General features: G+C 34.8%; 2 protein-coding genes across 5 annotated transcripts; one reads left to right on the top strand and one right to left on the bottom strand.

Moving 5' to 3' along the window:
- The first annotated feature begins 35,056 nt into the window (after positions 1–35,056).
- Positions 35,057–108,268, top strand: LOC124359543. The gene is made up of 5 exons (XM_046812364.1): positions 35,057–35,199; positions 100,575–100,778; positions 101,467–101,604; positions 102,263–102,402; positions 104,521–108,268. The coding sequence occupies exons 1-5, from the start codon at positions 35,191–35,193 to the stop codon at positions 106,823–106,825; spliced, it is 2,796 nt and encodes a 931-aa protein (XP_046668320.1). The 5' UTR covers positions 35,057–35,190; the 3' UTR covers positions 106,826–108,268.
- A 9,288-nt stretch (positions 108,269–117,556) lies between these two features.
- Positions 117,557–143,716, bottom strand: LOC124359542. 4 transcript variants are annotated; one of them, XM_046812360.1, is made up of 13 exons: positions 143,560–143,716; positions 137,417–137,495; positions 137,062–137,203; positions 127,748–127,864; positions 126,783–126,866; positions 124,160–124,356; positions 122,689–122,790; positions 122,246–122,363; positions 121,167–121,299; positions 119,507–119,738; positions 118,964–119,173; positions 118,615–118,741; positions 117,557–117,841 (listed from the first exon to the last, which is right to left on the bottom strand). In XM_046812360.1, exons 2-13 carry the CDS (start codon positions 137,440–137,442, stop codon positions 117,662–117,664), a joined length of 1,668 nt encoding a protein of 555 aa, XP_046668316.1. In that variant the 5' UTR covers positions 137,443–137,495; positions 143,560–143,716; the 3' UTR covers positions 117,557–117,661. The 4 variants fall into 4 exon arrangements, with proteins under 4 accessions (XP_046668316.1, XP_046668317.1, XP_046668318.1 ...); XM_046812361.1 differs by lacking the exon at positions 126,783–126,866; XM_046812362.1 differs by lacking the exon at positions 127,748–127,864.
- Between the last annotated feature and the right edge of the window lie 463 nt (positions 143,717–144,179).

Raw genomic sequence — 144,179 nt, 5'->3', positions numbered from 1 at the left:
TCATGGAACTATTCTGATGTTATGATAACTTTTTTAGATTTAGACATTTTCTTAGAATCAGGCTATATAAAAACAAAATTCATGTTAAAACAACAAACACAATGAACTATCTAATTTTTTCAAGTTGCCATCCAATATATATAAAAAAGTCTATTCCAAAAAGTTTATCTATACGAGCCAAGAAGCTATGCAGCAATGATATAGACTTCATGATAAGTTTAACTTATCCCATCATTGGCAAAGTAAACTGTGACTCTAAGAATGTAATTTACCAAATTAATTGTAAATTTTGTTACAAACAGTACATTGGACAAACATCTAACCACCTTAGAGTCAGAATAACAGGGCCCAGATTTGATATTTTCCATAAAGACAAGGAGAAGCCATTGGCCAAACATGCTGCTGAGCACAAAAAGACAGAATTGAAGAATGTTATAACCCTAAAGGAATTAATACAGTCTTCCCTTGCAATGAAGAAAATTTAAATAGATTAAAATTTAAAAATATGGAACAAGCACATCAATAATTACTTTTAAAATCAAAATACCCAAATGGTTTAAATTTAAGATAAATTTAAATTTTCCAAATTTCCATCTGTGCCATTAATGATATAGCAGCTGATATAACAGAGTTTTTGAATGTTTTAGTTGCGTATTTACATTTTTGGTTTTTTCTTTTTATTTGTTGTGTTTCTTGTTTTCTTCATATTTATATTATGCTTCCTGAAGATGTGGAGTATCAAATCCCACGAAATATATAGAAGCCTTATAATCTTTGTTTTTCATTTAAATAAGTGAAATACTATATATATATATATATATATATATATATATATATATATATATATATATATATTGTATGATATATAATATGTATAAATATACATTAATTCCTTCCTTAAATAAGTCACATACGTCAAAATAATAAATATTAAAATTAGTTATGCATTTTTCATTGAATTTTGAAAAGCGCACACCAGGCAAAAGAAAATTATCCGAAATCTTGTTGTTTTGAAAGAAATGAAATGAAAAATGCCTTTATTAAAGATGCGGAGTTAGGGCTATTAAGCCCTCTCCACCACTCAACCTCACAAGTTATTTTGTTATTGTGTTGTGTTGTTATATTTTAAGATGTGCACGTGTTATTGTTTCATATTTTGTAAGACGCGGTCAGTGCACATGTTCTAGTCACGTGGAAGTGCAGTGTGTAGGAACAGACCGTCGGACCGGCCCAACTAGGCCACATTTGCATAAACTTTAAACCCCTTTGACCAGTAGACCATCGTAATTGACTCTGAGCTCCCTGCGGTTGTTCGGTTAGACTACCATCTCTTCCGCGTAAATAACTTCTTATGGCATGTTTAATAGGTTTTATGAACTTGCTTTATTCACATTGAAGCTTTCTCCGTTCACGCTAGTTAGTACCTATTACATGAGTATCTTTCATTTGTAGTGGAAATGCAATAACTGTTCTAGGTTGGTACTACTAATGATGGTACCAAGATAGTACTTACTATTTTGGTATTCTGTAATGAAAATGCAAAACTGCTATTTGGTTGGTACTACCAAGGTTAGTACTTAATACCTTAGTTGCCTATAATAGAAATGAAATACCGTTTTGAGGTTGGTACTACTGATGAGCTACACATTACCGTAGTATCCTTATAACATACAACTTGCTGTTAGGTAAATTTTATTCCCTAATATATTAATTTCTGAAGTCAGTTACATCAGTATTATTGTTTATGGTGAAATAAGATTCTCATTAAAACCGTTTATTGACTTCATTATAATATTCTTCGTAACAAATAAAATATGGCGAGAACTTAAATTTTAACCAGTTAAAATAGAAGCAAGAAAATAGTTTGTTATCAATTGCCTTAAATTCAAATACATGGAACTAGAATATTGGGAGTAGAAACATAAAATTAGATGCATTAAAAGTTGTAGTTCTTTGTTTTTATTTGATACCCAATGCAGTAGTTACTGCATTGGTATATTTAAAGTAGAAGTAAGGGAAAGCAATACAATCCGTTATAGGAATAATGCAACGACGCTTTAAATTTTTTTGAAACATCGTTGTACTGTTCTATAAAGATATATATTTTTTGATAATATATGAATGTTTTTAACATGATTCATGTCGAATAATTACATATAAGTAGTTATACAATTTTTTTATTCCGTTTATTCCAAATGATCTTGAATCTTATTCCAGTAGTCTACAATGCAATGAGATTACAATCTTTTATAGAGTTATATTCAGCAAATTTAAACAAGTCGTACTTGTTGACAAAAAGAATTCTGCAATAAATATACAAATTTATATATCAAATAATTTATCTCTATGTTATTAATTTTATGTTTCACTTCATGTAAAGAATTTTTTTGTTTACATATAAGCGAACCTTTTCTGAGTATTTTCCTTAACATTGCCATAATTACCAAAATTGGAAAAACATGCGAATCTATACGTAGATGAGTCGAGAAAAAAAATTGTAATGTGATAGGTTTTAGGTACCGTCTCTGGTACTTAAGTGAATATCTAGTCTGATAGACTAGAGCCAATTTGCATTATGAAAGCAGACAAATAGTTTTTCGTAGAAGAAATTGAGAAATACATTGATCATCAGCAGCGTTATTTTGGGGGAGGTGTAAAAGGGAGTTTAAAAATACATAATAACATATTTATATGACAAATTGTTTTTAGCATTGAACATTGATAACTAACCATCCGACAACTAAACATGATCATATCAGCGTTACTAAATAAGATATTTTCGACATTTTCAGCTAACAATGTCTTCTATTGCTGTTTGAAGTTGGCTTAATTTTGTCGCAAGAAAATGTTTAAATGAGGCAATACGATCTTTGAAAAAATATACGATAAAATGCTTTTAGTCATTTTGATGTTCTGTTATTTTGGCCTCCACAAATTCACTAACTAATTTAATATAAGTTTATGGTGATAATTAAATGCCATGTGCAAATCTGTTTATATTTAGTTCATTTCTATTGTAAGTATATTCAAATAATGCTAGTAAAGTTTACCTTTGTTTTGAGTTTATATATTACTAGTTTGGTGGTCAACGATTAACGGACTTTAGGCTCATCCCTGGCCGCGTGATAGGCTGGGCCATTGTAATAATAATTGAGGATTGTAATTATGAAAAGTGATACTTTTATGTTACCAGTAACAGCTCGGGTCTTATCAACCAGCATAGAGGAGGATCTAAACATTATTTGCCAAAGTATTAAATTAATACTGAATACAACACAACGGGCAGTAGGGTTATCAATGGTTTGTTCCATTGGCTTGACGAAATATAACTAGTTATGGCTTTGGTTCGTTATTAATGCCAAATTAAAGCAGTGTTATTTAACTTCATATCCCTCACTCGACTATCTCCATACCTAGAACCTAGGTAAAAATAATATAGTATAAAATAATATGAGTATATGTATGGTACTTGTTAGTTGATTAACTCTGCTATCACCGCTGTCCACCACTTTCTATATTGATTACTCCCTCTCACAGCACCCACTATTGCCCGGCCGCTTTATCTTATCAGATAATTGAGCAGGGAACCATGAAGAACTTTTTGACGTTCGGTATGTGAATGTAGTACTGTTATATTTTTGAGAAGTTGTGTATTAAATTATATGATTTTTATAAATGTTGAATACATTACAATTGACAATCAAAATTACCTTTTATAGTGAAGCCCCACTGTGTTTAGCGGCTAGGCGTGACCTTCGATCCCCAAATAGATTGATCGTAGTTCACAATTTTCTGATACATGATTAAATTCATCTTCATATTTACCCAAAGTACGTACATTTTCTCAATAATAATTTACTTAAAGGGGTGATAAGATTTCGGGCATAATATCATTATGTAATGAAAATTTAAACAATATGTCTTGAGACCTGGTGTCTATTATCTCCTTGAGATTCGGGAAATCTAAGACAGAAGATCTAAGACAACTAGCCCGGCTGATGATCGATTTCTTTTTAAGGGATAATATCTCTATCGATGTAAAAAACAGATTGTATGCTTATTTAGCCAATGCAAATTAGTTCTTGGCTCCTGGACTATTAAACATATACTTTAAAACCATGAAGACAGTCTCTACATACTACATATATGGTGATATGTGCTTAATGTGCTGCTTTAGCGCATCTGTGCAGTGTAGCGGTGTTTTCTTAGTGCTGCTCCTGTACTGGTTAAATAAAAAATGACATTTCAAGCATAAAATTTGATAAATAACGTTTAATGACTCGTAATAGAGACAGCATTCTCCACAGCTATTTCAAGACAGGTGGTGTAATTAATACGAAAAAAGTTGATAAGAAAATCCTCGCGAAGATCCTGCTCGGGCACGGGCACCACTGCAGACCCCACAAGGAGTGAGATGGAGAAACCACTTGAGGCTTAGAATCGGAATAGACGATTATCCGACCGGATTGGATAGTCGCCATACATAAAACCGGCTGTCCAGTTTTTGTCAACCGAGGATGAAAATATAGTCCTGGATATAATCTTAGCGGATGTGGATAACAAGATGTGTTAGAGTGCTAGTCAAATATTGAGAGCAATTACCAGGAAAAAAACATTTCCAAGAAAATATATACAATCGAAAAAATATTTTTCTCTTCCTCACTTTCATAAAACTGCATTAAACTATAACATAAGACAAGGTACATAAAATAACGCAAATAAATTTTATTCGGGATGAGTAGAGCCAGGTTAGGTTAGTCTCGTTTCGTGATTACTATAAATATTAACTGGCCTCGGGTGAAAGTATACTATTCGCAATTTACATAGCAATTACCCTCTGAACGAGAGACGGGACTTGATGTGAGCATAAACTAATTAGACCATACAAGTAATGACGTGTTTCTGTTTAGTAGCCGTATAATAGGTTGCATGGATTGAGTCTTAACCATGGCTATCAGAAAGGCACTCATATCAATAGGTCATTAAAACTATCAGTTCAGTTTTTGATTAAAGTTTAGGTTTTATGATCAAAGATCAATAAATTTGTTGCTATTTATGTTGGAGACTTTCAGTCTGATTTTATATGCCATCACGTGGGAAATGTCTATAAATAATTAGTCCCTTATTCAGCTACTTAGCATTAATACTGATAAAGGAAAAGTAAAAAAAACTCCTGAGATTCAGAATAAATGGGTTCCTAATTTATGTGAAATATTAGCTATGATCTTCTCTTACCGTATCAAAGCCGTTTTTTTCGTTCGTTTTCGTTGAGGTTAAGTGGTAGAGAGGACTTTATAGTCCTAACTTAGCCTCTAATAAAGACATTTTTCATTTCATTTCATTTTTAACACGTAAGGAAAAGTCAATTCTTTACATATCAGGGTTTCAGATATATTTTTATTATTAAATGAACACGACAATATAAATAGTTTTGCTTCTTTTGTTAACATGAATTTGTACATTTCGATTTCATCCATCTATGTAAAGGCTGAAGACGCCACTGCGGTCAACACCACCTGCCTGTTAAGACCACCGAGACCACCGCGACCACCACGACCACTACAGAACGTTCCCGTCACGGCCCGCCACGCCTTGTCGTTGACCGACTTAATCGCCTCTCCGCTTTCCGTTTCTTTTGCAATGATTGCATTTTCAAGTCAAGCAGAAATCGGCAATTTTCCACGTTGACCGCACTTTGCAGTCAGATGAACGAAAAGGTCGTTTTAAATTAAAGGCAAACCTGAGTGTTATCCCACCTGGTCGTAACCGCCGAATTAGCAACAAATTGGGCGATGAATATGAATTTAAATGTTGCGGAGAAGTGAAGGATTAATTTACTTCAAATTAGTAGTTGAGGCTTGCAATTACACTCAATTACCCTGGTTTCTAAATTGAACAATCAACTACAGTACAATATAATAGAAAACCTTTTTTACGTTAAGACAAAATCCAGAAATACAAAGAAATTTTAAACTAAACCAAAATATAAAATATAATTATTTGTTTAAATATTAAAACATATTAAAATGAAAAATAAGAAAGTTGTGATGCCTAAAGAATTGTAATTAATTATTATTTATCCATTCAATAAAAATTCCGGAGATAAATCCTTATAATATCTCCTAAATTCAAGCAGACAATTAGAGTAGGTACTTGAGGCTTAGTACCACAATACGTTAAGGCGTGTGGTTCTTTCAATCAGTCGTATCAAAATTTCCACACAAACCTACGTGCATTTCGTCACAGCCACGCCGCGGTGGTCTGGGGGTTGCATGCATACTTGACTATTGCTGCCAGCCTGCGACAACAATCTCTGATAACATTGAGTACAGACAAGACAGGTTCTGGGTCTGGGTGTAACCGCTGAGTCACGTTAACTCGGTATTGACCCAGGCTGAGAAGTGCAATCCACAATACTGAGATGGCGTTGGTTCCTATCGTGAAAGCCAAGACCAAACCTATCTTCATGAATACTTTGCCTTTAAAACTGGGGACAATATACGACATATGAAGACGGAGTAGGCTCGGAGTATACATACGGTTCAGAAACAGTCTGTTGGACGCAAAAAGAATCATCAAGGCTCTCACGAATTTCACAAGAACTATAAAGAATGTTATATGCATTGTTTATAAGTGGCTTAAAACAGACGTTTTCTATTGTCACTAGCTACACGAATCAATACTCAGAATAAAATTAGAACAAATTTTACTAGTCCTTAAATGAAAATACTAGTAAATAAGTGTAAATAAAAATACCTATGGGTACGCCTTGTAGAACATTTAAATATTTGTAATTATTTCCATGAAAAGAAATTCCTCCGAATGACACATACGATGCTACTGGGAAAGTAAACTTGGTTTAAAGACTATTGGTCAAGGTTGCTTGGATAAGAAAATACCATCCCATAACATCAACACATCGTGTGGTACAGGCTGGTCAGGTATTGTCAGTTTACACTTGTATATAACATATCAGGTACATCAATTTCTCGTAGTATATATTGTTCAAATGTATAATCACACAATTGAATGAAAATTAAATTAAGATTTTCTGTTAGGATTTCTTACAGTCAACTTTTTTGCATCCCCTTCACAAAGGATGGTACTACCATAATAAATGGAGCACAATAAAAACACGCGTTAATCTTATTTACACTACGATTACTTTATAAAAAGGATATCTAATTCCAGTCGATACGGTAATACACTTAATTTCTAAGAACATTTTTCATAGTGCTAGAAATTATGTTGGATTCTTTGAGAACTGATTAGTTCATACCTATGGATTTTTCTACACTATTTGAAGATTGGTGTTCTCCAACAGTCAGAGAACTGATGAGCATCAAGCAGTGCATGCTTGCTGATAAACCAGCATGTACACGTGAGCAAGAGGAGGATTAGCTCCAGACCTTGTAGGCGGGACGTGTGCCATACATGGAGCGACCCACAGATCTGTCTGTCTGACTCACCGCGCAGGAATATTGACCTCAACACCTCGTCTACCGACACAATCGACTCTCTCAATTAGTAGCATTTATAGTCTAATCAACTCACCCTTTACAGATCAAAAGTAAATTGAGGCTTTCCAGATGGTTTTGATTGATTAAAATGCTTAGTAAGGAACATCTGACTATCAAGGCATCAGAAATACCATGTTAGGAGTGCCGATAGCCGGACTTTGGATCTGTACAAGAGATTGTGCAGGTTTTGTATCAGTACTCTGGTTCTATATCGACTCTCTCACGTATGCTGTTTGATAAGATCCTCGCACAGGCCCATGAGGACGGGCAGAATAAGTCTTACAAGAGAATTTTTTAAATCCGAAAAATAGAATAAAAACTCCCTTGAAAAGTCATATAAAAACGAAGTTATTATTTGACGAAGCCCATAAGAAAGTACATAATGGTATTTATGCAATCATTCAGAAATTTACTTTTTTACTGATTAAATAAAAAAATGGGTCATTGCATTTACAAATTGACTCGAACCTTACATCTCATGTTTGCTTATACAAATATACAGTGTGTTACAAATTCTATGCACACTGAAAGGATCTTGGTTGCTTCCTTCACTCGCTGCGCTCAAGAAAACTGTTTTTGGTCAACATTTTAAAACTGTCCACTTGTAGTCAATTAATCTCAAAATACTTCAATATGTAGCCTTCATTAATGTAAGAATTCAATTCTGGTTAAATTTTTAATTTGTGGTGAAGACAGATTTTTTTGTAAATTTTAGGCTGCTCATTATTGAGTGTTATACTGTATAATGGTGGGATGGGAATCATTATAAAAGAAGCAAACACTAACAAATTAATTTGGTTTTTGATCACAAGGCTGCATATGAAGCTTTTGAGGTGCAGAAACGCAACATTTTTCAACTTTAAGAGAACTAAACCAATCACAGTTTACTAATGGGTAGACTACTGACGTACTAAATATATTAATATCGTTAACACATGTAAATATTAACACGCTTGTGTTTTCTTAATAGAAGTATGTAAAGTTTATGGTTTATTGTAAAGTGACTTAACCTTAACAGGTAATTCAACATAAAAGGGTTATACATTTTGGAAATCAAAAGCCTAGCAATTCATAACATTTTTCTAATAGTCTTTATTAGTGATATAGACATTTATGACCGCGTTTATCTGTAAATAAATATCTATGGAGATTGTTAAGCCAATCATTCTATATTAGTATTATATGTGGGCTAATACAATACACGAAATTAATATTAATTCTATACCCTGTGTCCTACGAAGCTGTTTAACAGTTTGAACAGTCACTAGATAATGTATGGGAACATATTTCAAACCGGTACATAGTTTATTGTCATAGTAGGAACAAAATAACCTTATGTCCTTAATTTTTTTTTAAATTTTATACTTAATCACTACAATACAACAGAAGTTGCTAAGTAAACCTATTTTTATAGTGGAATACGTTTTCTTCCCTAAGAAAGAGTTTATCTAATTGAAACTAATTGAGGTTATCTATTCAGTGATTCTTTTTCTTATACTCTTGTGGAAAAGCAGGTTATCTCTCACCTGAACTCAGAACTTAATTTTGAATCCGTCACCATTCACATAGTTGAATTAAACACCACTATCATCACTATATTTACAGATCCCCCAGGGCGATTTTTCATTGTTTTTAAAATGTTTTGAGGAATCGCTTAGAATCCTACATAAACCTGATCTGAGGATATTTGTCTGTGGGGATTTCAATATTCATTTTGATAGGCAATATGATAGGCAGTTGTTACTATTTTCCGAAATTTTTCAAAGTTTTTCAATTAGAGCTCAGATTTCATCAGTGACCCGCCCATCACCAACAGGAGGTTCATGCATCGATAATATTTTAACTAATATCGAGCCTGACCATGTGACAGCTGAGGTGGTCCCTTCCTGTTTGTCCGATCACGAAGCACAGCTTGTTACAGCCGTAATTCAGCCAATTACATCTAAGGGGTGTAACTCTGCCCCTTACCGAGTTTTCTCAGACATAAATATCAATGTTCTTTATGAACTTTTAGATTCAGTTGATTGGGATAATATTTTCTTATACGAGGACATAAATGACCAATACTCGTTATTTCTCAGTCAACTATCATCCTGCTTTAACCAGGCCTTTCCTTTAGTCACATCGAAGCGTAAAAAACGTCAAAGGCCTGGTTGGTTGACAGGAGAAGTTCTCTTGGCCAGAGAACGTCTCAAGGACCTGTATATTTTGCAGCGTGACTTTCCTTCTGAACAGCATAGGATATTGTATAAGGTCAATAAGAGAAACTACAAGTTACTAATTTCGTCTCTGAAAACATCTCAGATCGAAAGCCGTCTGAATAAGAGTAAGAATGTTGCCAAAACTGTATGGAACATAGTGTCTGAGAACTCTGGAAAGCAAACAGATAGAAAAAGACATATTCAGGAGCTACAAGATAATGGAACTGCAGTCTCTGACCCACGTCAAATCGCTGAAATGTTTAACAATTTTTTTATGAGTGCCCCACTGGCTAGAACCATAAACGGAACAAATAGTTGCACTAACAGCTTGTAGTGTCAGCTGGTCAGCTGATTTAAAAATATAATTTATTTTTAATATTGTAAAAGATATAGACCACCTGTTTTGTTTTGGTCATTATTATAAAGAGTTATCATCCTCTCTCTGTAAATACAATATTATTATTTTGACTAATTATATATCTTTAATTTCTTAATTAGGGAATTATTTAGTAACATATCATTCCCTATATTGGTGACCCCGAAAAGGAAAGGACATATTATTCAAGACCCGCTTTTATTCACATTCAATGGAAGATTTGCAAAGGCAAAACGACATTTTGGGACGCAGTGAAGACATCTCTGACCTTGTTGTCAGGCTGCAACGTCAAACATCTCGCCTTTAACCTGTCTCTGGCTCAGCTCACAGCAAACCTCAGACATTTGTCTTCCAGGAATTATCAACATGCACTCATGTTTTCTTACGTGACGATACTGTGCGTCGAGCCCTGCAACCTCCCTACAGCGGACCTCACAAAGTGCTCAGCCGTGACGACAAAACTATGACCATCCAGATCGCAGATAGAAGCTCTAAAGTAAGCATTGACAGAGTGAAGCCTGCTTACATCCTACCTGACCCTTCCCCACAGCCTCAACCAAGAAGCGCCCACACACCGGTACCCAGCATCGGTACACCTGCTGCAGACCCGGACAACGCAACACCAGAGTACGCTACCAGATTTGGTCGCAATGTGCGTTTACGGCTTGATCCCTGACTTCAAGTCTCCCTAGGGGGCTCATGTAGTGTCAGCTGGTCAGCCGATTTAAAAATATAATTTATTTTTAATATTGTAAAAGATATAGACCACCTGTTTTGTTTTGGTCATTATTATAAAGAGTTATCATCCTCTCTCTGTAAATACAATATTATTATTTTGACTAATTATATATCTTTAATTTCTTAATTAGGGAATTATTTAGTAACATATCATTCCCTATAAGCTCTTCTAAAATAAACAACTGTCCATCAAGTTTCTTCATAGCCCCAACAACGCTCCTTGAAATGTACAATACTATTTCATCTTTGAAAACCAGTTCAACACCTGACGTTTTTTGAATGAGTCCTTCAGTAATTAGACGGGTTGCTTCACCCTTAAGCCCTCCTTTAACTCAATTGTTCAACAACTCAGTTCTTCAGGGGAAGTTTCCGTCGGATATGAAGCTCTCTAAGGTCATTCCGGTTTTCAAGAAAGGCAGTAGGTCTTCGCCTCAACAGTATCGTCCCATATCAATTTTACCAACCATCAGCAAAGTCTTCGAACGTCTCATTCATGTTAGACTAACAGACTTTCTAATCAGAAATTCCATTCTGAGTGACACCCAATTTGGATTTGTTCCTTCTATATCCACCACAATTTTGCTATTGCCCAATTTTCCAAATATGTATTTACTCATCTTAACAATCAGAATCACGTAGCTGGTGTTTTTTGCGACCTCACGAGAGCGTTCGATACAGTTAACCATCTGAAACTCATTAATAAGCTTGAACTCTACGGCATCAGAGGTTGTCCCCTGCTGTGGTTCAGGTCCTACCTTTCAAATGGTTACCAGAGTGTCCAGGTTACCAACTCCTTTGGTACGGCACAGTCAGATTTCGTTGAGGTCTCTATGGGTGTTCCTCAAGGTTCTATCTTGGGACCTCTTCTCTTTGCCTTATATGTAAACGACTTAAGCTCTTGTAACCCTGAGGCTCGCGTCACTCAATATGCTGATGACACCACGGTCATTGTTCGGGCAGACTCTTCAATAGCGTTAAATCTTCAATTAAACACTACAATCGAAAAAATGAACTCTTGGTTCATTCGCAACAATTTATTCCTCAATGTTGACAAAACATCTTTTCTTCACTTTCGATCTCAGACAGTTTCTAAGGATTTTGTTGCTTTAGACGAGGTTGACATCATTGAGGTTGATTCAGTATGTTTCTTGGGCGTTCATCTGGATGCTGGTATTTCTTGGCGTCAGCATGTAGAGGTCCTTTGCTCTAAGCTCAACTCTGTATTGTTTTCCTTAAGATGTCTTTCAAATTTTCTGAAAAGTAGTGCACTGAAAATGGTATATGATGGTTACTTTTCCTCTGTGATGTCATATAGCATAATGTCATGGAGAACTGCTTCATCTTCTCTGTTACAAAGAGTATTCAAATTGCAAAAGAGGGCTATTCGTTTAGTGTTTGGGTTGAGGGGCCTGGAGAGTTGTAGGCAAGTGTTTCGCCAAGAACGTATACTAACCCTCCCCTCCATTCTTATTTATTCAGTTTCAATTTACACTTTTAAACACATTACCGATTTTCCTACCCACAATCATTTATATCCCACCAGAAATAAAAATAGTTTAACAGTACCCCACCATAGTAATAATATGTTCCGCAAATCAATAGAATATTTAGTTCCTACAATTTATAATAGATTGCCAGATTATGTAAAAGCCAGCACTTCACTTGCATCTTTCAAAAACAAACTAAAAGACTTTCTTGTAAAAAACTGTTTTTACTCACTCTCTGAATTTTTGTGCCCCACCCAACCTTACAAGTAAAAATATCATTAGTACTGTTTTTCAATATATTTTTAATTTGTAATTTGTAGTTTTACCAGATATAGCAATAACTTTAATAAGAATATTTTAGTATTTAGTTATTTTATACATATTGACAATTCTCTATACATGTTAACGTCAATAAGAAATAAATGATTTTGATTTGATTTGATTTGATTTGAAACCCGTCTACAGATACAAGCTAGTAGTAATGTCAAACGAAGGCCTTATAAATGAAAATTAAACATTTTTTCATCGATCGGTCCTTTTAGATTCTTATTTGGATTCTATGTTGTGGGCATATTTTCTCCTTGTGAAGATCGCAAAAAAAACTAAAAACTGTTAACTGTGAAAAACGTCTACTGATCTAGAACTCACTTCCTCTCCCAATCCAAAAACCAGTTACTGAGTTCGAGCCGCTATTTTGTGTATATTGCAGATGTCAATGTCTAATACTTTCGAAGGCGTTCCAACGTGGATGCAAATATTCATACAAATTAGCTGACGTCTGCCAATCTGGTGGGTATACTTATTACAAATTCCACGTATACATTTGTATGTTGTAACACTAACATCAAACAAATATTACATAATACAACTAGAGCCAAAATAAATTATTACGTGTATAATCTTACTCATTCATTTGAAACTTGGAAGATCAAATGTTGCGTGTAAAGCTGTGGCCTAATCTTCTACTTTGATTAGTGTAGAATTGTTCTAAGTGGAGAATCAGGATTGATTAAAGTGTACAAATGATAATAAATATTGTTATTTACTCTAAATGTAGTCTAGAATGTATTAACAAAAAAACCTGATCTTAAAAAAAAATGCTAAATAAAAACTTTACTTTACAGTTAAATTCTTGAACGAGATTGTTCTTGTTGCTAATCGCAGCATGAACCATTCGAGGCTAGTTTAGTTCCAAGAAAACTTTCATATTCTATCATTCTACGGTGGAAGTAGACTCGCCAGTTTCACTAAGCTCCCACAGCCAAGTGTGGCAGGAAGGAAAGCTCAGGACGTGAGTTGGAACAGCCCAACCCATCATTGAGTACGATGTATGAACATTAATGGACATTATCAGCAGTGTAACTTGGATTTCAAGCAAACTTTTCAGAAAAAAATATTGATCGATCAATAACACATACATTATTCTAAATATATACTAATAAAGAAACTTAAAATTTATTACACAATGTATAATACGATTCATAAGATGTATAAGATCATTCATCATTTTTGTTGTGTTATACATATTGTAACATATAACGGTGGCAATAATGTCCGAAATCGTATTAACCTTTCAAACCTTCCATCATTGATAACAAATTAAAAAAAGACATATTATGTATTGTTATGGTAGTCATAATTAATCGCTTCTAGCTGGACAATTAAATGTCATTGATACTTCTGAAACAGGAAAGAAGCCGATCCTCTCTCTGTCCTTATTTTGTCGTCCTCATGGGCAACAGATCTGTGCGATCATCTTATCAAACAGAATAAGGATAGTCTGTACAGTACTGATAAAAGTGCAAGGATCACAGACAGGAATTCTACATGCGCTATCTTACACCACTAGGCCATCGGCACAACAGTTGATAGCGACTATCCGTGCGTTGAAGTCTCTTTAAATCATTCTAATATTATTGTATAATTTTTATTATTTCTACTTAATATAAAACATTATTATGTTCTTGTAATAGCGGTGTAAGTAGAGTAAATTCTCTTCATACAAAACACGCTACATCTAAATTCATCGTCTTGGAGAAAGTGCTGTTACCATCCAAAGGTCACTCAGATAGACATCGTAGTGTCTTATGAAACGGCGTTCGACCGACCGCGCAGTCGCGCCACTGCCATCGAGATTCTGTAGCCGAAGCGCCATCAAACTCCGGTAAATGTTATAATAACGGTCGGTACACCGCTCTCGATATTGGCCGCATTGCTCTTGCGGTATCTATATTGAATTCCTAACTTTGCTGAAAATTACTTTTTGTGAACTTTGAACGTAATTACTGAAATTGTTTCCGGGTGGTTCTAAAGTGCACGATCGATAATTTGCTGGTAAATTACAGTTATGCGGCTGAGTAGTGAACCCGGTACCTCTAAACCCACATTAACCGAGATATCATCTTGGAACCCTAATGGTTCCCTTCAAATAGTATGTTTAATTTCACAAATATAAAGAGCTACACAGTTTTGTGTTAATGGACGATTATCCGAAAATCGATTTGAAACGAGCCAGCACTCCCACAGATGTTCAGGAGATACATTCCAGATATTTTGTGATGTATTTGTGTTCTTCAGTCTCTTAAAATTGAGTATTTAATCAAACCTGCTCAAATTGCCAATAAACATTTATCAAATAAAGCAAAATATAAGTTAATTCTTGTTTAAGTTATTTCCAAATCAAGTTATAGCATCAATTTATAAATTGACATTTTCCCCATTTAAACGTAAAAAATTTGAGAAAAATATTTATCAAGCAGAGAACTTTGAGTTCTTGGGTTTAGTGACAAATCCAAACATTAGTAGTTTTAACATCAACTTGCCTTGTCCTCCACCGATACTTCTATACGTGAATCATGCCAAATAGTTTTGAAAGTAAATAGTGTAATCATAACATACGGTTCCTGTGTGTATCAAGAACGGCATTGATTTCAAACGGAATTGAATAACTTTACTTTACAGTTTTCTTTGATTATTCAGTCCTTTAGGTACTTTTCTAGCTCTGAAAAGGTTTGTGATAGAGAGATGTCTAATGAAAAGAGTGAACTCTTCAATCTTTCAGTGTTCTTTGTTGTTTTATATACTAATAATTGAGATTGACACTATGCTAATAAGTATAAATAATTACAACAAATAATTCAAGTACCGGTACTTCCTATTTATTCTGTTAAGTGAAAACAGCCTGACTAACTGACTAATGATTAGCACATCCTATAACAAAGACTCGAAGTTCCTGTGAGACGACAAGGCCGGCGGTACAAGTCCTGAGGTTCCATTGTCACTGTGTCCTGTCGTCCTTGGCTAGAGTCGCTAACTGCAGTTTAAGCAACCTGCTCTGCCGCCACCGCCGCTGCCACTGCCCTTCCATCTAAGTGACATTTGCGCTAATGTGCGGCAGAGCAGTGCTCCTGATCGAGGTCCACATTGCGCAACAGATGCCGGCCCTCCATCCCCTGACTGCACGAGACGCTGCCACTGCCCTTCCATCTAAGTGACATTTGCGCTAATGTACGGCAGAGCAGTGCTCCTGATCGAGGTCCACATCGCGCAACAGATGCCGGCCCTCCATCCCCTGACTGCACGACATGCTGCCACTGCCCTTCCATCTAAGTGACATTTGCGCTAATATGCGGCAGAGCAGTGCTTCTGATCGAGGTCCACATTGCGCAACAGATGCCGGCCCTCCATCCCCTGACTGCACGACATGCTGCCACTGCCCTTCCATCTAAGTGACATTTGCGCTAATGTACGGCAGAGCAATGCTCCTGATCGAGGTCCACATCGCGCAACAGATGCCGGCCCTCCATCCCCTGACTGCACGACATGCTGCCACTGCCCTTCCATGTAAGTGACATTTGCGCTAATGTGGGGCAGAGCAGTGCTCCTGATCGAGGTCCACATCGCGCAACAGATGCCGGCCCTCCATCTCCTGGCTGGGCGAAACACTAACAAGACGCTCGGCGGCGGAGTTACGCCACTGTCAAGTCTTTTAAGGGGAGTTGAACGTTAAACCTATACTTTTTCCTGTAAATATACGCTGTCTTCATAAACTATATTTAACATTGGAATGCTAATTTTTTCTGCTTTTCCAAATTATTCTGTAAGCCACTACATCTTTTTTTAATGATACTAATATTTTTATGGCTTTTTGTAAAGACCCATAATTAATTAATTTGTTTAGTACAAATATTAATATACATACATCTATAATTGACCTGTTCAACAATTGTATTTAGAAACAATTCCACTAAAGAAACTCTAGGACAGTAATGCTTACCTCCATTCTCATCTTCATGTACTCGTAAGGAACAATAAAGGTAACAAATTAAATATGAAACAATAAAATAACTATGAAAAGTATACAGTTTTTGTGCCTACACAGTGAGAAAATGGATGTAACAAAATCACCTGTAGTATTAGCTTATACTACTATAACTTTTTTAATGCCCTTAAAGGACATGTCTACAAGAACAAACTTATAACAGTTTGACAAGTTTCTGATGGTATTGGACGGTTTTCGGTATGGAATATAGCACTGGGTTAGCAGTGCAAAATATGCACCAAAGGAATCTGTACTTCACATACTTGAAGCAGAGAATAGAGTATTGTTTTCCTTGTTACTTGTACAGCTTTAAAAAGGAAGAGCTACGTGTTATGCTGTTATGCAGAACAAGTTGGATAATAAGTATTAACTAAGTGTCGCTGACAGGCTCCCTGAAGTTGTATGCAAAATATCAAGTCTTCAGATATATATACAGGGTGTATATTATGTCTGGAAACACCCAAATATATCCTTTAATAATTTAAATATAAATTTGAAACCTCTTATAATCGTGATAGAGATTGGGCATCTACTTTTTGGAACAATGTTTTGTTATGTCACACCAACGGGGGACGTCCTGCCGAGGGTATCGTGAATATTCTTAATGGAAGCCTATACCTTGTGATAACATAATTTTAAAGGTAATAGCTTACTGAAATTGAATGCCACAAACCGCATCTCAAGGGAATTATTCTATCAGAAAATAGAGCATTTTTTAGTATTGAAAATTTACTGATGTTCAACAATGTAATTTTAACATGGTTCTTGCCCACAAAATGTGTTACACTAATTTTTTAGCATTTTTTTAAATGTTCAATTAAATAAAACAAAAATTTCATTTTAAGCTGGTTCTATTAGCACAAATTTGCCAGTTTTTATTACAGTACAATTATGGAAATACTTATGTTATTGATTTCTTATTACAAATAAAAAAATAATGTATGCTGTTAGAAAAGTCCTTACAACAAACGTTTTTACCTGCATTTGGTGTCAAAGCAATTGTTCGAACTGTGTTCCTTGTACGGTTTGACAATCAGCCAATCTTGTGTAAAATGATTCGACAGAGTTGCCTAACATTTCTTCAGTTATCAAAGCAATCTCCTCTATAATCCTGTTTCTTAGGTCTTCCAAATTATGAGGCTTTCTTCTATAAACATTGGATTTTAAATGACCCCATAGGAAATAATCGATTGGTGACAAATCCGGAGATCTTGGAGGCCATTCGATTTCTCCTCTTCGGCCAATCCATTTATGAGGAAACCTTAAATCCAAATACTCTCTTATCTGTCTCCCATAATGGGGTGGAGCACCATCCTGCTGAAACCATACATTATCAAAGTATTCTCCTGATGCAATTTGAATAGCTGGGATTATTTCATTTTGGAGCATATTGTAGTAAAGTTTCGGCATTTAAATTTCCATTGATTGAAAAAGGGTCCAACAATTTTGTTACCTAAAATTCCACACCATACGTTCAGTTTTTTGTGGTTGCTGTGAATGGGACTCAGTAATCCAATGTGGGTTTTCACTAGCCCAGTAACGGCAATTGTGCCTGTTTAACATTGCCATTTAGGAAAAAAGTTTGCCTCATCAGAAAATAGTATGTTGGTCAGAAAATCTCTATTGTCATCACATTTGCGCATCACAAGTTCACAAAACTCAACTCTTCTGTCGTAATCATCCCTCACTTAACTGTTGGACTAAAATGAACTTTAAATGGTTTGTATTTATTAATTTTCAAAATCTTACTCACAGACATAGGGTGCATATCATGTTGCTGGTGCAGCTTTTCTGAGCGATGTATGTGGGTCTTCAATAAATGTTTGCAAAACATCTAGTGCATGTTCTTCATCTGTTGCAGATTGTATCCTACCCGACTTTGGCCGATTACGTACACTCCCTGTCATTTCAAAACGCTCAATACTTTTTGATATTGTTGAAACACTTATGGGATTCCTTTCTGGAAAGTGTCATTAAACAAATTACAAACTTCCCGATAAGATCTTTGACGATCGCCATATCCTCGCATCATCAACAGAGTAATTCGTTCTCTTTCAGACAATTCCATTAAAATGCCAAATAAAAACTGAACTACTGTAATTAGATAACTTGTTGACAGCAATGCTTCAGAGACACTGATTAACTCGACAGGAATGATATGACCTTTGTCCATTTGTAATTCCCAAGCTTTAGACCTGTCTAGTGAAAGCTCCATGCTCAACAAACTGAAACCTGTAGACCAGATGATTAATAACACAATAATGTTTCTCATAGGCTAGTGACCTTGGTCCTCTTTAAAACCTTCCTGCTGACTGGAAAACACCAAGTACAGATTCATAAGTAATCAGAGAAAGTGACTCATAAGTTTTTATTCATTGTAATAAAAACTGGTAAATTTGTACTAATGAAACCAGCTTAAAAATAAATTGTTTATTTTATTTTAATTGAACATTTAAAAAATTCTAAAAAATTAGTGTAACACATTTTGTGGCAAGAACCATGTTAAAATTACATTGTTGAACATCAGTAAATTTTCAATACTAAAAATGCTCTATTTTTCTGATAGAATAATTCCTTTGAGATGCGGTTTGTGGCATTCAATTCAGTAAGCTATTACCTTTAAAATTATGTATCACAAGGTATAGGCTTCCATTAAGAATAATCACGATACCCTCGGCAGGACGTCCCCCGTTGGTGTGACATAACAAAACATTGTTCCAAAAAGTAGATGCCCAATCTCTATCACGATTGTAAGAGGTTTCAAATATATATTTAAAATTATTAAAGGATATATTTGGGTGTTTCCAGACATAATATACACCCTGTATATATATATATATATATATTAAAATGGCTCTCGATTGATTTCAGTTTGTTTACAAGTTTATTTAATTTGCGATCTCGTTGTTATCATGATGACTCAAAGGACCGATGTTCAATGTTTACTAAAGCTTATCTAAATGCCATTAAGACACTAGTATCGAACTCGATGTTGCTTAATGTCAAGTGTATATGTTAAGTTAATTCACCAAATATCGTGCGTTCGTCTCAAACCTATCCTCTTAGCCAGAAATGAAAATGTTCGATAAACTTCAATAACGCTCAACCAATAAATGCAATATACTATTTAAACAAACGACTTGATAATAAGATTAAAAACAGCTACTACTGAAATTGATAAGGAATCAGGATTTTTCCAGACATTTTCCATCGTTCAATGAAACAAGAAATCAGTATTACTACGTTTCGAGATCTGCAATCTGATCTCTTCTTCAGGTAATAACTAACCTAATACATAATTAAAAACTAGGTTAAAATAAACAAATCATACCAAAGCGTTGTGGCACGCCTAAGTCAGGAATCGCAACCGCCATGTTGTTTGTCAACTTCACTAACTCTAAAAACATGCACTTAATAAAAACTATACACAACACTAATCATTAAAACTGAACTACAGAATACAGATCATAATACGTCTGTATTCGTCTACCAACAACCTACGTGCCCAATATTATTACCTGAAGAAGAGATCAGATTGCAGATCTCGAAACGTAGTGTTACTGATTTCTTGTTTCACTGAACGATGGAAAATGTCCGGAAAATCCTGTTTCCTACACAATCCTTCCATCGTCAAAAATAACCTTCAAACAAAGAAGTGAAATGGAGTTCAAATAAAACGCCACGTCATAACAGGCGTCATGTGGCATAACAGGTGTCGTTGAGATTGCATACATAATTTCAAGTCTAAAGCTCATTTCATTCTCGAGATCCTTCGGACACAAAAAAAAAAAAAAAAAAAAAAAAAAAAAAAAAAAAAAAAAAACAATGATACACAAAAGACAAATCGTGTCAGCTTACTGAGTGATGTCATTTGATGAGGCAGGGTCGAATACCAAATGATTGGACCATTTATCAAGATATAACTCATTCTTGTGTGTGTAGAATGGAAGTTTCATACTAAATTTAGACTCTACAGATGAGATTTGTCTCGAGATATCTTGGGTATAGTTTAGGCTACATGGTTTACTATGTCACATGATAAAATCTCATATTATTGTGCCCAGTTACTTTAAAAATGTATTTATTGGGCAGTATTATCGTTTCCTTCATGGTTCCCAATAAGAGGTTGCGGTAATAATGTTCATTAAAACCCAGCTAAACCACATGGAGTGACACGTACCATCATCGAACTTGGTATGTCCTATATAGAAATAAAGTTTCATGCAAACTTTGCAGTATTAAGAGTTCGTTCTTGAGATATTGTGCGGATATATATATGCTTCACTATCACTCAGCCAATAATGTCCAAGAATGCATATGCAGAGGGTATTCTGTAGAACAGTATGAATAATGTATGCTTTCATGATCAATTAAAAAAAATTATATATGTTAATGTAATTTAAAATTTAATAATTTTAATAAATATCCTTCTACGATTTCTTTTATGATGCTACACCCCAATTTAAGATCATTATTTTACCACATTCACGTATGTGGTTCTATAAGATACTTATTTTATTTAGTAAACTGGAAGTAGACTGCGATTAATTTGTTGCCGACAAATGATTTAAAGATAACACCTTTTTATTCTCTTAGGGCAAGAACCTTCAAAACTGTACTTAGTCCTAAATGGATCTTTGTGCTGCTTCCGGAGTGACAGGATATCCTGGATAGGTAAGGTTGTGGGTAAAGGCCGCCTCTTTTTGAAATCCATGAGGAAGGATGTTGAGCATTAATCTCAGCCATGTCTCCTTGGAAGAAGGAGAGGCCTGCTGGAGACCAGCCTCTCCAGTCAAAGCAAGCGGATGGAACGCCCTTACGTCTAAGCTAGCAACTGCCTTTAATATTCCCAACATTCATTTCCCCCATTACAAAAGACCTATCGATCTACCCTTGCACCCCAATATCTCGAAATTTTAGGTAAATGATGTGCCCTAAGGCTGCCCAGTTTTGAGTGACACATCCGTTTTTGCTGTACCCAGTGTAGATTCGACTGAAAGGTATAAAGTGAACCTTCATGGGCTAGTCTTGGAACCTTATGAGGTATCGAAAAAAGTGTAATAGTAATACGAGTTGTTAATTTTTACCTAATACTAAAAAGTGTGTTTTTGTGTATGTTGGGAAATAGTTATTACAAACCAGCCAGAAGTAAACCCTCCTTCCAGAAGTTAATATGTTGCTCTTCATAAGAAAAACCTATCCCTCTTTTGCTCTTTGCGTGGAACTCCAATATCTTAACAGTTGGACATAGCAAAAACCACGAAAATCTTTTATAAGCAAAATAACACGCAGAGCAACATTCCAATCTTATTTTTGCATTTTAGCATCAGATATATCTTAAAATTCATTACATGTGCTTGTACTTGTGTATAAGATGTCTTGAAATTCAAATGTTTTATACTACCATATTTTATCTGAACAGGTATTCAAGTTATGGAAGGTAAATAAAACTATTTTTGAATCTGTAAGTATTATAATTTTTTATTATTAATTCATCTGAAGATATTGTGATCCTACAACCATATGAAATAATTCTAGCACGTACGTTCAGTAATTAAAAACCACGTTAAACAAGTTAATATTTTACAAACGAATAAAAGTGTTACATTATACATTATTATAAAACTAAAAAACCTGATTGTAAGGTAAACATTTAATTTTTAATCATCATACTTTGATACCTAAGTAAAAGGGCAGAAAATCCCCACTTCCCCAAAATGTGGAATGCTGATCAGTCTGATAAAGGTGCTTAAGTTTTGTATAGAAGGAGTGAGTTAGTTTAGCAGAGATATTAGTTACAAAATTAGTCTTCTCAGGTATAACGGCACGAGACATTTTTCAGTTGCAATCGCCTTTTAGCATAAGGTCTATATAAAATTGACTTGTAGTGTGAGGGTCCTACTGGAATTCAGATTGCATTAAGGACTGCTTCGAAGAGAATCTCCAGAAAAGAACATACCATACATATGTGGAGATCGTAAAAAAGATTTGTGTTCTGGATCCGTACACGAATTGTAAAATGACAAATTTTCAGTTTTCTCAAAAAATATTTTTTGGAAATCTTATTGACGACCGAAGAAAATAAAAAAAAACACGATTATGAATTCTGTTTATGCCTCACATTTTAAGTTATTTCCTAAAATCCATGAGCTCATAGTACAAAGCAGGAGTACCTACATCCCGTGTGGTGCAACAAGCTTCGCTAGGATTGTCTGAAAAATTTCAAGCCTTTTCATTCTCTAGACAGGCGATCGTACACAAAATAAACATATACAGTCCTCCGGCAGACACAAGTGAAATTGTGTCAAATAGCATACATCACAATTAACAACAATATCAAAGCACATTTAATGTAGTGGTGTCCACATCTTAAATAACGATGCTATATTACTATTATTATTATATGGCACGTGAACTTTACACTAATACATTAGACATTCATATAATACACTGCATAACATCACAATATGTACTGTAGGATCGAATTGATTGACTACACTTCATCTAAGTACTTGGAGTATTGATAGCTTGCAATGCAATGAGCCGTGCTTATCATAGGAGATTGGTGGTTATTTGTTTGCAATTTGTGTCAAAACGCCATCTGAAGTAGTTTATGGAGGCAGACCACCAGGGAGGAGTCTCGAGACATGACCTAGCCTAAGGAGATCATTACTAATGACGTCACGCTGCCGCCGCGCCACCCCGCGTTGCTGTGCCTTGTGGAGCGGACGTACACTCACACGGTGTGCAATATTGCAGTTGCTAATTCTCTTTTGTTTGCTGTCCACAGCGACAGATATTTTTTTTTACCTCATATTTAATCTTAATTTCTCACTGCAAGGTGTAACAGTGATTCCAGTCAAAAAATGACTTGGAAATAGAAACCTACATGGAAATTAATTCCTGCATTAAATTCTTTGAAGAAAAAAAACCTTGCAGTAAACAATCAAAAAACAAACTTCATTAATTTCAACTTGCGGCAGCAAGAAAGTGAAAATTTACCAGTGGTCATATTGAACGATTCTCTTATAGAGGAAGTCGATTCTACTACATTCCTAGGAATGCACCTCGATAGAGAGCTGACTTGGAGTGATCATATCGACGTGCTATGTTCCAAAGTTGCCAATGATATCATTGCTCTGCGGAACTTAGCAAAATATTGTTCTGAAACAATTTTTAAAATGGTCTATTATGGGCTAGTATACCCACACTTTTCTTATGGAATACGATTGTGGGGTGGCTGCGCAAAATACAAATTCGAAAGAGCCTTCCGGCTACAAAAGAAGGCAGTCAGAATCATTGCAAATTTAAAATTTAGAGAGCCGTGTAAAGATGCCTTCAGGAGTTTGGGATTACTGACTTTGCCCTGCCTCTATATCCTGGAGGTTGCCCTGTATTGTAGATACAATTGCGATTTGACACATGGTAGTGACGTCCACGGATATAATACGAGGGAAGGGACAACCAGAGAGTTCAGTCTCACAGAACGATGGCTTATGAACAACTTCCATCGCAGGTTAGTGTTAAAGTGATCAACAGACTCCCGGAGTGCATCAAAGAATTGGCAACAAAGAAACGTTTCAAAGCTTGATTACGAGATCTTTTAGTGTCGAATGCGTTTTATTCCGTTATGAGTTCATTACAAATCACTGGGAATGATAAAATTACTCTGTTGCCGAAATTAATAACATTTTTGTGCTGACGATTGTAAAAGAATGTTTCATTAATGTAACATTGTTAAAATTGATTTTTTTAAACTCAACTTGTATTAGAATAAGTTGGACGCATACAATACAATTGTAAAAAATTGTCTACTGCAATAAAGAAAATTTGTATTGAATTGAATTGAATTGAATGTATACAGTTCCCAGCGCAACGGGCCACTCGAGCTAACCTGTACAACCCAACCTGGAGCAAGTTTTAATATTTGTTATATCTCAATTTTCAACTTATGTGATTTTTCCACGCACATTACATGTACTTTATAACAAAACGCAAAGTAGAATGAGAGCCCTTTTTTGTCTGAAGCAATATTTAACATTTGTTCTAAATTCAACTAAATAAAGTGCTGTTCACAGGTTTTATTTTTTTTATTTCAACCTGTTGAGATATACTCCGAGATACAGTTTTGAGGTTGTATAGGACAATAATTAAAAAACGTCTTTATTTAGTTATTATTACATTAATAGAATTCCAGTGTTTTCATTGTTTCGTGAATTTTGTTAAAACACTTCCTACAATATTGTTTTATTAATTTACAAAATTGTTGCACATTGGATTAGTAGGTTTTAGTTGCTTCAATTTCATAAGCCTATTTTTGTTTCATAAGTACAACCATATCAATATTAAGCGTAAACAATGCCTTATAAACGGAGGACAGAGACAGAAGAAGCGTGTAAGGTATACTTTAAGCAGCATTAACTATGGACAAAATACATCAAAATTTAAAGTTAAATATTAAATCACATACTTTTGGATATAATCTAATATTTTAAAAACTACTCTATTTAAATAATTAATCCGAAAATTATGGCTTAATCAATCTCCCACTACTACATTGGGTTTTGACTTTCCACGCTATCAGAGATTTCTGGATGGTCCAAGTCAATACATCCTTTTTTTGCAATTTCATTGCTTAACGAAAACCAAAATTGTCTATTTTTGTGTCTTTTTATGAAGGGTGCGATTTGTAACCATACCATTCACAATAAATGACATTAATGAATTTAAAACAGTTTTTGTCTTAGGCAAACCCATGACTTATTTGGTTCAAGGAATGTAATTTATTCTTTAATTATCAAGAATAAAATGATAAATATGATCGTTTCAAGTTACAGTATTTATATATTAGATTTAGTCGAACTTTATCAAAATCTGTCAATCCTTATATATTTATGATAAAACAAAAATTTGAAATTCGTTTTTAGAAGTGTGGCTGGTCTAGTTTCAGATACGAATGAATATTTTTTAAATATTTCCTTCTAGTTCTTGGAGGGAGTTACCAAAAATTTTAGAACCAAAAATCCCATTTGTAACATGCCAATTCTTCTTTATTTTTATGTACAAGAAATAGAGAGCAATGTTCATGCTACTGTATCTCGTTTTATACGAAATTAAAAAAAAACCATAGCACCATCTTAATGTTCAATTTGATGAAGTATGCGTTTTATAATAGTTGATTTTGAATAGCTATTTTTGCTAACATAAACTTGTCTCGTTTTAATAGAAACAGCCCTCTTGAGGAAGGCAAACCCATTGTTTATAAACTTATTGTTTAAACATATTGTTTGACTGCTGCTAGTGCGAGACAAGACGCTTTTTCATATATTTAAACTGACCCAAGAGAGTTACAAATAAGAGTATCGTACATAATTTGTATGATATAACCAATCTACGTCAAATGTCTGATAATGTATTAAGTGATATGATAACATTTAGAGACATATTTGTTAATTATTATTAGTAAATAAATGGTATTTCATTAAACATTAAATAGTAAGGGGATAGCGGCGAATTTAATGTCCTTTTCACTTGAAAAATGAAGGATATGGTGAGTCAAAATAGAGTTTAACGGACATTCTTGCTTATATTAAAAAGATCGTTAATATTTCTTTGAATTACTTTTACCGGTTGTAGGCCACATCATTGTGAGTGTATGTACTCTTCCTTTCATTCATTTCCTCCCTACTTCCTTCCCTTTCCCCGTCTGTTTTCGATTACGTTGCTTGATACACAAAAAGTTAATGGAGTGTGAAAGTTACTGCCGTTATGATTGCTCTGTCGGCCAGCCTCGTGTGTGGGCGAACAGGTCGCAAGCAGATTACCCGTATGACCCCGTCACGTGGTAAAGTGTGATAGTCTATTGTTGGGTTTAAGGGCTCAATTAGTTCCGATTTCACCAGTTCCGGAACGCGAAATGTTCATCTTCATCAGGTCGGGGGCAACGCGTGTAATTAATTTCAAAACTAAGACGGAGAGTGAATGTACTCAACTGAATTGTATAAGGCTAGATATATATCTTCCATTACTACATATGTTAGTCTACATAAACTTATCTGGAATTTCTTTTCTTTTACATGTCATGTTCATCATTTCTACAGTTAGGATATTGAAATCGTATATTTCTCAGTGCTTAAATTAATTCAGTCCAGATGAATGAAAGAACCTTGATAATAGATCGAAATCATTTCTGAAAATTCTAAAACTATTTTATTTGTAATTAACGTAGCAACATTTTGTGACCACTTATCTCTTTTAATCTTCAAATAGAGATGTAATGTATGTTTAGATTTGTGCAATATTGCCACGAAAAGTTTTCGTGATGAATTTACATTTATGGATAAAAGATGACAAAGCACTGAGGTAACCATAACTAAAATTTGTTGTGTTAGATAAGGACAGAGTTTATGGAAGCATGGTTTTGTTCTCAGTTGTGCAGAATGGGGTCTACTCAGGTAAAGATCTTTTGGTATGTCTAGGCAAATCTTTTCAATCCGGGAGATAACCTTAGCCTTCAGAGAAGATTTATTTTTCAGTGTTATTAGTGAGTAAATACTATATTATTTAGAACTAAGTAAAATTTTATGATTAGTTTTACCACATAAATTGTCAAATTTTATCGTTTAGGCACACACATAAATGTTCTTAAGCTCGATTTAGAATTTGTCTTGGAAAAGACATCAAGTTAGTTAGTTATGATCACAATCGACAATGAAGGGCAGCAAAAGGGTTAAAAATATAAATTGGTAATATTTTGGCTAGTCATATTTTTATCTGTATATCTAATTTTTTCTTTAGGGTCAGAGAACGAGTTTGAAAGTTAACGTTTCCACAATCTTAAAGTAAGAGTATCTTAATTACTGTGGCTGACTCCAATATATCACTTAAATTCATGTACGACGTTCGAGGGTGGGTTTTAAATGTCTTCTCTAGTTATAGAACACTAACAACCGAGCGACGTCTAATGTCCTGCCTCAGGATCAGTAAGTATGTGTGTTACAAAAATTAATGTTATCTATGAAAAATTTATTATTTCGTTATTTTTACTCTTTTGCTACCCTCTTACTACAGTCTCTACCAAGTCCAACTAATGATTGGACTTACTGTAGTTGGACTTACTAATGGTTGGACTGACTAACTGTAGTTACTTTAGTAAAACAGTTACTTTATTCGAGGAACTTTCCCCCACCGATTATACGACAAGCTAAGCAAATGAGCCCGCTCTTGCCTACTGGTCAATAGAAATTCCAAGTACGACCCGTCGAACCACATAACAATAGTTACTTCTACTCCGCCTCTGTATACCACATTCATCTGGAGACTTTCCCCATCCCTGGCTTGTCAGCATTGTAAGCGGCCTGCTAAGATAGGAATATTCTTACTGATAACATTGGAGAATAGCTACTTGGAAAGGACTCACTAGAGGAGTTGTGAGTAGAATACTTGACATTGTCTAAGGGTGGTTTTGAAACTTAGATATCCCAAATTTCTGGAGTATTCTTTCCCCGCTGAATTCACTATTCGGGATTGTGTTCATTTAGATTAAATTGTACTGTCTCATAACCAGAATACCTACGAAAGAGGAAGGGGACATTTGGATGGCAGTACGGAACCGGTTTCCATACCTCAGCCTTCCACTACCACTCCTGCGATACAGATTTGCTATCAAATCCACGGTGATGACTTTATCTCACGCTTTTGAGCTGTAGCATGCAACCAGTTGTTTGACTCCGAATAAAGCTGCTGTAAGCCCAATTTGGTCTGTAAAAGAGTTCGACCTAAGTGTCATTGACTCTCAGCTGTGTAGGTGGAGTCTCTGTGTTAATTGGTCATTGAACTGGCTCTGTCCCAAAACTGCAATCTCGAGACCAGTTTAGCCATCTTCCCGCCGCCGTGCACGACCACTTGGAGCTGAATTTTAGGTATTCTCGGAGCGCGGGGACCTTGGACAACTTGGGCTTAACGTATCGGTTTTTAATAGAGGTCACGGCTAAGGTTCACCATATGAACTGGTATTTGGGATAAAGTAAACGGTTACAACGGAGCATCTAAAGATTGACAGACAGTAACAAAAGTCCACAGTAATAAAATATAGACTGTTTTTGTCGTTAATCTTACTATGAATAACACATTACATACTAAGTTAAAACTTTCTTTTCTTATTTGATTTTTGTTGCCACCTTGGTTACCAATATCCCTTAGAAACTTTAGAGAAAAATAACTTTTTTGTTCTTCTGACTCAAAATTCTGTAATTTTCCTGGTACCGTGAAGAACGAAGTTATCACGTTTAACGTTTCTAGCACCTTTTTTGATCAAGAGTTATTGAACACACGGATTCACAGACAACGACATGGTTATAAGAAGGCCATTACGAGTATATAATGATATAATAACATGGTCTCTTTGGGGTCAGGCAATCCGCCCAGCTCGTTCTCGTGTATCTCATTTTTTCTGTAACGACACTTCGATGAATATAAACGATGTCTATTAGTAGAGAGCATCAAAGGACAGTTTGATTATTCTGGGGACGACCTACACTTATCTCTATCTGTTGATGTTGGTACAGCTGTCCTAGGCTTGTGATGGGTAACGTGTGGTGAACGAGCAGTAGTGGAGGCTGGGCGAGCTGACAAGGCGGGACTGGGGCTGAAGGCCGCGAGTAGGATCATGATGGAACATGCCATCTACTGCCAGCCAACATGAATTACATTCTCGTTTCTTTGCTCAGTGGTATCCGCCCATGCCACTGATTACTTCAAGGAAATGGAGTTACAGTGGATTCTTGTTGTACCGCATCTCAAGGTTTCAAAAAGACTCGTTATAATATCAGGTCATTTTTATAAACGAGGTTTATTTTATTGCGTTTATCTCCCAACATAATCTCTATTTGACCTGCTCTAACCTTTTTTCAAACATTACGTGGATTTCTTCAACCCCATTTATCTTGTCGCTAGCGTATTAAATCGGAATTACTGAAATAGTATCAAAGTCCTCATCAATATATTACTTCAATATATCAGCGGAATATATACGACAACCTGGAGAAGAGAATCACGTCCGTAGCTTCTCACAACAGGCTGATTGTCGCCACGCTGCCCCATCGCCACGACTTGCCCTCTACGCACGATATTACCCAGCACACCGCCCTCGTGAATGCCTCTATAGAAGAACTGGCTGCTAGGCACCACATCTCTGTCCTAGATATGAACAGACTGCAGCGGAAGTACTTCACGAGGCACGGGATGCATCTCCACACTAGAGGGAAGTGGCAGCTGGCCAGACTCATCGTGGAGGCTCTTGGCGGGTTGAGCGCCTCGACTGCTGCGGCCAAGAAGGCTGAGGTTGCTCCTGACACCCGCACTGCCGTCCCACCAATGTTGCCGCCAGCGCCGCCACCACCGCCACCACCGTCGCTGCCGCCGTCACCGTCACCGCCACCGCCACCGTCAGACTCTATACAGTTGACTCCAGAGCCCCCGATGCCGACTATATCTTGTGACGACGCCATGAAGGAAGATCAAAGAATTGGCCTTGTTATCCATTCTGCAGCTTCAAATTTACAAGAGCAGAGAATTGAGACTACTTTTTTAGGGACCCCTCTTTAAATCAGCTGACAAAATTGGCAAAAAATCGCCATCAAAAACGAACAAACTCAAAAATTTACAAACAAATTGAACTGAAACTGCTTCATCAAAATGCTCAATTTGCAACCAACAAATTGGAAGAAATTCAACTCATGTGCGAGGATCTCAAAACAGATCTTCTTGTTGTCACTGAAAACGGTTTCAACAGTGATAACATCGCACTGTGCAAAATTCCAAATTATAAATTGGCTTCCGCGTACTGTAGACACTACTCCAAAGGAGGAGGGGTTGCTATTTTTATAAAACAAAATTTCACGTTTGCCCCCTTTCCGATCAAAGAATCACTCGAAAAAGATTATGAAGCAGTCGGAATCAAAATTCAAACAGACAAATCAAAATTAGTAGTGATCGGAATATATAGGTCTCCCAGTGGAAACGAAGATATTTTTTTCTCAAAATTCGAACAATTACTGACAGACCTGACTGATCAACGTCAGGAATATGTCGTGATGGGGGATTTTAACATTGACGCGTTGGACAACACACACCATTCCACAGTTCGATTAGTTGATTTACTTAGGTCATTCGACCTGAAGTTGTTAGTCAAAACTCCGACGAGAGTGACGGCTACAACCCAATCGGCTATCGACAACATCATCACCAACCATCCAAGTGTCGCGGTGTCTGTGGTAAACACAGCTATATCTGACCACTACGGGCAAGAAGCTGTCGTCAGTGGAATGAAACTTGAAAGGGAGCCCAAAATTAACCAAACAATAAGAGACACAAGGCCAGAAAACATCGCTCACCTCAACACTTCCCTGTCAACAGAAAAGTGGAGTTTCCTTCACTCTTCTCAATCTGTAGAGCAGCAGTTCAAAACATTTAACGACGTCCTAAATTTCTATATTAACACATGCTGCCCTACAAAAACGATTAATATTTGCGAAAAAACGTCAAAAAACAGATGGATCACAAAAGGTATTCTGGTCTCGAGAGAGAAAGTGAAATTTTTCTCTGAAATTAACAAACGTACTTGTAATGAAAATTTCAAAACATTCTTCAAAAAATACAAAAAACATTTACAGGAAAGTGATCCAAGCTGCGAAAGCATACGATGTCTCCAAATCTATTCTATCTTCTAAAAATATTTCAAAAACAACTTGGGACATCATTAACAATAAAACAAAAGTTAAAAACCAAATCAAAATTAAAAATGGGAATATACTTGTGGAGGATGGAACTGAGGTTGCCAATCAGTTTAACGAATTTTTCGCATCCGTTGCTGTTGGGCAAAGTCCTCGGCCGTCTGAACCGCAAGTCCAGCAGCCTCAATGTTGCTGACGCCTGTCACTGAGGATGAGCTTAACCGAATTATTCAGCAGCTCCCAGCCAAAAGTCAAATGATCTTAATCTAATGTCCACATGGCTCATCAAACAATGCTGCAATCATTTGGTGAGACCTTTAAATAAATTGGTAAATTCTTCATTCCAAACAGGAGTTTTCCCCTCCCTCCTGAAAATTGCAAAAGTTGTTCCAATTTTCAAAAAAGACGAGCAATTTTCAATCAATAACTATCGGCCTGTCTCAATTTTTCCAGTATTGAGCAACATTTTTGAAAAGCTTTTTCTCATAAGAATGCTTCAATTTTTGGACAAATAAAGTCAGCTCTCAAATGAACAATTTGGATTCAGAAAGGGCAAATCGACGACAGACGCAGTAGTGAGTCTTGTGGATACGATTGTAGAGGGAATAGAATGTCGGAACCACACAATGAGTGTGTTCTTAGACTTGTCCAAAGCATTCGACTGCGTTGACCATAGCATACTGCTCGACAGACTTGGGTCCCATGGCATCAGAGGCGTGCCCCTTAAATGGCTTAGCTCATTTCTAAGTCATAGATCCCAAGTTGTCCAAATATCAAATCAATCGTCAAAACCAATAGAACTGAGGTACGGTGTTCCCCAGGGATCCATTCTCAGTCCTGTGCTTTTCCTGCTTTATGTCAACGACATAGATCATCACTTCTGCATGGAGGACTAGTGCAGTATGCTGATGATACAACTCTCTGTTTTAGTGCAAGATTAAGTGAAGTGTTGGAACAACAGGCCTTTGTTGACATCAATAACTGTGTACAATACTTCCAAAGCCTCAATCTCACAACAAACTCCTCAAAATCCAACGTTTTAAATTTTGCTTTGCGCGATGTAGGCAACCATTGTGGATCTGCCGTCTTGTTAGCTGATTCCACACTGGAAAAGGTCCTCTCTTCAAAATTCCTAGGAATACACCTTGATCAAGGGTTGACTTGGAATGAACATATCAATCATGTTTGCGCAAAAATTTCCTCAGGCATTTATGTCTTGAGATCCTTAGCAAAATACTGCCCAAGTCAGGTACTGATAACGGCGTATTATGGCTTAATTTACCCCCATTTGTCTTACGGAGTGGTCCTGTGGGGAGCGTGCGCAAGCTCTCAGTTTCAGAGAGCATTCAAACTCCAAATAAAACCTATTCGAATAATTGCAAAAATAAAATTCAGAGAGTCGTGCAGGCAAGCTTTTAAGGAACTACAGCTGTTAACTCTCCCGTGTCTGTACATTTTAGAAACCACTTTGTTTTGTATGTATAAGTGTGCCTTAACCAGAGGCCGGGACATACATACGCATGAGACACGAGGTAGAGAATTACTACGAACTGCAAGCCACAGAACAGTGGTTTTTGCCCTCACAGGCAGGTGTTAATTTTATTAACAGACTGCCAAATTCAATAAAAAATTCCCTAACGCCCAAGGCGTTCAAAAGGCGCCTTAAACACCTCTTGGTGTCACAAGCATTTTACAATGCAGGGGAGTTTTTAGCATTTAACTGGGAGACCGCCTAATTACACGACTGATTCTGCTGTTTAAAGTGGGATATATTGGCGAAGGATGAAAGGTGCATAAGTGTAAAATTGTATGTGTAAATGAGAATTTTGTGGCATGAATGTAAGAAATTTTAGATTAAAATTTGTGACGTTTGCTATACATTGTAATATTGTCGCTGCAATAAAGCTGATTTGATTTGATTCTTTCCTCTTTGCAGTCTTCAAATACCTTGTGCTTAAAATCAGTTATAAGACATTATTTCCTTGAGTTTTTTCCCAAGTGCACTTAATAGTTTATAGTAATTAGATACGGATAAAAACATTCAAACTGTCAATTTGAAAAGGCCACAATGTGCACACCGCTGACATCAAACTGTAGGACAAGTAGAAACCCCAACGCTGACTGATTGTTGGAATAGGTAAGGGAGCGGAAAGCAGGCGATATATTCATGTCGAAACGTGCAGTACAGCACTCAACGTTTTTGCACAACTACGTAGCATTGAAATTAGGTTATTTACAGGTTAAGATCGGTATGTAGAGGTTTTGTACATTGAATGTTCGTAACATATAGGTTTTGTTTCATGCATTCACATAAACAATCTGTTATGTCGCAGTTACAAATTAAAATACTCTACGTTTGAGATCTATGTACTTTTAAAATTGAGTGCAACGTAGTATATATACAAATATTTAAAACTACATGATTTATTATACCCGTGTGCATTGTATTTAAATAACATAATATATATATATATATATATAACATAAAGCATATAATACGTAGATAGGTAGGTCTGCACTTCTAAATTAGTAGCCATCCATGTTACTTCGATCTGATAATAAATTAAAACAATTAAATTACATTTTAATATATATATATATTACATCTTAAAGTGTCTGTATACAGTTTCAGTCTAACAACTTATATTTGAAAGGATAATATCAAGAACAGTGTCCTTCGTACATAAATATAATAAACAGCGAAGTACACCACAAAAGGTAATAATTATTATTCTTAAAAATACATATCATAAGTGTATACTCATGGTATTTGGTTCTCTAATGCCAATAAGACAGATGTGAAGAATTTATTCTCTCTTAGCTAATTCTTCAACACATTTGAAACTTGTTTCAGTCATGCATTCGTATGAGCGCCAATTGGAGCATTGGTCGAAATCCGTTAAATATTGGTACAGTACTTTGTTGGTATCAAGAAAGCGCAATAAATACTGGTACTTTTTTGGTGTAAAGAAGGCGCAATATTTGAATCTTTTATACCATATTTAAAGGGGATAGTCCAATTGTCACAATAGAACTTGGGTGGAACATCTCACTTTTGTATAGTGTGTACGTAATATATGACCTCTCAAAATAAGAAACCGTTCTAAATTACCAGTTTTCATTTAGCATTTCGCTTGACTTCACATTTCACGCATAAAATATCTTGTGAATAAAAAAATTTTAATATTAAGTATAATACTGTGGCTGTAGCTTTTGAGTGTATTTCCGGACACAGGTTTATGCAAAAATTAATTTTGTCCTATAAAATACAACCTAAATTCCCTGAATGTTAGTTTGGAACAGCTTTATGTTTTAAGGTATTACCTTTTAATTTTTGCAACAATTGTACTACAACCATGTATTGACTCATTTGTGCCCACAGTTCCACTATGGAATCTGCATACAACTATGATAAACTGTTCCAGTGAGAATGATGGCTTGATATACGAGCTATTTTAGTATTCTTGGTCACGTTTTCAAGAAATGTAATGGTTAATAACTCTAATAACATTTATTGAAATACATAATGAAAAGAAATAAATAAGAAAAATGGGATGTTTAATGGGCAAACTAAAGACATGCGATGTGCGGTCCGAGGCTTAGCGGTACGAGATGAGATGAAGCGACAGGAGCGGCGGCAGGCGGCGCGGACGGTGAGTGGCGGGGGCCGGGACCTGAACGCCGGGTCTCGCCGAAGCAGTCTCCGCTGGGCCGCGCTGCCGAGTGTTACTGTGAGTGTCAGAACTGTACGTGAGTGGGGGACGAACATGGGGCCCCGCTAACTGCTCTCTGTACTCCAGTCGAATTCGCCAACTATGTCAATGGTATGTAATTATCTTCAATTGTATTACCAGCAGTGTGATAGTAATTTATTTAAATTTCCATATTAAACTAAATAATAGTAGGTTTAAAGATTCAAATTAAGAGCTTTAAAGATGGATGGAAAGGAGTCAGTCAGGGGTTGGAGGGGAAATAAAATAATTAATTTAAATTATTCTACCCAACACCTGCGCCAATATGGTTTTACCTGTACTTCTCACGTTTTAAGTGTTTAAGTTATGAATTGTGCAAACCTTTGTATTAGTTCATGAAAAAGCTTGTATATAGGCTATATTACTAAACTTAACAGAGAATTTTAATATAGTTATAAATAAAAAAAATACCTCACTTAAGTTATACGTTACCTAACTGTATATACAAGTTAAATGTAGTGGATATGTAATAGCCTATAATTCTAGGTGAAATATTTAAGGTCGCAAAGTAGGATGCCGTCCAATGTACCCCACGCTATATGTACCCCACAACAAACGAAAACCCACAGTACCCATGGGGTTTGATGGTGAAACGTATTGTGGGAATTTAAAGTTTATCAAATCTCGATTAATAAAAATTTTCAAAAATAATTTTACATGGCACAAATATATTTAATTAATCACTTACAAATTACAAATCATCTGACAGGCATCACAAAGCTATAACGATATTTATAATATCGCCTTCGGGCTTTAATAATGGTCATAAATGTGTTACTTTAATAACAAATATATATTATGACAAGCAATTGAGGATTGATTACGTACAAGCATCAGTCCATAACAACCCATATAGGTTACATTATTGTTATCCTATGTATCAGACCAGCTCTAGATTTGATTTTAAAATTAGTCTATTAACAGATTAGCCATTAGGGAGATCAAAGTTCACCGACCTTGTAGTAGCTAGAATGAAAGTCGAGCTAAAATGTCTCCTGAATCTAAATAATTCAAAATTTTTTTTTAATATCAAATTGTTGCGTTGTAAATGTCCCAGTTTCATTTTCTTCAAATAATGTGTACTATCTCTAATAAAAATTGAAAATAAAATAAAGTAATTAATTTGAAACCAAAACAATATAAAAATGCTCTTATTTCTCCACAGATCAAAAAAGCTAATTAAAATGAGCTTTAAATTAACAAGTATAACGATAGTATAAATTCAATTGCATAACATTTTTCTTTTTTATTATAAAAATGGATAGTTATAACGCTCATAATCTAATTTAACGGCTGGTAACGATTGAACGGCATTGAATATTCTTCTGCCTTTAGGTTTTAAGTAAACAATGACAAAAAAATATGGTATTACGCTGTCCCCTTTTCATAATGTGTTCTGCATAAAGTTTTAGAAGGGTATATCTATTATATTGTAATATATTTATATTACGAAGTGTTTAATGGTAATTTCAGCAAAGATTCAGATTGATATAATTATTATGGTAATGTTTTTCCTTTAGTTTAAAATTCATATTAGTCACTAAAATTAAGAGATATTTCCTTTTATACTGAGAAGTAATCAATTTGAACCGGGATGCAGTACGGCCGTGGGTTTGGCGTCGTTATATTTGTATCGCATAACGTATAATTTTATTTCACTTATATCCCAAAACAATTTGGAATTGTGATAAAACTATATTATATCTTTAAAACTCCTATCATAAACAATGAGAACATTTTTAGAAATAACATACTTTCGCATTAAAAAAACTTAGAGACTGTGATCATATTTTCACTTTTACGAAGCAATCTAAAAACAGGCTTATTTTGGAGCACTATATTAAATTATCGATACATTAAAAAGATTATATTATAAAGGTTAACGTTTAGGATGTAAAATACCGTTAACCTTAGAAGAAAGGTTTAATAATGTAGAAAATAACATTTCAAATCAATAAATCAAAATAGTTTTAAACTAATCCAACAAATTATTTCGATGCCCCAAAGATTATATTATAAAGGTTAACGTTTTAGGATGTAAAATACCGTTAACCTTAGAAGAAAGGTTTAATAATGTAGAAAATAACATTTCAAATCAATAAATCAAAATAGTTTTAAACTAATCCAACAAATCCAAAATTATTTCGATGCCCCAAAGATTATATTATAAAGGTTAACGTTTAGGATGTAAAATACCGTTAACCTTAGAAGAAAGGTTTAATAATGTAGAAAATAACATTTCAAATCAATAAATCAAAATAGTTTTAAACTAATCCAACAAATTATTTCGATGCCCCAAAGATTATATTATAAAGGTTAACGTTTAGGATGTAAAATACCGTTAACCTTAGAAGAAAGGTTTAATAATGTAGAAAATAACATTTCAAATCAATAAATCAAAATAGTTTTAAACTAATCCAACAAATTATTTCGATGCCCCAAAGTTTATATTATAAAGGTTAACGTTTAGGATGTAAAATACAGTTAACCTTAGAAGAAAGGTTTAATAATGTAGAAAATAACATTTCAAATCAATAAATCAAAATAGTTTTTTAAACTAATCCAACAAATTATTTCGATGCCCCAAAGATTATATTATAAAGGTTAACGTTTAGGATGTAAAATACCGTTAACCTTAGAAGAAAGGTTTAATAATGTAGAAAATAACATTTCAAATCAATAAATCAAAATAGTTTTTAAACTAATCCAACAAATTATTTCGATGCCCCAAAGATTATATTATAAAGGTTAACGTTTAGGATGTAAAATACCGTTAACCTTAGAAGAAAGGTTTAATAATGTAGAAAATAACATTTCAAATCAATAAATCAAAATAGTTTTTAAAACTAATCCACAAATTATTTCTATGCCCCAAAGATTTAAAATGAATCCGAAATGGATTAACCTCTTCGATGTTGCAATTATATTATGTGAGGCAAAAGCTACAGAGATATGTTTTACAGCAAATAAACTTTAATTAGACATGAAGGTTAATTACTGTTTTATAGTTTTTAACATTTCTGAGACAGAGAATGTCTAACTATCTATAATAAAGTTGAAAGTTAAAGAGAATCAACAATCTTCTTGGATAAGCAAGTTTTATGAACCAAATAATCACGATCTATTTTTGTGATCAAAATCAAGCGATTGTGTTTATCTTTATGTGTATTTATGTTGTCTATTTGTTATATATTTCTATATAATATGATAAAGTGTTAATAAAGTGTAAACCAAAATTAAAAGTATTTTTGTTTCAACTCAATAACAACTTATGTAGGCTACGCAATGAAATAGTTAGTTTCTCTCTCCCTCAATCTGGTATACTGGGCTCGTAGTTGGCAGGTAACCCGATTGAATGTAACATGACTGTAAGGACATTTTTTCCCAGAAGTGCTGTGGATTCTCCCTCCTATGTTGCATGAAGCTAAATAAAATCCGATAACTTTGTACTCCAAAATTAATTGAACAAACAGTATGGTCTGCGCAGTGTCATACTGTACGATAAAATAATCCAGTAGTCAGTTTATAAATGGATGTTTTTGGGAATGAATTTTGCTCGATCCTAATAATTTTGTTATTTTTAGTGTCATATCACAACATTTTGCTCTCACTATATAATGATATCTAATACCATACCATTCATGTTAATATAAGGGGTTTCAAACAATATTGTTATTCAAAGTGTTCGAGTTCTTTTAGCTGCCGTTTAGTCATAATCGAAACTCAGGTCGATGAAGATGAAGTTCAGAACTGTTTACTCCCACAATTAATGTTGAAGAAATTGATCAATAATGTTGAGAAAAGGCTAAAGTTTCTGAATTATTTACATATTACTTCATAAACACTTATTTAAATACCATATCAATGTTTACTTAAAAATTAGTATAAAACTGCGTTACCCCACAATTATTTACATGCATCTCCGTTATTACAATAACAATAATAACTTATACTGCATATTAAAATGTATGTAGATTGTTAGATTGTATATGACACAATTAGCCTCGATTTTTTTTTTAGCACTTTATGTTTAAGAAAAACAAAAATAATATTTTTGTGTGTAATTTGATAACTAAATGAGGATTTTTTTTGCCAATGCTCGAATCGTATCTATCTACCAGGCAGAAGGAAAATAATTAACTCTTATATTAAGGTATAACATTTATTGGTTTGGCTGGTAATAAGACGGAAATACAGGTTAATATGACGTCATAAGAATTTAAGCTTGTGTTTAAAAATAAAATTTTATTTTGAGAATCCAACATCGTGTTGACACTTTTCAATGTCAATTCATACTTTACTTCATTTCAGGATAAACTATTTCTCTAATTATACATTAATCATTGTATAACTTAAACAGGTTTTTTTTAAAAATCACTAATACTACTTCGAGTCGCTGTGCACGTTTGTTTTTCTGGCTTCGACATTGAAATGTGCGATGAATTTTGAGCCAAGGTGGCCTACCATTTTTATTTTGTGATATATATTCTGAGACAGAAATTTTGGGACACGACAAACAAAAAGAATAACAAATTCAGTATTATTTTCTCGGTTTATTTTTCATTTGGTTGCATTCATCCTTTTAATAGACTGCATTCATAACTGCAATCCACTTTAATCAGTTTAATCCAGTTTAATCAATAAAAAGCATTTTTGTTACAAAACATACATTCTTTAGATAGTAAAAACCCCATATTCTTGAATTTAGTACTCAATTAAAAATAAATAGAAGTTTGATGATAGATCATTGGTGCAATCTTGTTGTAGTTTCCAGCGACCTTGCACACCAGCACACCTACTCTTATGTACCATGGTGTCCTGGACTCTGGGGTCAGCTGTGACCTCAGATGCTGACCAGGTCAACTGCCGTTCTTGTAGCATGTTGAGGACACAAGGCTTCCTCGGACAGACTTAGATCCATCCTTGGATCCGAGGCGACGTCGGACTCATGAATATTAAGTGTATGCAAATGATATTCCTTTCGAAAAATCACACACCATGTTTTTACATAACGCTTTGACAATATTGACGTCATTGGGATCCAGGGTCGAGCACCTCTGATGCCACTGAAGAAGCACAGCTTTTGAGTTATAATACACGAGAAAGGTGAATTTTTCAAATGAATTATAACAGATTTAGTAATTTCTACATATGGAGATTAGGGGTTTAGAGGCTTCCCTTCCCTAAAAAATTTCTTATTTGGGAAAGAGACTTTCTTACCAGACCCCTTGAGTTTCCAGCACTGACATTCTTGGTTCATGTACTCAGATCATGGATGCGTTGTTTACGATTTTGTTAGAAACAAACTACGCCCTCCTCTCGAATATTTATAATATTAGCAGTAAATTTATGACTTACTTATTTAGATTGAACAAAAGTTACATAAGGAACATTTCTTATTCTACTAAGTAACTCAATCAATTGTCTCCTGATATGCTCAAGTGTAGTAAATTTAATACAGTTACTCTTGTCTTTGAAAATATAGAGTGGCTATTATGCGAACAACCGCCTCCAGTTCAAGTCAGATATAAATCCGTTTATGAAGTAACGCCCTGCAAAACTAGTTTTCGTGTATTAAGACACTGAGGAGGTGAGGGGAGGGGGCACGATTGCCGCCCCCGTATGTGAGAGGTTAAACACCCGGAGTGACGGCTGGGGTGCCGCAGCGGCTGCTAGACTGCCAGTCGTGAAATGTTACCGTGTTCTACATACAGTCCTCACGCAACCCGTGCCCGCGCCCCACTGGTTCTACTGAGAAATAGAGATCTTTATCACGAACCGATCGATATCAATTTAATACCGTTACGCCGTCTTGTGTACCGCAGTACATTACAGTTACAGTAACGTTACTGCTTAATTTAGAGTAAGGAAGGGGTTAGTATTGAGAATTAAAATAGAACATTGTGTAACATTAACTGTAAGAATTTATAACGTAAATTTAACCTGCTAGAACTCTCGAACATATCTACAATAAATCTATGATATGTGCTCGGTGCATTCGGAAATATTCCACAGCAAGTTCTTGCTTCTGGACTCCATAGAATTAAACGAGCAACTCTTTACTTAGCAGTGTCACACGACGGAGCATAGTCACTGATGTGGATACATGCTATGTAAAGGATCAAATAAAGCTGAAATTGACAAATACAAATCAAAGATCTTAATTAACAAGTCAACATTAATCAAACATCAATTAAAACATTGCCTTGCTTAAGGTGGAACTCTCATAATTGATTAATTACCCAATAGGAGAAGTTCGAACAAATAATAACATATTTTCAAGATATCTCTTTAGGATTTTCCATACATCTCTTTCAATAATAATGAATGATTTTTCCTCAAGTTCATTTTTACTTTTTGGCTGAAAAGAAAAAAAACTCACGAAACGTCAAACTTAGCTTTGCACATTGACGTCACGGAAGGTACAAAGAGTAGTAAAGAGAATACCGACCGTACTTTACTACTCTGTGTACTGACTATCAGCAGAGTGTGTCACAGCCCGACACGGACGCTGTCATATTCCAAGGCGCGAGTAGATACATATTCATCAGCGAGCTGGCACGGTATCCAGGGCCGTGACGTCACCACAGTTCCAGCTCCAGCAACAGATACTCCAGCTCCAGGGCGATGACTCACACGCTGGCAGTTACACGGATGGGTGCCCTCGATACTGTTGCCAGCACACGCGACCTCCCGCCATCACTCGGGTCCGATCCCATCTAATTTAAATGGATGCCGTCAACAGAGATCTATACGTACAGTGGTCACAGATGGTGAGCTACCACTCCAAACACGTCTTGTAGGGAGAGGTTTGTTGACCTTGCCGTGGATTCACTCTCCCTTGTCTTCGTCGTTAGTGATGTTGTTGCACATTAGCAGGCTTTCTACGGAAAACAATAGAAAGTGGCTTACATTTGCGTCTGGGCCGTCCAGCGGAACCTTGACTGTCTGCGGTGCAGCGGGCTTCGCTACGGTTCCAGGTTATTTTCTCTTTAAAATGCGGTTATATAGTTCAATGTGATTGAATGGCACTGCTCCCTATTTGACTACAAGTATTAATTCCCCTTTGAACTATTAACGTCTCTCTTGACTATATTCGCTCGATTAATAGTGTTCAATAAGCAATCGTAAATAACTCAAACTTTATTTTCTATTTTAAAATTAATAGAAACACAAAAACGTGCAGAAACACAATCAATATTCAGAAATAAAGATTTGGACCTCCTTAGCAGGGCCCCTCATCTCCGTTGTTAGCAATAAAAACGACAATGTCCAGGTGTTGTGCTGTCGGTATTTGCCCAACAATTAGACACAATTTGACTCTTCCTGTTGCCAGTCTGAGGCCAGAACCAGAACCTGGCCAGTAATTGAGATTGTGCGACCACAGCTAGAACGTCAGGTCACCGGCCATCTCCACCGTGTTCCCACCTTCGGGGAGGAAACCGATGTTATCTCGGAAAACAACAGTCTCTCATACTCGTTGTCTTCTATCTTGTTGTTGACTTTCCTTCCGCATCCAGCCGGCGGCGTGACAGTTGAGTTTCACCTCAGTGAGGAAAATCTCCATTATTGAAAATAAAAATCAGTGTCTGCCATCTGGTTCATAAATACTTTAATATCTCGTTGATTGTATGTGGTATTTATTAAGTTGCAGACGTTTGAAATCTGTATAAACTTGATTTATAAATGGATTTATAAATATAAACAATGTTATCTGCTTTGTCTGTGTTTTAAAGGTTTAAGTCTCGACATCTTTGGTTTTCTGAGAAGATTCGCACCAAAACAATTTCACCTGGAGGTGGGTCAAGTGGTAAAGCGCATTTTGCTCATTTACATAGCCTTGACTCACGCCTTTATATTCGTGCTCGCCCCTCCTCTGGCGATTTAACGGGATGTCAAGAGTGTTTTATGTGTGTGTGTGTGTGTGTTTCACTCATTTGCATACTCTTGTCTGAGAGCCTCCACACACATACAGACGTCATTTCACTATCCGCCCAGAGACCGCTCACCATATCATTCAACCTCCCCTCCCTTTATTTTGCACACATACTTCCTTGTGTGATGGTACTCTACACCAAGAAAATAAATTGTTTAAAAGCTTTTGCAAGAGAGTTGGAAATGAGTTGAATGAATGTTTCTGTACGGTTGATTGCTGACCGACATTTAGAGAGTTTAACAACCGCTGGACTAGAATTTTATATTATAAAGAGCAAAGGTTCTTGTTCTCTGAATGAGAAACATAAATAACTAATAGTTGAACAGGTTACAAATTAAAAAAAGTTTACAAAAGATCACGACGTTAAATGTTAAAGCGTTATTATAATGACTTAAACTTTATCACAAGATATACTACAAAATACTTCACGGTATGGAAACAATGTGTATATATTATGTGCCACTAGGTCTACTTTTCTATACATTTTGAGTAACTAAAAGAATAAGATTGTACACTGTTTTAGTATACAAGCGCACAGTCCTAGGAGACTTTCAAGTTACCAATTCTATTGCAATACGGTAATAAAACAATATAATTAATAGTTGCATATTCAAGCTAACATATTCAAACATTTTATATTCTAATAAAACGTCACATATTGTTACTTTACATTAATTTATTATTTATATCCTTCATACAGAGTATTCGTGTTTCTTAATTATGTAATGTGGCTTAAGGTTAGCCATATTCTATAAAAAGACAGTTATCGATAATTACACTTTATGAATTTTAAAACAAAACGTACAACGAAAACTGGCGTAACTTCTAAATGCGTAAAGTGGTAAAGTGGCTGAAAGCGTGATTTAAAGAGGACTAAGCCGTGATCTAGAAGAGTGAAGAGGCTAAGAGTGACGTCAGGCACTAATGAGACCGCGCCTGTTTACCGCAGCTGCTGGCACAATCACAATCCTGATAGCTAGACTAGCTCTGTGTTGTACAACACATTGTTGACACCGTTCTAGGAACTGATTGGAGATCGCCTGTCTACCATCGGCCCACTGATATCTCTGATTTATAGTCTCTCTCAGGAAGTTGTCTCGTCGTTATCTCCACTTACCTGGAAGATCGAAACGTTGTTTGACTTTGGAACGGAGATCGACTGATTTTCTCGGAAGTTTGTGAGTTGTAGCATGTTGTCTAAACATAGTTCGTGATTCTCCAAGTCCTACTCTTTGATTCTAATGTATACATTCCTTATAGTAAACTCAACAAAACTGATTACTGGACCACTCATCGAATTTGTGTCATATTATGCATATATTTTCACAGCTAAATCTAAAACGTCCACAGAAGGAAAATTCTAAGAAATATGTATTTAGGATTCTTGTCTTTCCTTTCGATGATAACCGCATTATTGATGAATATTTAATATTTTAAAATATTACAGATTTATTGAGTAGTAATATTTCTTGTGAGAGAAATGTCAAAAATCGCACACGAAATAAACGCAGCAATATTAGTATTGTTAAAATAAAATTATCGTTTGTTAAACCATACCTATTCATAGGAATATTTGGGATGAGCGTTGTTTGGTAAATCCTGACTTTCAGTTCTTCTGATGAGGACGATCCTGATAGCGGAGAGAGAAAGAGCGAGGACATGGTGCGCGGTGGTTCCACGTTAGCCGGACTGTGTGGTATCAGGAATGCCTGGGAGCCGATGATCGCAACCCGTTACCGAGATATCGGCACGTCTCGCCTGACTCGCTCGCTCTGTGCTGGGAGGCGATGGTGTATCAGATGTCACGCGCCCCGGTGTACCAGCGGTCTTACTACTTACTGCTCACTCAGAGCTGGAGGCGATGGTGTATCAGACGTCACGCGCCCCGGTGTACCAGCGATCTTACTAATTACTGCTCACTCAGAGCTGGAGGCGATGGTGTATCAGATGTCACGCGCCCCGGTGTACCAGCGGTCTTACTACTTACTGCTCACTCAGAGCTGGAGGCGATGGTGTATCAGATGTCACGCGCCCCGGTGTACCAGCGGTCTTACTACTGCTCACTCAGAGCTGGAGGCGATGGTGTATCAGATGTCACGCGCCCCGGTGTACCATCGGTCTTATTACTGTTCATTTAGTGCTATATGGCGATGGTGTATCAGATGTCACGCACTCTAGTGTACCATCTTACTTTTTCTCGCTGTGCTGGATAATGATAGTGTATCGGATGTCTGACGCCCTGGTGTACCAGCGGTTTTACTTCTGCTCGCTGTGCTGGATACTAATAGTGTATCAAATGCCACAAACACTCGTGTGGCTGCGGACTTATCACTGCTTAGCCATTCCATTTAAATACTTAGAGTCATAAATTTTATTGTTTTGTGACGTTTTAAGGTACATTAGAGTTCGTTGAGAGTAACTGTTCCTGGAAGACGTGAAAAATTATTAATCAACATTCAGAAAATAATGAATTCTGAAACAGGAAACTTTTACTCTCCGAGGACGCCCACACGGTTCAGCACAGGAAGGGCAAGGACCGTGATGTCAGCGACAGGCAGTGGGAGATCTGTCGCGCCACGCCCATCAGGCCGCAGATCTGGGAGTGGTGTGCTAATAATGGGTTTCCCAGCTCTTGAATGTAAATCTTCTGAAAAGTAATCATGTGGTTAGAATACTCAGAAAAGACTATATCCTAGTTATGTACACGTATTACTTAAAGCGCAAACAACAAACATACCTGTTTCCTAATTACATATTCACATTGAGGTTCGTTAACACTACGCTTTGGTGTTTTGTAAATTTATCACCTGAACATATTGAAACCTGCAATAATATTATATCAATTAACACCTGACGTTTAACTTTGATAAGACTATGTACGCTTCTGCAGTTAGAACAGCCTGTCACACAACACAACCTGAGCTGGCTTGTTGAAGCAGTCTGACGAATGAATGGCTGCAGTAACATCTCGGAACTGTCACACGGACTCAGACATCCAAGTGGCGGGTCTCGCCGTCAAGCGTCAACAGCAGGCCGCGCCGCGCCGCACGAGCCGCGATTCTTCATCAAGGCCTTCAATTGACTTTTTTTCTAATTGAATCACTTACCACTCACTTGGAACTCTTTGTTGTACTCGCTTTATGAGGTTTAGTAGAACGGTCAATGTTAGCAAAAATAGGTTGACCTGTTTCCATGTTCCTTTTTATTGAGTGTATTATTTTTAGTGAATAAGTACTTTAAACATATCGCTCGAGATGGAAATTGTTCAATAGTTAATTTTGCTCATAACGTAATCTACAGAGCAAATTAATATCGTTTCTATCGAGATGTTTCCTTAAAAGTCCATACCATACCTCCTCTATCTTCTCGCTTATTCAGTGTGTACCCACATCGAAACTGTTGAGGTCTTTTCATAATTGACGCCAAGCTCAAATTTACTACAGCTCTGCTCTTTCGTCACCAAGGTCCTCCCCATAACCGTGGATCCAACAAACAGTGACATTTTTGTTACTGCAGATTTTTATTGGGCACAAGAGTCCAACGCCATCAAAGTTGCCTGGTTGTAGGTGATATATTATCTTTATTGAGTGCATATTTTTAGTAAATAAGTACTTTAAAGACATCGTTTGTTATATAAACTCTTTACTTGGTGTTATTCGTCAGTTCAAGACCTTCATACAGTTAGTTCGAACAGGTACCAAGAGCTTACATCCAGTTAGTCTACAAAAGAATAAATGCAAATTTAAATTTAAATTTGAGAAACGGGAAACTGAGAAGTAGTTATTGGAAAATGATAGTTTACTCTTCATCTAGGGTAAGTGTTATACTCTCTACAAATTTTGTTCAGAACTGGAGGCAGTTTGCGTAAAAAACATGAGTTCTACTTGCAAGACCCAGAAATGCCACCGCTTGACATTTCTCAGCTCCATTACCGGTAAGAGTAAAGGATGGAGAATGGAGGAGTCGGATTACGAACCTTGTTGACAGCGAGTTTTGTTGAAAGCGTGAACTAACAGCAGTTACCCGGTGTACTGGGACACTGGCGGCAGATTCACCACGCTTTTACCTGTCATTACCAGTGGAGCGCCAGCGCCCGCACCTCACTGAGGTAACCAAATACTATACTCAGGCAGTGGACAGAGGATTGGTCTCGCGGTCCAGCCCCCCGCAGGCTCTTCTTCTCTCCCTGTTTGATAGCTCTATTAGCACATTCTGGTCCACACAGTGTCTCGTCCTAATTCACTGATCCCAAAGTCTTCACAAAGTGATTTAAGGAAATACTGTCCTGATCATAAGATGTACATTATGAGGACTGTTTCTTATATACATACACATATATATACAATATACATATATACGACATATATACATATATATATATATATATACAATATACATCCATCATATACAATATACACCACAATTTTCATGGAACAGTTTAAGGTGGTGTAATCGACATTTTGGTTACGGAAATACAATTTTTAGGTTCGATAACTTTCCTCAAGAGAGAAAACTAGAGTGATTTCTTTAGACCAACAACATGAGGAACTGCAAGCGTTTAAAGTAGGGGCATGTAGTATAGTATTAACATTTGGCCTAAATGAGAACGTCTGATTATAACAATATGAAATTTTATAGCATGCGCATGATTTATGACTTTAAGGATACATGGTTTTCTATCATTTCTCACGTATGGAGATAATATATTTCAATTTACTATAATTAACAAATTTCATGTTTTCTTTTATGTAAATTAACTTATTGTCTAAATAAACAAAAACATGGTGATTCCTCCAGTCAGTTTTCAGGTATATACTTTAAAGGATTCAAATCCTTATCTTCAACAGTGTTTCCTAGGGCCTGATCATAAGATGTCTCCAGATTCTGCATCAAATTCCAACTACTCATCGTGGAGTTAACAACCGTTTTTTCTTGTCTTCAGAAATTATATGTAAGAGGGTTAACCAAAGCTACTTTAAAATTTCAGAAACATGATCTCAACCGAAAACTTATTGAACCACGATAAACCTTTATTTATTGACTGTGTTACTGTGTATATTTTTCTGATGTAGAGAAAGTATTTAATTTAGTACTGATAATACAGTAACATTTAGATGCCATTCACAGAGTTCAAATAAATTATAATTATAGTATGAAATATTAATTACTGTATTACTACAATTAAATAGCGGAACATGTCAGCTCACAATTCAATCATGGTATTAACATATGGATGTTGGAAATGGAAAGGCCTTAGACTTGTAACCCGAAAAATTGTGAAAAATCTCATCCATTGTAAAAATACTAAAAACTATCATAAAAAGTAGTAGCAGCAATTTTTTATCTCTGTGAATACAAGTTTACTACAGTAGAAAAATTCTTTATCTTACTACTGCATGACGAATAGTAGTGTTTTTACGTTAAGTAAAAGGCGTCATGCAGGCAATCGAGATACACAGAACACAAAGGGTGCTGGAGTAGAGATGAAAATAGTTTTATGAAACAGCATCAAACATATTGGCAATAAATTATGAGAAGTAAAACTAAAACCGTTAAACACTTAAAATTAGTAAACACATTCCTTGTTACAATCTTAACATAAAAATAAAATTATAAAATCTACTAATTTTAATTTTTTAATAAATCTGTTTTTATGGTTTGCTTAGATTGTTATGTCTAGATACAGTATAGTTGAATGTTAAGATTAAAACAACATATCAAAAACGATATTTTTTAAATTGACTCCAACTACCTGATATGTATATTTTTGTAGTTGGCTTGTAATGCTACGAGTGTAATACCTGTAGTAGCTCACATTGTGTAAGGAAGTAACTATTGAATAGGTCCGGGTCCCACGATTATTCATATTACGAGATTAGTAATTAGCAAGCGACTGTGTGTCTGTAGGTTAGTCAGCTGAGCGCTAACATCAGCTGAGATATAAGCACTTCCTCCCGGAAACCATTAAATAGGATCCAGGTGACTTTGAGCGTGAGCGATACAATGGTAGGATCGCAAGGTCGTTGTGCAACATCTCTATTGTAACATCCTGTGTGACACACGCGTCGTCATCTGGTCAACTTCTATGAACCTGTTTATTGGATATCAAAGTCTTTTGTGCCGCTTTCCTGACTGTGATTGGTTGTTTTAAAAGCACTGTCATATTAACACTATTGAATGCAGTTTGGAGATCGAAAAACTACATGAAAATAGAAAGTTGTTTCACTTGCTATAAAACATTGGTGTAGTGATGTTCGTTTTATATTGTGATCAGTAATTCTAAAAACAATCCAGCTACACACATGGCGTATGAAATATTGTACTAAATTTGAAAACATAATTTCATCACACCTCAAAAATACAAATTTCTACTAAATATCAATAACTTCATCAACCGAATTTTTACAGGTTTAAATAGGAATTTCAGAAGAAATGTATAGGGAAATGTGAAATAATTCTCCAAAATAAAATAAACCAATCGCAATTTTTCTGTGTCTGTAAGTATACACTTACATCCTACCATAACAAAACATTTGTTACATTCTCCTGGCTTCATAGTTGCAATCTTTTCTCCGCGCAGCAGTGCGCGCAACTAACGGAGAGTATAATTAAGGAAGCGTTCTTAGGGTAAAGTGGATACCACAGATACTGCCTCGTCATTAAACATAAATACGGCTGAGGACAGAAACATCTTCGTTAAATGGACTATCAAGACGAAGTCAGGATGACGGAGCAGGTTGGCACCTTGCCAGGTCGTGGGAGGCGGGTCGCGCCTAAAGCTGCAGCGGGACATTGGACGATGACAAAACACAGCTGAAGAAACCGGGAGAGTCGAGGGAGACCGACCGGAACACAGAGAGCACAGCGCTGCAGAGTTCCGGCGGAGTCGAGGAGGAATCTTCACTTTTCTGGCTGGTTTCCAAAGCAATGGAAGCTGTTACAAGTTCACTCATAGCAAGGCTGTTCCGAACTTGATTTTTTTTCTCATTAACATTCAACGATATGTGCAACAATAAATAACGTCTGTAGCTAAGTTCCGCGGAAAACTTGTGACTTTCCTTGCTCTTTTGACAGAATCGCCTGAGAAGTTAGAAATAAGGTAGGGTAATAGACACCTCCTTCTCGTTTAATATGAAAAAGGATTTACTCAGAATTGCACTTGAACTGTTTGTAATACCTTCGTGCCATCTCAGGAACCAAATTCGCATAAACTTAACCTTTGGTTTTAATTTTATCTCTGTTTCTAGTACATGAGACAAGAATGTGTACTCTGAAAACCACCAAAGTGGCTGTATAAGTACTTACTTATTCTCCAGTTACAGTAATATATCATTCTTCTTCTTTTAAGTGGCAGTCTATTGCTTGAAACTGAAACTTTAGGGTCTTTTTGCTCACATCGGAAATGTACAATGAAGCCTTACAGTATTACAAAGTAGAGAAAACGACCGGTCCTGAAGAAATTTACCATCCTTGTCCAAATGCTAAAGATAGTACAAGATTCTCTTTCTAACGCAAGTAGATGAAAGAGCACGGTTTGATCAGTTTCATCTTGCTCATTACGTAACCTACAGGGAGGATTTCCGCAACCACCTCTATGGATATATATGTTCCAATCCTTGCCTCCTGCGTCATCTTGAAATGGCTCTAAAGGACTCACACACAAGAATTCCACAGAACCGTTGAAATCAGCCTGTTCCCCCCCCCCACAACCCCCTCATGATCAGGGACGCAACAAACGACATGATACCAATCCCAGACAAATTCATAGTTAAACATTCTAGAGTTGGCTGGTTATCAGTGTAAATATTTAACAGTGAGTAAAATACTCAAAAGATATTCAGTTCAGCAACCTCTTTGTTTCATAGGTTAGAATCGTTTAACATCAATAATGGAAATGGTTTTCGAATACATTGCATGGTCACACAACACAGTCTAGTAATGGAGAACGGACAGGGAGGCGATTTGTAGTCGTCATGGCCCAGAATATCAAACAGGTGTGTGGCAATCTGCAATAAACGGCGATCAGTGTTAACGAGAGAGGAGCACACAGCTCGCATGGTAATGGGCTGGGCAGTGGGCAGAAGTGATTCCTCCCATAGCGCAGGTAACGTGGCAATTACTGGAGAGAAGATGACACGCAGTGCTGCGCATGTGTGTGACCCCGTGTAGAGTACGTGGGCGTGGCTAAGGTTACGTTGCAAGAAGTGAAGATAAGGTGAGAGAACTACTAATAAAAGTGTGCTGATTAACATTTAATGGAACTCCTGGCTCGCTTCCAATCCCGAGCTCTTAGTGTTGTGATTAACTATTTGACTAAACTCACTTCGAGGAACGTTTAGACCTAAGAAAATTCTTCGTGTATTTTCACTTTTTTTCAGACTATTCTTTAACGTATGAAAAAGACAGGTAAAACGTAAAAAGAGAGACAAAGACTGAAGAGAAAATTCACCCCGTGATAAGCGACCCTTGTGATGAGCAGCCGCACTGTAACGGGCCCTCACCGCACAATTAGCGAGAACATTTGGCCGTCTGTTTGTCTGTTTGTTTGTTTGTTCGCCTTCTCATCTCGTTCCGCTATAATGGCAATGCCGAGTAGTCGGCTCGCTCCCTTGTGTATTACGAAATACTTGTGGTTTTGCCATTAGGAAGTCACGAATGGGCAAGGCGTGGGATTCACCAGTTTGAGATTCGCTCTGCGGTTACAGTTTTATTAGACGACGCTAGTTCTTATTATGTATACATACATACATATATATATATATATATATATATATATATATATATATATATATATGTACATATATAGTATATACTTATTATAATTTCACTGACTAACAAGACTATCTTACAAACTTTTAAGACTTATTGTTACAATCGTTCGGTTTAAATTTATGAAGTCATTAAAATTATTTTCAAGCCGTTAGTGCTTTTTTATTTCTTTTAATTTAGGACTTTCAAGTTTCAGTTGTAAGATTATGATATGATGTATCATATCTAGTGCGTAATACATGTTGTTGCTAATCACCCAGTCACCAGAATGTGTATGACGATTTTACTTTTCGACGTATTCGAATTGGATGGGTTATATGAACCTTTACTTATGGGCATTTCACTACTATTTGGAGAAGAAATATGGGTTACAATAAATCTAGTTCTGTACAGCTATTGGGGTGACAGTGAAGATTAACAATGTCTAACAATAAAATATCCGTTTATAGCACTGATGACATATGTGTACTTGTGTAACATTATTCGACTGAAGATTGTTCTCCACAACAATTTATGTGTAATTATCTCTTGTAAGCTATAAACAATTTAGCCATTATACTCACCGAATTAAAATGTTGTAAACATGAAGTGTTCTCATTATTTTTGCAAAACTCTTCGAAGGATATACGGAAGTGACGACCTTGGCGGTTTCTCCACAAGTGCCAGGGGTCGGCACAACAGAGGAACAATGTAGCGACCCTGAGGCTGCCTTGGCCTGCTCCGATGAAAGAACCAGTGGGTGGCTGGAACAGGGCAGGTGGGGATTATGAATGGGTAGGGAGTTCGATCTATAATTTCTCTTTGATCAATTCGTGGGCGAGTAACATGTCAGAGGATTTCCACAGTCATCAGAATGAAGAAACTATTGTTATGTTTATTCTAGAATTTCAAATGTACCAAATTTTTGGTTCTGTATGTCACAACCTATCTCTATTGGGTCTTGTAAAAGTTATCGCAAGAACAAATTGAGTTATAGATTTTACGTTTAGGAATAGAAATAATTTCTATATACAATATATAGAGTTTGGTGATAGTGTAGATCCTTTGGTGACAGTAGTGAAAAGATGTTTTACTTCTGTCTAGAGTAATAGGCTAATTCTATACCCGTATTTAACCGAATATTCCTAAATTATCACTACTATCTTTCAAGCCGGAACGTTTAGTGAAGCGTTTGTAAAAGTGACATGAGCTATGTCAAAGCTTTAAAGATTACTAAAATGGCTAGTATATTTTTTGCAACACCAAATAACTCAAGCCATCGCTTTATCCTGTACGTAATAGACGGCAGAGTCACGAGGAAGTAGTTAAGCCATCGATAGCTGTGAAAGCATTGAATCTGAATGGAGAAAGTTTGACAACAGTACCATTTGTCGCTGTAGTCCGCCATATTTAATTGGCTGTCATGTCATTGTTGCTGCCGCAGTCATTGTTGGCCAGTAACGCCGACGGCTGCTGATTGGTCAGATTACAGATGTCTTGTCACGCTTATGCAAACACTTTATTGCCCTACAATAATACAATTGTACTAACACAGGCAACTCTTTTGGTGGAAAGCCATTTACAACAAGAGTACAATCTAGATTTGTCTCCATCGTCGTTTTGGGCTAGTTTTTTTTTTTCTTTTACAAAACTGGTATCAGTATCCGTTATTAGATGTTTTTCTTTAGACATCGTGCCTTTTCAGTTCAAACGCACTTACATCTCTGTTAAAATTTACTTTCTTCAGGAGCAAATTGATACTTTTTTTATGATAATTCTGAATTAACTTTATACTGAAAATTTTGGATTTACTCAAAACTTTGATATAACAGTTAACTTTATTATCTCTTTGTTACACGAGCTGAATTTCATAATGGCGTACTCTTGATGCGAAAGTATTTTGTAAACTGTTACAAAAACAACCGTTGCTTGGAAAGGGTTGGCTTAGTTATGACGCACCAAAACATGTACGTTTTAGAGATGTTCCTGACGTCATGTTTTGCAGTGGTATCAGTCTGACCAGCAGAGGTGTGCGTCTGCAGCTGAGTCATCAGCCAAGATATAAGAAGTGAAAGTTTGTGATTCCCGCTTGACTGGCCCGCATTCGATCATGTAAGTGCAATTGGCTTCATCGTCACTTTCCGACAGTGCTCACTCTACCGTAATGAATTAGGGCAATTTGTTTCCTACTGTAGGCCTACACATATTACAAAATGTCTCAGTTCATGTCACACACTTACAGCGTGTTGCGTTACGTAAACATGGAGGTAAGAAGTGACTTCATTTAGGCAACAGCACAAATTATGATTGGACTTGTGTAAGTGGAGATCGAAACATGAAGTAACGGTCCACGCAGATAAATTGTAAGGTATGAGTATTGTATATATTACATAACTTGAAATTTAATCAATTATAACTAAACTCTTTCATTGAGAATATTTTTTGAAATGTGTTAAAACAGACAGTTCATATACATCGATCGAGTCTTATATAAGTATGAAAGGAAAGGGTATGATCAGCACCGACCCTTGACCTATTGGATGTTGCGCCAACGTGGTTACATCCATGTTACTAAATCGACCTAATTATATTTTTCCATCCCAGGAATGATACTGTGGTCAGTGATTCTCATGTTGTGATTCCGGGTTTGGAGATGTTAAATAGGAGCTGTTGTTTTATGGAATCGAATTCTTACTTCATCATAAAAATAAATAATATGCATATTTATTTAGTGATAATAGTCTCCTTAAACACAACTGTCAGTATCCACGTAGGTGAGGGTGTCACAGACAACAAGAAACTATACTAAACACAACTGTCAGTATCCACGTAGATGAGGGTGTCACAGACAACAAGAAACTATACTAAACACAACTGTCAGTATCCACGTAGGTGAGGGTGTCACAGACAACAAGAAACTATACTAAACACAACTGTCAGTATCCACGTAGGTGAGGGTGTCACAGACAACAAGAAACTATACTAAACACAACTGTCAGTATCCACGTAGGTGAGGGTGTCACAGACAACAAGAAACTATACTAAACACAACTGTCAATATCCACGTAGATGAGGGTGTCACAGACAACAAGAAACTATACTAAACACACAGAAACTAAACATTCAATTTATTAATGAATAAAAGTAAAGTTTGATACAGGTTTTATTCATAAAGTACAATAGTGATAGTGTTTTCTTCGTGCTCAGTGTTATTTTGCAATTTCCGTTGAGCAAAATGTGGGCTTTTATGGTCATTATTTCATGGTGGGCGGTTAGAATTGCTGCTTAAATTTGTTAGTGTAGAGTTAAACTCCACTTTATCAAGAAAATCATGCAAGGTGTGTAAGATTAAATAAAAAAACCGAACACATCCGTGAGTAGTTACGATTCGCAATACGCAATATTGTTTTATGCAAATCTGAATCTTTCTTTAAAATTCAACTTCTTGACTTTTATTTTAATGTTTCCTACGATGCATTCACTTACATGATTGTATATTTTCGTTTGTGTTGATAAAAACATGATTACCTTTCAATTGAATTGACTGGACATTTTTACGATCCGGTATACTATCCTTACACTGTTCAACCAATGTGCCGTTGTCCCTAAGGTTAACGATCATGACTCTAAAAGGAAAGATGACGCCGGGTCATAAACCTTGAATGGATGGCGGCAGGTTAATTAATTGAAGATCATTACTGCAATGGTAGGAGAGTGGCAGACCTCTGACATGCCCTAATGGAGATCTGCACACAGCAATTTAATGGTTTTTGGCACCGTTAAGTCCCCATTAGATGTTGTGGTCGCTGAATGCGGTGTGCGGCTTGGACGGACCGTGGACGTGCGGCCCCACAATGGCGAGAACCACACAACACTCCATTGTTTGTGACATTCACTCCTTCCGTGTCTCGGAATAACGCTTGGAAGGTGATAAGATAATATCCGCACTTACAATGGAAGTTATTCCTTAGTCATAAAGATTTACAGTGTTTGTACTTACTATTGGTGTCGAGGTTCCCCTGTCAGCAATCTCTATAGATAAACTCATTTAAAATCCGTCAACTATAGTGGAATATTTTTGAGTTGGACCACACAACAACAATTTTAAGATTGAAATACTTGTTATTATCTTATTTTTGGCCGTGTGTAATGATATTATTAATATGAATGCGAACGGGTTTCAGTTTTTTTACCATTTAAACTATGAAGTACACGAATATTAGTCCTGAATACACAATTAAAATATTCAAAAAATAAAAACCGTTTCGTTGCGTATTAATTATATCTTTAAAATAAAACACTTCCATAATTCTAAACTAAAAATAAGAGCGTAAAAGTGTTTTGAAATTTGTGTATATGGTGTTTAAACTGCTTTGCCCTATATTTTGTGAACACACTACACTTGAGGTGTAAATTGTTGGCCGTCTACATATTGAGGAGGACCAGTAATTTAAAACATTCACCTGTGTAATGGGAATACAATGGAGCTAATGTAATAGTTCCACAGAAAGCATAATCAGTGGTGTACGTAGGTTTGGCTTTATTACAGAAATCCTGATTTAAGATACTGAGTGGTGTGGAATAAAACAGAATAAAATTAATGTAAATTTATATTAATTTCATAGGCCTAATTCAAATTAAAGTGTTTAACTTTTGCATTTATATTAACAAGTTGGGAGGGGGAGGGTTCTATCCCCCTTTATCTCCCTCCGTAGTTACGTTCCTGAGCAAATATTTTATAATATTTTACTCATAAGTTAAAACATATCTAAAGTATTAAAACAATTATAATTAAATGACCAATAGGTACAAATTACTAAAGTACACACAAAGTTGAAACATAAGTACTGAAATAAAAACAATGAAATGATTAACATGATTTAAAACATTTAAATTCGCACAATGTCTTGTTTCACTAAACAAAAAACGGCAGGCAGAAGTAAGCAGTTTAGCTCATAAAGTTGATGTGTGTTAAATTGCTCAGTGTTAAACTGTTGAGAGTTGGCAGTTGTTTGGTGTCACATCTGTTTCCAGATTACTTAAATTTGTTTTCTCCTAAACTGTTTAAACTCCCTGTTTCCAGAAAATAAACTAAGTTGTTGGTTCTTCGCCACATCTCTACCGCCATTACTGCCGGCTCTTAACACCTACAGCGAGAATGATAGAGTATTTTAGTTCGAAATTTATTCTTGTATTTTTAACAAGATAATTTTATTCAGCCCAAACATTTACTTTATTGTATTGTGTTTGTAAATTTGAAAAGAAAAATAAATACCCTAAAACTATATCGTACAAAAATTATTGTGGAAATCAGAAGGAATGGTGATTTGTTTGTGAACACTATAGTAACATACCATTTAAAATGAGAGAAACAAACGTAGGCCCATTCAGCCAAAGCTAATAAAGCGTATAGAACATATTTATACTGGTAAAACTTGATTTCTCCATCTATGGGCAGCAACTATATCAAGTACGAGTAATACCGGTAATCCTTGAACGTTGACAAATCGGATAGTTATGTACCGTACGTACCGCAATAACGTCTTGTATGTGATGATCATAGAGACAGCAGTTGTGCAGGTCGTCATGGCAACGTATGTGTAATGGCTTCTCAGTTTCTAGTCATTAAATGCTATAAAGGTATACAAGGAACTTTACTGCAACCGCTCCTTTGTAGCCTTCAAATCCCATTCATTCTCTTTGGTCGTAAATGTGATACGAACATTGTTGAATTTTACACACACTTAAAAAACTACACATAGTATTGCATTAAATTATGTATACCTTTACCCTTTATACCTTGTAAACATACTAAGTTATGTTGTTTTCAATAATAATAATAACAAATTTGTACTAGAATGTTGCATCGTAAGCAGCAATCTAATGATAACATTTATTTTTCCTTTGTTTGAAGGTTATTTTGACGTTGGAAGGATTGTGAAGGAAACAGGATATTTCCGGACATTTGCCATCGTTCAGTGAAACAAGAAATCAGTAACACTACGTTTCGAGATCTGCACTCTGATCTCTTAGAGTTAGTGAAGTTGACAAACATGGTGGTTGTGATCCATGATTTAGGCGTGCCACAAAACTTTGGTATGATTTGTTTATTAATTGTATTGTTAAGAGATCAGATTGCAGATCTCGAAACGTAGTGTTACTGATTTCTTGTTTCACTGAACGATGGCAAATGTCCGGAAAAAATCCTGTTTCCTTCATTTATTTTTCATCCGTTTAATTTAATTGCTTAAAATTTACTTGAGTTTTACTTATTTTCATCAAAAACCACTCTTCTTACTGGTTATAACTTAGCAACATACTGATGGAAGGCGAATATGAAAGCAGATGCGAGGCGACCCATATGCAGAAACAGTGGTACCACACAAGCACAACTAATTATCCCACTGATGTAACTATTACAACAAAGGTACAGCTGGTCCGACGACTTTCCTTTTCCCAAGGCCACTCTCGCCTTCGCCCGCCGTCCTTCCCTTCCGCCTGCCAGCCACGGAGTGCGGTGCCGAGCCGATATTTATGCTGTATTTAATAATATTCTATTCCATAAACGTGCCTGCTCACTCCTCTCGCGACCAACGCCCTTGGTCCGGCCAAGCGTTGCTGCCCCAGATGTAGATAGTGCCGTTACTCGTTTGTCTTAGTAATTATTTGCACTGTCTAGCACAACAGCGCAACCACAGTGCCTTATGGATCTGCTAGCGATAAATATAATAAAATACAGTCAATTGATAACAGCTAGTGATAATAGTCTTGCGGATAAATCTCGACCCCGCTTGCCTGTGCGATCGCCGCGTAGTACTGACTAGCTATGTAATGACAGAGGTTTATGCAGAAAAAGTGCTACATGCAGAACTTCACAAATATATTATATTTTAGTATTATGAAAAAAGTATTGTTTTAGCTATATCTTTTATGACATTTTTTTGTTGTCTGGTTGTAATACAATGTGGTCCTTTCGGATGTGCCAAATGACAATAGACAAGATCTATTTTTCTCACAGCTTCAAACTAACTACAATATTAATTTTATTTCCTACAATAAAAAAAAAAAAAACAACAGAAAAAGTGTTCAACTAAAATTAGATTTCAAAATTTGTAAAATTGTCAGATTTTAACTTTATTTTACATGTACATCTTCTAATGGGAGCTAATGCGTCATTTAGCTGAGGCTAGTCCACCCCAAGTTTTTCCAACGGTTTTGACAATTCAACACTGTTTTATGGGGTGACTTTTTTCATTAGTCACACAAATTTGGTTTATAAACTAATACAAGAAAGTGTTAATTTCCAAAGATAATAGAGTCTATTACAAAATTAATTATAAATGCTATTTAACACGCTTAAGTATTAATTATTATAATTACAGGAATACAAATAAAAACTGAAGCTAAACTTAAAGTAGTTTATTTTCCCGCAGTTAAAAAGTAATATTTTAGCTTACAAATTATGACTATTTTGTTGGGAAACTATTTATTCATTATTAGTCAGATATGTTAAAATCTTGTTTCAGTTTTCTCGAAAAATTAAGATCCCTTTTATATAATGTAAATATTTACATTAAATATCATTTATATTAAATGAGATTCACTGTTAATAGTGAAAGAGCAATATTAATTGTCTGTCAAATAATGAAACCTCATCAGAGCAGACGAGCTTCTTATAAACTCTATAATTGCTGTCCCGCAGCATTCATTTATTACATTTCTTACAAGACATAAACAGTGCATGGATATAATGAAACGCAGTGTAGCCGGCATTCTTTGAAGCCAAAGATCCAATATTTATGTTTTGCCTATTAAAGACTTGCGGATGCATAGAATTATAATGATGAAATACATATAATTAGTCGATTCTATAGATAGGATACACGTACAAAGACTATTATTTATATTCGTTAGTAATTTTATGCAATGTGGTACTGTGGTCACATTATTCTAATCACATTAATTTACAGTGGTTATGATTTGATAAATCTGCGTAACCAGATTCATCGTAGTAAACCATTGAAGTTTATGCACAGTAATCTCCCTACTCGTTTAATACATTAAAGTACAAAAATCACCGCACATTTCCAGTCATCTGTGAGACGGCTCAGGTTCCAAGGGTGCCTAAGAAGAACAAGACCACGAAGGTCCAATTACTTAAGTTCCGCTCTGTGCTATAAATGAGGACGCTCTAATGAAATGAAGCTCAGAAACTCGTAAATCGCGCTGACTCGAAGAATGGGCCATGAATAAACCCGGCGTTCGCTGACGTCCCCCAGCAGCACAATGCAGAGTCCAGCTCGTTTTATGTTACTTGTTTATGCATGAAATATTCTCAGCCGAGATTGCACAGAGGCCTATAAATAAAGGCAGTATTCTTCGGTTAGTACCACCGGCACGGTAACGTCGCCATAAAGGTACCCCCGAGCTGTGGCTAGACGACCGGTAAATCATAGAGGGAACGTCGGATGAAGAGAGCTGCAGTAATAACCGCCATCGGCATGAAGGCGTTGTCGGGCAAAACGTAAACATAAACTATAATGTATGGGTAGTTGTGCGTTGATATCTTAGAATAACCTGCCACAGAATATTTTATACGGTTTCTAACATTTGTCACCCAATGTTATTGCATTTTTTTGCCGAGCGTCAGCGAAACCTATCATTAGAGGAGTGGTTGAAAACTTTTTACTTGTCTGTGTATCTGTCCGCAAATGTCCTAATTGCGGTATAGACTTGAAATGTTATGTTACTTCATTTCCATACGCATCACCTGGTCGAATTAATCAAGGGTCAATCTTGATAAATCGACCTGGATTATTTTTTGGAGTTCGATGACGGTGGATATCCGTGGATAGAATTTGGCCGAGCGTTATCGAAGTACTCCTCTCTTACAAGTAACTCATTAAGTGAGTTAACTCGGTATGACCTCCAAACATTGAAGAGTATAAAACGGTTTAATGTTAAAATTACAGTACAAGGTGGGTGTTTAATTAAACGGAACAACCTTGCAGGCAAGGTAGCTTGTGTGGTGAATCCTCTGCGAAGATGAGCCAAGTGCGAGGACAACAGAAGTGAAAGTGAAAGATTGCATGCGGATCCCCGGCCGCCTACTATACATGTCAAAAACATCACTTGGATACTGTACTTTGAAAAACATCACACTGAGGCGTCTGTTTAGCCCCGTTACAACTATAGCAAAGTTACAAAGATTATTAGGGGAATGTTTAATGAAAAATAAAATATATTGGAAAAAGAATACATTCATATTTTAAAAATAAAAAAATGTATTTGGTATTCATATAAAATATTTAAACTAACGTTGAAATCCAGTTTCAAGATATCTTAATACCACCTCCATAGCTCCAAAATGTTTTCTTCAAAGTAGTGAGTTTCTATGAATACAACGTCGAAAAATAAATAACAAAGCAAAACGTAACGTAACGATTAGTGACAGTAAAAATACAAATAAATATTTATACTGAACAATACCGATTCAACAACTGAGAACTGCGTATAGGAGCAATAAGATTGAAGCGACCTGACAATAAAACATAACATGTGGGAAATATATTTCACTCTTCCATTATAACCTAGTGAAATCATGCCTTAATTTAGATAAGGCTGCGGCTTTCTAACCGACATGCCACTGCTCAATTCTCGGAGGGAATTTAAATTGGTTCGGACAGCTTTACGTAACAAGTTTTTACGTAATTGAATCACAAACCACTTAGACAGAAACAAAAAAATTGCGAAAAACCTATCCTTCATCACCAATTACGCCAATGACACTATTACTTTATCTTTCGCAAGTAACAAGCATGTATTTTATGTCAGTGTTTTATGGTAACTTTATGTTCTGAATGCATACATCAATAAACTTGTACACCTTAACACTATTATCATCAGTATTAATAAATTCTCTTATTTTATTCTAGGTGAGTTAAGAGCAACCAATTTGACATTTCCAGAAAAGAAGACTTTGGAGGAGGTACAGTATTGCATCTTTTAAAACAAGTTCTTATATATATGTCATTATACTGCACACTTTGCAGTATATTGTACTAGAGTATTGTTCCGTAATACCATATTCTAAGATTATATATTCCACATTGTTTCAAACAGTGCAAAGATGTAAATCTGAGAAAGAAATTGTTTAACAATCTTTCTCAGACATGGGAAATGTCTGATGTTAATGCCAATTCATTCCCAAATACATCGAAATTTTGATTACGTTAGCAATGTATCGACATGGAGTGAAATAGCTAATACGGAAGGTAGTGAAGAAATAGTACAATAATCGGATTAACAATGAAAAATCAAGCCCGTTTAAAATTGTTGAATATTATTATTCTTAATAGTAATTTTATACTTTACGAAGTAATCTGCACCGTAAGATATGAGACTACGATAACTGTCAACAATATTGGCGAGTGAAATTATTCTGATAGTAAAGTCCTCGTGTCGAATGGTAAGGACTCAATCTGGGGGACCAACAACTACCAATTTCATGCTTTACGAAGAAAGTTTATGCTCTGTGAATAACAGACTACAATAACTGTCAACGATATTGGCGACTGAGTCCATCCTGTTAAGTAAAGTTCTTGTGACGAATAGTAAGAAATCAATCCGGAGAACCACTTCCAATTTCATATTTAACGAAGAAAGTAACCCACTCTTTAATTAGGAGATTAAGATAACTGTTAACAGTATTGGCGATTAAGGCCATTCTTGGTAACGCGTCGTAATGGTAAGAACTCAATCTGGAGAATCAACCACTACCAATGTCATACTTTACGAAGAAAGTAACCCACTCTGTAATTAGGAGATTACGATAACTGTTAACAGTATTGGCGATTAGGGCCATTCTTGGTAACGCGTCGTAATGGTAATAATACGGAAGGTAGTGAAGAAATAGTACAATAATCGGATTAACAATGAAAAATCAAGTCCGTTTAAAATTGTTGAATATTATTATTCTTAATAGTAATTTTATACTTTACGAAGTAATCTGCACCGTAAGATATGAGACTACGATAACTGTCAACAATATTGGCGAGTGAAATTATTCTGATAGTAAAGTCGTCGTGTCGAATGGTAAGAACTCAATCTGGGGGACCAACAACTACCAATTTCATACTTAATGTCGTGTCGTGCTATACACAACAACCCGTTCCTCGCTCAACGATCCGGGAAGCAGAACCTATGTTCTACCTCTTTTAATTCAGGGACACAAGTTTACAGTTCCAGCAACACTTTCGGTTTGATAACTACTTATATCTTGCAGAGGACTATCAGTAGTAAATCATAAATATAAAATGTTTAATTGTAACTTCAAGACTTGTTATAGGCTAACATGCCACTCAAACTAAATGCTATGAAACCGACCACAAGAAGCCCAGTATTGACATGCTCAAAGGATAGTACCGTGTGTTCTATAGCGACTGCCCGGATGGATACCCGCACCACCTAGGGTTGTATAAGTGAATGTTGCAAGCGGCCCTGAAGACAGCCAGGAAATGTGGACAGCTACAGCGCGGCTGTGGTAAGCTGGAGGTGGAACTGAGTACAGTGACATGTTTCGACGTTTGTCCAATCTTAACTACCTTTACATCAACGTGTCCAGCTGTCACGGTGTTACGTGGGCTTGTGCGAGACCAATGGTACTCGAACTGACTCTCTAACAATGTAAATACATCTGCAGTCACACCACTCCGCAGTTCCGTGGGCTAATTTTTTACGAGGATTACTCAACGCAACACTCCATTGTTATTTAACTTCTAACAAGAGAGTGTTTATTCCCGAATGTAGTCACGTGACTTTAAAACATAGGGAAAAGTCATAAAACCACAAACAGAAAATTCTTTAAATGAGATGGGGAAAATATTGTTAGGTACTGCGTCTCCAATTGAAATAATAATTTGTAGCATTGTAATCAAATGAAAATTGTTTTCAGCAGCGACAAATCGTTCTAATACACACAGAAAGGATTAAAATGCATTTTGCTTGTTTTGACCGGGCTTTTTAAATTTAGTTGCGTGTGGTACGAGTCAAAATTTAGTAGATGATATATAAAATAAATACATATATCTTGTCTGTATGTCTACTGAGACCAAAGTTCAATCAACCTCGATACTAAACCTCTACACTTAAGAACGAAGTGAATTCCATTCGTAATGCATTCATCCATTCACTGACCCTTATATTCTCTATGAAGAGTGATTGCTACACACATATTCTTTATGAGGAGTGAATGTAACTCACAGGTCATAATATTCTTTATGATCAGTGAATATAACTCACAGGTTATAATATTCTTTTTGAGGAGTAATGCCCATTCACTGGTGCCAATATTTATACGAGTGATTGCCTCCCACTGGTACTACTATTCTTTATGAAGATTGAATGTCACTCACTCACTGTTCATAATATTACTTACGAGGAGTGATTAATTAATTACCAATGAGTAACATTTTGACAGATTCCTAAATTTATTAAAATATTCTCAAAATTTTATATTTCAAATACATAACACTTTTTATATATAACTAACACTTTCACAATTAGTAACATACTCATACTCAATGAAAGTAACATCTGAGAGCTATTAAACAAACATTAATTTTATAACAATGTCTTGTGCTTAACATTGAGAAGAAAATTTATTAAAACTGATGTTACGCGTTTATTCATTATCGCCACAAATTGCGTTCGCGAAGAAATAATTAAATCTACTGAAGTTTAAAAACAATCAATCATATTGAAATCATCACAATCAGACTATATCTTGTAATAGTGCGGATGGTGTATAAACTTTTTGACTCCTACGCCATATCTTTCACATCAAAGTTTTCCAGTTTCCCTGCACATTATAACGCTGTGCTGTCGCGGCGGATGCCTACTGTAGCATCTTTTCAGACTTGTCCTTGGATGGATCGGGCAGCCGAGACGGTGGCTAAGTTTAGAACAAAGGTCGTCGAGAAAGGCAAGGCATTCAGACAACTGGAACGAGATGTCTAGCCATAGAAGGAGATCGCAGTTTTGAGAAGAGTCCGCGGCCAATCGGGTTGGTTTTTGTCTTTGTGTCAAGAGAACAAAATACGAGTGCTATAGCCGAGTCAAACCAAGGATAAAACTATACATTTTATTACGACTCTTATAACTTATTTATTATAACAAAGCGACGGTTAACGCCATTTTTCGGATTAAGCGAAGATTAAGTATTTGTGTTGTACCAACCCTGCAGTTTACCACTTGGATGTTCTAGATCTTCAGTAAACAAAATTGTGTTTTTAACACAGGACTTTGGAATGTCTTATCAATTTCTTTGGACCCGCATTAAACATTGCCTAGATTATTTTTCAGTGTGAATTCATTCAGCAATATAACAATGAATGAAAGCAACAAAAATTAATTTGTTATTCATTTAAATCTATACTAATCCATTAAAGGCTTGCGTAACAGAGATGGAATGTTTAAAACATATGTGCCTGCACTACACGTCTTTTAAAGTTATTTACTTAATGTTATTTTAGATATAATTACCGCAAAAAGGAAGAATTCTTCCAGCACAAAACCCTTTAAAAATTATTGGGGCAATCAGTTTTGTAACGATTAAATTATTTAAACTATACTCGATTTTGTAGAACATGTCTGTTCCTCGTAGAAAACTGTACATTGCTAACAAATCGATGGACATATAAAGGTTACAACATGTGGTAGGTATATATTCTTTTTACCATTAGTATAAAACATTTTCTTTCGAATGACATTTTATTTTATTTAAAACAGTTAGTTTTACCACTAAAAACTAGCAATATCTTTATAATTTAAGTCTTTTTTTTTCTTTGTTTTACCGATGCCTCTTCCACCAATTGATGACGAAATCCAAAGTCTATCGTCTGTTTTCACAATAACTCTTAAACAGCTGACTAAAATTGTGTGTAAAACTCAAAAACGATATTAAAAATAGTGAACATTGGTTCATTGAGATTCTCTGTCCTGGCCTGGATGTTTACCGCTGCGGGGCGAACGCAAAGCCTCCCACCGTGACCCTAACTTTGATGTACCTTTTACTCTGTGTAAATGTTTGATTAACATTTTATTCAAGTCATTTAGTTCTAAAGTGGGCGTATGTGAAGTTTACAAAACACTATAACAATGGCATGATTGCCCCGGATCTCTTTGACAGATACCGGAGATTTTCTTTCCTGTATCATTTGCCGCACCACCAATCTCGCGTTGTTAATATGACTTTGTACTGAAATGTGTTGCAAATTATGCGAAAACAGGAATGCTACAATTTTTATCAGCACATTACTCAGTACAGAAAGGCAGAAATGATTTGTTCGGCGAGGTGACGGATAGAAAGGTGCCGTCGCTCTGTGCAGAATGTGCAGAGAGCACGACTGTGAGAATACACGGTCTCTGCTCCACTTCTGTCCTCGACTCCACAATCTACATCTACAGCATGACGACTGCCAGACTATTCAAGGTTATCTGACGCATATCCGATTGCCCTGTCGTGCCGAGTTCATTTACTCGTGCATTGCAGATCACTTTATGATAGTTCATGCTCTGCCGAGTTTATAATATTCGCTTTCATCGCGGTACTCTTTTTAGATGAGTGTTATTTTGGTTTAATGGTGATTTTAACTTCACGAAGAAGTACATGAATAGGGATATGCTGTAGGAGTTGCATTGATGTAAATGTGGAAACTAAATACATGCTTTATTTTAATTTAATATATTGAGATGTATTTCTTGCTGTCGTCTAAAAACGAAGTTACAAAAGGCAAACAGTTTTGTAAGCAATTACTATTGGTTAGTCATATAATTTCACCTTCCACTACTGTGATAATCGAACATTTTAATCGTAGGTACCCGGAATAAGAGCCTAAATATACCTGTTCGAGTGGGTGCTCAATCCAACCCAATGGGATCTGGGAGAAAAAAAAACATATGACTCTTTTTACGATAAGTCCGGGACTTCCGACCTTTGCAAAACGTATGAATACGTCACACCAAGTTTCTTTTCAAGAGTATAACCAAGTCTGATCCGTCACTAAGTTATACAGAGAAGTACGTCCACTGTTACTAGGTCATGTTTTGTTTCTAAGCAACGACAATGAGTGGCACGCCTGCCAGGAAAATGACGAGAGCTGTCAGCTGAGCTGGGCTGTCATTGTTGCCCGACGATCAGCGAGTTCCCGGTTGCCCACATATGGTTAGCAGCTGATGTATGTTTGTTTACGACGGCGCCACCGGAGTGTATCCCGGAAGCATTACCGACGCAATGACCTACACAATTAGCACACATTAGATATACATCTCTTTGGGGCGGTCTTCTCTTGGAGCTGGTTTTCCTGCACTGCACCCGTCCTATTGTCAGTCGCAGATACAAAACCATGACTTGTATCATTCTACATTCTCAACTGTGAGTCATGCTTCCCTCATCTACGAAAATAGGTAACGTGTGTTACGGTATGAGTTAGGTTGCTAAGATGGGCTCTTCTATTTGTATAGTTATGGTGGATGAATGTGTACAAGAAAATCAAATCTGTTCGTGAGCGCAATGATACAGTGTAATAAACATGTATAAAAAAACACATTTTTTGTTCTTAACTTAATTCAGCTGCTACAACATTCCTCGTTTTATTTCAATGTATCAATTTAATCTTAGCATCACATTATATCTTAATGTATCTTAGAACAGTAGGAGTTGCTGTAATGATTTATTAAAAACTCAATTATTTTATTTCTCATTTACCTTTAAAAAGAATATTACTTAGGTCTGAAGAATAAGAATAAATATAAATTGTTGGAATTTGAAGTAAATCAAAAGTTTTTAATAACGTTTAAGCTAAAACTCCCATGTTTTAATGTTTCTTGGATATACATGGTCTTATTTTAATGCCATACAGCTTTATTTGTGTAATAAACCTTAAAACCCACAACACATAAATTAAACGGAATTAGGTTAGACCAACTTCATTGTAAGCGGGGTTTATTGTAAATTCATTCATATTTCATTCTTATCTAGATAAAATATTACAAAATAAATGGATCATACAGAAGTTGATATTCCGTTAGTTATGTACTTGATTCCCTTAACGAATTTCATTAAGGAAAATACTTGCTTCTCATCCCTCTGTATGTTCAGTGATGACCCCTTCATTTTATTCCGATCTTAAATAATCACAGTCGATTCACTTCACTGAAGGGATAAATTTGTCAAAAAACAAGAGATAGATATACGAGTATAATTGTTCTGTAGCAAGAGACTTATATAGATGGATTTTTAAAAGAATTCTTAGATTTCTTGAATGTCTAAGCTCTTTTCCACATTGTAAATTTCTCTTTGAAAACAGAAAGAATGGACAATTAGAGGAGATGTGCTGGTCTAGGTCTGATAACAGCACTACTGACAGGCCACGGCACTGTGGTACTGTGGTACTGTGTGTAACGGCCGCGAAGTACCGCTGTGTCAACTGGAGCATGGATGCTGTGTGCCGTGCGTGCGATGCAGTCTAGCACGCGATAACGGCTCTGACACCACCCACCGCGCATGCGCCTGCCCACCCAATAACTGGTTAAGTACATTGTGTTGTACGGCTAAGTGCACATAATCGTATTCAGATTAAACCTGTTAATGGTATTCTAGGATAATTTGGCTTCTAAGTCTAGTCACATATTGTAATTAAATATTTCCGCAAGTTGAAAGTAGAGAATAAATTACAATAGTATATTATTTTAATAGTTAATCGATTCTTATTTATCGTATCTTAGAGCTCTTCAATACCTAACAAACAGCTTACAAATTGCTAGCTATAACCGGGTATATCGCAATAGTCGTCTAGCTGCGTGTAGTTGTAATTTATGTAAATTTTGTTGCAAGGTAACTATATAAGAGGTTTAGAAAGTGTTCGTTTCTCCGCATGTAAAAATTAACTATGCCTAATGAGCCTTCGTACAAAATGTTGTAAGTAGAGGCTTATAATTATGCACTACGTTGCTCGTTTTCTGCTACTACTCGTATCTAACGCGTATTTTAGAGAAAAAAAATATAGTAAACTTTACACATTTTTATGGTCTCACACGGTTTCGGCGGTTATTCCGTGATCATGGTAAAGAAAACCTCAACTAAGCTGTGAATAAAAATTATAATTTATGATCTACTGGACTATTAATTTGGAAATCTATTTACATAATGTATCAACTACCTTGGCGTTATTTTATTTATCTCATTCTTTTGATTGATTGTACATTGAATTCTACAAATTAGGAGCTGATCGAATAGCGGTGCTGCGAATAGAACGAATTGAATTGCCTTATACCACCGAATACTGGCAGACGTCCGAACTCTGCGTTTGACGTTTCAGATACCGTAGAACAGTGAAGAGCCTTCATATTTAATCTCTAATTTGGACATTTGAGCAAAGCCTAAAACCTGTGTGAAACGCTAATCCTCATTCACAAAAAACTATCTAGTTGTCCAAAGAGCCTAGTTTTTTTTTGGCAAATAATTCACATTTCATTATTAAAAGTGCCTCGTGGCATCTCTCAAATGTGGTAGTAATTATGCTTAAAATTTTACCCTTCTGGAGAAGATGTCTCAGCTAAATAGAAGAAAGAAGATACTATTGGAAGAAATATCATACCCACAATATTGTCCCCATATAATCCAATTAACTCCTACGTGGGTTGGACTAGACAGACTATGACTCAAGAGCTCTGTATGTCATCTTCCTCTAAGGCCGCCTCGCAGAACCCTAGTGTGATTTTCCACATCAATCGAGACCCCAGACCCAACTCACTAAGAGTACTGAGCTTCATGCCAACTACACTTCGCACTAAATGATCATGCACGACAAAAAGTTGATGGTAGTAATTTCAATGTGGAATTTAGTGATAGAGGCCGTGTAAATGACTGGAAATCACAATTCTTGTTCACAATAACGGATTGAACTGCCTTATACCACCGAATACTGGCAGACGTCCGAACTCTGCGTTTGCCGTTTCAGATACCGTAGAACAGTGAAGAGCCTTCATATTTAATCTCTAAACTCATTTGCTCTCCTAGTTCTGACAGCTTCAGCAATAGTAAAGTCGCTTCCATGCTTCCAATGTCTCTGATACATCTGAAGCGTGATGCTCACAAGCCATCGATTGTGCCACTGACCAGCGGGGGGTCCAAACGGTCGGGGCCCCCCCTTAATTTTCTATTCAACGATTATTATTATTTAAATAATTCAGTATTACTGACATGTACTGCTGAAAGATCGTTCTCAACGAGGAAACGGGCCAGAAACCTTTTAAGGAATAAAATGGGGCCTTACTCTGTGTCCACTACGGGAAAATATCAGTTGCCCCCCCCCCTAAATTTTCTTCCTGGCTACGCTCTTGCCACTGACAACATACACCTCAAACTGAGACATTTTCAACACAGCCAACGATAGTGGAAAACAATTAATTTCATTTTACAAATGACCCGAGCAAGATCTTTTGGGAAAGCGACGTTTACTATTTTGAAGTGATGCTAATGGGTCGTTAGTCACGTGGTTGAGTCTACTAAGTAAAATATTATTAGTGAAGTTACCAAAACCACTTACTTGGATAAAAGGGCTGATTTAGATAATGGAATTTCTGGGATAACTTATGAAGCCCATACATAGACAAGAAATTATAAAGTCAACGTGGTGAGAATATTTTCGCAGGACACTAGATCCTAGAGAAAGGATAAACCACGCCTCCTAAGCACCGGCTAATCTACTGGAACAGGTAACAATGGTTGGCCTTCAAATTGATTTCAATGTTCCTTTTACACAACACAAGAAGGATTTTCCCTATATCTAATATTATACGATGTATTTTAGCACCTATGGATAACAAAGGAACTAAAAACATGTATTCGTAATAAAGTAAATTTGTTCTTTCATCGCTACTCCCAATAAACGATGATTATATGCAAATCTGATGACGGAAATATTTGACTAATATTCAATGCCAAGAATGTGAGAAAACAGCGGCCAGTGAGCACGTCAGGATAACCGTGCAGAGCGGCGCGGCGTGGAGAGGCGCACAGCCCAGGGCGGCAATCTTTGTTCTCTGATCGGTCTCGCGCATGGAGGTTGCTCATGACACAAACACATTCTCCATAATAACTCGCCGCTTAACTAAGCGTCCCGTTAAGTAATCCAAATATTTTACCATAAGTACTTGTAAATTGCGCGTTTCCTCAGCGGCGGCCGCTGTATGATCAGGAGTAATAATAATAACTGCAGTGTGGTAGGCCCCGAGTGATCAGACGACCTGTGATCATTACGCTGCTTATTTGAATACGTAAAGGAGATTCGAAACACTCGCTAATTATGAATTTGGTAAGTTATGACAAACCTGTGCAATATGTATAGTTATTTCCTTGAATGCGGCTCTATTATTACTGTACATTTTAGACTTGAAGGATAAATTATATCCTTTACAAGGTCATCTAGGTCGTATGTACGTAGCCTGCGTTTATTTCTCCATAATTTTACATTTCCGTTGACAAATAGTGATATCCGTAAAAACGTTTACAACTTTCGAAAGGCTGTAATTCAACTTAAGAAACGACAACATTAAATCAGCTCAGATATAAATGTTGTGGCAAATGTGACTACAAATAGGAGCTTGTAAAGCGGAACCGGGAGAAGATAAGCTCGAACAAGAGTCGGGCCAACCGAACAGGATTTCCAGGGAGCCTAGAACAAGCATTTAAATTATGGCGGCAACTGAGAAGATAACCTTTAAAATGTGGAGTGTAGAGTTGTGCATGTCAGGGGCAAATAGTGAGATCGCGCACCGACAAAGCGTTACCTGTATTTGTTGAATTAATGAGGATAAGGTTGTTGGTTGCGTGCTGTGGCAAGGCTGAGGAGGTTGAAGTGGGGGAGAAGTCGTGCAGTCCAGCCTGCGGGGTACAGCGAGCAGAAGAGCGGCCGGCTTACACGCGCATTCGCTGGACACTTCGATGTAATCTTTATAATATTGAACCGTTCCTGACCAGTTTAAAATCATTTTGAATTTTTAAACATTACTTATATTTTCTTTAACTTTAAACTTTAAAAAAGGTTTTAACGTTCAAATTCTCACGACCCGATGTTAGCTGTCAGTAGTACAGCTGTTACCACAGGACGATCGAATCTATACTGGCCAATTATCCAAATTAAATATAATTTATTTTGATATTATTTAGATAACGTATAGTAATTGTATTATTGCTTTTAATAATAATTGATTAATTTGAAAAGGATTTTCGGGAATGGAAAAGCCACCGTAAAACTTGAATCAAAATACTCCTTTCGGCCTCAAATAGCAATTTTGTTTCTTAGATGCCAGCAATGTAGATGTTACAGCAGAAACGAAACCTTTTTCATTACTTATGGGAAAGCTCCCTACCAACATGAAACAGTTATTAGAGCTGAAATCCTGTTTTACAATCAAAACCTTCTTCAGTGATAGGTGATTTGTTCAATTACTTCAATCCTGTAAGAAACATGATCTACTTCAATTGCATCCAAGCACCGGGTGAGTATAACGAAACGATCCGAGAGCCGATTTGCATTTCATAAGCGCACAAACAGGTTTTTTTATCAATAGCAGAGTATCTTCTAAGAAATCGGCCGTCGGCTGCGCTAATGTTGGGTGTGGGAGTGCGAGGGTATCAAAAGGTTTATCACACGATAATTTTCTGTTCCTATCATAAATATTACTATTTTTGAAATCAGTTTTCCCAGACAAATAATTGTTATATAACAGTCAGACAATTAGATAAAAAGACTAAATCGCCACTTTCATAAAACATGTTCGGTTGTATATGGTTAGCTAAAACTGATTTAACTTTTATTTACGTATCTGTCGATTGGTTTTAATTATGTCAAGCTAAGAAATTATGATCGGAGACAAGAAATATCCTTATTATTAAAATTACTAATCCTGAACCATACTACTGAAAACAAATCTACAGTAGGATATTTCGAAGCAAGTGGATTTTTTAACGAAGAATATCTTAGAATATAAATCAAAAATTCCAAAATACCTGTATACTGTGAATTGTTTCTTTCTGAATGTTTCAGTTTTTTATAGAACAAACAATAATTCTTAAAAAAATAAAACACGTAGAATCATACCTTGACTCTAACTACGTTAGTTTAGTGAGGCCAAGTATAAACAAAGAGCCTAGTACAATGTCTAACGGAGATTCGCTCTTACTAGTGGATCTGTCAAGGCAATGTACGGTCCGTTGCCGATAATTAAACAGACACGTAATTAATTGCTTCCTCAAAACGACACCGTAACGAGAGACGGAAGCTGGAAATTGAAGCCTCAACTTGGCAGATGTCGCTAAATTTCACCTGGGTGGTCTAATTGGATTGGAATCCTGTTTGTGAGAAACTTTAGCCGTTTTGGACCTTTTTCCGGTTCATACATAAGTCAGATTTCTCTTATCATTTATATTGCTTCTAAAACCCAGTAAATTCGTTATTTACGTACATTTCTTCAGTCATACTACACACAGTCCGTACAGGACGCTGAGTGTTCTTCAGAAAATTCCCAGATAAACGCACGATTGTTCTCATGGATTAAATGCCTGCCTTCTAGTTTAAATTCACAAAAGCCAAGTGTCACTGAATGATGCATCAGGCGCCTGCCCGTCAAATGGTCGTCAAACTCCCCCGTCACGGCTTGCATGATGATTGGCCGGCCATGTCGGGTGATCTCTTGATCGTTCTACCCATTGTCCTGTCTCCCTTCGGCGACCCTTTCCTGGACAATGACAGAGCTTTAAGTGATAATATAACTTTAAATACTCAAGCAACTTGTTGTCATTTCTACCGAATCAAAAAAGGCCATAGTTTGTTTTTGAACTTTCTACTGTACTGTATCTTTTCATTACTTCGAAACTATACTCTGTACAACACTTCCGTAATTCTCTAGGCACACTTGAATATTTTTCGTTTAAAATTACTATTTAGTATGTTAAAAATGGTTATACATGTGTCGATTGAAGTAAAACTTTAGGTTAAAAAAGCCAGCATATAACATAGGATAACTTCAAAATTAAATTTAGAATACAATTGATATACTAAAGCGTCTTTTGAAACAGCATTGTATTTTTATAAACAGATTCAAAACAATACGTACATAAAAATGAATAACTTTCACAGAACAAGTAAGATAAAATAAATAGACTTAGTAGATAAGAATGATGAGAGCATGTATTATTGAATGTATATGTGTATAGCCAGATATTTAATATTCATACAACTACATTTATTGCATGTAATTAATCCAAGTGTAGACATTTTTGGATTACAAATACACATAGTGACAACCCCGCTTTGTTAGCCGCGATAGGTCACACAATTAAAATCAAATGCCCGTCGCGTCATAGTGTCGTATATCCAACTAAAATTATTAATGCCCAAAGTAGAAATGTGCTTTACAAACTTTCGGATGTATGTTCCTCTTTATGGTAAATAAAACATAAGATAAAAGCTGTTTCGGAGGTAGTAAGGGCAGAAACTGGCAAATATCTCAGCCCAAAATTAATTAAATTATTGTTAATAACGTTACTTGCATAGATAACATTCAAATTTCTTTTCTTTAAAGTTATCATTTTATAAATGTTTGCCAAAATCTAGGCATTATACCTGGTAGCGCCGAAGCTTTACAACTAATGCCTGAACCACTTCGAGTTACGGAGACCCTATAGAATTGTATGCCAATCTCGGAGTGAAAGCTACTTGGTGTGATCAAGTATCTATTTCTATTGAAAAAATGCATTCACAATTTGTATAAGGCTCTTACGTATCTGATCAATTGCTCCCAAAAACGACCAATGAAAGTACTCTTGATCATATCCGACCAATTTCTCTGTAATAAACCTTTTCAAAGATTTTTGATAGACTGTATACTTACTTAGACCAGAACAATGTCTTTAGCCCATATCATTTTGGCTTCCGAAAAAGGAAAAGCACTACAAATGCAATATTTGAGTTGACTGATCGTGTGCCGCACGCTGTGGATGGGTCGTGGTTTGCTGTCGGGGAGTTCTGCGACCTATCCGAGGCATTCAATACAGTAAATTATGACATTTTAATTGAAAAACTACGTTTCTATGGAATCATTGGAAAAGCTTTGAGTTGGATTAGTTCCTACTTGAGTCATCGCCAACAAAAGATTTTGCTCCTCTAAAACACGTCTATGTTGCATACATTTATAATCACAGTGGCTTTGATAGAACTAGTACTGTTGCTTGCAATTGTGACTCATACTTGTTCTTATGTTTAACGGTTATTTTTCCTTTTGCACTTGTGCATATACAAGGCGTGCCTGATGATGTAAATAAATAAATAAATTATGCATTTTTCTGCGTCAAATTGGAACTATATTCTTGAAACAAAGTAGCCTACATCAAGAGTACTGTTAGTTAATTGAAAATGAATATAGTTTTATGTCAAGTGTATAAGTAGGGAATGCAATTTAATTGGAACCACTGTTGTTAATTAATTTAATAAATAGTGTCCTGCGATATTGAGTCATATTTTGGAGCTTGGCTTAGCCTCGGTAGTAAAACAATGATTTCACAACGAACAAACTCTCAAAAGTTTAAAACTGATAACAGCTCGTGGACCATCCGTAAATAATTTTCTCCGTTTATATAATCGGCAATGATTTTGTTTACTTCTCGTCCATAAATAAAAACATGTCGGTCCAATATTTTAGTACTATGAGGGAACCTCAGAAACTACATAAACTACAATAATTGTAATCCTCATGTAAACGGTAACTTTTTGGAGCCTTTGTTATTCGCATGATCTGGTCATATAGTTTCGGAAAAGTAGCGTTATTCACTATCAGCTGTTTTATTATTCCCCTTCCCCCCTCTTATCGTTTTTTGAGCCCTCTTGCAGTCCAACGTAGTCTGAAGGTTCAACAGCAGCAAAATAATCATAACATTAGTAACGGAATTTATTCCATAAGAAAGAACAGTTCTTAAATTTCAGACTAATTTGTTTCAGTTTCTTCATGCCATTAATTTTATTTATCCATACCGGTAATGTGTGGAAAAATAGTAAAACACAAATAAAAATAATTGTAAAATTTAAATACGTGACGTCACTTTTGTTTTGCAGTAACAATCTTATGAAATGCTATTAGCTCGTTATTGAGCAATGATAAATTCAGATTTTGGTCACGACAAAAACTTTAGGATCACCTTAGTTCCCACTTCTTTTGCCGAAGATTGTGGTCGAGGTGGTAAGGGGGAAGTCTCACAAGCGCTGCAGGATGTCTGCCCGAGTGCCCTCAAGGACTCAGTCTCCTTCTGGTGTTACCACTACATTCTCTTCGATTGGTTCCTTAGAGCTAGTGTTGCCCTTAGAAACTTCAACAGTATTGTAGGAAACATACAGAATTGTTTTAACGTCGAGGTTCCATTTAGTATTGTTCCAGTTTTTATTCCTAATGATTATTCCGAGTATTTCAGATTTTTCAAATTCTGTCAATATTTTGTTAATATTTTAAACAAAATCAATTACTAAGTTTAATGCTTGGGAAGGATCAATATTTAACAGGTTGAGGTGCCTTGATAATAACGAATAAGAATATTAATGGAAATGTCTGAATTAAATAGAGTTCCCTCCTGACTATATTAATAATATAGAGAACAAATGCTAACTCTTTACGTAGCATGTACGTATTAGATACATCACCCTCGCTCTGTGTAGGTTCATACATTTCACACGCTCAATATGCATTGCAAAAGAGTTAAACAATTACGGGAATTTCTTATTACTGTATAAAATGTAACTGTATATCAAGAGTAACAAAGATAAAAATCAAGTTATTACTTTGGGATTTAATGTATGAGAGAAATACAATAAAAGTAAGTAAATGTCAATAATGGAAGTTTTCAAGAAAAGGTTGTAAATAGCATCTTGAAAATTGCATTCTTGTAGGTTTCCACGACGAGATGGACCGATTTCATGTTTTCCTTCCTTCATTACTTTTAACTCCTGAGATAATTAGGCGTAGCTGATTATGATACTTGTATCAAATAAGCCGTAATATAGACTTGTGTTGGGCCGAAAAAACTTTCTTTATAGAATACTGTAGAATTATGATTTAGTTAATCCCTGTAAAACCGTTATCTACTTAGTTACTAAATCCTGAATGCGTGTGTCTAGAAATTATTACTAAACCCCTATTAACCAGATTTGAAAAGTGAGCTACATAGTAGCATGTGAAAACAGAGCTATATGGAATATCAAAAGTAGAATAATATTTATTTAGAACCGATTTCCCGTGTCTTGGTCCACGTTATCCAAACACTATTTACTTTTAGTATCTATTGTTTGAAGAAAGTAATGTCGAACTGCCTTCCCTCCTTCAAGTGAAATATATGATGATAGATTTGGCCCCTCCCAGTCTAATCCTAGGTACACCACTGTCAAATCCTAACCAGTGAGTATTCTTGTTCACTCGTCTGGCGTGAGACTAACCCAACGTATTTCTAGTTATACCCCATCCATCAACCCAAACTACCTAATAGAGCTTCCTGCCTCCCCTGACAGGTGCTGGAACTAACCACCTATGCCACCCCTACCCCAACAATTCGAGTAAATGGCTAGCTGAACTATTATTTGGTTGGTAACAATTATTTTTAACAAGTATGATTCGAACAATCACAATGTTCCTGTTGGAGGTGATTTTGTATATTTTAATTTTGATCAATACATTTACTTATTAAACATCAAGTCTTGTTAAGAAATTTTCTATGATAATGGTATTTTGACTTCAATTTTTTTAAGATAAAGGTTCAACCCCATTTGTAAACCTTTATTGAGCTCTCCGAAAATTGAATCTGTGACCCTCTTAAAATCGATTTTTGAGTACTGTATGCGAGTAAACTGCCTCATATAAATAGGCTTGAATTTTGCAGAGAAAAATAAGAAGTCATAAAAGGTTATAAAAATAACAAGTTGTACGTGTATAACCTCAAAATCCATACCACATAACAGATTTTTTAATTCTTAAAGTTTTATTAAAGTTCCACAATGAAAGATGATACGCTTTTAACGTCTATTTAAGAATTATCTGAGACTTGTGTTGTATTATGTTTCATAATGCTTTCACAGTTTTAAAATCAACAATCCAATAGACATTCTAATCTGCATTGCAAGGCCAGGGATAGCAATGGATACCACTATATGAATTGAATCAAAATGAAATATGGAACATAATACGTAACAGGAAAATTTTATTTTCCAACATATAAGACAAATCAACATTTTTTCCAATTTAGACTCTTAAAATGTTGAATCATAAACTAGTGATGAAAATCTATTCAGACCTATACACCCTTCCGCTGCAAGTGACAAGTAGTGTCTGACCCACTTGTCGGAGCTTTCTACGCCTCTGTCCAGGAAGTGCTGGACAAGCTGGCCACACCAAGCGCCTTTCTTGTTTATGGCAACACTAAACTGAACGCACTTACTGGCCAGGAAGCAGATTACTGCCTCTCTCCAAAGTAGTACAAGTTACTTTTAAGAAGAAAACTTTTACTGTTAATAATCTGGTGGTACCACTCTCCACTCTTTTTGCCGATTTCTCTGCCAGATAATTCATAATTATTCATAGGCTAATTAATTAAGAAATAATGTTCATTGGAATCCTGTTGACAGTTTCTATGCCTCCCAGTTATAACGTATGGGTCACTAAAAAGCTCTCTTTAATGGCGGCTATCTCTCCCTTTAAGTGCAATCAGTTAATATGAGTATTCCTCAGATTAGACTAAAGATATAATTTGTTCCATTATAAAAATTCGTCAACGGAATACATCCGATTATATTTTAATGTTGAGAAACGGTTCTCCTAAAAATACAATTTTTAATAAGTTGAATTTATAAATACCGAGAAATAAAACTAAAATATTTATTTTGGACATTATTGGATAAACCTTAATACAATATAAATTATTTACATTGATAATATAAATCCCGACATGATTTAAAGACGAATACGACGTAAGAACACAAATGCTATAAAAAAGGAAAGGTTTCACGATAATTGGCATTCGAAGCATCTCATTAGTAGCGACGCTACGCGGGTACATGAGCACAATCAGCTCATGATATCGCCTTATCACAGCATCATCTGCATGTTGTGACTGTGCACTTCCTACATTCTCCGGTCTTTCCTTTACTCCTTTATTGGCTATACTCAAACGTTACCTTGCTGGTTTCACAGCAAAGTTAGATCTTGATTGCGAGTTTTTTCAATTATGAGTATTAACTCGAATCTTCTTTCCTTCTTTATAAATTCATACATAACTTGTCATTTACGTGAACTGAGCTCTTTCTATTAATATTACTCGTAATGCAGCTATGGGATTTCCTCATTAAGTAAGGTTATATCTATATGGCTTTTCACAATTGAAAACATATTTATTTATATTAACCCTAGAACTGGCAATCTACATTATAATGTCGATCTAAATCGATTTGGGTGACAGTCAACATTATAATGTAGATCTGACACCCACGTGTTTTGACAGTTCATATAGTACATAAATCAACACTACCACTACTCTTTATAGGCTATACCAATTTCAAACAGAAAGTACTGGCGATTTCAGTGGTGAAATTTGTTTTGCTGTTTTGTTAACAGTAATATCATACTGAAGTCAAAACTTGCCAGAAAAATTGTCTTCATTTGGATATTTTTACAATTAGTGATATATCATAGGTATCGTTTATTATGTTGGTTTATAGTTTGTTATAGCTTTTAGGTTAAATATGCAACATTTTGGAAATAGTGTAAATTTTAAATTTTTTGTATAAGTTTGAAAATAATCATACCCATAGTAACAAATTTAGATACGTCCAAATACTTTTCAAAAATAAAGAGAATCATTGATTATTAATGAATTTATGGTTTTATATTGCATGTAAAAGTTTGGTATATTTTTAAAATATTTAGTGTAAAGAAACTATTTTAGTACATTTAAAAATATAATTGTATCCATAGCAACAAATTTAGCATTTCGGGTACTATTTGTGGTTATTAGAATATATATAATTTTTCTTCAAAAGAACCTGGGTACCATTATCTATTTTTCTGGAATAAGATAAAATGAAGAATAAACTGGCCAACTCAGATTCTAATATTTATAATATTATTACACTTAACCAGGGGCAGTGCCACCACTTTATAATAAAAAAGTGTAATTATTTATGATCTATGCATATTGTTTTATACCATAGTTATCTTCACATTTTCCTGAAAATTAATGTATTAAACATATAGACTAGGTTTATACTAAAAATGCGTTTTTTTTACAAAATGACTAAAGTACGGGTTCAGAAGAGACAAAAGGTGCCAGCCATCTGAGGAAACAATTACTGCTAGTTCGAGGGTTAAATGTATTTCCAGTGTCAAGTGTTACAAATCACCCCACATGCTCCTATTGTAACTTACAGTAGTCAATCTGTTATATGTCACAACTATCAAACATATTGTACACAATGTTCAACCGCACCATGATATAAAAATACTAATACCTACTAACTGTATAATATCTTTCTTTACTCAAATTTCGCTTGTCAAAATAAAACGCTTGTTAAGTGTTTTAAATCAGAATGTGTCATACCTACCTATAAATTTTATTGTCCACACGATATTAGTAAAATTTATTGCAACATCTACAGGAATTGATGTCGGTTTGGCAAATACTTTACGCTATAAATCAAATCACTGTGAAATAAGGCAGCAGTGCAGGTGGCACAGCAAGGAAGCAATAATAAGACCGCAATAGGTTTCACTAGGTGCAGCAAACGTTCCCTGTAATGCCCCGCCCAAGGCCGCCTGGTCTGCTGAAGGCGTTCTGTCCAAGGCAATAATCGCTTTCAACCTTTACTGTTAACTTTTATGTAACGAACTACTTAGCGCACATGTTTATTGGATCGCAGATTGCAAATAAGCGGATATAGTCTTACATGTAGCTTTTAAAAATTCAAGAGCTTTCATCCAGTTGGTGATTTACCGTGGAAAAACTGGAAACTTGCAACACTGCTAATTGTTTGGTGATTATAAATAGGTATACATCGTGATAATTATCAATATATTTTATTTCACAACCACTGTACAATGAGAGTGTCTGCAACCCGATATTGAGATGATAAAAAAACTCTTTTCAGTTGGAATAATTTTTTTAAGATTTGAAAGAAATTTTGGTACCTCCCTTTAAAGATTCCATTTTAGAAGAAGGAAAAAATAGACATTTTGTTATTATTTCATGAGAATCGATAGCTGAATGAGTTTGAAGCACAATTTTGGACACACTCACAATAATGCCCAAAGAATAACAGTTGAATATAAGGGTACACAGTATGTACGTGAAAGATGACCGGATGCTTTTATTTATAAAGAACTCAATTTTCGTAAGAAAAATATTAACGAGAAACACGTAATTTTCTTTAATTATTTTTAAATTTAATATAATTCTTTAAGTAATAATTTGATAAATGACAGACCACTACCTGAAAACTAGTAATCATATTTTACATGATGTCAAATTCCACATTTAAGCTTAAGCAGTTTTTATTCGGCCCCGATTACAAAATTGTTTAAATTACCTACTTTTTTTAACTTATACGTAATTCCTACCGTGCATTATTAAAGATGTTCTACTTTTCATGTCTTCAGGAGAGTCATTTTAAAGGGCTCTTAATTTCAAATTAAAAATAATTTTTCAATCGTAAATTGATTGCTTGCCTTTAAAGAGGATTTTTTTATTGATTTAAATCAGGACACCCTGTCCTGTGACAATTCAAGAGAATGGTGGTGAGGGAAGTGATTAGAAGAATTCCCATCGCGTTCGACATACTCGGCAGATTGTCCAAGATGGTTACCGGCAGACAGTGAGCTTGTTATCAGTCTGATTGTGACGGCGGCAAGGCGGCGAGGCGCGGCAAGGCGTCTACGCAAATCACCGAGGCAGATCGACGCCAGCCCATAATCGGAAGCGAGGAAGAGCGAGCTGTTTTATCGACGAGCGGAGATCAGACAGAGAGTAACGGTTTCACTAACGAGAAGCACGAGTCACTCACACGGAGCCTGAATCGTACGCGATAAATAAGACACCAAACACATTTAGTATGTGAGCATAGCATACAGTCGTGTGAAGGAGTGGACGTGATAATTTGGGGAGAGATTAATGCCTCTTGTTATAAAGAAGGCAGAGAGCGCTTAGAGATAGCGGCAACACCCACACATCATCCTACGACTGGGCATCGGACCATGAAGTGCGAGAAAGAGAGGATAAGTACAGAATTGATTGGACTTTCTGCAGTTAGTAAGGAAATCATGAACGTGCAAGTCCTTAGTAATTATCTTCACTTTCTAAATAACCGAATTTAATTGGTTTGGACAATCTACTAAGGACAATCAACCTATACGTCTCACTAAAGTTACGGTAACAACACAATTTGTTAATGTACCTGTATGTGTGTTGGATTCTGCAAATGGCAGTACTATTTGGCCTTCGGATTGCAATACGAATATTTGTTCTAGGGAGATTTCGGTGTTGATATTTTATGGATTATTACAATCTCTTAACGAAGGATCGCAGAAATGCTTTCTCTCAGTATTATTAAAGTCTGTTAAAGGAGACATGGCTTCCTACTAGAAATTTACACTAAAAATTAAAATTCTTCTAATCATGCTGGGGTTTAATAGTTTAGTAGCTGTTATAGAATTCGTCATGTACATTATATAAGACCTCAAGTTTGAAAAACAATTCCATTAGGATATGTTTTTGAATTCCTGATTTTATTGATATTTAACACTTGACATAAACTATTGTACTTTTTCATGGTGATTTGTAGTCCTTTTGATGCCTATGTAGAAACGAATGAGGGACTTGCAAGCGAACTTAAGCCTTTTTTTCTTAACCAATTAATGGCATTTTTTCAATCTCCTTGTCATACTGCTTTAAAATGACTGTAATAAATTATCATCGGATAAAAAGACATCGATAACACGTTTTGTACAGTATGGTGTTTTACATTTTAAGGGTTATTCGACAACTGGAAATTATATAAATCCGAATTTTGTTCCGTAAATGTAGTAATTCAAAAGTTTAGTAATAAGATTCGTAATATTTTTATTTTTATAATTTTGTGAAACCGTTTTTTTAGCCCTCGCCTTAAAAATTTTGACACAGACACATTTCTCAAATTATTTAAAAAAAATAACAAATTTTTTTAATGTTTAGAACGAGTTACCGTATCACAGAATGTACCCTAACACTAAAATTTGTTTACAATGTCTTGTTTAAAATTCTGGGTGTTTGCATACTTGAGTAAATATGTGTACGTCACATATTATTTTGAAAGAAAATCATTGCATATTTAGACGGTTCGTTTTGGTAATTTATTTCCAAAAAGTATAAATCACTATCGGATTTTTTTAGAAAACCCCTAATGTTGTTATGTTTACGTCCATCATTTTGAATTGGTTAAATATTATTTTAAAAATTCAACAAATTGTTTGTTCTGACTAGTGATTTAAAACAATGCATCGTAAGTTATAGGCTTACATATGAACAGTTTCAGATTCAAACTCAAGAACTTCACAATTTTGTATACCTGTACCTAAAATCTGAAGAACGTATTTCAAATGGAATTCCTATGTGATTTAAGGATTAATTTTGCTAATTTGTTACAGCTTTAATTCTTCTTCAGCACTACATTAAGGATATCTTATCAGAACTTATAAAAATGTGCATAAAGTATGATGACTATTTAAAAAACTTGTACTAGAATTTCATCTACATGCTACGTGTTTGTGTTTTTATGAGCTGTAGCTAATCAAAATCTATACTTCCCATCCATTAATTTAACTTCTATTGATGTTTACGATTAATTGTTATAATGTTTATTGCAATGTACTGTTGTTATTTGGTGTGTGCTGTACTTTTACACAGGATTAACTACCTACTCATTACATTTTAACAAACAACGATTTGACTGAACATGATAGTAAGTTGATTACTGGATGTACCGCATGGAAACTTATAAGATTCGGTAATTATATTGATGAGCAAACTATCTATAATTTACGTAATTCGTTTCACAAGAACATATGAGGGTATAATAATGACGATGTTGTTTTACTCTTTGCCTCGCTGTTTTCCTGGACACCTGCTGATCCACACGACTACATGTACTCGTCTATCTCTGACTACTTCGTTACGGGTTTATCGCATTAAACAATTACCTGAATAACGCCGCGCCTCGGTCTCGACGATCTCGCCAAACATACGTTATTGAGTAATCGGTAATAGCCGGCATTACTGTCAATGAAGAGCCGAGTAAATGAAAGGAAAGGTTTCATAATTGAGCCAGATCAGAGCTGTCGGTGCGGTGCGGTCAAAGCCTTCTTCTTGCGTCACAGACTTGCGCAACCGGTTGTCCTCTCCCGGCCGGCCCAGCGCGATACCGGTCCACACGTTCGTGTGTGCAGGGATCTGCGACACTCTTGTGCAAACTTCCCGGTCAGCCACATCATAGGTTCCTAGAGACGTAATCTTTTAGTTTCAAGTCACATTCAATATATTATTGACTCGGAGAAAGACTTAAATTTACTACGGAATCGGATTACTACTGATTACTTTACTTCTAATAATTAATAATTTTGTAACTAATAGTTGTAACGAGCCGTTAATACTTTCATCAGAACCTTCACATTAATTGGATAGTAATACGGCAAAGTTCGTCACAGACTATCTGTGTGAGCCGCAGGGCACGGAGATAGGCAGGGTTTTGCTCTCAAGAAAACGCAATGATGTTACAAGTAATAATTACACCATGATGACACGTGCCCGCTGTGCCCACCATGCCGCACAGAGTCGGGTCGCGCCGGGAGGTCAGGTTACACCAGCTGACACACAGCTGAAACCTGGGCAATAACAGATGTTCTGTGTACCTGTGTCTATGTCATGCTAATGTTAGTTTCTATGTGTTCCAGGTACGTACTGTCTCGACGATAAACGGCTGGCACTCCCTCGCGGTAAGCGCTGGAAACATTATTTCTCTTAGTTTGCGGCGGTCGTTAGATACATCACGCTTTTCCTTTACTATTTGTTTCTCAGAACTGCGTGTTAGTGAGACCGGTTAGTGGAAAAACCCTGACATAAATAGAAACAAACACTAGCCCCCAGCGTTTACTTAGAATATTCAAATAACAATAGTGAGATAGTGATTAGTTATTTATAGGATAATAATAACATGAATTAGTTGAAATCATTTTCAACTGATGTTGGGCCAAAAATAAAAACACGGATAACATGAAAATACTTATTAATGTTACTTCAACAATGTAACTGACCTACTAAAACTGCTCTGTAATCACGCATTATGCAACAATATTATTATTTATTACAATCTATATACATAAAAGCCATATACCACAGACTGACTCATTACGAAATCGCCAATAATAAATAACGGATTTATATAGAACTTTGTATACACGTTCGAGTTATCTCTTAAATGCTCGCTAAGCCTTTTTAGACATGTTACTGTCTAATTACGCAAATACACAAAATTTCAATTTATAAGGTCAAAAACCCTAATAAAAGATTGAATTCGCCCCTTAATCTACCTTACCACAATTTATGGAAGACCTCGTTTCACATGGTGAGATGAAATCCGGGCAAAATATTTAGCTAGCCGTATTTCACTAATGACTATCTTCTAAACCCATGTCTATATTAACTTTTTCGTTATTTCTACATGTAGAATGAGCTCCCACAGTTGCTGCTTATCTTCGTGAATCACCCTGTATGAGTAACCGCATAGCACTATAATAGTGCTAAATATATAATATAGTTATAACTAAATAATTTATATAGTGCGGTTACTGACTTATGCCAGTTTTTTTCTTTAAAACTGGAAACATATATTTTTAATTTATCTATTATACATCTAAAACTACACACAAATCTTCTAAGTTCCTGTAATTACTCTTACAATATATGGATCCTCTCGAATCTTAGTTTGTGGTCGTAGTGTTGAGGCGGCTGAAGCTGACAATGGCCGAGCCGGCCGACAGTCGCAGATGGCAGCGGTCACGCCGGAGCTGTCGAGCAGAAAATCGACAACCATCCAGAACTGAGACTTCCGCCCTCGGTCTGTTCTCTTTATGGTAAATTGATAACTGTGGACGACCCTAGGTCGTGACATCGACGGTTTCCGATCGTCGGTCAACCATTATGTGCAGGACTTTACACCTCTAATCGTTTACAATTATAACTAAGTCCTAATGCCTTGTAAAATTTAATTTGAGTATATTAATTGTTATTTTCGGAAGAATACAAGCAAGGTAGTTTATTGGATGTGATATTTTTGTCTAGTGTGTTCTTACCCCTATAAATGAGCAGAATTGTTTTTCCTTTCGAACAAAATCTTTGGTAAAACAATGATAACAATATTTCAAAAGATTGGAGATAGGTTCCGTGGCTTCCCTGAGTGATGAAAACACAGGTGTGTGTGTGTGTGTGTGTGTGTGTGTGTGTGTGTGTGTTGGGCGCGCGCGTGTGGGAAGAAGTGGGCAGTGGACAGCTACAGGACAGTAGGCGGCGAGGCCAGTGCTGTCCGCAAGGTCGGTGTCCACCCACGCAGATCCTGGTTCTGGTCGCTTGCCTTCCAAACTTATAGAAAACTTAGCTTTTATTGATTTTTTTTATATATGTAGACCTCATGACAATCTTGAGGAATTCTTTCTGAAAAGTACATTTAGACTTAAAAATAGAGCAATGAAACAAAAATGTAGGCCTGATCTTGATGTATTTGTAAATAGGATTTTGTTCTATTTTTGTATATAATGAGTATTGAGAATAGCACTTAGAAGTACCGTAAACAATTATGATTGTCAATATCGGGCTAGCACGTACTTACCGTTAACCTCCGCCATTAAAAATTATATAGATCCGTGAAGGAATGACATTTAAAACTTTCTTGATTGGAGGGAGGTATCACTGAGTTGACAGCTTAGTAGCAATATTCCACATAAACATATATACTAGTTAGATAAGTAGTTTTCTAACTGAACAGATGTAATTTTTTGGAAAGTGCTACTTTCTCCATGTGGCTTTATATTATATATGGATACTGGAGTTCAATTTTCCTCATACTTTGTTACAAATTGCACAAGATTCGTTGCACGATAGAGTTACATCAAATCGTTGTCTGATACTTTCCTCAACTGCAGTGAGACGTGCTCAAGCTGAATGTAAAGGTTTCTCCTAACAAGGTGAAATACCACGCGACATGAGGTGACCTGATAAATAGAGACAACAACGCTTGGTATGACAGGAGGTTCGTCGAGTATTCCTGCCTTTACTCCTTCCTCCGTTATACACTGTATCGTTTTGAATACGCAGCAATGCTGATATTCAGGAATAATAAATACAATCATAGTTGAGTACAACACTGTCTACACATATAAAAATGTCCTAGAAATATCGTGTATGACTTTGTGCAGCTCGATTATTTGCTCGACGCGGTCATTTCAGAACCGTGTACTATGCTCATAGCTACAGTTCCAGCGTGGTGTTTTATATCTAACAAAAACACAAATATGAAGTTATGACTATAAAACTTAAATTAAAAAAACCCACGATATCCGACACTGTCAGAATATTGCATTGAATATGTCACTGGCATATTCAATGCCTCCTGAAGTGGTTGATAGACATCTTGTTATTAAACATACAGATGATTTAACCTAGATAAAAATAAAATCGAGACAGTTTTTGTGTTTCGATTTATTTATGAGACAAGGATCACAATTCAGTGTGGGTTTGAAATTATTTGCCTCAGTAATAATTTACCAACACATAATTGTTGTATGGCTCATTTATTACAGAAATTGACGCTTCTAACCATGGCTATTTACATATTCATAACTAAAGCTCTTATGTAAATTAAGCTCAAAAATAGAGAAATTGGCTCAGATTAAAAAGTCGGTTAGAATAAGTAGTTGTTGACTGGCTCAGTAATCCAAATATTATGTCACAATATCGTTACTAAACGACGAGTTAGTGTGTAAAATATTGAACCAAAAAGTTATTCAAATAGCTTCACTAGTCAGAAGAAAGAAACCTAGGTTAAATAGCGTATTGTGTACAATCATAAAACGTTGATTACATCGTCATGTATTCGTAGTAGTTAATGTTAAAATAACCTCTTAATCAGCTGAGAAACAACTTTGTACGGTAGGTTGTTACACAGCAACGTTGTAAGTGGTGGTTACATGTAGCCCTGACTCTATTAAACATTAATTCAGGTAATTGTGTACCCAGACTAGATAAACATATAGTTATAGCTGTGTGCTAGTTTTGTTTATTTGTCGGTAAATTATGCATTTAGTTGTAAGCAACAGCCCTAATACGAAATGTAATATATGAAACTGAAATATAATTGAATGCTCGTGTTTTTACTTGTTTTTAACTGTAACACTAAATAACACACCGACTATGCTTAAACACCAAGGAGCAAATCACCAAGAACACAAGTGAACAGACTACGGTACAAGAGATCGTACGGAACACATCAGAAGCACTAGGTCATTAGTCCAAATTATAGGTTGGACACTCTCATCAGGGGCTGAGAATAAATAGCCGGGTCCTCTCTTATAAAAACAACTGATATGTGTGAAATTATCAGAGGACCTGTTCTTCCTCGCAGTCATTATATTGTCCTCAGTGGCTTTCTTTATGGTCGCTCCTTGATTCCGCCGCATTCCCTCGGGGTCTTTTGTCTCCTAACGGTCCTTGCTTTACCGGACCAAATTATGTTTTATGTATAATGCTCTATAATTGTGTTTAAATTATTGAAATCGTATATACGCAGAAACTGTAGAAATTTCCGATATATTTGAGTTCCACAAACGATACATATTGCTCACCACCGTTAACATTTTCAGGTGTTATTTCGATAAATTTTAAAATAATACTGATGAAAATGCAGTATTAGTGACAGAAAAGAACACGAATGCTAATAGTGCAGTGTATTATTTCTAAGAAGAAGCCAATTTATTACTGTCTCAATCATATTCTACCTTTTATCATAAATAAATCCCAGATCTTATGAAATAGAATGATGGGAACATCCGGTTCAGAAAAATGCAAATATTCATGATAAAAAGTGTTTCGGTCAAAGACAGGATTAATTTGTGCTTGCACTGTTACTGAATCGGATCCATACGCTGACGCCTTATATAGTGTGGCCAACGACTCTACCAAATTACGTCATAAACTCTGTTCACAAATTGCAGATAAGGTACATACATTTATCATCTTGTGCAACATCACTTTCCTTCCGCAATAAGATGGTGAAATACAAGATTTAACTGTGCTATCAATATCATATCTGCTGACATCAGGAATATTCCCTTCAGTATGTAAGATACTGATAGATACTATGCGATTCTGCTGTCAATAACCCGAGCCGGATCGAGCGCACGTGGTTTAGCTCTAGCTAGCAATAACTATTATTGGTTCGACATTGGGGACCATATCTTCCCTTCAGTATGTAAGATACTGATAGATACTATGCGATTCTGCTGTCAATAACCCGAGCCGGATCGAGCGCACGTGGTTTAGCTCTAGCTAGCAATAACTATTATTGGTTCGACATTGGGGACCATATCTTCCCTTCAGTATGTAAGATACTGATAGATACTATGCGATTCTGCTGTCAATAACCCGAGCCGGATCGAGCGCACGTGGTTTAGCTCTAGCTAGCAATAACTATTATTGGTTCGACATTGGGGACCATATCTTCCCTTCAGTATGTAAGATACTGATAGATACTATGCGATTCTGCTGTCAATAACCCGAGCCGGGTCGAGCGCACGTGGTTTAGCTCTAGCTAGCAATAACTATTATTGGTTCGACATTGGGGACCATATCTTCCCTTCAGTATGTAAGATACTGATAGATACTATGCGATTCTGCTGTCAATAACCCGAGCCGGGTCGAGCGCACGTGGTTTAGCTCTAGCTAGCAATAACTATTATTGGTTCGACATTGGGGACCATATCTTCCCTTCAGTATGTAAGATACTGATAGATACTGTGCGATTCTGCTGTCAATAACCCGAGCCGGGTCGAGCGCACGTGGTTTAGCTCTAGCTAGCAATAACTATTATTGGCTCGACATTGGGGACCATATCTTCCCTTCAGTATGTAAGATACTGATAGATACTATGCGATTCTGCTGTCAATAACCCGAGCCGGGTCGAGCGCACGTGGTTTAGCTCTAGCTAGCAATAACTATTATTGGCTCGACATTGGGGACCATATCTTCCCTTCAGTATGTAAGATACTGATAGATACTGTGCGATTCTGCTGTCAATAACCCGAGCCGGGTCGAGCGCACGTGGTTTAGCTCTAGCTAGCAATAACTATTATTGGTTCGACATTGGGGACCATATCTTCCCTTCAGTATGTAAGATACTGATAGATACTATGCGATTCTGCTGTCAATAACCCGAGCCGGGTCGAGCGCACGTGGTTTAGCTCTAGCTAGCAATAACTATTATTGGCTCGACATTGGGGACCATATCTTCCCTTCAGTATGTAAGATACTGATAGATACTGTGCGATTCTGCTGTCAATAACCCGAGCCGGGTCGAGCGCACGTGGTTTAGCTCTAGCTAGCAATAACTATTATTGGTTCGACATTGGGGACCATATCTTCCCTTCAGTATGTAAGATACTGATAGATACTGTGCGATTCTGCTGTCAATAACCCGAGCCGGGTCGAGCGCACGTGGTTTAGCTCTAGCTAGCAATAACTATTATTGGCTCGACATCAGTAAACATCTCCAGCCGCGCTGTAATTTTGAGCAATTAAACTGCAGACCATAAATAATTCATGGCTGCTGACAGAGCTCCTCTGCATTGTGCCCTCTACCCACCTCTGGCAATGCGCCTACGTACCTCCAGCGTTTTTGTGTCGGATAATATCTACTTTGCGAGCCATCGTACAAACCCAATGATTTTATTATTAGCCTTCAGTTTTCAAGCCACATATTGTTTATAAACTTTATTGTTTCTTTGGTTATTTTTCCAAAAGCTTTCAGTACACTGTCCTGGTAGTTATACAACAATTTGCCACCAGACTGTTACTGCAACTTACTTAAATTACCTCAAACTACATGAATTTAATTGTAACACAAAAATACTAATAATCTTCTTCTTTAGGGATTATGTCACTGAAAATACATATATTATGTGCTCTATCCACTTTGTCACACCATAAAATACGTTCTGTGGACTGTTATCTTACAGTAACACACAAATAAAAAGCTAAATACACGTTTATGCCTTATAAAATTCTTAATTTGTGATTTTTTGCACACAGTTGATTTTATAAACTAATCTCGAAGTAAATAATCCATACATTCATCCAGCCAGAATATCGCATAGTTGTAATGTCGGTCCTACTATGTCAATGTTAGCACGAAACTATTATGAGCTTACACACCAATAACTCAACAATGAGAGACACGATCAGTTAAGTGACTGTCAAGTGAAAGAAACCGCTGTCAGATTGGCATTGAAACTAAAAGAATAGAGAGAATGGTTGTCAGAAGGCCAATGTCAGAGCTTGATTTAGAAACGACTTTGAAGGTCCCATTCTATTATATAGTGTGCCGGTACACTGTCCAAGAACCGTTATACTGAGCTCTTTATTACTAAACAATACGTCTTTACTCAATGACTAACGGGTTATGAGCAACTGAAGTTTTAATATAACCAAGACTATCACCAAGACGTGGCAATCACTATTGTCACAGCTAGAGACTTCCATGGGTGCCTTTATTGCTAATACGTACCACCTCCACTTTGACGATTCGCAATGACCTTGAAGATACATAGCTACATAAACTGTATTGTTCCTTACAAAATAACTTATTCATTTAATAATTATTTTTCAATTGTGAACCCACCTGCACTATAGCTGAATTTGTTTATCCTTCATAGGGAGGTGTCATCTGATTGGTTGAGTTAAGAAGCAGTTCCCTTAACCCATATTCCTACAAAGTCCTTACATCATTATAGAATAGTATAAGTGTAATTTCACCACTCCAGTTTAATAGTTCCATACTGGAGCTTTCCGAGGACTCTGTGTTTAAAGTTCAATACTGACGATTTATATTTTGAAAGGATAACAAGACAGCTGACATTTTCCATCAACAAAACTTACACAACGTTTCAAGAACTGGTATCTGATCATTTCTTTAGGTGTTGCATACAATATGTGAGGTTAAAGATGCAAAATAGTAAAACAATAAAACATGGAGCAATGGAAGTATAACTTGAAAACAAAATAAGTTAAAAATATTAAAACTTACCTGAACTCAATACTGTAATTGAAAATTTTCTCAATTTTTGGTAAGAATATGTGTTTGTTATGTTTACTTTTGAAATTCCTAACATTATAATTTGTCCGGAGAATCAACAGCAGCAGAGGATTAGAGATCCTCGCGCCCTGACGCGCATACATCGTCACACGCACAGCCCGATATACCTGCCGTAATTTTGTTTAGATGATGCTCATACTAGTCTTTAATCTGAAAAACTGATAATTTTTACATTTTTTTAATGTTAGGTATTCTTGTAATTTTTAATTCTGTATTTTATTTCATGAAAATTGAGTCCAAACACGAAATGACTACGACATTCCGAACGTATCTCAGAAAAAAGGGGTCAATGACCAACTCAACTTTGTAATATCAATGTACTTAGATTTTATTTATTATTAGATTTTGCCACTGGAGCAAATATTTGTTCCCGGAAAGGCTTATTTCTTTTGTTGTGACTAATAACGATGATACATAATCCTGTCATCCCTAAAGTGTATAAGACAAACAACGTCCTGTTGACCTTTTGCTACAAAAGCTTTTAATAATACGATAAAATAATAATATAAAACGGACTCCTACCGGTTCAGCGTGCGAGCATGTCAAAGTGAATCCGTTAGAATGTCATGCGGAAGAAACAGAAGACACAGGACTGTATCGGATCAAGATAAGAAGCCAGTAGGTTTGCGATTTACCGGAGAGCGGTAAGGACCTGTTTGTAGAAAGTATTCCCATGAACAACCGTGATGTGCGCATCAACTGGGCCGATTGACACGGGAGCGGGAGCGGCAGCGCCACCGCACATCCGTACAGCACCGGTCCTTGTTCTTCTGCGGTACTTGGCAACCGTGTTCTATCGGGGACCACAAACTTCTCTCCGCCTCATAGTGCTGAAATTATTCAAATAACCTATCCCTTAAAAGATATACGAGTAAATAATTGCAGTGTTATAAACTTGCATCAAAATTTGCAGTTTCCAAATAATTTTCATGGATGTACTCAGAAAGGTTATTTATCAGAAGATAATATCTTTTTATTATGACATGTATTATATAGTTAAGAAAACTGCAAACCAAATAGAATTTCGTGACTTTCAACATTATTATTTCCAAGAACAAATAAAAACTCAAATAGCAAGAATGAGTAGGTTCAGCAATATGATTTGGTATGAATGGTCACAAAACAACTGGAAAATAAAATACGGTGTTGTAAACCGTGCCGGTGCTTGATTGTGCTTTAAAACACAGTTACGACTGGAATGTAAGTGCGCGATAATAGTGCTTTAAACCGGTTTCTTCCCTAACAATCACTAGGGCAAATATTGACTGGTAAATCAGAGATAGCGGTAAAATCAACCAATATGAATAGTTGCACGAATAGGATCGGCAACATTAGATTGGGTGAATTACGTTTGCGGTCCGGCCCATAACGGTAAGCTACTGACAGCGACCGGACTTGTGTAAACAAATGGGCTGAACACAGAACCGAACGGCGCGGTGCGGCGCTACACGACCGTGGGATCGTCCGCCTACTTTATTGTTCAGGTGGTTCATCGGAAACTTCCAAAATCTTGTTCAGCGTCCATAGAGAGAAACAGTACTCAAGTCGTTAAATATTGAGGTCTGCTTCTTCGAGATTCTAGAGAGAAAATAAATGTTCTGTTTATTTTATTTATTTTCTAATGAACACATTGGTAAAGTCGTTAAAACAGTTAGGCAGAATTTATAGTGCTGGATAGTTATCCTATTTTTAACTTTTGGACAGTAATAAGAGGAAAACTATTAGATGAGATATCTGGTTGGTTTGGTTACTGATTGCATAAAAGAACCTTATTGTAGTTCGAAAGTCGGTAAAAATGATACTGTAAACGTTTTTAGGTCTGCTTCTCCTACATTTTAGAGAAACATAGTTTTCTGTTTCTTTGTATTTATTTATTTATTTTAATAGAGACATTGGTAAAGTCGTTTAAAAACGGTTAGACAGAATGTATAGTGTTGGCTAGTTCTCCTAATTCTTAAACTTTTGACAGTAATAAGAGGAAAACTTAATGAGATATCTCTATGGTTTGGTTATTGATTGAATAAAAGAACCTTATCTACTTGATAGTTCCTAAATTATACATAAAATATCTTTAGGTCTGCTTTTTCTACATTTTATAGAAACTTATAGTTTTATGTTTATTTGTATTTTTTGCAATAAACACATTGGTAAAGTAGTTAAGACAGTTAGACAAAACTTACATTTTTGGATAGTTCTCCTAACTCAGAAATTTGGCCAATAAAAAGAGGAAAACTTAATGAGATATCTCGTTGGTTTTGTTACTGATTGTATAAAAGACCCTTATTTTCTTTATGCATATCATGTACTTGTCCCTTTCATAATTAAACTTCCGATTCTAATGGTTTAACAAGTGACATATATTTCTATAGATGGAAACAACCTCCAGTTCTATCATATGTTACATATATTTTGTAAAGCTACACGTACTACAGGGCACCTGGCAGCTATACTTGCTGGCTGAATGTCCAAGGTGAGCCAGCTCACCATGTTGCGTCCTAGTTGTGTCTGTCCGTTCTCGGTTATAAACCAATATCACCTTGGCATTTCACTTTCTTCAGCTCTACAAGCCTCGTGGCCCTGGCAGGTCAGTATTGAGAGCTCATCTTCATCATCATCACTGCAGATTGGCAGATTGAAATCTGTGCTGTGAGGGAAGGTTACAGAAATTATCTTTCTGTCTCCTACAAATGTGGTTAGCCCTCAAGGTCGTTCTGCGGGTGGTTATCTCTCTTCATTGAGTGAGTGGTAGACCTCAACTGCCACTTAGTTTAATATTTTCTGGAGATAATAGCTTCGCTATATATTTTCTTATCTTCCCCTCGTCGTTTTTCATTCTTGGTTATTTGCCTCTAACTTTCTTCGTTAATCTCCACCCCCCAGTGTGTATATATTTATTTGAATCTACTAATGCATCAATGTCTGAAGATTTCTGAGGCTAACAATAACAGTTCATTGTTTCCAAATGTACCTCTTTAACTGCAGTGGTGGCAATACCTTCCTCTTCACTAGATAGTATCCGAATCACACGGTATGATAGCTGCGGTGAAGGTGGTAAACCTTGCTCATGTTATCACTTAAGTGCATATATGTGCGAGTGGTACTTTGTAAGCAGAGTCTATGGACAGTTCTTACAAAAACTGCTTCAGTACAGGTAAAATACTATTTCATCCCAGGCTGACTACTATTAAAATATCTACGTTTTTATACAGCGTGGTCCAACCGAATCTTTCTTGGTGGTAAATAAAGCAATATAACTGCTTTTATTGGTGTGAAATTTTTATATTTGATTCTGGACCATTCCAGAATCTCTCTGATTAATTACGAATTACGAAGGTGCGTTCCGTAGTTTACCGACCAGTTTTCTGATCTACAAGTGAATGAACTGGTCGTTGTGTGGAAGTCCTATGCGTGCGTGCGTGAGTGTGCGCGCGCGTGTGGTGTACGTAATCAGTAGATAACATCAGTGCGTGTGCGTGTAGGCCCGCCGTCAACCATTATATCCAAATATTGAAGTGCTCTGTTTGACTAATACGGACCATATTTCTGAGTGAATTGCCTTTTAATCTCACCGCGGGAAGCATCGCGCATGTTATTAAAAGTCATGGGGATTTCTGCTCGTATTTCCTACGGTTGGGTATAATGCATCTTCTTTAACAGAGCCATTCCTTTAACATTTAATAGCGTCAGGATTTATTTTATCCTGATTAGCGATTGAATTACTCCGATTTGACCAAAATACATCAAATCCAAAATACAACACATAGTCAAATGTTGTTTATTAATACTAGTGTTATCATTGAATAGCATTTTTATATGTATTTTAAAACACTGTTAAGAAACATTATAGCAATAAGGGTCTAAACTGTTGGGGATCACCCAATAAGCGAATTGTTTCCAAAGAGAATACAATGAGTTTTCTCCCAACGAGTATCGCATAAATAAAGAACAGATAAAGAACTCTATAATTCTGGTACATCAAAATACATTTCCTATAAGGAAGTTTCCCATTAGCTCAGGTTAAAAGCTATTTTTGCCCATTGTCGCATTTTGTGCAGTTTTTCTGCTAATGTCCAAAATAAAGCGTTCAGTTTTTCACTTGGTCGAATCACAATTGCCAACATCCGAAACTTTGCCACTACCTCTTCCTGCAATCTACAATCTCACTTTCCCCAACTTCCGCCGATCAGCTGGTCCGAGTCGATCGGTCCCAGATACGCCACCAGCGATACGTAACTTCCTTCTACTGTGGCCTTCTGCTGCACTATAACATTTCTGCTGGTGTACATATCCTTCGAGTGAAAAAATCCTTCAATTTACTTGATTATAACAAAATGTACATAAATTCAACATTTGAAAGTACAATAAAATGTTAGAATGTAGCTATCACCAAACCCAAAGCAATAGTGGCGCTGCCTATTCTGTCCTTATCTGCACGAGGGCGCCAAGTCTGAGCCCTCAAAACTCCAAACCCTCTACCCTAAGAGATAAGGTCACCTGTCAATCAGGGATTACGGCTACCCCCAGTAAATCCCACAACACATCGCTTGCCTGAATGTCTTATCCGACGTTATCACTTTTTCATTCAATACTTTTAAATATAAATGGAAATTTACATAAAATTTATTAGCAAACAATAATACACATTTTATGTATGGCACATAAAGAATGTAAAAACGATAATACAATCAAAATTTCAAATGAGATAGGAACTTGAAAATATGACCTTTTGTTTGTTTCATTGTGACAAAATTCGCGCTTGTTAGCAAACGTATGTCTCTTATCTCCCACATTGTGGGTCAAAGACTGTTATTATCGCCTCAGGGAATCTTATCCTAGTGTTCTAATACTTCGTGTGTATTATTACTAAGTAGATATTTCCATTGGTAATTTTGTTCGCCCAATACTACAAATCGAGTTTCAATAACTCTGACACTTATTTTTACAGTCGTCATCTTAATTAACACTAGGTAGTTGGCTAAAAGACAATTCCAAGAACTGAAATAAAATTTTCATAGTTTTCACAAAACTACGCATAAAACGCATTTAAAATTTGACAAACATTATTTTTCACCTCATATTAATAACATTGATTACAGTAAATTTAATCTTCGTATTTAAAAACTAAGAAATATTTTCAGTTTAAAGTACTCTTTAGCAAAACAGTAAAATTGAAAATATTACCAACTTTATGCCATTGATATCTCTCCGTGACATAAGCCACTCGGACACTCTAGACACTCGCAGCCCTCATTGAGGAGCCACTTGTTCAAAATTCGCAGTTCACTAGTAAGTTTAGTTTTTACTTTCTTTATTTTCGTTTTTTTATATCAAATCTGTTTCGTTTTTGAATGAGGTAAATTGTTGTTTACTGTTACAAATCTTCCAACGTGAATACGTAAATATTTTCCCAAATCTCGCAACTGTGCGTAACGTTGACATTTTTAAATTTTACTGAACAATATAAAAATTTGTATTTAGTATGAAAAAACTCAACAGATTTTGAAAAAGTATATACAAACTCTTTTTACTGTACCAATGTTTTAAAATGACTTTATAGGTATTCACCAGCAAAGTGGCTATATGCTGACAATCTTACCCAGCATGAATCAAAGGAAGCAATCATCCCATTGTACGAGGCCTGGATGCCGAGCCATCCGCACCACGGTCATACCGTGCTAAAGTGGCTCGGTGAGCATGGGCCCAGAGACGAGCAGCAGAATCAACAATGTTCGCATTCCTCGGTGTCGCAGACTCGAGTAATGGCGAGGCTAGGCGGACAAGCTCCCAGCCTACCTCTTCCACCACCAGCCCAATTGTTATCCCACCACTAACGATTTCCAGGACGTGTTCCGGTGAAATATAATCAAATAGACACTCGTCACACCATCAAATTTAATACTCAGTGTTACACTATTTTACTCATCTGTGTACAAAAAGTATCCATTCTCCCTTTTCAATATACAAAGGTTTGAAGAAACTGTTCTCCGACGTTGATCAAGCACATCAAGTTTACTAACATCGTTTTAGAAGAGACTCGCAAATTATTAACGATGATTATCCGTAATTATGCAACTTAGGGAACGAATACACAGTCATCGGCGCGACGCGAAACCATCAAATGCATGTTAACAAATGGAATAAAGTAAACAAGAGGCGATGCCACAGGACGCGATCTGACATGTTATGCTGTATATAGAGGATAGGAATACACAGAGTACGACGCGATGTATATTTAAACTATATTTGATGGTTTCCCATCGCATCGCTTCGCGATGTGGGTATTATTTGTACCGTTGTATTGGATACTTTTGCGACGTATTGCGTCACGCTCTGTGTATTTATTCCGTATGTTAATATTCTGTTCGGTAGTTTCCTCCGCGTCACTGTCTGTGTATTTCCTGGTACATTTTAACAAACACATTGTAGTTATATTCTGTACTTTATCATTAATATTACCCGTTGAGACAAATGATCGGTCATATGAACTACTGTACAACATGTAGTTTCACGGGCAGCGGCATGATTTGCGCATGCGCAGTCCACGAATTGCGTGATGGCGAAAACGTTGAATGTTAAAGCGTGCATCTGGCCATGAGTCGTAATTAACGAGCGATCGTGGCGATGCGATGTGACACAGCCTGTACACACCACTAGATGTAGATAATCAGATGTTAGCAGGTGACTGTGCAGCTGGTATTGGCTAACGATCTGCCAATAATTAATCACTTGCCGCCATTATGTAACCGGAAGATCGGGTCCTCACCACTCGTGCGTAACGCCGACCGGGACCGGCCCTCCTTATTCTTTGCCAGCCAGTAATTTCTGAAAATTGCTTGCGGCGACTTTTAGAAAAAAATTGCTATTATGAGAGAAACCGAAACGATGGCTAAATTATTGTATTCTCCAATAAAATACAATAAATTGTAATTGCGAAAACGTGCCGCTCGATTCTCTCTGTGCTCGTCCATCGCTGTTGTTTCTATATGCGAATTTTAGTTCAATATAGATTAATGTACAAAATAAACCACTGTGTCTAGAAAATAAAATGGATGTAACCGTCAAATTTGTGAATTGAAAATATTCGTCATTTGCTTTGATTTATTTAGTTTCGAGACATTTCAATACAATGAGTATTGTCTGTCCAGTTACTCAATTCGGTTGCAACAACTTGCAACTGAAGGACTTGTTAGTCCTTAGTAGACTGTTATCGGCTACCTTGACATTATTATTGTGAAATGACTATGTTTGTACTCTCTCGATTCTGCGTGTAGATCATCTTCTAGAAGTATTCTCGCCAGAGTTAACCTACATTTACCGTATCGGTAGCATACATAATCAAACGAACAATATATCGATTGATTGTTTCTTTCATATGAGCTAATATAATGATCAAACAGTTTTAAAGATTTATCTTCACTAGACAATCGCTTCTAGTAGAATTAATTCGACTCATAAATAAAGACTGCATTTTAGACCAATTCCACTGACTAGCGATATTGTTTGTGAATGATAACACAGAAGGCCTATTTATTATATTTAAAGGCCAGCGTACGCACTATAATTATATAACTGTACAAATAGCATTTTTTCATAACTTCAGCACTATATTTCAGTTTAAACTGTCTGCAGGTGCATAAGTTGTATAAAAAAGACACAAATATAATATAAAAAATAAATAAACAGTGAATAATTATTATGATATACATATAATATGAACTAAATATTTCTTCCAGATGTTTTTTTTGAAATTTTTAACCAAGCTAACTGATGTTGAGTCCATGTAGAATTCTGCTTTTTAAACCAATTGGTGTGTTTGTTCTAGTGTTCTAAGATGTATTGAATTTTGATGCACTTGCCGAATAGATTTGACAGAATATATGTTTTCAAAAGTGTCATTGTGATTTAAACTGTGAGTGACGACAGTTTTCTTTAGTATTGGTGTTTATAATTTAATCTGTGTCCTGTTATTATTGTCCTCAAGGTATTTGTAGTTGAGCCGCTATTAATATAAAACACACGCACGCGCGCGCGCAAACTTTAAAACCTACTTTTCACCTAAGTTCTTGCTTTTGAATGCTTTATGGTGGGTATGATACTTTTGTTCAAAGAAAGAGAAGAACAATGTTCGGGGAGATTAACACTTTAGACCCAACCCACGATGTAGAGTGTATAGGTTAATCTGAGTGGACCAGTCGTATCTAATATTAAAATGCACTGTGATGTTGTAGATGTGGCGACTAGTGCTGCTGGCGGGGTGGGCTGCGGCACAGTCCAACTATGCCGACCAGGCCAACAGTATAGAGTTCCCCAACGAGGGGCTGCCGGACTCAACGGTGCTGGACGGCAAGGTGACCAAGCTGGATGATTTGGCACCTGTCATCTTCCTCAACAGGACCAAGGCGGCTCTCAACTGTGCTGCGGGGTTCATGCAGGTAAGAGTACACGCCTACAATTGTTTCAGTTCTAGAATCACCAGCTCGTTATAAAATAGATTGTTTCTAATTTTAAAACTGATGTATAAAATAAGCTAGGATAATAATCTATTATTTAAAATAATAATAACCAATATAGTACAGTTTTATTTAAAATTTGTCTACCCTTATACAAAGTTTAACTTATTTTTAATAACTTTTATATCGATTATATGAACAATTTTGGCTAAATTTAATCAAATTTAACTACCTTAAAATTGTAATATCAAAGTTTCAAGATGATGCTGAAGAACAGTTTTTACGCTAATTTGAATACTATTGGTGCTAGAAAAAAGTGAAAATACATAAGTTGTTTGAATTTGAAAAAAGGCAAATAAAATTATATGTAAAGTTTCTACTTAAAGATATGAGAATTTGTTATTTGTATTTTAAAAAATCGGTCATTATTTTAAAACAATAAGTTGTTTTACCAAAATTTTTGGTTTACAAAAATTCTAAGTTTACATGATATTACGTGAGTTACATATATACACATACATGTAAATACTAGGCTATTTCATGTATTTAGAAGTGCCCATTCTTTTGTAAAATTGTCATGCCAGTTTTACAAACAATTTATACAAATTTGCTTCATTGACTTGGTTTGTAGTCAAGAATGAAGTATAATTTATTTGATATTTATGTCTAGATTGAGCTTAAATTCGATGAACCGTTCTATGGGATAGCATATGCAGACTTCGACCGTGCCAGTGCCTGCCAAGTATCTGGTCGAGGGAACCTGACTGCTCGGCTGGACTTGCCCCTCAAGGGATGCGGTACCAAACAGGTATATCAAAGTGATCATTTATTGAAAACCAATTATTAAATATTTAGCCATCTCCAATTTTTTTTTAAACAACAGGACAGTCATGCTGAGGAAATGGAATCTTGGTTGATAAAGCAACAGTAAAACATCTTAATTAATTTCAATATTAATTTTAAATGTTAATACGCTTCAGTCCAAACATTAGTATTTTCATGAAATTAATACTCAAAAATGTTGTATTTGCAAGAGATGTATATTAAGGAATATACATATGGCATAAACAAAAATGGAATATAGTATAAACATATTCAAAATAAAATTCTAGGAGGCTGAATTGTGTGTAGATGGAATTTTAATTTGAATACATCTACTTGCTGATTATATTGAGGAGTTTTACTTGTATTATGATTAATTCTGGTTTATTTCAAGTTTTATACTACTTACATTCTCTTAGTGTTGCACAAGTTTTACTTTTTTTCAACTTTATGTAGAATTAATGGATTCAAATTTTAATGTAGGCATATTAAGTTTAATAAATATAATTTAAGTGTAGTGAATCACCAACATTTTAATTTTTATTCATGCTCTTTAGGAAGCAACATAAATGTGTTAAGTGTTACAATTAAAATTTATCTTGGTTAAATCTAAAATGAAATAACATCAATATGTTATTTTGTAGGATCCACAACGGGTATTCACTAACAATATTGTGGTGCGATTTCATCCTGCTTTGGAGATGGATGGTGATGAAGTGATCACTATTGTCTGCCGTTACCCCCCGCCCGTGGCACCACCTCCAGCTGCTCTTCCGGAGGCTATGTATGTCTCAATAATACTTTTATTTTATATAAATCTGAAACTATTATGTATGATAGTAAAAACACTTATGTATGATGTAATATGATGGTGTCATATGAAATTTTGCAAGTGTCTGTACGCATACATCAGGTATATATTATTGCAGTGTTCATGGTTAAGAGAATCAGAGATTTACCTGACTCTTACATAATATTTTGCCTGAGTAGGAAAATTTCAGGTTCTAATTAGTTATATTTTCAATGCCACAGCTGAATTTGCCTTATTGCTCCGATAAAGAAAATACAAATACATTGGTCTCAGATACCTATTTTGGTCATAAAGCCTTTACTTCTAGACTTGTCATATAAAGAAGGTCTAAGGTATTTCCGGTGTTACAGTTGAGTTTGTCTTGTAGTCCCGATGAAGAAAATAGATATACATATGTATGACTGAGAAATCTACTGTCTAAAGTTGTTTAAATTCTCTTACAGTGCCACAGTTGAGTTTGCCTTATTGCCTCAATCAAAATATTATAGACTTATGTAGTTCTCCAAATCTACTTTAGTCAAAAAGTGTCAACTTCCTGCTCTTGTTATTTTCTTTTGGTTTAAGATATATCCAGTGCCATAATTGAGTTAGCCTTGTTGTCCCAATGCAGAAAATACATAAGGAGGACTGAGAAACTTATGGTCTAGTGGAAAATCTGATCATTTCCGGTATGAAAGCCCTTATTAAGTTCATGTGACATCTCAAAGTAATTGTTTATAAGGTTTTGCGTTGTAGAAGTCTTGTTTTTCAAACTGTAGTCTGTGAAAGAATGTATCTTTGAGGGATGTTAGTGCTCATTTCTCTGTTTTTCCTTAACCCACTGGTAAAATGCCATATCACAATACCAAGAAAGCCTACCTGTTTTGAGTACGGTACCTTTAGTGTAAACATTCACAGCTTGTTTTATTATGAGGTTGATTTTATAACAGCGTTTAAATAGTATTTGCAATGAATTAGATCTTTTAAATTTGTCACTAGCACTATCTGCGGTAAAAGTGAAATATTAACTTTGTTTTTGCTATCTGGATCACTACTGATCAAGTACAGTTCTACAATTTAAATTGTAAACAATGTTTCTGACTCTTTGACAAACTTCAACTGAAAGTGTCAACAGCTTGTTTAGTGTTAGTTAAATTTGGATTATGAAAAAATAATTACTTCCATTTTTCTCATAATTCCAAAATATTTAAGTTAAAATTTCTTCTTATAAACCTTTCTCAGATTGCATTTAATATTTTACAAAAGTAATTAGCCAAACTGGTCAAGCTGCTTTTGAGATTAGCACTTAGCAATACATTTTGCAAGTCATTCTTATTTGTACAATTTACCTATTCACAAACACATACTTGAATGATTGACTACATGTATTTTTCATAGATATTTAAACCTATAATAGTGTTATAATTAATTTAATCTTATCAGTACACTCCACATATAAAGAGATATCCTGTCCGTTAAATAAATTAAAATTAAAAATTCAGAGCTATTATCCTTACACCCAGTTTCTTAGGTTTGCGTCAAATGCAAAATATCAGAAGAAAATTTATACATCATCTGACAGTCAAACAATAGTAGGCTATGGCAACACAGTATTTTATCATTATTTTACAATCATTAATAAAGAACAATGGTAAAATACATAAACATTATAAGTCATAGGGCCTTCCAAATTAATTTTCATGCCATTATTAAATTATCAATTATTTAACAAAGAATTATGGAAGATATTAAGCTCCTAAAGCTATAATAACAACTACTAAAAACATGATATAATCTATCTATGGTGGGAGGGGTTGAATCAATGTGAATGCTGACTTTAGCTCCTACTAAGACGAAGACTGAAGAAGGTGAACTGGAGCTGAACTCATCTACTAAATGTTTAAAAATCTATTTCCAGTACAATAGTGAATTTGTGTTAAAATCTGTTAAAATTACAATAATATGTGGAGAAAACATATCATTGTTGAATTAGCTTATTAATACTGTATTTAATTTAAATTTGATCTTAGTTTGCATGATCACTGATCTAATTGTTTCAGATAAGCTGTGTATTTATGTTATTTAATATTCAATACTTTTTTGTGTTTGCAGATTAGAACCGTCTAGTCCAATTCTGCCTCTGGCCCCTCCACTCAAGGGCTTCCAAATTCTACTTATCATTTGCGGCATTCTGTTTCTGTCCCTGGTTCTCCTTGGTCTGGGTTGTTCCTACTATCTTCTCAAGCGCAGAAGAATCCAAGTAGTCAGAAGACATCCTTTCTCAACAGGAACTGGGTCAGAAATCACCAAATTGACTGGATCTAGCTTAAGTAATATTTCAATGTTTGAAGGGCTGAAGATACCAAGAGCCCATGCAGCACCAGCTTCAGGAAGCACCTCTGGTTCAGATGCCGCTCTCATCAGCGGTGGAGATACTCTTCCTAGTGACTACCCCTCAGAGTCACCCAGTTCTGCCCATTCAGAAGTTGAAGACATTGACACAAGAAGTCTACACCGTTCAGTCAGTTCTCATGGCTCATACGACAACAAAGCTTTTATCCATCAAGAAGCTTCTAGTATGTACTCTGAAGGCTATGGACACCATAGTGAAACAGAAATTATTACTGCGGCATCTATTGTTCAGAAGTCTCTGAAACCTCCTCCCCCAGAGCCTAAGTTTGATGTACAAGTAAGAGTAAAGCGAGCACCACCACCTCCTCCAACTCCGACTCCCCCACCATCAGAATCTGAAGCCAGTATGAGGATGCAAGAAAGAAACCTGACTACAATTTTGGAGCGAGAAGAAATGATCAGATCTATTCCAAAACCTAATATACAGACATTCACATATGTACCAGAACTGCATCCACCTCCTCCTCCATTGAAAACAACACCTCCACCAATCTATTCCAAAGTGATAAGAAAGCAACCTGCAAAGATTGTTGAAGAAACCTGGACTCAAGAGGATACTGTTGACATGATCAGAAGAAGACCTTCTTTGACTAGTCTCAACACAGAGATGACTGATACTCGATCAATGAGTGAAATCGTTGAACAAACTCATCAAAAGCGTGCTCCTCCTCCTCCTCCGATTGCTCCTACCCAGATGTATACCAGTGAAATGGAAATGACAACCACTGAACTGCTTGAGCCTCCTGTTGTTGTATCTCGAAGACCTGAAATTACCTCTCACATTGTTGATGATGTTTTCTTACGGACAATTACAGAAAAACGAACTATTGAGGACATTGAAAGACATAGAAGGCAGGTCACTGAATATCATGCAAAACCTCAGCCACCACCACCTAAGTGGGATGTCACAATAAGAAACTATCCAAACCCTGATGCTCTACCATCAGGAGATGAGGGAACAACAGATTGGGAAAGTTTCTCTGAGACCTCGTCATTGTCTAGTTATCCAACTCCACGGCCGGAACGCCACATGACACAACATTTTAGTGAAATGGACATTCAGCAGAATTATAAGAGTACATTAGAAGTGCCCGCACCAGATCCTTCTGTGAAAAATTGGGATGTATTAATAAGAGTCTTAGAGCCACCTCAAGAAGAAGCAATCCAAGATCATCAAGACACTTATCGGGTCGAACAAACATTGACTCTTGATGACCGTAGAAAGTGGAGAGAAATAATAACTACAGAATCGACTTTAAGAACGCTTTTGACTGAAGCAACAATTAAAGAGGATTATGAGAGAATCAGGAAAGATCAGCGCTATGAGAAACTGTTTGAGCCACAAAAGTGGGATGTCATAATACGTGTTCTTGCACCCCCAGAGAAACCCCAGTATGACCAGAAAGGAGCCCCAGGAAATAACAGATACCGCCGTAAGGCAGATTGGGACACTCGTAGCAGACGCAGTTCTCTACCTACTCTCTATGAGTATGACTCAGATGGAGGATCATCCGTCCGAACCCTAACAGCTGATGTTCATGGCCCACCTGGTGTGGACCCTATCTTGAGATCCAGGCGAACATCCAGGTCCAGCATGAGATCAGATGGCATGGATGTTCGCTCCATGAGTGAGGTCACAGTTGATTTTGCTCAACGAAACATACCAGATAACATGAGTGATGCTAGCTCCTACTATCGACCTAGAAGTTACTACGATGATGACGACCTTCTGAGGCCTAGACATGGCTTAGAGGATGAAGACGGCGTTAGTTTAGTGCGATCAGTGAGTCAACCCTCACTTGCGAGATCTGCATCGGAATTCACCGAACACTGGGGTGTACGAGGGCGCCCATGGGACCTCAGCAGTCCAGAGCACTCTCCTCGGTCCGCTAGAAGTCAGAGAGTGGGAGGTGCCACTGTCTCTTCCTACAGTGTCCGGCAGACCAGCTACCAGCAGAGCCAAGGCTGGTTTGGCGATGCAGACAGCGAAGCAAGTTATAAGTAACCTTGCTCTAACTCACAGACTAATGGTTAATGTTACTGATGAATATTTTACATTCTTATAGGCACAATCAGTCATTTTGTGATTACGTGCCGAAGTAATTGAAGACTAACAAGTCATGGCGACAGAATAATGCAACTAACTCATGTGCCAAAATTGTTGTAGATCATTATTGTATATGAACAATTTAAAGTAGTGCTACATAGATTAGTAATTTTACTTTATATCTATCTCTTTCTTTTCTTTTTTCGTTAATTGATAATTTTCCAAAAATAGATTATGGTTTTGTATTTTAATAACTTTTTAATCACATATGTGGCATTACAAAATCAATTCCAAGTTAATTCGTATAGTATTATCATTAAAATAACAACATTTTGTGTTGTATGTTTAAAACTGATCTAAGAAAAGAACTATAAGGAATTTAAATTCCAAGAGAATAAAACTATTGTTTAGGTTCAACTAAATATATTAAATTATTATTTTCCAAAAATGTATAGTATGAAAGTGTTTTCAATATGAGTATGCCATGACAAGCATAATTTGTGATACACAGTTTTGAACTGTTTCAGTTGATGTTGATGATTAATAATAATAATATAATATGTGTTCAAGTTGTATTAATAATGCCCAAGTGTACTTTTAGAAGCTAGATCTAATGTTATTACTAACATCATAAATGGTTAGAATAAAACAGATTAAGTGCTCATTTTTCATTATATTCACTCAAAACGAGTGGGACTGGAAAATGAGCAACTCTATATTATTGTGTAGGTCTCAATCCACGGGGTTACCATTTTGAATAGGAAATTATTGTTCGTATTTAGTAGAATGGGTAGGTTCTGTTCTATCATTTAAATTATTTTTCTTCCATGCTGCTTGTATTCAGTTTCTGTCTTAATGATATTTTATCTAATGTGTTTTAAATTATTACCCCTATCCACAGTTTCCAAGACGACCTCCTAACCTCTGTTTAAGAAATGTTTATCATAATACATAGAGAATATAAATATTATTTTTTTTAAGTTAAATATTAGTGGAGAACTGCAATAAGTACTATAGTTTTCAGTTTTTATGTTTGTTGACAGAAATGTTTGACTGTTTCTAAATTGTAAAACTTATTTGAACTCATCTGAAACCTGTTACAATGTTTTTTTGTATCATAGTTAATATTGATAAATCAATTGTGATACAACTGTTGAACAATCAATTTGAAAAATTTTATTTTCCAACTTACATTGTTAATTTACTTTACCACTGCAAAACTAAACTAGTATATTATTTTAGTAATTTTGTCTAACTAGGTTTAAGAGTAAGTGGGTTGGGATTAGTCAGGTAAAAGCCTACATTAACAGTTTACAGTAATGTACAATATCGTACTTTTTGCAATCAAACATTGATAAGTAATTAATATATTTGTATAATAAATAACCTTTTTAAGTAAAAGGCATTGATCTTTATTTATTTTTACCATTTTCTCACTTATTATTCCTCCACTTTTTGATCACAGTGAAACACTATGCAGTTTTATATCCATAGAATTACAGAAAATACCAACTTTAATTGGAAATATGATAAATAGTTAAAAAAATTATTTATGCATATCGAAATTTGAAGGTGAGAAATATCAAAATGCCCTTTTCTAGATGTGTTACTGCCCCCATGATTAATGTCCAATATAGCTGTTGTCTGTTTAAAGCCATATCACAGTAGAATGGAATCATTTTGATGTCCACACTTTATAATCTTCCAATTAATTCATACATAGAATAATGTTTTTATACAGCACCTTAATCTTCTTAGCAATTTTATAAATTTAATACTGCTAAGAAAATGTTGAATATCTCCTCTGCATACGAGAAACATATTTAGCTATTTTAACAATAATAGTAAGTTTTGAAATTTTGGGTTATTGACATTTTGACATCTGGATCCTCATTATTTCAAACTTAAGAATAGTATTTTTAAACGAAATCAAAATGAAAACTTGATAGTTATTATGTTGCTCCTTTAAAACATTCTGGTTATAAATGTAAAATTAATGAATTAATATCTTCCTTCAATTCTTCTTTTAACCATTAGTACAGCTTTTAGATACATATCATAATTTACTGGGAACTATACAATATAAAAAATGTGTAGATTGCAAGAAAGGTGCTCAGAATATATTAGTAGATAGATTTAAGAGATCAAGTAACAGTACATTTATTAAAAAAATAAAACATGAAAAATGTAAAAATCCTGAATTTTAACTGCATCTTCATGCCAAACTTGTTCAAAATCAGTTTATTTCTTTGTTCATGGCCAATTTAAGCATACAAACATGAGGGTAGTCTTTTTAATACACACTAGCAGGTGATTGTGTCAGGTTCAGTGCCTGATTTAAGGGGGAGGGTCATAACCCCATAGCCCAAAATATTCTTTAGTTTTCATTTTGTTAGAAAGGTGTATTTTCGACTCCAAAATACGTAAAAACGTGTTTTAAGATGTTTATTTAAAACGTTTTCTGGGGAAAGGGCTCTGGACCAGGACCTTATTGTAAAGGCTGTCTCACTGTTTTGATGTGAGCGGTGCCGCTTTGGTTCCAGTCTCGGGTAGTGAGGGGCAGGGAGATGTGTGAGCAATGATGTAGCCAGTATGACACTGCTCACGGCTTCCCACTGCCTTGGATGTTGATACTTGTTAACTAGTTACTCTGTCTCAATTTAGTTATTATCGATGCAGCTGGTGTATGAGGGGTAGTATGCCAGTGTGTTTACGCAGTGATAAATGTGTTATACTTAGGCGTTTAAAATACCAAGGTTTTCTTCCAACAATACACTTCAACATGGCAAATTGTGTAATTGCAACTTACTCGAACTTTCACAGAAAAACTCGACTGCTCGACGTCTACCGTAGATTCCCTAAAATCCCAGATAAGTGTCATCTATGAGTTCCCAAGTTCAAATACATATTTAATTATAAAAATGCTTTTGTATGTAGCGATATTTTTCTTAACATAGTAAATCCTTTGTTACGCCTTCACAAAAAAATAAAATGGTTAAAACATGTACTGTGCTTTATAAAAAGAAATGTTAAACAGCATGCTGCCACTACAAATTGAGTAAAAAGTCAACCTGGTCAAATAAAATCTAAAAAAAATCAAACTTTTTACTTCACTGTATACATGCTCAAAAAGTGTAGACTTTACAGAAGAAAACAAAACCCAACAACATTTCGATGCTCATTAATTATACCTTTAATATGAGACATTTCTCACAATTCTACGACCAAACAAAAATGCATAAAAGTGTCCGTGGTTTAACACTGTTCTCATGAGCCAGTGATCAAGGTCAACTCACTACAGTTGACTTTTAACATAAATAACTAAAAATTGTTTTATTTACCCTAACTCAATACAATCAAGTTACATGCAACCTTGCATTCAGCCAGCTCAGAGCAATACTGTTGAATTGGTGATCAGGCAACCGCCACTTGTTGATATGGCTCACACTGGTTGCCACTCTCTTCAACTCACTTTATGATCCAAACCTTAGCTCGTACAGAAAAATGTTTGGAATAAAATTAAATTAGTTATCTCAAACTTTTAAAGAGAAGAAACTTATCTGACCAAATAATAAAAAACTTCCTAGCATACTAAAAATTATATTTTACTAATTAAAATTCTTAAAAATGTTATAGTAAACAAAATTTCAATACAAATAAAAATTAGTAATATACTTACACTGTTAGAAAGATCATACTTAGTAATGATTAAAACACAGAACCTTTGCGATGCTTATAATAAATTGCTTATAAAATATTGTTTTGATATTTTGACAATTAATGAACATTGGCTGGATAAAGAAGAATCAACACTGTATATACCAACTGGTTATACCTTAGCCAGCATTTTTTGTAGAAACCCACCATTAAAAAGAGGTGGAAGCTCAATTTTTGTAAAGAATTGTATTGACTTTAAATTGTTAGATATTGACAAGTTTTGTGTTGATTACTCCTTTGAGGCAGCTGCTATAATCTTGTCAAAGATTAATGTCATTGTTGTAACTGTTTACCGTACTCCAAATTCTGATACCAACCAATTTTTCCATAGCTTAGAGTTTATCATAGAATTTTTAAATGAAAAATTTGCAAATTTAAAACTTATTTTAACTGGTGACTTTAATATAAATATTAACAATAAATCTAATGAATGTAATTGTTTTCTGAACATACTTCGCTCTTTGAATTTATACTGTTTAAATGAGCAAAACACTAGACAAGAAGCCTGCTTGGATAATATAATAACAAACCTTAATGAGTCAAACATAGTACAATGTCAAGTGTTAGATCCTAATTTGTCTGACCATGCTGGTGTATCTGCAGTGTTTTTTGACTTGATCATAGTTGACAACAATAGTGAAAAAGTTTCATTTTTGTTAAAAAGAATGCTTTCTGCTAATTCAGTCCTAAAGTTTAAGGAACAACTGTCACAATTTAACTGGTCACAACTTACGAAGTGCACCAATGTTAACCAAGCTTTTGACTACTTCTTATTTATTTTGACAACTTCTCTTGAAGAATGCTGTAAAACTAAAAAAATAAAAAAAAGTAAATTTAAAAGGCCAAAAATCACATGGTTCACACCAGAGTTAAAAAAATTTAGAGATTTTATTGTTACCTTATATGATAGATATAAGTTATCGGTAGGGGGAGAAAGTGAACAACTGCATAAAAACGTTTATAATGAAGCAAAAAAATTATATAAGGCTAAAATTTTAGAAGGCAAAATATCTGCGAATGACGAATATATAAAGAATTCTAAGAATAAATGTAAAGCTGCTTGGAATATTATAAAGCTTGAGACCAACCGTTCTAAAGTTAGTCAAGAAGTACCTGTTAATACTAATGATTTTAATGACTATTTTATAAGCTCTGTTTCACTTACACCAACAAATAATGTTTTAGCAATTGAGTTTGTTGATGATTATATTTTAAGTTGTAACGGTGGGGTCAGTTGTTTTAAGTGGCAAAGCATTGATAACACTAAGGTGTTAAAGTGTGTCTCAAAGTTAAGTTCGTCCCAAAGTGAAGATTATTATGGGTTCTCTAACAAACTTTTAAAAGAAATAATCGATGTACTTGTAGACCCATTAACTTTTTTGTTCAATATGATGTTGGAATATGGTGTCTTTCCTGAAGCATTAAAAGTGACCAAAGTCATTCCAATTTATAAAAAGGGTGAGAAATCACATCCTTCCAGTTATCGGCCAATCTCTTTGGTACCTATATTTAGTAAGGTTTTTGAAAGTTGTGTAAAGGACCAACTAAGTTTATATTTTTACAATAATAATTTATTATGTAAAGATCAATTTGGGTTTCTTCCAAACTTAAACACAACCAAAGCCATAGAAGCAATAGTAGAAAACGTTTTAGAGAATTTTGAAAATAAATTTTTGTCGTCTGCAACTTTAATAGATCTCACAAAAGCATTTGACTCCATCTCTCATGAACTGATTGTAAGTAAATTCAATAGCTATGGAGTTAGAGATTCTGAACTACAGTTAATTTCCTCTTACTTAAGTAATAGAAAACAAATGGTTGTAACAGGCTTGGAACTATCTGATTTTAAAACAATTCAAGTTGGGGTACCGCAAGGATCTGTTCTGGGTCCTTTTCTATTTATAGTTGCTGTGAATGATTTTTCATTCAATGTGCCATGTAAAGCAGTACTATATGCCGATGACACCACTCTTCTGAATCAAAGTAAAGATTTGAATGGGTTATTGTTAGAAGAAAATAATTCAATGATAGCAGCTCAGGAATGGTTCAAAGTCAACGGGCTACTTGTAAACAGTAGTAAAACTGAAAATATTGTTTTCTCATTGAATAAACTTATAAATGAAGGTACTAAACCCGTTAAACTATTAGGATTATATCTAGATAGTAGGCTTAGCTGGGAATGTCAAATAAATCAATTGTGTATAAAACTATCTAGAGTTACTTATTTATTAAGAAAACTAAAAAATTGTGTTAGTTTCCCAATGTTAGTTGCTGCTTACTATGCCTTCTTTAATTCCCATTTATTATATGGAATAACACTTTGGGGCAACAGCTCACAATCACTAAAAGTGTTCAAATGGCAAAAAAAAGCTATTAGGATAATGGCAAATATCTCAGGTAGAGAATCATGTGTTCCATATTTTAAAGAATTCCAGATAATGACTCTTCCATGTATGTACATATATTTTAGCTTAGTTAGTGTTAAGGAAAACTTAAATAATTATAATTTTAGAAATGAAGTTCACACCTATAATACTAGACAAAATTACTTACTTGATTGTATTTCTATAAAACTAGAAAAATCAAAAAAAAGCCATGTGTTTATGAAAATAAAATTATTTAATAAGTTACCAAAAGAAGCATGGTCTGTAAACCTTAGCAGATTTAAATTTATTCTGTCAAAATGGTTGAAAGAAATTGCCTTTTACTCTGTTAGTGATTTTTTGGCCTGTGATATTAGTACTTTAAGATTTTAACTGTATTTTTAAATGTCATCTTGTTTTTTAATTTATTTTGTAATTTTAATGTCTATGTGTTATCTATTTATTTATATAGATATATATTTATGACTATGTTTATTAAACAGTCAAGATATTTACTCTTTAGGAAGATGCTTAAATATATAATAAATTTCTAGACCTTATGTAAAATATAAATAATGTTTATTAACTGTTTATTTATTTTGCACATGTATATTTTTTTTTTTTTTTTTTTTGTAGAAATTGTATTAGATGAAACTGTATTTTATTTGACTTTGTCTATTGCCATGTGCTTAACGACAATAAAATTCTTGATTCTTGATTCTTGACTCTTACAACTTCTACAGAGAGTGATATGTTTGAAGTGACACTTTGTAGTTTAAATTTTTAGTATGTTACGTAAACTGCGGCTGTCATATTGGCTACATCACATGTTTGCTGGGAAGAAACCACTTTCTGAATCGCATTGCAATAGCCCTTATTATTATATGGAACTAAATTGAACCCTCCCACTACATGGGGTGGGGGATATTACATACTCACTAGATCCCTAAAAAGTGACTCCTCCACAAACCGTATATTAAATCCACCCCCTGGTCTGGTTATATTTTAGCTGTTTTAATATCTTAAAGTGCTATATATTTCGTGTTAGTAGAGTCAAGGCCATAAAAATATTAAAGCTCTTAATAATTAAGTTTTGTTTTCCAGACTGAGTATATCTTATTTGGTAGATTAAAAATTGTTTATTCAAATTAACCTAAAAATACCATTTAAGAAGCCATTACTTTTCATATAAATAATCTCAAAAATTAAAGTTTATATGAAACAAGAAAGATTTTTAGATAGTTTACAGCTGACATTTTGTTTGTGTGTTTACATTATCTAGTCAGAGATGATTGGGTAGACAGGAATTGGGTTTTCCACTTTTAGTGATAACAAGCATCTAATATCATAACAAGCAAAGGAATTAGACAAGAAGGGGGGCCTTTTATCAGAAACAGGCAACATATTGTAGCTGTCACTGAGTTTCAACTAACTCAACTAAATATTATTGTGTATGATTTTTTGAATTTCCTCCCACCTAATTGTAAAAAACACAACCACACTTTAAAACACACACTAACTTTAAAACCAACTCACTTTAAAGAAAAAATAATAATACAAAGTAAAACTTTTTGGTAGCTTACAATAATACTAATTTCCTCATAGTGATATATCATTTATCAATTTACTACCTAAATAAACTACAACAAGTCCAAAAGGCAGATAGTTTCCATCATTCATTGTACCAATTTTTAAAATTCTACAATAACTGAGGGAAATTTTATCTGAATCTTCTTTTGGTGTACAGAAAACGGTAATATCATGTAAAGTGTTATTTCATCATATACCTAAAGATTATTTAAATACGTATTTTAGACAAAGAAGTAATCAGAATCCATCTACCAGCAAACATGAAGGGGTCAGATTCATGCCAAGAGGGTTGATACATAATATCTTCTCCCTCTTCTACCACTTCTCCATTTCTCTACTTATCAGCTATTGCACGTTTGCATTGCAGATTTAATTTGATCTCCGTATAAAGATTGTCTCAAGTCAATGATCAATCCTCATTCATGATTTCTGTATAAATGTTACATTAGTAACCAGAACAGCTAGTGACTGAGATAGCACGAGTAAGAAGCTAGCTGTATTGAAATTATCTTGGTTATTATTCTATAAGAACAATATTAAATTTGAAACACATTTACAACCTTATTTTTAATCACAGAGTTATGACAGATTCATTACTTTTAAGATAAAATTAATACTTCTCAAAACCATTTTTATTTTTTCTGGTAAGTGTATACTTTTTGAATATATACATACCATGAAGTATAAAAATGTTTGTGAGCATTTTCTGGAAAAGTAGTAAAAATAAATAAACTAAAATAGCTTTAGGATGCACATTATTTTTATTTTGTAATGAGATATCTCTTATAATTCTAAATTAAAAATAAGATCATGAATGTTTGAGGTTTAAATTGTTCTTATCAGGCTAAAATTAAAAAATGGCAGCCAGTACGTCTGGTTCTTGTTTGAGTTTGAGTTCTACTGGGTCATTCTCTTTTATATTGTTCAGTCTTCTTAGCAAACTTACACCCATATTCTGCTAGATTAAAACCACACAGATAAATAGTATTACTCTGATTTGTAAAAAATATGATCTTACTCAATTTATGCTTTAATCTTTTACTTTCTTAGACAATGTTTTTCACTTGCCTGTTCTGTTTCCTTCTCTAGCTATTGTATTAGTACTAGTTTGCTAGGGATATGTTGTAAGTCTAATAGCTTCGTTAAAAGTTATATACTGAGATATGTGCGTACTATAATGAGCGAATATAGCCTGAGGTATCTGAATCATATTATGTGCAATAACTGTCACTGTATACATATACACAGCAGTTAATACATTAACTGCTGGTCTAACTGAGCTTCTTTATCGTTGACCTTTTTTAGATATCTTCAGATGATCATGACTCCTATATTCCTGGAGTCAAGTCTGTGACAGTGTCATATTCCAAAGGCTGCACAAAGAAAAAGGTGTACCGGAGCTAAACTCAACGTTCACATTCAATACAAATCTTTTTGTTGAACAATAACAATTTTTGACTGCACCTTGGAGGTAGAATCCTCTGAAGTTAAAAACATAAATGGTTTATAGAAGCTACACCATTTGATCAAATGGTATCAAATTCATAAGTCTACTAGATGCTGCAGCAGTACAAGTCTACACAATCAGTTATCTTCCAACTTAAAGTCAACAGGTCCTTGCCGTGGAAGTTGTATGACTCCATCTTCAGTATCATCTTCAGTGAAAGCTCAATATTCAATATAGCTTTTAAAATATTTTTAAACAGGATTCATAACAGCATTTCTATAACTCTATATGCACATCTGGTGATAAAGCAAAATTTCATAATTCAACATAAGTATAGTCAGCAGTGAAAACTATTTTATATTTTACTAGCTGTTTCCAGTGGCTTCACATGCTTTTTGTAAGCTTTGCCCGTATATGAGCACTTCTGTTTCAAATGAATTATATTTCCAATGTAGAGTTTGTCTTGTTGCTAAAATCAAGAAAATCTGTCAAAAGTGTATGTTTATAGCCGTTGTACACATACATGTACTTTATTATAAAGTGGTCTAATACTCAAGCTTTAAGTTCAACCAGAAATTTATTTTCAAGACAAATATACATCATAACTTAGTGCCTTCAAATAGTGTTTTGCTATTTAATATACGTAACTGTCCTGTAATTGCAGTTTATAATGTGCAGGCGATTTTAAAACAGCAATTTTTTGCAGTGCCGCCTGGTGGCGAGTTACACCAATGGGCATAGCATATAAATCTTCTCCATGAAATAAATACATATAGATACAAATTTTTATAATTTTCAGTCAAATAGTTTATGGTTTTGTCTGTATGTCCCTTATAGAAACGTACCTACATTATTTGACTGATCATTATAAAAATTTGTATGTATATTTATTTTTTCATCTCTCTCTCTCTCTCTCTCTCTCTCTATATATATATATATATATATATATCTGTACACATATATATTTCTACTACAATTTAACTAGAAACCCCCTTTTTTCTAATATTGGACTGAATAACACAGCTTCCATCCAAAGTAATAGTGCGGTTTGTTTTCTTTTAAGGAATGCCAAGCCACAGAAATACACAGCTCAGAAGGGATGGGTTGCAGAAAAGTTATAAAACAAATCTTGCATTAATCTCTAGAATATACCATAGTAGCAAAAGTAAGATAATCTGTTTAGTGTCTTTTTACCCACATAGCTTAAATGATATCAGTTTTAGCATAATTTGTACTATTTTTAGAAGCTCTATTAAGGCTACTTTATTTCATAGGCCTTCCTTATAGGTTACGTATATGTAGGAGTACAAGACATACTTACATATACATAATAAGTTTTCTAAAATTACTTGTTAAAACATTCCTAGCTCCTCCTACTTATGAATAATTTCTATAAAATCTTTGATTTGGTCTTTTTTTAACTACATCGTAAAAACAGTGGTATACCTATCCAGATGATTTGTATATATGAAATACAGTCTAAATATCTATAAATATTAATTTTTTCTTAGAAAGCACTACAGACAATTTTTAAACAGGTTTTACATTTTTAAAACCTCATAGAAACAAATATTCGGTACAATAATTTAATACACACACAACTTAAATTAAAACATTTTGTGTAACCCTTTAGCAAACCACGTTTGGACTATACTCGCACATATAAGGTTTGCACACTTATCTTGGATGGGGCATAATGAAATCAGTGGGATTCAGAGGTTTTCGAGCGTTTTCAAGCTCTGACTGAAGAGATTCATTACTTCCTCCTCTCCTATCTCCATTTCCCTTGTTGGACAACACATGCATGTGTCTATATTTAGACAAGTCAGATAGAAACTCTTGATATGTGTTATATTTCTGAAACACAATCAGCAGTCAGTCAATCTTATTTCAAAAATTTTAAAATGTTATATTTTAAATGGCATATTACATAAAGAGATAGAAATGAGAACAACAGAGCATAAAGAGAAACTAGAAATAACTTAAATACTAATATTAAAAAAAAGGAAAGGCACACCTCCATCCATCCTCTCTCCTTCCTCCGTTCCTCTCTCTGTTCTCCTTGGATTGAACAGAGAGAGAAACGCCCTGACATCAAAATGGCCACAAAAGTTCTGTCCCTAGTAGCTACAAAGCGAACAAGTGTGATGCAACGCTCCGTAACGTGACATTCCATAACGCGAAAGTTTGGAAACTATGGACAAAGAATGTGTAGGAACAACTTTTCTAAAAATGTTTGGTGACCCATGTGGACTGGGGAGCACCAAATAGATTTCCAGTTGTATTAGAACAGCCCACACGAAAATAGAATGATAGTGGTTGGTTTTTCTGAATCCATCCTCTACATCCCCCCAACCCAACACTGTCCCACAGTAGTTTTACATAAATGGAAAATGACTAATTTGTCTCTACACCTGTTGCAACTAACAAACACCGTAAACAAATATATTTTTTATTTAATTCATCTGTTTTGCAGACAACATGTAAATCAATTAGACAGTATGTGACCATAGTCATAGCGTGAACGGCTGGTGGTCACTATGAAACATTTACTGTAACTTTTCTTACAAACTTAAGACAACTTTATAACCAAAATATTTTGTTTAATGTGTTAGCCTGGATCCTCTCACCTTTTGATCACTAACTTTATAAGTGCCTGCCCAATTGCGAGCTGTGGGTTCTGTCAGACCCAGCACTTCTATCCAGTGGGAATAGTCGGTCGACTCGTGTCCATACCAGTATTTGATTATTGCATATCTGAAACATTTCATAGTTCAAAGTAAACTCTCAATCACTGGTTGTACAATTGCAAAATTTCATAACTTTTTTATTTTATTTGTTAATATATAGAAAATTGATTTTAAAATCTTATTAACTATTATAATTAAGCTTTACACGTTGCTCTTCCAGATATTGTACATAAAATTAAATAAAGCTTTGCTTCAACTGTCCGAAAACAATATGAGTTACACAACTTACGCTAAGCCATCTTCAATCATCCCGGAAACGTCAGGATTGCGAGTGACTAAGAGGAACTCTTGATTCTCTGGATTGCGGCGGATGTCAACTAGCTGCCATGGAGAGATCAGGCCAAACCGGACACAGCTCATCACATCAAGTAGAAACTTTTGTCGTTTCTCCCAATCAAACATCAACCACCGAACTGCTGCCATAAAGACTTCCATCTCACTGTCAAAACCAACACCTCATTACATTTAATTTATTATTTTAATTATTAATATGTAAGTTTGGTATTACTAATAGCTTAAAACAGATATCTACATTCAACCGAACAAACATCCTAACCACCAAATACAAAGCACTCTATTACCAGTATGGATAAAATTATTAATATGTCCTACTATACTCGAAATTCATATAGCTGATCATATCATTTGGAGCGTAGCTACACATCTATTACTCTTTTAGAAACCAATTTCATTTCACATATCAGAAGCAATACTACAGTTTACAGATTGAATTTACGGATTTACAAACTGTAAACACTACACTAGTTTTTACCAATGAATGCAGATGTAGTTGGAACGTAGGAATACAGAGACCTCTTCAATGACAAGTTCCAAGAAATCCTTGCTGGCCACAAGAGTGAGGAAAAACCGCTGAATGCGTGGAACCATCAACTCCATGACTGCAGTGTTGCCCAGAGCCCTCGCATCGAGGTACAACATAAAAGCCTTATCTTCTGAGAATAAATCTTCATTATCAATGAAAGCCCAACATTGCTCCTCCAGCTCTGTTCACATAACAAATTAAACTCATTATGACTATTTGTATATATACAAGCTCTGATTTTTCAGTACTTTTTCTGAGTTCTAATCATATTTCATTTGAATCAACCACTTCCTGACAAGAGGAAGGTATTCAGATGTCCAGTGCTAGCCCAGTAGCTGAGTATTTGTGACTACCATACATGTAATATATAAGTTGTCCCAAAACTCATATCGTGTGTATAAGATATTGTGACAATATTGTTAAGGATAAGTCAATTCATATTAGGCCTTGTAGGCCTTGAGAGCCTGCATGCAGAATCTGTGGTGAGAAAGAGGAAGGTCCCTTGACATTGTATGTCTGGGTGTGCCATCTAATTTTCTCAAATTCTTTTAGTTTGAGTCATCCCAACCAAAAGACATGAAAGCTATGTTTAGAAAAAATTCTGTCTTTCATGAGAGATACAAGAATGCTACGGTCACAATTTCAGAGAATTCTTTGGCAATGCTAGCATCATAAGGAGGGAATGGGCATACATAGGAAAGGAATGATAGGCTGGGCACAGGTAACAGTCTGTTTTATTCTCTTGACTTGTGACCACTTTTGAGAATAGATGTCTATCTACCTGGTTGATATCTACCTGAGCACTCACAATTGATCCTAGAGGTCATACTATCTCATTACTTGCAGTTCATACAGTTGTCTTATGAGGACCCTCGTCATAACTTCCTTAAGCTGCTTAAGATATTAGGTCCAAACTCACCGAGAACTCTACTCTCTGAGGTGGAACAAATTCCATGACAAGTGATTGTATATGATGACAAGATCATGTTATTGGCTTCACCGTTTTACTTTTGAGACAGATTCAGTCTCATGTTATCTTTGTACTTAGCCTTCACTATACAACCTCTCAATGGAGGCACTCCTCTACAACAACAATAACAAACAGATCATTATTATTTGTACAGATTATATACCAAACTTAACTTTTTAATTATTAGTATCAAATTGTTTCAGATCCAAACTCTATCCAGCATTAGTTAAAGTTTCAGACAGAAGTCATACTATAGTAAGCCCATCATGACATTTGATGTGTCCACATGAATGCAATAGTAACTTTTATGAGTGTTAAAGTAGGATTTAATTGCCAATCAGGTTACGGTACAAAATCCAACATTTGAGAAGTGCTTATCAGATTATGCTGGGTCTTTCAATCGTCTAAAACTTACACCGTAGTATCTTACAGCCTGAAGTAGTCAAAGTGTTATATTACTGAGTCCAACGCACTGGCTAAAAAGTTTTCAAAGTTTTCATACCAGACATTGTTTAAAGTAATTGCAATTCAGTATAGAATCGGATGTACTACTATATTATTTTTTACAGTATACATTAAATGTTGTAAAATAAGAATATCTAAACTGGCAAATTAGTTGTAGCCAAATTACTTCCGTACCTTTGACTTGTAGGTATTGAGCAGCCATAAATATTTCCAGTATGTTGTCTCGTCTAAGGAGTGTGTAGCTATCACCACCGAGATGCAGCATCCAGTCGTAGATATATGTGAACGCTGTCTTTGTCACACTTTGCTATAGTTCCAGAGTGAACATGTTAACTCATTAACATAGACAATAAGAAAATTGTATAAAATTGTTTGTTCACTTATAAATTAAACAATATAGTCATAAAATTCTTTTAAACCTTTCAATATAAAGTAATCCTTTGAAAGTCTACCTGTTTTCTTGATATATATTATACTTATGTGTCCTTCAAGATTCTTATTGAAAAGTTGACTTTTAAAATGTTTCTATTATGATGGAAAGAAAACCGGTTTAGAATGATTGTGTTATTATTTTAGTCAAACTAAATTTAATATACGATTTTTCTACAAAATATGATTTAAAAAGTCTTGAGACAAATAAATTTTAGAGTATTACCATTGATATATCTGGTTAATATTATGTTAAATTTGGGGTTTGTTTTCAGCATGAATCTCTTAGGCTGGAACAATTTTTGTTCAGTAAGCACAGTGTTTATTCTTTTAACTTAAACTACATATATGTAGTAAAGTATATATATAAAAGTTAAGTTATATATATATATATATATATATATATATATATATATATATATATATATATATATATATATATAACTTAAATTTACTGAAGGAAGTTTTCCATAACTGTTACAGCAAATTAATTTAATCCATGGACATTTAATTTGATTTAATTAGTAAATATTTATATGTTTTATAAAACTTAAATAAATATTTTTTTAAAGAATTATCAGAGAACATCTTGTGAATTCATGGTTAGTATATTATACACAAGTGGTATTTGAAAAGATCAAAATAAAAATTAATATATCAGTGTTATTTCAATAAGTGAGTGGAATATGATGAACAATCAATACCATGTATCTTAAGTATGTGATTTTTATTTTTAAAAATATATTTTGTTTAGATTGTGTGTAAAACATCAGTGTAATAATTTATCTAGAAATCTATAAGATATACACTACAGTGTAACTTACCTCTGGTATCTCTATTCGGGACATAGCCTTTTCAACAAAAAACCCTGAATAGCACTGGAGAACTAATAGGTGACACCTATATTCATGGTTACCAATTTTCACAAGTACATCAGGATTTCTGTGAAAATTATATTATTAGATTAGTTTATAAATTTGTTTATAGAGCTACTCAACTCATTAAAATTATAAAAAATTTAATCTGATCAATTTTTAATAATTATACTGTATATACTTTAAAATCAATTAAATAGTTATAGCTCAAAAATTAAATTTCACCAACTGCCATAACATTATTTTTTTAGACTGTTACAAGACTCCAGCTCTGCTACAGTGTTTTTGTGAACTGTTCCCAATGGTTATAAGAATCCAACAGTTAAATTATTTTCTGTATGCAATTAGTTTGACTCATTGCTCATTGTATGGAAAGGTGTGAAATTACTTACATGTAATTAGATATCCTGTAATGCAACAACTTGTGGAGATCTGTTTTGGGTGGAAGATCAATTTTAGCCCAGTCGATTGACGTGTCTTGGTTAAAACCCATCCTGAATAACAGAAATATTATTAATTAGCAAAAATTAATAGTATTATTAAAAATATTATTAAATCCTCAAAGATATTAAACAAAGATCAGTTATCAGTTATTGAATACAGAAGTTTTGTTTTATAGTAAAGAGCTGATTTAAATTTGTTACATTGGTCAATATTGTAACCCAAAATAAAGCCTTCTTGGACGCATTATACATTATGCCTATCATAATCTCAGGTATACAAAGCATATAAGTTACAGTAATCTTGTAATAAGAAAGTAAAATCACTCCAATTTACTTATCTCTGAAATGGATGTAAAGAGATAACAGAGTATGTTGTGGTTTCTGTATCAATGGTGGAGAAAAATCTATTTTCCACACCTTAGAAGTTAGACTCTGGTGTACCTTGAACGACAGAACTTATATCAAGGAAGATTCCAATGCAGTATAACATTTTATGTATATTTTTAGAAGGAGTAAAAACTTTTTGCTCTGCTTATATATATTTCTTAAACACACAATGAACATTTTTAGAAAACTCAATACTATAACTAAAATTATTTCAATAACTAAGATATTGGCATGTAAAAAATATATAATGTGTACAGAATGGCTTTGATCATAATTGGTACAAATCTAATAAAATTTTAATCATGAGATTTGTAATAAATGCAGGAAGTATTAACAGACTGCACACGTTTAATTTTACTAGTAACTGATAAGGTTTTAGAATTTATTTGCGTAAGTTAATTAAAGAGGGATTAATTTTCTTATGTTCTGAAGAATAATCAAGTGATAAGGTGGTAAATCCTAGATGTTTTTAAAAACATCCTTCTCCAAAAAAATCATTGGTACGGATGTAGCTCACTTCTATTCACAAGCATTGGTTAAATTTTAGAATTTATAGAACAGAAGAAAAGCTCTTGCAAGCTTTGTTAACATACAACAACAATTGGACTTAAACATGTTTTGTATGCTTAGCAAAAATTGTAATGTGAGTTTGACAAAATAGTGTATCAGTGGTCAGTAATAAGTATAGTTTAACTATTAACAAGAATAACAAGGGGTAGAATCCTTAAGGGTTGCTGATGAATAGCATTACAGTACAACTTAATTAAAAGCAAATCTCATACACTGATTAATCTAGTGACAAAGATAATCTGATTATGGTGCTACATCTTAGATAATAATTTCTTCTCCTTCAATTAGTTTTAAATTATGAATTTACAAGTATTGAATCCTTTCTTTATGTGCACCCTAACATGTAGTAGACAAATAATAAATATGGTTTTCCTAATTTGTACTAGATTTAAGAAAAACTAAAATACATACTAATTTGTAAATATGATATTTACACACACAACATTTGAAAATTAACACTAACTTTGTGAGGTTCATTTCATGTTGAAGCTGAGCAACTGTTCGATTGCCAACTTGTTTCTTATCTAGTTGTGAGTTATCTGGCCTTCCATGCTCCACAAAAAGGTCAGCATCATCACTGGGACTGTCTCCGTCTGGCTGGCCCTGGGGTGGTCGGAACATCCGTGATGGTGGGGGTGGCATCTTGGCAAACATTTCCATCTGCCAACACAAAATTAACTTGTTGATTATTTAATATAAATATTCTGTTTGTTGATATTTAAAAGCATGGAGGATCAAAGTACAGCTAACAATAAGCTTATTGTAGTATCACTAGATAAAGGAATACAACATTTTCCAATATATATTTTTTTATTTTGTGCAAGGCCTTTCTGAATCAAAGATTCCATCATCAGGCACTTCACAAATAATAAGCTTATTGTTCATTTTTCACATGGAAGGAACCAAGTAGGTAAATTAAAATGATGGAATGAAATTGGTTTGCATGTTTTAAATCTGTGGAGGAAGTAAGCCCATGCCATCTCAAAAGATACAGAAGTGACTGCTGATCTCAGGGTTATAGCACCAGTTATAAATTTGTTCACTATTTTATTGGCTGATCATCAGCGAAGCCCATCACTTGAGGGGCTGGAAAATGTCATTTCTGCCTGTGTGTCTACATGGTATCTCAAAAACAAATGGACCTAAAGACTTAAAATGCTGCACAAAGTTTCATTTCTACATAGGTAACACTGAGTACGATGATGGTGCATGTCACTCCATAGGCCTTGGCAGTGTGTTAGCGAATATTGTTACACTAACCTCATGGGTAACCATGATGTCAACAAGAAAATTACCGAATAAATAACTTCGTAAAAGAGTCTAATCATATGATATTTACATGTGACTTATCGTAGAATAAAAAATAATAATAGAATGGACGTCAACGTTAAAAAACTGTGACAAGATTTGATTTCAGCTCACTCTTGTGCTTTATTACCCTCCCTAGCTAACAGAACTTTTCTCTGTTATGTGATGTGGCGTACTCCTACTTTGTTATATATATGATTGAATTTAGAAATTTAAAGCAATTATGGTATAGCCTACTCAAAATTGAGTTTGAGGAGCCAAACCTAACCTCATATTTTGTGATATGGGAGATTTATTCTAGAACATTTTGAATATGCAATGTTAAAACTTTAAGAAATTGTTCAATGAATTTGATAAATAAAAGTTTCCTCTAAGATTACATTTTCCATGCCATCTACTTAACAAAGTGCATGAAGTATATCTATTACATTATGTTGCATTAGAGAAGAACTATTAACCTTATATATTTTCTGTGATCTTATAAGACTGGCAATCCCGTCTTAGTTTATGAAATTGTCAATTTTATGTTATACTAAAGTTATTAGTTGAAGTTATATTCGTTTCAGATGGTTTTATTATTTTTTCAAACTATTTTTCAATATACATGTGGTAAAACAAAACTTCTTTAAGAGTATAAGAAAGTTTTAATGCAGTACTGCTCAGGCATGGACAAAGAAAGAAACTATTTATTTCAAGAGACTTAAACTTTTACTGCTAGATAAGAACACTGTGTCAACTCCATACATAACAGAGTAAGATTTACCCAAAAGATAGTCCAGTAAATCTTCAGTGAATAGAAAGAATAAAATAACCTAGAACTTAAATTTGTCATAAAACATTTAAAATGGTTCAAAATAGCATAACCCACATGTGTATTTATTTCTGTTTCAAAATATGAATTACAACATGAGGACCCAAACATCTCTGAATAAACTCTCCAGAACTCTCTAATACTTAGGAAATGGAAAATACAAGAATGTCTAGTGTATTAAGGAAGAAATTGTGTGCCTTACACGGGTTATTGTTATTTTATAATCATTAATATACTTTACTAGCTGTTTCCAACGGTTCCACATACTTTTTGTAAGCTTTGCCCATGTATGAGCACTTCTGGTTCAACATGGCTTCAAGGCAACGATTCAGAGTTTGCCTTGATGCTACGGCCAAAAAAATCTGTCAAAAGGGTATGTTTATAGCCAATATACATGTACTTTATTATAAAGTAGTCTAACACTAAACATTAAGTTCAACCAGAAATTTATTTTAAAGACAAATATACATATTAGTGCAGTAAAGTAATAATGTTTACTAAATAGTGTTTGGCTATTTAATAAACATAACTATCTTGTAATCACAGTTTATAATTTGTAAACTTTGAAAACTTGTATCTTTTCCAGCGTAGCCTGGTGGTGAGTTACATCAAAGGGCATAGCATATAAACCTTCTCTGAGTAAAAATATATATAGGCTACATACAAATTTTCATAATGATCGGTCAAATAGTTTCTGAGTCTATCAATGTCATATATACAAACACCCTTTTCTATAACAGTTTAAAGTTGTCAGTCCTAAATATCATCTAGCCCATTAAATTAATTTATCAGTGATCTTAAGTATAATTTTAATATTTAGTAGTTTATGTTCTTGATCTGAAATAAAAATTCTAAACTGTTCCTCACTTATTGTTCCCCTTGGTAAATGTAATATTTGTGACTGAAATCATTGTAAAGAGAAATTTTATCAAAATTAATTTATGCTTTAGCTTTACTTTGTACATACCCTTCTAAGCATACTTCCAGGAACATCTTCTCGAATATCCTCTGCATTTGTTTTCATTTTGTGTATGGGAGATGTCTGATCCATCTGAGACAAGAACCTATAGTTTGTTTGTTTTCTTCTCCTACAGTAATGTGCAATAATTTTTAATTTTTTAATCTACTGCCTTTAATCTACACTAATATATATCTAATAGTAATTTTAAATTTTTTCAATAGAGTGAATTCTTTAACCTTTTTAGGATTGAGTGGGTGCTGCATGGACCGTACATCACTGTGTGAAAAAGGCTGATTGGGCATTCCATGAAGTGCTTTTGTTTAATGTTTTGATTTTATACTGGCGGTAACTAAAATCTATAAATCAAATCTTCAATGTTAAAATTATCACCTATTATAATTGTGTTAGTATTATAAGATTAGTTGATAACATGAGAGAGACTTATACGCTGTCTACTGCGCTATGGAGGCTTAGTTGACAACATGACATTTGATTGCCATAGGCAAATATACAGAGTTAAATTTTGTCAGCTTTTTAATCATATATATCTATTATTTCCTTCATTTTCCCCTCAATTAATGAAGCTTTTGATATTGTAAACAAAACCAATATTTAACAACATTATAAGATTTCTAAAACATTGAATATTTGATAATGAGTCAAAGGGAAAATTTATTTCTTTTAACTTTGGTGGCAAAATAAATACATAAACACCTCCTTTCCTGAAAATTTCCCCCACCCTCTCTATCTGCTTCAAAAACAAGAATTGATCTATGATAAATAAGAAGTATTAAGTATTCAACTCTTTAGTCCAAAATACAATGAATAGGTCTAGAATTCCTGTTATCATTAGAAATCATACTCTAATTTTTAATGCCGAAGGAAGGAATTATGAAGACACAGCAAATTGGGGTCAGCTCGCTAAATGGGTAGGACTGCTCTACAATTTGAATCTAGAGATTTACACTTACAAAAACTTTCTTTTCCATTCCACTCATGTCTTTGCGACTGCCGTCTGTTTTAATATTTACTTTCGTTCTTCTAGGGTCAGCAGCAACAATACTCAATTGTTTTGACTCGTACACTACCTAGAAAATGCAAACATTTCTTTGTCAGCACTTGACTTTATATTGTATTTCAAACTGAGCTACAAATCAATAAGCACAGGAGGACACAAAGCAAACAAAACAAAAAATAAAAATTTCATTCTACCTTTTTGCATTGAAAGTTGAATGTGAATAATATTTTTGTAAATTAACTGTAGCATTCCCATAGGATAATGTCACACTCAAAATAATATATAAGTATTTTATATAGGATAATGAAGTTTAGTGTCAATGATAAATTTAATATTAAGGCTGTAATGATCCTACTAAGACTAGGTGTGTTTTAGCTCATAAACTACATTTAACTCTTATGGATAATACAATTCAGACTCTGAAAATCATCAACAACTACGTACTACATTTAATGAATATAAATACCAGATAGAATAAGTACAATTTGAATATCTATAGCTTCTGCTTTGAAAGCATTAAAGCTGTGCTATAGACTCTTTCTAATAATTAAAATCTCACAAAAATATTTTAGATTTTTTATTAATTTTAGTTTTTATAATGTTTGTTGTTTTATGGGGGTGGGAGATTGCATTTATATAAATCTATGAACTAAATGAATCAGAAGTTTCTTTTTAATCAAAATAACCAATAAAAAGATGAGTGAACTCAGTTTACTGATTTTTTTCTATAAATACTCTATGCAGTTTTATGAGTATCAAAAATCGGGTTACTATTGATAATATTATACTCAAGAGGGTTTAAAGTAAATTGGATTACCAGTTCTGCCCAGTTTTTGAACTAACCAAGTGACTTGTTTGTGGTCAGTTGTTCTTGACTATCATAATCAGCCCTGTAATAATCTGGAAGCTGAGAGCCTATTAGAAATGAAATGAAAAATGTCTTTATTAGAGGCGAAGTTAGGACTATAAAGTCCTCTCTACCACTTAACCTCGACTGTACAAGCATTCAACTTAATTTTTTAATGCCATCAATTTATGAATTTTCTGTAAGAAAGAAACTGATAGTCAGCTGCTTTAGTTTTAGTAGAAATTGAGGTGGAAGGATGTCAAAAGGTTCAAAAATACCTAATAATTTTATTAAATCTATGTCATGTTTTTTTAGCTTTAAGCTGTTATATCAAACTGTGAGATACATAAATAATAGTTATATCACCATTAATTAAAAAATATAAATAGACAAAGTCACCATTAACAATAAAATGGTAAGTCTTCATCATGTTGACTTATACTGATTTCACTTTTATTTCAGTGACTGATTGTATGTACGTTTTAGTGGTTCATGCTAAAAAGTTATGATCTGTGAAAACTTTTTTATTTAATACTCTCCCAAAACTAACATGTCTGACAATTTACTGAAAAGTTTGTGTTTTATGTGAATTAGCTTATAGATTAAAGAATGGAAAAGTACATTAGCTTTTGCCTACTTTAATACTGAGAACACCATTTGTTTACCAACCCCAGCTTGCTGTGCTTCCTAGTTTTATTGACCTTTGACCTAGGGAACAATGTCATATCATGTCTAATGAAGTCAAACCAGACCATCAGGATAGACCAAATGTTGAGCAACCTCCCCCACCAGGTACCGAGTCTCTGACGGGAAACGACTCTCCAGTGGTGCAAAACATACATCCTTAGAACTCTCAACAACATCATTTAGTACTTATCATTGTAATGTACAGTCTATTAGGAATAAATTAGATCTAACTGACATTTTTTTAACTAGTCTTAATATTAGAACAGATAATTGCCTTAACACGAAGAATAAAAATATGACTGTTTTTTATAGTAATATACAATGCTTGACTAATAAAGTTGATGAACTTGACACATATCTTCGTGGTCCTACACGACCTTCAATAGTGTGTATCACAGAACATTGGCTGAATGAAGGTAATTGTTCATTATATATACCGGAGGGTTACATTATAGGCAGTATTTACTGTCGTAGTTTCCATAAGCATGGTGGTGCTGCAATCTACTTAAATAAGAACCTTGATTTTGAACCAATAAATGTTTCAAATTATTGTGTTGAACTGCAATTTGAAGTCTGTGCTATTAAGATTTTAAGCTCAAAAACAATTTTATTGTGCTGCTATAGGCCTCCATCTGGAGATGTTAAAATATTTTTCAATGGACTTGAAAGTGTTCTTAACCTTTTATTAAATTTTAACTCAAAGATTGTTATCTTTGGTGACCTGAATATTAATCTGAGGGTCAATAACAATGTTGCTCAACAATTAAGCTTTTTAGTGACGTCATTTGGTTGCCACTGTGCTAACTTTAAGGCAACTCGGGGTGAAGCATGTCTAGACACTATGGTGACTAACATCCCTCATGAAAAATACAAATTAAGTGTTATAGACCTCCCCCTATCCGATCACCATGTGATTTTAGTTGAATTAGTTTCCTGCGAACGGTCTGATGGTGTTGTACCTGCTTTGATGACATTTAGAGTTTTTTCACCCAATAGAATCAGCCTACTTAAATATCATATGAGTACTATTGACTGGTCGCTCCTTCTGAGCAGTCAGGACGCAACATCCTCGTGGAACTTGTTCTTTGGAGCAATCTTAAACTTAATGGAGATCTATTTTCCATGCAAACTACAGAGGTGCGGGAAGAAGTGGCCTAAAAAAGGTAATACTGGTAGTTGGTACTCACCAGAACTTCATGTACTCAAGAATCATGTAATGACGCTGCACACTATAGCTAACTGCACTAAATCACCCGTGGACAAGCAGGCCTACATCACTGCAAGAAATCAATAGAAATCTGCTATTCGTGATGCCAAGAAATCCACCAATGAACATTTTATTGATACTTCGGGCAACAAAACTAAAGCTGCATGGCAGGTGGTGAAATCTTTGACTAGATCTTCTTCTTCTCAATCTGGCATCTCACCTTCTCTCGAGGAGTTCACCACTTTCTACGGGGGCATGGTGGAGGAGCTGCGACAGAAGATTCCCTCTGCACCAACATCAGCGGATGTGCTCTTGAAGAAAATACCCAGACCTAATGTTTGTTTCAGGTGGAAGAGTGTTACTACCGATGAGGTCCTTAGAATTTTGAGTAGACTTAAACCATCTAAAAGTAAAGATATCTATTTCATGTCCAATGACTTCATAAAATCCGTTGCTGATGTAATTGTCTTTCCCTTGACCGAGTGTATAAATAGGTGTTTGCTTGAAGGCACTTTTCCTGAACAGTTGAAAATTTCTAAAGTTATACCTATTTTTAAGAAAGGAAACAGGGAGGATACAGCTAGTTATAGGCCCATATCTTTAGTTCCGGTCATAGCTAAGGTTGTAGAAGCAGTCATCAAGAACCAAATCAGCAGTTACTTTGAGTTTCACCAGTTACTTGCTCCTACCCAGTTTGGTTTTAGGCCTGGTATGTCTACGGTTGACGCTGTCGGTGACCTTGTGGATTCAATTATTGAAGGTTATGAGAAAGGCGAGTTGTCACAAGCTCTAATGTGCGACTTAAGCAAGGCCTTTGACTGTGTCGACCGTGGCGTCCTTTTGCAAAAGTTAGAGCATTATGGGGTTACTGGTACTGAATTGAAACTTTTTGAATCTTATTTAAATAACCGCTATCAACAAATTTCTGTCAATGGTTCTCTATCCGATGCTGCCCAAGTTCTGTATGGTGTTCCACAGGGTTCAGTTTTGGGCCCTTTTCTTTTTTTGATAATGGTTAATGACCTTCCTGATAATGTATCGGCTAGTACACTTATGTTTGCTGATGATGTTACTTTTTTTAAGTCCAATAGCTGTTATCTCAATTTGTGTGATTACATGACAAATACAGTTCTAAGTGAAGCAGTTGAGTGGTATGCAGCAAATAAATTTTTACTGAATGTGGAAAAAACTCAAATAATAAACTTTTCTGTAAACAATAGTTTTCTCAATAGTAATAATGTAGACTTTGTACAACCTGTTAAATTGTTAGGTTTTTATTTTGACCCAAAATTATCTTGGCATTCCCATATAGAACATGTTTGTAGTAAACTTTGTAAAGTAGTGTACCTGATTAGAAGATTAAGAGAAATTGTACCCACCAACTTTTTAAAACAATGTTATTATGCTTTTTTTCACTCTGTGTTATTGTACGGTATTATGTATTGGGGTAATGGTATAGGTGTATTAAATGTTTTATTGTTACAAAAGAAGATATTAAGGATATTAACTTTCTCAGGTTCAACTGACCATTGTAGACCACTCTTTGTTAGAGAGAGAATTTTGACTGTGATCAACTTGTATATCTTTGTATGTTTATGTCATGTGAAAAATAATTTATTTCAACACTCCCTTGCTACTGATGTACATAACCATTTTACCAGGTCTAGTCACACTATTCGTTTTCCTCACTATAGGCTAAGCAAAACTATGTCTTCCTACAATTTTATGAGCATAAAGCTTTTTAACAGGCTCCCACCAATTGTTCATCACATCAGCAGTACTAGATTTAAGAATGTTATGTATAACTGGTTAATAGATAATCCATTTTATGATGTAAAAGAGTTTTTAAATTTCACTTTTAACGAGACAACTTTTAAATTTTAAGCTAGGCTAAGTTACCATTTTAATTTAGTTTTAAGGATCTTTTAACTGTTGACGCTTTGTATGTGCCTTGAACTCATATTTTTATATTTTTGCAATGTAAAACTTACTTTTTCTAACTTGTAACCTGCAATTGAAGATTCTATTGTAATTTGGTTATAAATCATGTTGTAATTTGACTATGCCTATTGCATATCATGTTTAATGGCAATAAAGAATGTCTATGTCTATGTCTAATGCTATCCTATATTTCTTCTACATACAATGGCAATGTGATTCACGTGTTTAGAAAGTATATATTTTATATCTGAATTTAACGCCTTATACTTTATTTATCTTTATGTGCATATCCTGTCTCACTCAGCAAGAAATTATTCTGTACTCCTCATGTAGACAAACTTTGTAACAAAAAGTTTGATTAAAATTATAATTTCTACATCCTTAAGACCGTTTGTCATACAAATAAATTATTAAACTTTTCAGTATTTTTACGTACTAACTTGAAACAGAAAACTACCAAATCCTGTTTCAATGTGTTGATTCTGTCAGATGCTAAATGACAATGTTCTCAATGTACTTGATACTCATTCAAACTCTCAAAAAGGATATCTTAAAGTAAATAATGGACAATATTTTTAATTTTTTGAATGGCCTTAATTCAAAACGAAAATGTAACAATTTTATATCTTTTGAAAAGAAAAACCCTTCAAGAACTGCTATATTTAATTTTATTTTCTTCTGATTTCTTTCAGAAAGCTGAAATGACCCAATATTGGGTCAATAGCTTGAAGTATCATTCCACACAAAATTTAAATAACATATAGTAACATAATCAATAATGTTGCTAATACTTTGGTGTTGGTTTTTGTAATCCTCACTGGTACAGTCTTCAATTGGTGACAAATAGAAAATATGTATTTTTCAGTTAGAGCCATATCTAGAAAATTTTAGTAATCTAGTTTTAGGGATTCTTATAATTTAATTTGTTATAGGTTGAAATGTAAAAAAAATTACACCATCACTCACGTGTTAGGTTTAATATAACTTACATCTTTTATCTGAATTATATTTAAAATGTTCTACCAATTCCACTTGTGCAAATTAACTTTATGTGTTTTAAATAAAATAATAAAACTCAGTATTACAAAATGTAATGATATAATGAATGCTTTTGCTACAACAAATTACAGAATCCAAAACATTAATTAAGTTAAACAAAATTTTACCCTTAAATATTTTTTATACAGGCACACAAAACACTACTTATATTTATAGATATAAATATAAATAAATATTTACTATAAATACTTGTTTCTTTTATTGATCACAAATGAATACAGTATGATAGTATTCTTTGAAAAGGATAACAAGATTTCAGACATTTTTCATTAATATATAAGTCTATTAAACTATGCCTGTTATCCTTTCTGATGATATGATTTCAAAAGGATTCATCTGTGTCAATGAACTATGAGTGAATCAGCTTGTTTCTTGGTTACAGCACTACACATTCACTGGAATGGGACTAGGCGAATTTGATTCTTATGATAAAAACAATTCACATCAAAAACACAGTAAAAAAAATTTTAAAAGAGGTAAGACAAACTCTCATAAACATCTTCACATGGAAGCAGTCCCAGGGCAAAAACAAATCTAACAACCCCCTCCCCCTCGTCTGTGTATACTCCCACTTTAAATAAATAATTGCTTTGCAATCAGATCAGTGAAATTAGGGAATAGCTAACATCTCAAAATTATAGCTCTTAACATATTACTTTTACTCATAATATACCTATGGTGAGAAGGGTTGATTCAATGTGAATTTTGAGTTCGGCTCCATTAAACGGAAGGAGGAATGAAGCTGGACTCAACATTAACATATCACTTTTATTTTAACAATATTATAATTGTTATGTTCTAACTAACAGCGGGACTGATCACTAGGTAGGAGTGTTGCCTATTTATTTCATATGAATTCTAACAGGAAATTCAGCAAATAGCAATACAGTATCTAAATAGCTATATTATATACCAAGTGATAACTCTTTTTGGGTGATAAAACATCACATATACAATTTTGTGTTGTGGAGTTTAGGTTTCATTTGTAATAGTTTTATAGTACAAATATAATAATAAAAAGGGACATTTAGAAATGTATATAAAAATAAAACTAATAGCATTCCTTTCAGTAATTTTATAAATCTATTTATAATGAGATATTTACTTATATATATATATATATATATATATATATATATATATATATATATATATATATATAAGGGCATAGTTTTAATGTTTAATAAGAACTATTTATAGCAAATTTGAAATTTTACCTTAGAGTTCAAACTTGAAAATTTTGAAGAAAACAACAAAATTTTAAAACTTTAATTCATGGCCATATTTAACTGGAATAATTTTTCATTCAAATTCATAAAATGTACTGATTGTTAGAACTAGATAAACAAAAATAATAATAACTTATAATCCAGCTGATTCACATTAACATGAGGTTTTCTATACAGCAGTTAATCTATAACAGCTACCATAGTAATCGCCATCTATATTATGAAGAAATAGATTTGAAACAAATCAAATTATTCTATATAATTTAGTTATAAAACATATTAAACAAATTTATGCAGTTGTATGGTGATTATATGTAAGAAACTTTATTGTTAGTCCTTTAAAATGGAAATGACTTTTAAATTGTGGTTTTACTTAAATATCAATATTTTTCTTCCATTTACAACATTAAGTACATATCAGATTTATATAGTCATTGTCATTGTTTTAGAATCAAAACTTTTAAGACATTGTGATTTCACATCAATACATGAGGAAAATCCTGACAATTTTCAGTTCCTACCATTAAGAACTATAATTTAAATACAGTAAACGTTTCATTTTAAATTATTATATTTTATTTAGAATGGTAAAACTAAATCTACACCTAACATTTTTCAAATGCCCTTTAAGGGGTTGTGACAAAATATCTATTTCAAAATTATCCATTCCTCAAATGAAAAGAAAATATTCTCAGTGGTCTAGTTGTTAATGTTAGCGGGCATGAATAATTGATTAAAAAAACAACAATAATGCAAGAAACACTAAAACTGAATGCATTGTTGTGTTTTGGTCTTATAAATGTCAAATAAAATAATTAAATGGCATACCAGCTTGCATAAAAAAAATATTGCCTGTATTATTGGTGGTTTTCTGTACTTTGTTTGTGTTCTGTTGAGAAATTTTAATTTGAGATCTTGCAAGGTAAACAGGCAGGCCTTTGGGAATGATATTTTTTACTATAGTTAACCTCTACATCACATATATACATCTCAAATCCCCTTAGCCAATCACAATTGATGCCCACTATCACATCTACAATATCCGTTACACCTTTTATTATTTCCTTCCTGTACATCATTGTGTATTTACAGAGAGGAAGCTGACACATGTAAGAGCAAAGCTGTGGAATGGCCTTCCAAAAGTAAAAGAAGACGGAATGACAACAGTTTGTACGTCAATTGAGAAGCTGGCTTTGAAGACACCCTTTCTACACGTACTCGGATACTGTGAAATAACTGACAGTTGACATTATAATGATAATTTTGTATTTACCTAGACTGACAAATTTACTGTTCTCTAATAATATGTAATAAAATAATAAATAAAGTGGGTAAGTCAGAGATTTATTTTCCTAATTAGCTAACCTATAACAATTTTGAAAAACTAAAAAGCGTTGGTTTGCATATTAATCTTATATCTTAAAAGTTATTATTATTCTACGACCAAATAAGGACATAAAAGTATTTGGAGTTCAACTTTGTTATTATGAAGATAAAATTTTGGAGATAAAGGTATACATGTTGTATTGGACGTTAGATTTCTGTAACGTAGCTAAAGATTGGAATTCCTGTGGTTTAGACCGATCTAAAACTGTTGGACTCCTTTGATTGCTATTTGTGCTATGGTTATTAACTATTAGACACTAATCTTAAATCTTACTAGGAAACATTGAATCTTAGCAACAATGTTTCATCCCACATACTTGGTTATCTTTGTGACTGAAATTGGTAACGGATTCCATCCCTATAGTTTAATACTGGAAAGGGTTTGCAAAGCATAAATTTTGAATATAAATTTGAATATATAAAGTTCTAACAATAAATGATTGATTGATTGAATACTTTAAGATCAAAAATATATATTGTAAGTTACAAAATTTGTCTTGTCTGAATTTTGAAACACAGGAAATCAGTAGGTGCAACTGATAAATTTAAAAAAAATCAATATGACAGCCTCTATGAAACAATTTAAATTTCTCTATATACACTTGTATTTATCGAGGTCTATCGTCTATTGCCATCTCAAAATAAAAGGCTGAATGATTGATTAAAAAACCTATCATGTACTTCATGTTATACAAGCTCACAAAGTGTTGTCTTAATTAAGTTAATATTAAAAACCACCCAACGTTGTATTGAATAGTTTCAAAATTGTTTAAGAACACTTATTAAGGGTTGTATGAAATCAAGTATCGTATGTATTCAGTATTTAATTAAAAAAACAAATTTGATTCATGTAATTAATATGAAATTTTACAGTACTGGAATTAACAATAATTCAATGATTTACTACTGACCTGTTGAGGGATAACTTTTAAATTTCCACTTGGAGTTGGTAAAAATGGGAAAGACACTCTATCCTCACAAGAAGAGCCCTCAGTTTGGTCATCTTGCTCGTATGGAACTGACTGGTATTTCATGTACTCACTGGGTTGCTGTCTGCAGTACAGTTTTATTAATAAAATCGTAAATGAGAACTACTATGAAAATGTTCATAGTAATCGTCATATCAAATTAAATGCCCATATTGTGTCAATATTAACACAGATAAAAGTAAACAAACCTTTCAAACAATAATATGTTGAACAAAATTCGGAAAATTAAAAAATCTACTTCTTTCTATTAAAGAAAAATAGAAATAATATCCATTACCTTCTTTGAACAAAATGGCCAGACATTTTAGATTGATTTTTCTTGACTGGACTCCAATGAAGTTCAAGAACAGACTTTGCTGTAACATATAATATTAAAATGCTTATTGGGCAGTTTGTTAAACAGTATTAAGATAAGTGGTCCAAAATTAATTATTTCAAACATTTTAGTACTCCAGAATACTTAATTGGTTCTTTTTAAGCCTTTTTTCTATCCACTACTGCACATGTTTCACTAGATGCAGTTCTTCAAAATTAAGGTAGTATTTTTAGGTTTTCAATTCAATTCAATTTAATGTTTTATTGCATAAAAACAATACAAATTGCATCGCAATCGTCATAACATTTAAAAGCTAAAATTGCTCTCATTCAGACTTACAGTTTTTCATTCACCCAAATTCTCATTCATTACATAATTTTCCCACTCTAATCTCATGGCTAGCCAAGTAGGTGGTCCCCCAATCGTTTGCCATAAACTCGTCTGTACTATAAAAAGCTTTAGAGATCAGCGCGGTTTTCAGACGAGTTTTAAATGCTTTAGGCATTGTGGCATTTTTGATTGAATTTGGTAATTTGTTGACGAACTGAACTCCTGCCTGCGAAGGCAATCGTTCATAAGCCACCGTCCTGTGTCTTCCAGTACGGTAGTTATTCCTGCCTCTAGTGTCATAAGAGTGTACGTCACTACCTCTTATGACCTCGCAATTTGATTTGAAAAAAAGAGATGTTTCCAGAATATAGAGGCAGGGAAGCGTCAACAGTTTGAGATTTTTGAATACTGGTCTGCACGGCTCTCTCTGTTGAAGTTTTGCAATTATTCTAACTGCTTTTTTCTGCAGGGTGAACATTCTTTGAAAATGTATGTTTCCACAACCTCCCCACAAGATCACTCCATACGAGAGATGTGGGTAGATTATTCCATAATACGCAGTCATTACATCCAACATGACTGTTGGATTCCAATTTGAGTCTGTATTTCGTAACCAAAATTTGATGAAAGTTGACTTTGATGGGTTTATTTTGAGATTGAGCTCGTTGAAGTGCTGGATTGTATTGTTGAGCTCTGTGAATGTCACAATTTCCAGTTCTGGGATTGATTTTGAGCTGAAACAGAGAGTCGTGTCATCTGCGTACTGGACAATTTGCCCTTTATTAAGCAATGAGCCAGCGTCATTGACATACAATAAGAAGAGAAGCGGACTGAGTATGGAACCTTGAGGGACTCCACAACTCAGGCACTCTTCCCCGACTGCATGTTTGTAATTTTGACGAATTGTTTTCTATCACTAAGATACGATTTGAGCCAATCGAGAGGCACTCCCCGTATCCCGTAATATTCCAATTTGTTAGTCGTGTAATGATCAACGTAGTCAAAAGCTTTCGATAAGTCTAGAAACACACTAAGTGTGTCTCTTTGACCTTCAAGTCCATCTACTATCAAGTCAACTAGACGCACGACTGCATCTAATGTTGACTTTCTACTTCGGAATCCGAACTAATTTATTGATAGCAGTTTGTGACTCTCCAAAAAAATTCACGATCCGAATTAAGAAGGCCTTTTCAAAAACTTTGCTGAAAGATGGCAAGATCGAAATCGGGCAGTAATTTTGAACGGAATATGGGTCGCCTTTTTTGAAAACTAGGGTAACTTTGGCCGTTTTGAGAGAGGAGGGTAAAGTTCCAGAGCGAAAAGAGATATTAATTAGGTGTTCAAGTGGCTTCAACAAATGATTTGAGCACTGTTTTAGAAGCCCCGTTGACACATCATTTGACTTTTTGGATGGAAAATCTCCTATTACTATATGGCAATTTCCTCCTCTGGGACCGAAGACAAAACCATGGAGGCTGGTGGGCTCCGTACTAATGGGGGGAACGACTGGGTTTGACGCGGACTGAGTCCTTGGTCACCTCCAACCGAAGCAAAATATTTGTTGAATTCATCAGCGACCCTAGTGGAATCACTGACTTGTTTATTTCCAATCTGTATTTCAATTCGTTTGTCGGAAAGTGCATTTTTATTGTTAATTATGGCCCAAGTGGTTTTTGAAACATTTTTGGACGTGAGCAATGCTTTGGTGGTCATATGCTTTAGCAGCTCTGATCACCTTTCTGTAAATTCGTTTGTAATTTTAAAATAATATTTTAAATTCTAGGTTTGCTGAGTGCTTGGAAATTTCTGAGAGAAACAATAATTTCTTGCGAAATTAATATACCTTTGGTAATCCATAAGCACTTTCGTGTTCTCGGCCTTTGTTGTGTTATTTTTAAGGGACAGCTCACATTCAGGTAAAAGTTAAACGTTTCTTCTAAAGATTCAAATTGCTGTTCTACTGGATCATAAAAATTTAGAAATTTCCAACTCTCTCGCAAAAGCAGAGAGTTTAAAAGAGCGATGTTTGTGGGCATCGTGTTTCTGATTGTCTTTTTGTTGATTGGATCCCGTGTTAACTCGTGACCTTTGATTATGGCCTGTTGGCTGTAATGGTCTGAGTTGGCTGTGTTGATCACTAACACCTTACAGTCAGTTATGTTATCGATAGTTTTATGTGCAATAGTTTTATAAGAGTAGTTAATTTAAATGAATAGTCTCTGAGAGAAGAAGAAAATACAACTAACACAAATCGAAAGACACAAACAACATATTGACAAGAATTTATGTTGGGTGAATGAAATATAAGTAAAATAAGAATAAGTTTCAATGGTAATATATAAAATTAAAAAAAAAAAATAAGATCTCCTTCAAAAGAAAACTTCAAAAAGAAATGCATTGTTTTCCATGCATATTGTAGATAGAAATATGCATGAAATACTTGTATTGCTGCTGACAATAGGGTATATCTTTGTCTTCTGTAGAACATTTTGCTTGTGTTTGACTAACTTTCAGTTTCAAAGTACAATATGTCTATTTTGTTTCAAAAATGTTGATGAAGTCTATTGAACAAATTTTACTAACCGAATAAAATTGGTTTTGAAGTGAATCCTACGTACATAATGGACTTTCAAACTCAATAATGATGAATGGAGAAAATAAGTTTCTGAATAACTATTTAATGTGTGTAATCTTGCAGCAGCTGAAAGCATAAATGATATTGATACTGAGCATATCTAATCATTATGTGTATTCTGACAAAATGAGTCGTTGTCCCAAAGAGAGAACATATTATGAAACTACACACAGCTATGGTCGGAAGGATGCACTCAATGCAAATGTTGAGTTTAGCTCCAGTTCAACTTCCTCTTATGTCTAAAATCTGATGCTGTAGACTTGAGTCATTAAATCTGGAGTCATATTCGTCTGAAGGGATCAAAAAATGGTCGGCAATGAAGAACGAAGATGCTCAAAACATTCTTGTGTTTCATCTAGCCATCATAAGTTTCTATTTGTTTCAATTGTTTCTTGTAACAATCGATAATATTCTAAAAAGTCCTTAATACAAACCTGTGAATCATTGCTACGTTACAAATAACATAAAATGTCTAGGACTTTCATAAAATTGCAAATTGTGCACCTGAGACAATAGGATTGCCTCTTCACCTACATTACATTACATCAGAGACACCTAGACCACAAAATTTAACTTTCCTCTTGTACCAGCATACACAAATACTTTTTATAACAAAATATGATAAAAAAGTTTATTTTTCAATTAGAAAACTTAACCAATTTGTAGAAAAACAATTGCAATTTATATATATTTTTTAAAGAACCCTATCATATATTTCAATTGAAATTGAATGTATATGCACAAAAGGATTCTTTGTACACAATCTTAAAAAATCTAAAGGCTGCAGAAAACTGTATAAAATGTAATTTTTTTGTTTGTTCTGATGTACCTGGGGACAACCTTAGATGTATTTATTGACGTTTTCTAGATTGGTAAATAAACAGCTTCTTCTGAAAAAATAAATCTGAATTTCCACAAAATTTCATCTTAAATGTAAAACACAACTTTTAATTAATATTGAACCCTGAAAAAGACACACCAAGTTTGTCTTGTTTCTGCAATCTTTCTGTGCTTCCATTAGAAAGAGGTTCTGGTAGTTTAAGTTTTATATCATTAACACTTAAATCAAATATTTCTGTGCTCTTGGCTCTAAACCTCTCACTGTCCAGGCATTTTACAAGATATGTCACAGAAAATGTTTCTTTATCTTGCCTATCAACAAATTTTTATGTTTTCTTTCCTTGACATTGAAATAAAACAGAATTTTCAGTCTTTAAATCTTCAAGATTAAGATCTTTTTTCATATCTTTTGCCTCATTAATCATCATTATTTATCTCATAAAATCATCAGTCTGACCATTCATTGGATTATCAATTGTCAAATCTTCATCATCATTTGAATCTTTCCCTTTCATGAAGAACTTTTTTAAATTCAACCTTACTTTGTTCATTGTTTCTCTTTTTATTCTCAAGGCAATATTTTTTATCATGATTGGTTACCTTTCTCAGTTTTTCCTCCTTTTTTTACTTCAATGTTTCAATTTAACCTTGATTTATCTTTGATTTGCCTTTACTGTTACTTTTACATGATTGTAGTTTTGCAGGCCTTAGGAAAAGATCTCAACATCTCCGGGGTAATAATAGTTGAAAGTTGATTCATTTGGGGTGTTGACTGAGGAGTTGGTGAAACAAGAAGAGATTCTGTAAACTTGAATGTTGATGGATTGTTAACCGGAGGTTACAATGGCAGTGGTGGATTGAGATTCAGAAATATGGATGTGTGTGTCGATGACTGCAAATCAGATGAGATTGTTGGTTGCTGTACCTCTGACGGTACCTGACAGTCTTGATCCTCAAGACAAGGATTACTGATGGGAGCAGAACGATCTGTGACATAAGCAGCAAGAAATTCGTGATTCTTAAAATGTTTTGATCAAGTGGGAGAATTCCTGCAACTCTGAATCCTTCAACTATGTTAGCTAGTGTAAACACTTTGTTGTAGACCTTTCCTGCAATTTCAGCTACATCATAAATATCGTGAGTGGCTTTCCTTGATTGCCGGGTGATAACATCCAGTCAGTAACAGACTTATGAAAGCAAGTTTTAAAATGACCAAGCACTGTGCGGTCTAGAGGCTACGTTTTGTGAGAAGTATGGGGATAGAATGTGACCATATACACACCCAACTTTTTAGCAAGAGTAATTGCTTTTACAGAAACATGGATCTCATGGTTGTCAAAAATAATTTGATGTACCTGGGGACACCTCTTAGACATGTCCCTAGGTATGTTATGGTCACATTTCTTTGCTTATGAAAAGGAAACATTTTATGTTAGGATTTTGTAAGGTTTAATGCTATCTAAAAGGAGCTTATAAAATATACTATAAAGCGTGTATTTACTTTGATTGAAGAACTGATGTAAATATTAGTACATATTTAAACGTATTAAACCACAAACTAGTAACAAATATATACTTTTGAGGCAGAAAAAGAAAATTCAGGTATAATTTTACAACACAGTGTATAAGGCCAACCTGAAATGGACAGTCAAGAGGCCGACTAAAAAAGCCAGTGTTGCGACTGTAACGCTGAAATTTACCTCTTATAAAACAAAAACACAGCTTTTGGCCCTAGGTACAGCACCTTCCTCTACTGTGTATTTAGATCATCGTGACTGACAAAGTTATCATTTAATCCTCCACCTTCCTGTTAGCTCTTCTCTGCCACCAGGGTCGTCAATACCATTAAATGACTTTAGAGAACAAATGTAGTAGTACTTTCCAAAATATTGTGAATTTTTCAGTTGTTTGTGAAATATTTTGTCAAAATCCATTGACAACACCAATTACTCAGGAAATAATTAGTAAACATAATTAATTTGCTTCTATTAGGAACAGTGAACACATTCAACTCAGCCATGCTACTCCAATATACCAGCACGTTTGTAATTTCAAGTTCTTTTTAAATCACACACATAAACACACACACACACACACACACACACACACACACACACACACACACACACACACACACACACACACACACACACACACACACACACACAAACACACACACACACACACACACACACAAACACACACACACACACAGTAATATCAAAATGTTAGTTTTATTACCTATTAGTGCCAGGTATTTATATATCATTTATTGCTGTTACTGATATCATAAACTTACCTCTTTATACTATCTTTGTAAACAATTTTACACTAAGATAAACACAGGTATTGGACTGCAATTCAAATCATAACTGTGTTACTATAAAAATTGATGAATACTTGAATTAAATTTAAAACAAAACATTTATTTTGATAACCTATAATACTAAAATGAAAATAAAATAATTTATAACATTATATATGTAGCAAAATAAAAACACTGCTGATTAAATCTTACCATATGATTTTATAACTTTTAAAACCAAAACCAATGCTAATTTGAATCTTTAGCATGTATTATGTATTGAAAGTAATTACATAAGTGGAAGAAAATTGTTTTTAGCTTTAAGGAAGTGAATGGGTGAAAAAAACAATTAAAAATCATTGAAGTACCATTACATTTACCATCAAAACTCATTTGAAGGGTTTTCTACAAATTCAAACTAATACTAATGAAGTGCCATGTAAGTTTATAGTATTTTGTTAAGGACCCATCAGGTTGTTTAACAAGTTTAACATTGTTTAACAAGGTCAAGGTACTTATGTTACATACATTTTTATGGTTACAACCATTCTAAAATGTAATGTAGCCTAGATATACAAGATTACACAAAGCCTTACAAAAATTATCTTCATTTA

This window comes from Homalodisca vitripennis, chromosome 4, assembly GCF_021130785.1.
Source record: "Homalodisca vitripennis isolate AUS2020 chromosome 4, UT_GWSS_2.1, whole genome shotgun sequence".
NCBI classification, from domain to species: Eukaryota; Metazoa; Arthropoda; class Insecta; order Hemiptera; family Cicadellidae; genus Homalodisca; species Homalodisca vitripennis.
This window is presented reverse-complemented; position numbering and strand designations above follow the sequence as displayed.

Bases quoted from the DNA above. Each gene is read 5' to 3' on its own strand.
- LOC124359542 (XM_046812360.1), bottom strand. From the start codon at position 137,442: ATGTCTGGCCATTTTGTTCAAAGAAG. The intron at 127,865-137,061 runs GTCAGTAGTAAA...TGCATTTTCTAG, and splicing joins TAAAAGTTATCCCTCAACAG to GTAGTGTACGAGTCAAAACA. The intron at 117,842-118,614 runs GTGAGAGGATCC...ATTGTGTTTCAG, and splicing joins ATAAAGTTAGTGATCAAAAG to AAATATAACACATATCAAGA.
- LOC124359543 (XM_046812364.1), top strand. The intron at 100,779-101,466 runs GTAAGAGTACAC...ATTTATGTCTAG, and splicing joins GTGCTGCGGGGTTCATGCAG to ATTGAGCTTAAATTCGATGA. The intron at 101,605-102,262 runs GTATATCAAAGT...GTTATTTTGTAG, and splicing joins AGGGATGCGGTACCAAACAG to GATCCACAACGGGTATTCAC.